Source organism: Xiphias gladius, chromosome 22 (genome assembly GCF_016859285.1).
Source record: "Xiphias gladius isolate SHS-SW01 ecotype Sanya breed wild chromosome 22, ASM1685928v1, whole genome shotgun sequence".
In the NCBI taxonomy this organism is placed as follows: Eukaryota; Metazoa; Chordata; class Actinopteri; order Istiophoriformes; family Xiphiidae; genus Xiphias; species Xiphias gladius.
The window spans coordinates 18,436,113-18,580,291 of record NC_053421.1 but is presented as its reverse complement, the minus strand read 5'-3'; the positions used below and the strand labels follow the sequence as shown (position 1 = coordinate 18,580,291).

Sequence of the window (144,179 nt, the reverse complement as noted above, 5' to 3'; positions counted from 1 at the left end):
TTACACATGCCACAGGCTGATAACCAGATTAAAGCTAGTCACTCTCTTAAACGTGACACAATCTTTTATATGGAACAGTTAAATTTGAGGGGCTAACAGATATGGAATATGGAAAACAAATTGTGGTGTATAAATTTAAGACTAATGGAAGAGACACAGGGCCCCACAAATATCAGAAAAATCATATTTTTTGTCCAACAAGAACATTAAAATTACTGTTACGCTTTTCTTTCTATTATTTTTTTTAAAGAAAATAAATACTGTAGTTGGTGTGAAATGAAATGGTGTGGAGGCAAAGCAATCTTAATTCATATAAACTGTATTTTTATAGGATTGAAATCTCCACTGGCTCTGCATGTCAAACACTTGTTTCCAGCAGGCAGTCTCCCTTTGTCCTCTCCATATTTTGTAACCCTTTACAAGAACAAAATGAAACAGTCACCTTGACATCTCACTTTGATGTTTCTTCACAGCAAAATTGCATTTTATTCTGACATTTCAAGTCCCTTTACTTTCCATGTATTCGTACAAAACTCGCCTTGCTCTGAGGTTCATATCTTGCCTTTAATTCAAATATTTTTTTATGTGTTCGGATTAAACACTTCTGCCAAGAGACAGTGTCAATTAATTGGACTTCACTTCCGTACATTCAGGGGATAAATTTCATTACTTGAATGGGAGGACACTCCTTGTCTCTCTTCCCTCTGTGGATTGATGGGAATGAGATGAAGCTGACCCTGGACCCTGCCACAGTGTAGCACTAACAATTCTCTGACCTCATTTTTTAACAAAAAGGAAAATGTCTTAGTCCTACCTAATGTGGCACACCAGCCACAAAAAGCAGTGACTGGAAATCACATCCATTATGGATGATTATTACTGAATTATTTGACATTATCACATCTCATCTCTCTAACTCATAAAATTCAGCACAGGGTATATAATTACCTAAGTGGTGAATGTATTTAATTTTGCTTTAATATAACCTCACACGTGTAGTAATTGCCATAATGTTCTAAAATGAACTCATGTAACCTGAGAGGAAAATCAGCTGATAAAAATAAATGCCTGTCAGTGGTTTCACTTCACTCTGCTTTGTAATACAGTCTGGGCATCTTGATTATTCACCTTGTTTGTGTGTGTGTGTGTGTATGTCTGCGTGTATGAGTGTGTGTGTGTGTGTGTGTGTGTGTGTGTGTTTTCTTTCAACCTCCTGTCATTCATTTAATCCTCAGGACATTGCAAACTCACTGACACACACACACACACACACACACACACACACACACACACACACACACACACACACACACACTATCTATATTTTGAGTTACACAGGATGCATAAACAACATCCGTTTGTGTACAGATTTTAAAAAAAACTGTCTCTATCTTATTTTCTCCTTCGTTTACACACACACATACGCACATCCATTCAGAAAACATCAGCTACAAATGCTTTACTACCCTCCCATGTGTTCAGACATAAATATCAGTAAGGTCATATGCTTTCATGTGGAAAGGCCAGTGTCTGGGGAGCTTGCATCAGGAATTCACATAACAGAGTGCAGGGTATTATTTTAATAAGCCTAACTGGACTGTATCAACTCCACTTGAATGGTTTTTTTAAGGAGACTACATAGTTTGTATGCCCACTGCCAATACTTACTATAAGTGCTTTCTTTAAGGCTGGCCAAGGAGCAAGAATATTTCATTTCCCCACGTCAAAACCTGACATCTAATACAGCAGGGAGCAGAGGACTGCAGCGCTGCTCCCTGGCCAGTCCCCTCCACTCCTAGGGCGACTATAATACCACATAATTCACTGGATTTAATGTACTGTACATATAAATTATTTTCTGTAGTTGCTGTTTTTTCCCAAAGCCTCTGTCAAGATGTCCTTACAACATACGACCTGGGGGATTATCTTATTATGTTTGGTTTAAAAGGAATAATTTCTCAATCCTCAACCTTTTACAGGCATCTAGAAACTCTGAGGGCTTTTGTGTTTGGGGAAAATAGCTTCAATATCAGAACGCTGTCAATGCAGTGCAATCATCTAAGAATAAACATGTATTCACACTGTGCATTTACATACTGTACTGTACATTCATGAATGAAATGCTTGGTTGATTGTTGTTGTTTTTTTAATAAACACTGAGATTAAAATCAGGAACAAATTGGATGAAAGATTTTCAGCAGATGTGATGAGACATTAGAAATACATCTTGGAATATTCAGACTTTAGTGGAATCATTTTAGGGCCTAGGACAAATACATTTTTTTAACAATAACAATAAATGGATTATTTTCCCATTCCATCCCAAGCCAGTAGTCGCAAAACCACAGCGTTGCTCTACTCTGCTTGCACCAGCGCTTCCATTAATTCCCTCATTGATTGGCCAGACACTGGGATCACCTAGCCAGATCTAAATCAGTCACTAATTAAAAGAGCAAGATGAAAAGCAGCCGACACTGCAGCCCTTCAGGACCTATAAGGTGAAACATTCTGTAACATCTACAAACTAGGAAGCTGCTCAAGACTCTCAGCAAGAAAAAAACACCTAGCTCTGCATAGTAATGATTCACAATCTTATTCTGAGGATAAACAGATTAAACCGGTGTGGGAAACCTTCACTGATATCTATTGCGCCATTGTACAAGGTCACACTCAGACAGGTGCGCACACACGATCACACAAACAGACATGTACAAGGTTTACACGTATGGATGAATGCGTACAGATAGTCACACATTTACACACGTTTATACATACACACACAAACATTTAACAAATTTTGAAATAAGAGAGAAATGGTAAGCTAGTCTCTTCCAGTAGCAGGGGCCAGATGTTGCTGAAGCCAAGTCAGATTTTGTCTGCTTAAAATCAAAGGCTGCATAACAATGTTTGGAACAGGTTTGAGCTGCGTTCACAGCACATCTGGCTTTGCCGCTGCTCATAACCAAAGGTGTTAGAAACACTTCTGTCAGCCTATCCTATAAACAGCGGTAGATCGCTTTGGCTCAGGAAATGCACTCCCATGCAGACAGAAGCCTAACGGGGGAGAGGAATTTGAGGATTGAGACCAGTGAAGGGTTTTTTTTTTTTTTTCTTTTTTGGAGCCTCAGATGATTCTCAAGAGTAAAAGGTGGTAAAAGGTTAGTGAAAGGAATGTCAGAATCCAACTGTGTTGTCTTCACACAGCCAAATCTAGAAGCCCACCAATCCTGTTATGTTTGTTTCAGTGAAACAAATATGAAATATCTGTCATCTTTGTTTCGAAGGTGTTTGGTAGTCGGGAATGGCCACAGCTCTTTATGATGGTTTCATGTCATATCGTACAGTACAGAACGTAATTATGAGCAGCCGGGAGGGAAAAATGTTCATGTCATGAGGTATCAGAAATTTCTGACAGCTACAATTTTCTACTTGGATAAAAGAACTGCACAAGAGTAAAAAAAACAAGTTGCACAGTTGCTGCAAAGCAACTATCGATAGCAGTTACGTCTAAATAAAATCAGATTTTAACACTCATACAATCAATCAATCGTATTAAAATAAAGCTATACACTCTTTGTTTGTCTGTGGTTTCATTGTTAATGAACCGATAAATATAGATAGCACAATAAATATAGCTAATTAAGGCCTCATTTTATTTATCTGTTGTGACTAACCATGTTGAAATAAGTCCAAATAACGAGAGTTTTACCTTTCTTCCCACTCTGCCAATAAGGCACGAACACAGCATTAATAGTGCACTAACACATCAATGATGACTCAACATTATCAAGTCCAAAATCACGTGAAAGGGCAAACAACTTACATGAGCAGGATACATGCATGCGCATACATACGTACGTACTTACAAAAAATAGTTAATCTTCACAAAGTGACACTACCTATGGACAGTCGTGCGATGGGAGCTGTGATCAGCAGACTTAATATTTGGGTATGGATGACAGAGAGCATCCAGTGCCAGCAATTGATCTGCTCGCTATTTCATTGCTCAGTGCAAAACGTGTGAATGGCTGTCTCTATTCCCCAAAGCTGCAGCCTTTGATAGAGAATATGACACAGTTAACACTGAACAGATCACGTAAAAATCCACTTGATGAGCCCGATCAGCACCAGACCAAGGTTGGGGTCATTTATTGGCTCATTCAAAAAATCAAAAAAATTGCCATCACATGATTGAAAAGGCAGCATTCACTCCTAATCACCTTTCAGGAGATAGACTGAAGAAGACTTTGATGTGAAAAAATGTCCAATTTGAATACTGAAACCTCAAAACCTGAATTATGAACAAATTAATCCTGACCTTGAGTCAGACTACATGCATTCCAAGCATATTGTACATTTTGTTCTTTCAAAAACCAGGAGAGGATCTGCAAGACTGACTCGAATCAAAAGGCCAGTTTTAGAATCGGGAGCTATTTACATGCAGAGATGAAGCACATTAAAACAAGCTCAGCAACATCAAACTATCTTCATCAGAGGCTTCTTCTATCTCTGCGCTGACATTCCATCTTACTTCCTTGTCTTCCCTTCCTTGTTGTACTGTAGATAACACGATGTGCAAATTCCATTCAAGTGCAAACACGCATATTTGCATTTGTAACAGCTGTATAGTTGGCACCTGTTTATGATGGGATTTCACTTTCAAACTTGAAAGAAAATAGAGGAAAGCTATTTTTATATGAGGTGATAAGGCAATAAAACAGGTTCAACTTTGCACCTGGTACCTGCACCTAATAAATCCGGCACAGTCACTCCAGTACAAAGTCTGCTATAAATGCCAGCTCCTGGGGTCTTTGAGAAGAGAATGACAAAGGGTTTTAACAAAGCTGGCCCTACATGTAGCGCAAGGGAGTCTCAGAGATCAGGAGGCATGATACAGCAGCCCAGGGTGACATGTGACATGGGCCGGAGACACAGGCTAACACAGTTTTTATAAATGCCCCCATTTCCTCTTTTTAATAACCACTTATGCTGTCATTTCCTGCCCCATCCATCATCATAAAGTAGTGCACCACACTGCTGCAAAACGTTGCGTGCCGCAAAACATTCCTGCACATCTCTTCATACTCTTTCATTATTTCTCTTCATCCTCCTTTCCTCTTTGTGTGTGTGTGTGTGTGTGTGTGTGTATGTGTCTATATGGTGTGCACTAAAATGTACATATACAGTACAGTGTATGTAACTGTGTGGATCCCATGGGTGAGGTCCCAAGGTCCCTTCTCAACAAAAACTGTGGCTGGTGTGTGTGATTGTGTGCAAATATGCTATTCATTGTGTGTGTGTGTGTGTGTGTGTGTGTGTGTGTGTGTGTGCGTGCGTGCGTGCGTGCGTGCGTGCGTGCGTGTGTGAGTGTGTGTGTGTGTTTGTGCGTGTGTGTGTGTGCTTGCGTGTGCGTGCGTGCATGTGTGTGTGTGTCTGACTGCATACCCATGGGTCTCTGCCTGAATGTACTCTCTGAGAGTGTGTGCGACTGTGTATTGCACGCAGCCATGTGAAGCTGCGTGCCTGCTAGCTGCCTCCACACTTGTATTCCCAAAACAAGCCACAGGGCTTTGGCTCAGGTTTGTGTGTTTGCGTGTGTATGTGTGTGTGCACCTGTTTGATAGCGACTGTGTGCAAAGGAGTGCACACAGTCACTTTGTATCTGTCTGTGTGATTTTGTTTATGAATGTGTCTGTCTTTCTGTCTGCCAGTCTGTCAATCTGTCTGTCTATTCCCATCTCCAGCAGTTTGTTAAATGACTTCCTGTCATTCTATCTACAGTATGTGTTTGACTGTCTTTGCAAATCGTGGTCCAGAGTTGGGCTGTAACTGCACCTCAGGGTTGTCAAACCACAGCAGCTGCCACCTTACTGAAAAAAAACCCCTCAAATATGGTGCCCAGTTGATATTAAAGTGATTTCTAAGTTTCTACAGCAAATTAATTTTGTTTTGATACTGATTATTGCCACACTGTACCATACCTGATTCTGGAAAAACTGCATTTTAATCACATCCAAAGCAGACCGTGTAGCTCTCCCATCCATTAGTTACTACTGTGTTCAGTATCTGAATACAGCTCTTCTCTCCCTCTCTCCCTCTGAGAACTTGTGGTGAACCATGCTACACAAATGATGCCCAGATTCCCATTATTTAAGTATATCATTTTAGATTCTTTCAACTTCTCATAATCAAATACATCATGTCACTACTCCGTCTAATGAGTGGTATGCACTTTGATTTGACACTGATAGCTTGGCAGCTGTGACAGAACCCATCAGCAGAGATTTGCTGTACCTTCACTAATGCTACCGAGAAAGCTGATTTGCTAATGTTGACTGGCAGATACTGTTCAAATCTAGCCACCACAATTTGGATGTAACTTTAGGTGCTAACGTTATTTCCACAAAGTGTAACGTTGGCTAGCATACTTGTTTTTTCCAAATTCCACATGTGTAACGTTACTGACGTTAGGGCTCTTTACTAACGTTACAATTTTGCTGATGATTACAACATAAGTTGAGCTCCTCAGCCAAAGTGCCAACATAACATTAACATTAACCCCTGATGGTTCCATTTTCCTTATGCTAAGATAATATTAGCAAGGTTAATATTGTAATAAACCCGACGTAATTAAAAAGTTTGCTTTTGGATTTGTTTTGGAACCCACGAGACAGCTGTGTAGACATTTAGCTAAAATGGACCTACGGTACTTATAATGTAGTTAAACCGACAGCCTGTTACGGTAGCCAAATTATTTTGCTTGAGAAGGTGGCAAATGCCAAGCTCACTGAAGACGCCAGAAGCTGAATTTGAATTACCTTGTGACAGTTTTTCTTTTAGTTGTAGTGGTTGTGAATTCAATATTGTCTTTTAATTAACCAAATTGCAGTTGCACTAGCTGTAAAGAGCAAAAACCACAATCACTTTTACGGGGTACGTATCTTTGTTGCCTTTTTTCACCACTGATAATTTAACTGAACTGCTGGTTTTGCTTTTGTTACGATGATTAAATGTCTAAAACCCCACTTCACTTAAAAACGGTCAGGTCATGCATCAAATAACCTTATGACTATATTGATGTATTTAATTTATACTTTAGTACAATCAATGCTGCAGAGAAGAATCAATCTGATAAACTGTGTCCCCTGCTGATCTCAATAGAGGGCATTCTTTCTTGGATTTATATTGATTTATTTAATAAGCACGTTATCAGAGAATATATAGATTTGTGGTTAATGATTTTGATCTATTTGTTGCTGTGAGTAAGCCTTCCGAGAATTTTATATAAAAACAGAATACCACATTCAAATAGACTTCACATGACACCCCACTCCCACCAAATGCATTAAATTCTGGGTATGCCACTGCTTCAGGCCAAAGTGAATATGCAACACGTTTATCAATACAACCCGTAGTAGAGTCCAGAGAAGAGCACTGGGAAAGGGGAGTACTGTAATCACTCCAAAACACCAGGCTCTGATCTCATTAGAGACTAATTGATGTTCTATGTTAACGAGCTTTACCTTAATTAGTGGTATTAAAAAGAACACTGGGTGCAACTTGTGAAGAGGGTGGGAGAGAGGTTTGGGTGGGCTGCAGGATTGAGGAAACTATCCACTAATGTTGCATCAAACAAATGATGAAAGGGGAGGCGGGAGAAAGACAGGGAACAGGGAAAAGGAAACTGTGCAGAGGAAGTCACAGGTTGCAGGGGTGAGAGAAGCGACGGAAAGGATTGAGGCAAGAAGAAACAGGGGGATTGGCAGAAGAAAAGAGAAACAAGCGAGGGGGGGATTGAGCTAAGTTTGAAGGTTTTCTGCTCAAAAGTCAATGAATCAATGAGGTGAAATTGATGAAGAACAGGGGGTTGGAAAAAACAAGCACACAAATGTTGACTCTATTCCTCTCATCTCTTCTCCTGTGCTTCCCAACCATGTCCCCCTCCGTTATTGAATTCCAGCTCCCCTTCTCTCCCTCATGGCTTCTCTCCGCCTCCTCCTCCTCACACCTTCTCTCATCTTTCTCACCCTCCACACCTTCTGTCTCTCTCATCACCTCTCCTCCTTCCTCCCCTCCTCTCCTGTCTACCCCTACTCACAGCTGGTACAGTTCAGATCTCTCTGGGCAAACTGTACTACAGATCAGCAGAGAGAGGGGCTCTACTGACACTGAAGGCAACACTGCTGCAGTACGCCTGTGTGTAAAATTCACTGGGCTTGCAAGGGGGAATGATAACCTGAGCAGAACATGTCACCTGTGGGTGAAAGAGCTGATTGAAATGGATATCAGCTATAATTCAGCTGAGTGAGGAGAGAGACGCCAAACACCCCACAGAAATGGAAAAACAAACAACACATTAATTCCAATTTCCATCTGGATAAATGCATTCAGTGGCCTCGCAGTGCAGGCCAATATATTTGATCTTGCACTCCAAATCACTGCAGCAAATTTGAAGAGAAGCAACACCCTGCCTCTCCATTTTACAGGTCAACAGTATGATCTTCTCCCTTGGTGGTCTCTATGGTCCAAGGCCCTTTTTTTTCGGAGAAAGGAGGTGGTGGTGATGGCTGTGGCTTGTGTTTGTGCCTGTCATTAACTCCACCTCTATCAAAGTACTGCAAGTCAAAAACAAAAGTTATTTGGATACCCAAAGGGGGTGTGGATCTACCTACAAAGTGTAATCTCTCACACACTCCTTCACCCAGCTGGGGGGGGGGCGCCTGTTCCAGCTGTCTCGGAGTGTTTGAGGCAAGTCAGCCCATTGGGGAAGATTCCTCGGTGGCAGCAGAGGGATAACTGTGTGCTGCCATACGCCCAAATATTCAGCGTATCGGGATAAAAATAGATCAAGAGGAAAAACTGATCGGCAATCTTGCGGCTTTGGCTTCGGCCATATAAGACGACCGAGCAGACGCACTCGCGTACATACACACACTCACTAACGTTGACCACGCAGCCTGAGAAAATGAGCATCAACAGATATGATCACCTCAATTAATACATCCGCAGCAGAGTGAGGAGGAAACTGCAGCCAGCGCCGGTGTTTAAAGACTTAAACGGAACCCAAACTCTGTCTTTATTAATAATGCATAGGAAATTCCTGGCAGACAAAATCATAGCCCAAAGGTTTAGCCTATATGATTAATTGAACTGCCGGTAATCTGTGTGTATGTGTGTGTATCACTGGAATATCTATCCCGGCTGCTGTGAGGAACCTATGCGTTACGGGGCTAAGAGGATTGTGAGTTTTCAGGCGCAGCAATGACAGAGGGGTCAAAGCCCCGGTGCGCCGGCCGTTTCCACCTCTCCATCCCCGGCCATCAGTCTCTCCATCACGAGCAGCCGCACAGACGCCGACACCCGAACCCCTATTCCTGTCTCAATGACGCTTAGCAGCCCCTCACTGCCCGAGCCGCAATTAATCTAAGCAGTACAGAGTCTGTGTGCTTGTGTGTGTGCGTGTGTGTGTGTGTGTGTGTGTGTGTGTGTGTGTGTGCGGGGTGAAACGGCGAAAAAATGCCTCTGCACTGCAAATATTAAAACAAATTTTACTTACTGTTTTTCACCAGCCTTTCCCCCCTCTTTTCCTGCGTCCCTCCATCCTTTTTCACATCCTTCCTTTTTGAGGTATCCGTTTTGCGGGTGTCCCCCACCGCCGCCGCCGCCGCCACCACCACCACCACCACCACACACACACACACACACACACACACACACACACACACACACACACACACACGCTGGGAAAATATAAATCTAAATATATATGTTCTACATGTATTCAATTTCTCCGATCTCTCTCTTTACCTCTCTCCCTCCCTCTCTCCTCTCCTCTCTCTCTCTCACACGCACTCTCTCTCCCTCTCCCTCTTTCCCTGTTCTTTTGTTAAAATTCAGTATATGCGCCCCGTCACCTAGCAACCGTCAACCTCTCTCTCCCTCCCTCTCTCTCTCTCTCGCTTCCTCCCCCCTCCCTCCCTCTCTCCATCACTGGCGACACGTGTTGAATGCTAAACTTAGCGGTCCGGAATAAAATTAATAAAGGGATGGACGCTCTATATCTCCCCCTTTCTCTGCCTTTCCCCCTCTCTCTCTTTCACTCTCGCGCGTATCATAATGCAATATAAATATTTACTAGAGCCACTCAGCCCTCTCATAGCTCCCCTCCCCTCCTCCCTCGCGTCCCTCCGCATTTCCCCTCCCTCCATCCCCTCCATCCATCCATCCATCCATCTCTGGCTCCCTCCCTGCATCCCTCCCTCGCCGTCCTGCCTTTTTTCTCCTGCCTCCTATCGCCTCTTTCTGCTTCTCCAAGCAAAACGGAGGCGCAACACCAGCATCTGTGGATCCACATGTGAGTGTCACCCTGCCCGGTGCGTCTTTTCACGGAGAGCTGCGGCGTGCTTGTGGGAGTGTGTACGTGCCAGCATCTGAATGAGAAATCTATACCACAGTAGCATGTCAGTGGCCATGTGTGAGCAGCTTGCAGAGAGCGGAGGATCATGCAGTATCACTGCAGTTCAGTTAGTGAACTCTTTTTGTTTTGGGCTTCAGAGCTGAAATTAAATATTTATCTTTAAGTAACTTTTCATGACCATTTGTTGAAGAGAAATGCAGCAGTAGGCTATGCTAAATTACTGTATATATTTGTCTACAGTTCTCTTTTATCCAAAAGTGAATTTCTGTGGGATATGTTGTTATCCTCTTCTCAGTCATCCTGTCCTCTTTCTCTTCCTCTGTGTGTAATCTGGGATCAGCAGTAATCAATGGAGCAATAGTTACCCTCAGATCATGAGCAAGTTGTGCACCAGGCTACTCAGTAAATGATTTTATGATTAGGGTTTAACCTTTTCAGCAAATCTCAGATTGTCTTCCATGATCACACAAAAAATACACATATAAACACAGAGAGAGACAGAGAGAGAGAAACAAGGGCAAAGGTCTCACTGTATTGATAGAAATGTGTTGCTCCCCTGGAGGTTTGGTAAATGATGGATGCACACCTCAGTCCCTTCTAATTGAACAATCATCAATATGAGACTGTTGTTAAGGTGCACACACATGCAGCATAAGCCATACAGGGGTTGCAGTATTGCGTAGATGCGTGTGTGTGTGTGTGTGTGTGTGTGTGTGTGTGTGTGTGTGTGTGTGTGTGTGTGTGTGTGTGTGTGTGTGTGTGTGTGTGTGTGTCTGCTTTTGTGTGTGTGTGTGTGTGTGTGTGTGTGTGTGTGTGTGTGTGTGTGTGTGTGTGTAGTGTGTGCTCAGATCAATGCCTAGAGGCAATGTCCCCTTTATCAGACTTTGAAAGATCTGTCCCAAGGAACCTGCATCACTCTCCCAAACCCAGTCAACATTACACTCGCTTCTAGATATACTAGGTCACCACGTAGTCTCTGTGTGTGTGTGTGTGTGTGTGTGTGTGTGTGTGCGTGCATTCGAGTGCATGTGTGCATGCATATTACATTGAATAAATTTTGTTTAGTAAATTTGTGTCCGGTGGTGTCTGCTCATGCAGGTAGTTTTAATTGATGCCTCCACCTGAATACAATAGAGCAAAATGGAATTTCATTTGTGGTGCTCACAGCATTGAAAAACTAGACTAAAGCAAAATCTCTTTCCAGAATCAGTGTCCTCATTACTCTGGATAATCCGCAGAACTATCTACTACCTCTGAACAGTTTTCATTGAGTTTTTGTATTTCTACTGTAGAAAAAAGTTCCAATAAAATCTCTTGACCGCAAAGAAGAAATCTCAGAGACAAAACCCAGGAAAATATAACTAAAACTATTGGCATGGCTATATATCATAAGAGTTAAACTAGAAAATATGTTTTTTAGGGGGGGATTTCTGTGAACTAACCCTTTAATCTACAATCAAGTGAGATAGTACAGGTCAAATTGAGAAAAGGAACACACAGGTGCACGCCCAGTAACAAATGTTGGTGTGAAAAAACATTTAGTTTACACATTGTCTGGATACGATTATTGTTAATCTGTTTTCTTAATTAACCTATACAATGTTTAAACTATAAAATGTCAGAAAATACTGAAAATTGTGCATCACAGTTTCCTAAATCCCAAGGTGATAGTTTTGTCCAACCAACAGATCAAAACACAAAAATATTTAGCTTGCAATGAGAAAAGCAGCAAATCCTTGGATTTTGAAAATCTAGAAGACCAGAATGTTTGAAATCTTTGTGTGACAAATGATTGAAACAATTAATCGACTATCTCAATAGTTGCACAAACAGGCACAAAAATCCACATGCACTCTTTTTACCACACTCACTACCAGTTTCCACCTGGTTGTTTCCACCCAGGATGTTTTGTCGTGGAGTGATGTTGCACTGGAGACAAACAATTAAAAGCATAAACTGCTGTTAGTTACTGGACATGTACACTGATCTATGGACAGTTTTAGGACTCAGTCCATATGGTAATAAAGGTTAGGGTGTACGGCGATTAAGGGGATCTGTGCGTCCCGGCCCAGTGTTTGGTTCCAGATGGTATAGGAAGACTGGTAGCCACTGTTCCTGGGCCATACGATTTGTGATAAGGGATCCATATCTGGTTCAGTGGTGCGTTCACTGTCGCTGCTGTGGTATTAATAGGCCAGATACACATCAGCTATTCATATTTTCTGCGACAGGGAAAAGGTGAACCAGCCACTGTACTCTTCATATTCCCCTTGTTATCTGTATTTGCCACATGCATTCATCTTCATTTGCATTCATCAATCAATTCATCATCACAGCTTGCCCATGTGCTCCTCTCTTTCTTCCTTCTTCTCTCTATAGCGGTCTCTCTGTTTTGCCTGGGGCCTATGGAGATATTGGAGTGGTACCATTAGGGTTTATGAGGCATGTGATGGCATGCGTCATCACTGTATTTACTCCACCTTGTGTGTTGGTATGCTTCTGGAGCACACAAAGACCTGTACTGTCTGAATACATTTACATGATAGTTACAGTGCAGGAGCGTGTTTTTCTGTTGTGGTTAATAAAGGCTGGACGTATGATTGTGGCACATTGCTTTGCTTATGTCTGTTTGTTTTTCCCAACTATAGTTATTGTCTGTGAGAGCACGTGTGTGTTTGTGTGTGGGAGAGTGAGTGTGAGAGACAATTTGATTTTTGTTGTTTGGTCTAATCTGATGTGACTGGGCTGCTCCCTTATCTCTATTTACGCATCTGTTTAGCTCTCAGCTAACAATCAAACAATAAGGTTTTCTCTCTCTCTCTCTCTCTCTCTCTCCCACTCTCCCTCTCTCAAATACTCACACACACACTGGCATCTAAATATAATGTATATATATGTATATGACAACATTCCTACCGTACCTATTATCTTTTTTGTGTGTTTTGTTGATGAATCATTTTAAAATAAATAGTTATTGTTTTTATTAATGTATAATTATGCAACATTTGGAACATGTAATTAAAGTAATTAAAGTAAAAGTACTGAATGTAGAAAAATCTAGAAGGAAAAAACCCAAAAAACTCAAAATTATTAAACATATATTAAAACAAATAAAAGAAAAGGCAGCAAATCCTCACATTTAAGGAAGCATTAACCATGAATTGTTTCAGTCATTTTTCAAAAAAAGATTAGTTTGAAATGATCACAATAGTTGCAAATTAATTTTCTGTCAATCGATTCATCGTTAAAATTCAACTCTACTCATAGATACTGTTATTTCTAAGGTAAGTAAAAAAGGCTGTGAAATAAATGTACTGGAGTAAAAAGTACAATATTTCCCTCTGAAATGTAGTAGCGTAGATGTAAAGTGCCATGAAAAGAGCATACTCAATTTAAGTACACGTGCCTCAAATTTGTACTTAAGCACAGTACTTGATTAAATGTACTTAGTCGCATTCATGCATGGCATATAACTAAGTTCCAGATGCAGAAATAATACACAAGCAACATGACAACATTGGTTGACAAATTTTGCAACTGATTTCTGTTTCTGGGTAAATGTTTCTCTTACGGTGTTCAAAACAAATTCACCTACTGCTGCAGCTAAGTTATTTTCATTATCGATCAATCTGTCAATCATTTTCTCAATTAATCAATTGATCACTCTGTCTAAATCTCCAAAAATAGCGAATAATGTCAGAGCCCAAGGTAACATAACCAAAGAGAGTCAGTTCACAATGACATAAAACAAAAAAAGTCCCAAATCCTCACATTCGAGAAGCTGGAACCAAAGAATGTTTGGGGTTTTTTGTTTTAAAAAAGAATCCAAACACATTAATTGATTATCAAAATATCAAAATATTTGCCATTGATCAGTCAACTTATTGTTGCAGCTCTAATGTTTCCTCGCTCTGTGACTGAACTCAGTAGGTTCACCACCTGTTGATTAAATTTTCTGAGAGTGTGATGTTAGACCCCCCTCTGCCAAAGACATTTAAACACTGACAGACCCTGCATCAACGGTGGAATGTAACTGAGGACATTTACTCAAATACTGTACTTAAGTACAATTTTGCACAGTATATAAAGTAGTCAATATTAGCTCCACTTTGACCATCGTCAACAGTAAAATGTTGCTTATATATTAATGCAGCTGTACTAGTAGTATGACACTCTTAGGGGCCATTTCTCTGCATTGAGTTTTACTTTTGATATTTCGGGTACAATTTTGAAATAATACTTATGTACTCCTACATTAATAATATAATGCAGGTATTTTATATGTAAATGAGTATTTCTACACTAGGCTACTGCTAATTTCACTGAAGATGAGGATCTGAATATTTCTACCCCTGACCTGCAATCATTGGTGACTGGGAAGGCCCACCATCTGTGGCTTGTAAGTTCGCGGCTTAATAACTTTGCTGTTGTCTGCTATTTTATTGAAAAATTCAGACCAGAAGGCAAATGGTAAACAAAGATGGAAGGCCTGCAGCTTCAAAAATGCTACTCAAGACTCAGACTACCCACAAACATAACGGAACAAGTCACACGCTCACAGAAGAATTGTTTTTACTTCTGACTGACAAGAAATTAGATTTTTCTGACTTGGTAAGATGCTGAAATGTTGTTGTATTTTGGAAAGTTTCATTTCCAGGAAGGGAATTTGCTTTTCTGAAGAAACAACTACAAGTGAAAGCAGGGAGAAGCAGGATATTAAAGAACAGGGGCGACAGGGCACTGCCATGTTTTCTAAAGGAGCTAGACTTGCCTTTTCAACTGTCTGTCAATTCCTCCACCTTGTGTACTACACTATATGTGTGCATTTACTTTGCATTCAGTCTCTGCATTCTATCTCTCTTCCCTTTCGCTCCACCTCTCACACACTGGGCAGAAAGTGAGGGAAAGAGGGAATTGAAATTTCCTTTCAGTGGTGGTGTGTGGAATAGGAAAAAGTACAGGGCCACAGTGCTAGCCTCTATCTCACGCACACACTAAACGCAGCCTTAATCCATTCCTCTGCCCTACCCCTTCCACGCATACTTGTCTCCAAATCCCCTCCACTCCATTCCTGGAATAAATTATTTCAATTCTTTTTGGTCCGTGGCATTTTTATTCGTTTCTGTGGTGTGCCTCGACTTCTGTCCCTGTGGAGAGCCCCAATGAATGTGTTGGGCTCACACCCTCTGATCATCCCTGCTCTGAACGCCTTTAGATACACACTGGCTTCTGGCTGCCTCAAATGCACATAAGGACTCTCTCTCCTTCCCTCTGCCTCTCCCTCTCTCTCTCATACTGGCATATACACAAAGGAGTATTGCGAGCTATAGAATAGATCTGGATCCTTTATCTTTTTTTTCACACACACAAACTCTGCAGAGACAAAAACACATTTTCACTCTCCTCTGTGGATATGAGCTGGCACTGTTTCTCCTTGTTCAGATTAATGATGACATTTAACAACACTGAACAATTTCAAATAACATCTATAATTCACCCGTGAACACACGTTCAACAATGTATGGAATTCAGTCTATACTGCTGAGCTCATGAATATGGAGAAAAGCTGCAAATGAATTATTCTTTTTTATAATTGGAGTCTCAGGACTTGATTACCAGAGCAAGAAGCCTGTGTGTTCGCAATGGCTTGTGTTCAGATGGGTGTACATGTGGGGGGCAGTCAGTGTGTATGTGCATGTGTGTATGTGTGTGTATTTGGAGGAATTAATGAAGGCAGTTGCACTTTCTCTCGCGCTAAGTTATCATGTTGGGTTGCTGCCCTGATTGGCGTGGTTGGAGCGCTGTCTGGAGCCCCTAACAATGTCGGATAAGACCTCATCTTCCTCACTGGCATGTGCGTGTGTTTCCCAATGGGACACAGCTTGACAACATGAGATTGGGATTAGATAAGGATAAGTGAGCGCTCTGTTTCATCCAGGTCACCGGGGGTTCACTTCAAACTTCTAAAACACCAAAAAACACACATACACACACAGAAATCGCTTTCCCCCTGGCGGGCAGTCCTCCAGTGGTATCAATTAAGAAGTTGGTCCAATCAATGTCTTAGCACGAGGCTGATACTCAACTACAAGGAGATTAAGACTAAGCTTACATCTTAACACAGAGGAGCCAGCCACACAAACATATATAGAAAGACCCCCCCCACTCAAAGTACATAAAACACACATTGCACATCACAGCACACAGACATGACAGCATAGAAGCCAGTCTGCTTTTTGTCTGCTGTGCGTCTGGCGCCGTTCGTGCTTTGAGACACTCTATGAACAGAGGACAATAATGGAATGTGTACTTTCTCTTTCTCTCACTTTTATTTTCCTCTCCTCTTGTCCTCTTGTCTCTTCTCCTTTGCTAGGCTAAAGCCTGGCCCAAATACTTAAGGTTTTTGATGATTGGACCCAAACATAAATCAGAAGCGTCCAGCGGGCTTGTCGTGATAGTTGAGGGAAGGGAGGGAGGCTGGGGATCCGGGCAACACTCACAGAGAGATGCTGGTACTACCACAATTCATAACTGTACAACGCGTAGCTCATAAACCAGTCAAACCTTCCCTTCACAGACTGCTGAATTCATCATCTTAAATCTTGCGCAAAGCCTTACCTTTCACCCTGCCGTGAGATGAAAAAGCTGCAGCCTATCAGCTCTGTGCCCTCCACCATGCCACTGCTAATCCAGGCCCAGGAGGGAGGGGTCCATCATTCACACACTCGGAGAGGACACCAGAGAACCTTTGACCTTGGCTCGTGACCACACCTTGAGATTGAAGAGCCGGTAATGCAGGAATGGCAGCCGGCCCACCGGTTAATGATCTGCTCCTTCCTTTTTCCAGCTTAATACAGATCCGTACCACTCACCGCCATCGTCGCACTGACACATAGCCACAACCACACGCACGCACGCATACTCACATTGTCTTTCTACTAAATACACACACGCACATGAACAGAATCACAGCAGGAAACATAGAGGTCAAAGCATGCCTCACCAGTTTTTTATGTGCACCCATTCATTTTTCATTTAATGATGCGAGGGGATGTGATAGGTGCTAGCACTGGGATGAAGTCCCGTCCAATTCCATCATCGCCGGCTCCTCCATCCTGTAGGACAGGAAATAAGGACAGGCAGCTCTGACCAGAAGTAGAGTTTCAAAATGTTTCAGTCAGATAAAAGTGCTGCACTGCTTCCTCAGCTGAATTTTACTTATGAGTATTGAAAGATTAATTTTGTAGTTCATCACAAAAGTAATAAATTTAACTGTTAGACTATAGTTGTGAGATTTTATTGTACACATCAATCATGGTTTTATAACTTAAAAGTTCCCGAATTTCATATGAATCTTTTTTAAAATATTAATTTCAAAGAATAAATCAATAACTTAAGTGTTGTGCATAGAAAAAATAAAATCATTAAGAAGAAAGTATGAATTCCACTACATCAGCTGCAAGTGTTTTAAAAATGCAACATTTCAGACCAAACGAATCCTGGACGAATATCTGTGTCTGACACATTTTCGGGTGCTCTGGTCGCCTGGGAGTTCAAGTCTGGCTGAGAACTTTTTTGCACATTTACATGAGGCATTAACATTATTTTGGATATCTTACCTGGATCGGGAAAAAGACGTTAATGAAAGGTGTAAACGCACGCAGAACGCGTTTTGGGCTGAATGCGATCGGATCAGCCAGACCACATCTGGAGGTTGTTTGTCTTAGATTGTGATCGGATCCCAGCCAGGTGTAAATGCAGTCCATACAATGTGACCATGCTAATGGTCACCCACCAGGTTTAAAGGTCACTTAACTCTGCCTCTTCCTGCTAACTCAACGTGCCTGACAAAAGCCACAGAATCGGGCAAGTCTGTCTTGCAAAAAATTATTTTAAAATGAATGATGGCAGTCCATGACATTGCCTTCCTTGAACTGGGATCTTTTTTAACAAGTCAAGACCAGTAATTTTGTGTATTGAAATCCGATCACCATACCAGCAGACTCAAGATAACGAGAATACTTATTAATACCAGTTCCTGTGGATCAAATGTTAATGCTAATTTGGATAATGTAACCTAATACAGATCACATGTTAATATCTTGTGTAAATGAGGCCTCCGTTGCATGTCTTTCCCCATCTCTCCCCTCATTTCCAGTCATCTCTCTACTGTCATATCTCTGATTAAGGTGTGAAAATGCCCAAAGATACTTTTACTACATTTCAAAATAGTGTTTCTCTTAATTATCCTGTAACTATAGATAGTTCCAACTCTGTATCTGATCTTTTAAAGAGGGCAGAGGATAAATCTTAGACTACAATAAACATCTATTTCATCCTATTATCAATCAGGAAACCAATCTTTTGATAAGCTCCATAATTTGCAAAATCAGTCACCTGAGAGTGCTGCCATTCTTCCCCATGGTTACCATTAACCCAGTTCCCAAACAATCCTCAAACCAGAATTAAACAATCAATCAACCTAATCAATGACTCAATCGACTGCTGAATACACATCTAAGTCACCGCCAGTCATCCTTTAAACTGCAGTGATGCATGTGCTTTGAGTCCGGAGAGAATCGAGGCAGAGAAAAGCAAAGCACACCTCCGCTCTCTGAAGTGGCTTCCCTCCTCCAAACACTGATCTGATAAGATAGGAGCAAACCCCACCAGGAATTTGTTTTCACCACTCTTTCACTCCGGAGCGGATGATAGCAAAGACATGTGGAGAACAGAGCCACTTTGGCCCTGTCTCAAGGCACACTAAGAAAAGCAAGTGAATTCCACCAGATAGGAAGAATCCAGGGCCAGTTATTGGGTTTGGCCACCGTCAGACTGACCTAGAGAAGCCAAACATCTGCTTCTCTTATTCGACGGGGAGGCAACAATATGTGCTTGGCAGTCACAGTCAGCTCTCACTCACACAAAAGGAGAGTGGCCCGCGACTCAAGGACATAGGCAAGAAATTATGACTGCTTCGATTCCACTACTCACTGACTAAACACGGATTCAATTAAACTCAGCTGAAGGTCATGAGGTAATACAATGTAAGCGAGTCTGGCACTGTGCTAATGGAAGTCCTCAGTGCTCTGGTAATATTTAATCCAAGGGCCCACTCTGACTACCCCTGTGTGTCAGCCATTCATACACCCTGAGTGCTGTCATAACCTGAGTGTTTGGAAGGAGGTAAGGGGGCCCATGTAAGGAATGTGCTTCAAATTCAAACCCTGATGTTAACAAACTGTGATACTTAATGTTGCCAGATATAGAGGGTGTTACTGCTTAAAATAGTGCTGGAGACAGAGAAGAAAGAACAGATAAAAACCGAGGGGAGGGGGCACAGGTGAGGAGGTAGTAAAGTACAGTAGGCGGAGAGTGGATAATAAGGGAGGGACAGGAGGTGGGAGAGGAAAAAAAGAGATAAGAAGGGAACAGGCAAAGGAATTTGTGAGAAACTGAAAGCAGCAGCGGGCGGCTGAGGGGAAAGGGGAGGAGCGCCGAGCAGACAGCAAGGTTACACATGAGAAGTCTGACGAGGAATCAAACAAAGCAAAGAGAGGGAGAGAAGGGAAAGAACAGGTAGCGTTGGTTAGGAGTACGTTTCAATCTTACCTCACAGCTAATTACCACACTTCTCAGTGTGGTGAAAGCAAGCAAACAGAGAGCAAGTGAGAAAAACAGCATACAAAAAGGGCACCTGAAGGCATGAGACTAGAAAGCAGAAGTAACAAGAAAAGGAGGGAGAGACAGCAGCTAAAAAGTCGTGTCCAGCAGATTAATTGAGGAAGAGAAACAAAAAAGGAGAGACTAGGCTGTAGGGATTGAGCAAGGGGGTGAAGTAAGAAAACAGCAGATACTCATTGACAGAGAGGACCGGACTTAAATCAATGGACTACTGACATCAGCAAAACAAAGGAAGGAGAGCGTCAGAAAAGAGGTCACTGCGGTCCAGCTACAGTGTAGCTTGCTTGAGCGTGTTTACTATGCAACTAAGACAGCTGAGATAAACAGGATCAAGCACAGACACAGTTCACAAAGACAGTCCTCACTGTAACAGCACCATGTTGATGAAAGAGTACCGCATATGTATGCCACTGACTGTGGATGAGGTAAGTGTGTTTGTCTTTCCCACACTCTGTTTCTCTCTCTCTCTCACACACACACACACACACACACACACACACACACACACACACACACACACACACACACACACACACACACACACACACACACACACACACACACACACACACACACACACACACACACACACACACACACACACACACCACTACCCTCCTACAACCTCAAATTGAAAGACAAAAGAGAGGATTTTTATTACCTCCGCCAAGATCACCCGTGTCTGTTTGTTTGTTGGCTTGTTTGTTGGTTTGTTTGTTTATTTGTCAGCAGGATTACGCAAAAACTACTGAACCGATTTACACTGAACTTGGTGGAGGGATGGGGCATCGGCCAGGAACAAACCCATTCAATTTTGGGGGCAGATCTGGATCATTTACGATGAATTTGAATTTTTTCCTCTGTAGTCTGGTGTGTGTTGTTTGACATTGGCTTTGGCAGAGCACACTTTGTAGTTTCAAATATCAAACCATTGTTTCAACTTGTAATCTTGAAAGTGTTAATGTGTTGATAAGAAAACTGCTAACAGAGCACACAGTCTTCCTGTGGCTGCTCCGTGGGAGCTTTGGCATATTGAGTGGCGACATGCATTAAGCACCAATGGGCTCAGCCAATCTGATGGAGCCAACGCACGACACCTGGCCAGCAGCATCATAGCACTGCTGTTGTGTCTAAATTATCTCCCCATCTGTCTGTTTCTCTACCTCCCTCAATTTCTTTAGCACTCCTAGCAGCACACACAAACTAGTCGGACTGGTTACAGCTTTGCAAGATCTAAACTCAAACAAAGGTATTTGGCCTGCAGGTTTATAAACAAAGAAAAGGCGGGTGGACAAGGGAGTTATGCGCCAAAGTGTCCTTCAAAAGGACTGTCCTAATCATACCCCCCCCCCATACTACCTGTTACCACTGTGATTTGGACAAATAGCAGTCCAAAATAGGATTTACAGTATCCATACAGCGCAGAGCTTGCAACAAATCCTCTTTCACCGGAATGTAATGCAAGTTTAAGTGCAGCTTATTTGAGGTGGTATCAAATTGTAACAGTTACCTCACTCCCAGCCATTTACAATGTCCAAACCCTTGCTCCATTTTCAAAGAAAGTAGTGTCGATTTTCCGGTGTGAAATATCAAGTAGCCCTTCCGTAACACAATATAGCTCGACTGTATTAAGGGATGTACAGCATTGTATCCTGCTGTGGGAAAAGCTAACAGGTGGCAGAGTGGGTCAGGGTGGTTGGTGGTTAGATCTACAGCTCCAGCTATGCACATGCTCCAGTTGTCTTATGCAGGAAACTTAGCTCCAGATCCCTGTCTGTGTGGGGGAAAATCTAAGTCACTTTGCACAGAAGCAACTGCCAAATGAACGTGTTTATTCCATCATCCAACCTGTAACATCACAATAATCTACAGTGCCTATTAAAAATATTCACCCCCCTTGGAAGGTTTCATGTTTTATTGCGTTACAACAGTGAATCAAAGGGGATTTAATGTGGCTTTTTTGACCTCGATGACCGGAAAAAAAAAAGTTTAATATCAAAGTGAAAACAGATCTTTACAAAGCAATCTATATTACATAATACATCTTTGCATAAGTATTTATTCCCTTCAACAGAACACACCAAAATCATCAGTGGTGTATCACTGGTCACATATTAATTTAAATGGAGTTTATCCATGTGTAGTTGAGGAGTTTTGGCTGATTGTAAAATAAATACACATGTATGTGGAAGGTCCAACTTTTGTTGAGTCAGTATTGTGGCACCTGCACGTGATGATTAAAAAGCAAAAGCCAGCGGATAGATACAAGGAATCTGCTGAGAAATGTAAGTAAAACTGAAACAAAGTGATCATGCATAGTCTAAATGTTGATCAGTGTCAAAAAAAGTCACATGAAATCTACTTTGATTCAGTATTGTAAAGCAACAATACAAGAAAACATTCAATGCGGGTGAATACCTTTTATGGGTACTGTAAATCATCACTTTAAAGAGAATAAGATCATTTTTATTTTGGGATAAGTGAAAATATGTTTATGAGCCGAGTACACAATCAATCGCAGGTATCTGGACAAGGTTTATGTATGTTTTGCAAAAACAGCCCCCCCCCCTGCAATGTTGAGCTACATTTACTTCTCAGGAGTTTATGACAAACTCATTTCTTGTAAACGTACCCTCGCCTTTTTTTAAAAGACAGTAGGAGGAAAACCCATGCCAACACATCACTCATCACAGAGCAGAGAACATAATAGTGATTTAAGGACAGATAAGTCTACTTTTAACTCCCTGCTAAGTTTTGTTTTCTTGAAAATGAAAAAGATTCACAGCCTATGTGGGAGGAACTCATTGCTCTGTAGTCTGTTAGTCTTTAGACAGTGTAAAAGCACCCATCACTATGATTAATTAAGTCCCATGAATACCCAATAAGTAAATATTGAATGTTGACATTCCACGGTAATTGGAACAAGAAGTAGGAGTGTCACATGATGTCAAGAGTGAAGGATGGCAAACTGATATCTGCCCACCTCGTTCTCTCTTCCTCCCCATCTTTCTCTGTTTCTACTTTTAATTAAAATAATGCTTTAGTGGCACACCAATATAGGGCAACAAAATGAATTACATTATGGTGGTCGCAGCAGAACAGTTCAATTGTTTACAGTATAATTTTATTGCTTTTTCATTTTAATGACTTTAAAAACAAAGTTTGCCAACTGATTTGCAATTAAGGCAAACAAAATACTGTACATAGAAACAAGGTTAGGGAGGAGAAGCAGCATCTGTTGAAAAAATGTTATCGTGTAAAGCATCGTATATAATGTAAATAATTGTATTTACATAGCCCAAAATCGCAAATTAACTCAAAGGGCTTTACAATCTGTATTGCATACCTGACCCTGTATCCTTAGATCCTCTATTCTGATTAGGAAAAACACCTCTGATGGGGAAGAAAAGGGATAAACACCAGGACGAGCAACAAAGGATGGATCCCTGTTACAGGACAGACAGTAACAATAATTAATTAAATAGGAAATAAAGCAATGTTTGCTCAGCATTAATTAATTAATTAGGAAATAAAGTAACATTGGCTCAGCATGTCGATCAAAGGTCTGTAGGTGTAAAGCAGAAAGCCTTCCACGATAAGGATGTGAGTCTCCTCCTCCTCCTTATGGTCAGAGTTTGGGACAATCCTAGTATCCAGCGTGTTATTAACGCCATGCAACTTCTCAAACTTCACCGGGTTCTCCATGCATGCGTAGATCGTGCTCATCATGTCGTCCATGTCCAGAGCAGTAATGACATTGTACTGCAACAAAGGATGGATCCCTGTTACAGGACAGAGAGTAACAATAGATGTATGTACAGAGTAGACAGAAATAACGATAAAATAAGGTTGTGTACAAGCTTTCTTTGAACAGTGGCTACTGTGGCCGCAACGACAGTTAGCCTAAATGACAATGATATATGCTAAACTGTAGTGCCACAGTAGCACAAGTGGAGAAGAGTCCTTAAGTCAGTCGGAAATTTGCTAACATTAGCGGCCATAAGCTATTGTCCATACAAAACAAAGAAAGGCTGTAGCTGCTAGACCTCTGAGAGAGATGAATTGAGCAACAGTGCCTTTTATTGCAAATGAATTCAACTTCTGTTTTTTCTTTCAAAAGTTACATACCGTTTTTTCTATATTAGAGATATCATGAGGGCCTGCCTGCTAACTTTGATTTTCCTCGATGCATGACACAATCACCAAACACTTGGTGAATGAAACTAACGATTCACTCAACATTTTTCACTTCAGATGGCATCATTAAGAGAATGTTTTTGCTTTCTGCTTGATATTTGCTCACAAGTTATTTTTTTCTCTCTTCACTCCATCCCCATCCCCACCGCCATAAAACTCATCCTAAACCTCTCCTCGGGCTCCAGTACAGGATTGGGCAGCTGTACATGATCAGTAAGCACAGCTGTGAGCAGAGTGGTGGGGGAGAAGGGGTGGAGGTGGTGAGAAATGAGTCAAGTATTCACCCCCAGCACGGCCAAGGACAGCTGACCGAGAAGCGAATCTACCTCAACAGGTAGAGTGCACTCTAATGACTGTGTTTCTGTACTAATGATACAAGACTAACACTAATAAGACTGGCTATTTGCAACCTGAGCCTTATCCTCAGGTTGTCAGCTCTGCCATTATGATAACTGATTGTGTTCGATCTTTGATCTCTTGCTTCACTGTAAAGCTTTACGTCCTGTAGATGCAAGTTGCACATATCAACACTGAAAAGCAATATAACATAACTTCAGCACAGAAACACCCACACTGTAGTGTAACCTGCCTACATCTAAAGTCCAAGTGCCCTCCATCTGAAACATGTTGAGGCCTATACTGTGGGATTAAAGTAGTAAAGTTTCTGTACTATGAGCTCATCATCCCACAAACCGTGCAAGTGCTAACAGACACACGTCCACGTCATCCTGATGGTGGTAATTACAGGATATTTTTGAAATTTTAGCCACTGATTTTTGCCATCGTACTGTTGAAAATATATCAGTGTTGAGAGTCATAGGCTATTCACACCGTAACCATGTGTACAAAAATTGTTAATACTAACTTCAAATCTATGTTAAAATGATGGTAACACTTTGTTTTAACCCTTGTGTTATGCATTTATACGCAGCACATAAACACTTAGTGAATGTTTTATAACACATTATAATGTCGTTGCAAGCAGGTATAAGGAAATTTTTAAGGTTTAATTAAAGGAATAGTTTGACACTTTGAAAAACATGCTCATTCACTTTCTGGCGGCGAGATAGATGAGAGGATCGATAGTACTCTCATGTCTGTACTTTAAATATATATTTACAGTCGATTAGCTTAGCTTAGCATAAAGACTGGAAATGGGGAAACAGCTTGCCTGGTTCCGTCCAAAGGTAACAAAATCCACCTACCAGCACCTCTAAAACTAAATAATTAATACGTTATATCCGGTTTGTTTACTCCAACCAAAAACCAAAGTGTATTAATGACCTTTTGTGGCGTTACCGTTGACACATAAACCCCCACAATAGGCAAATCTTGTTTAATTTGGACAAAGCTAGGCTAGCATTCTCCTTCATTTCCAGTCGATGTTTTTTTAAGCTACAGTAAGCTAATTGGCTGCTGGCTGTAGCTTCATATTTAACATACAGACATGATAGTGGTATCATTTCTCTCATGTAATGCTTGGCAAAAAGAATAAAATAAGAATCTCTCCCAACATGTAAAACTATTGCTTTTATATATTTGTTCACAATTATAACCTTAAGTATTTATTTATTCAAAAATCTACATCACTTTCCATAACAAAACTCAATTAGCTGATGCAGGCCACGACTGTGGCTGAAGGCTCTGCAAGACATCTTGTAAGTTGGGGTCAAGAATATAACTCGAAGCTCAACAGTTTTGAGTTTCAGTCTGTGAATGAATTGTTCATGTGAATAAACAGATAATAAATGTTTTATGTGATGTATGATTACTGCTGTGTTATCAATCTTTCATTATCTGTGTATACACCGGTTATGAATGCTTCAGAGGAGAAGGTATACTAGTTGACAAAACATTATTAAACACTTAAAAATTTGATTATATCTGATATGATAGCGTGTTATAAACCATTAAGTGTTTATATAGTGCTGATAATCCCTGAATAGAGGCTGTCAAAATGAAGTTTTACCCAAATGATTTCTGAATTTGCCTCAAGGTGGAGCAAAGAGATTATGTTCTTCCGATTTGATTTAACCACAGCAGTAAATCCAAAGTAATCAAAGTAAACAAGGAAGTTTTTGAACAATGTTCATCCACAGGAATTTGAAGTTTAGTGTGATTGCAGAGTTCATCTTTTTGTGCTGAAAGAATGTGTTTTATTTGCTTTGTGCTCAGGGTGACAGTCCATTAATCAATTACTTCTGATTATGGTGGAAGCCCAGCCTAAAAAAACAACCAGAATTCTCTTTTAACTCTAAATATATTTTCTAACCCTAAGCTAACCTCACTCATTACCCTAGTGTAACCTCAACTTGTATTCTAATCACCACTATAAACCCAAGGCCTAATCCTAAAATAAACTCTTAAAGAAGCAAAGAAATGTTCTCACTGTGGAGGATTTTCCTAATCTTTCTGTGCTTGTGAGACATTTGGTCCTCATTAGTAAAGACATACTAGAACACACACACACATACTACACAAAATACAGTTGCTGCAGAATATATTCGTCCGCAATCATGTTCTGCCATGTGACCTAGAAGCAACGGTAACAATTCATCACCACAGGTGTAATTGGGAATGAGTCATACAACTGAACATTGTGGTGAGAGTAGCCTACAGGTAATCTGGCTATAAATGGCATAAAACCACTTAGGATCTCTCTGTGTCCCTCCATAATCTCTCTCCCACTCTCCGACTCTTCCACTCTGTGACGGTGATTCTTCTTTCTTCCTGTTTTGCCTTCAGTAAACTGCCGTCCTGGGCGAAAGCATTTGTCCCGAGATTCTTCTATGTGACAGAAAAGGCCTGGAACTTCTACCCATACACTATCACAGGTGCTTTTGTGTGCCTTTGTTTGTGTTAAACATCAGATTACTTTCACCTCAATGCATTATACAAAGCTTATTTACTTTTAACAGCTGCTTTTCCAAGTGCTATCAAATATTTATCACTATGTATGCATGTATTCCCCTGTGGAAACATGTATGTGTGTGTGTGTGTGTGTCTGCACTGAAGTGTGTGAGAGCGATTGCGTGCTCATGCATGTATGAGTAACTAATGCTGTTTTTCCCTTTCCATATTCAACGTCCCTGGTGCTGCAGAGTACTCAGTAAGTATTCTCACACATCATTTACTGTACATGAATGCAACAGAGCTCATCTCTTTCCAGTATCAGTGGATCTAATCTGCAGCCTGCTTCCCCTCTCTCTATCTCTGCCCCTCAACCCTTTTTTTCCTATTTTTACCTCTTTTCACCCCGTAGGTATCATTCCTCCCTAAGTTCAGCATCCGTATTGAGACGAGATTTGAGAACAACAACGGCGATAACGACAATGTGAGTATGACTGAGAGCAAGCGAGAGGTGAGAAAGATGGAGTGATTAGAGAAGATGGGGAGGAGAAGACAAGGGGAGGAGAGAAATTGCAATTTTCTCTGCAGCACGAAGAAAATGTTCATCAAACTGATATGCCCATTACTAGGAAAACAAGCAAAACACAAAATGCACTATTGGCAGCTCTGTTAACCAGACATGCAGTGTGGTGAGCATGGCTGCCATGCTGCATTTTGTCCAAGGCCAACACACATAAACACACACACAGAGAAATTAGCAGCTCTGTCTAGGTGTTTTGTCTGCACTGTATAATCTAGAAAAAGAGTCAAGAAGCAAGACCAGACGTGTCAAAATATGGAGCCACAGACTTCCGCTTGTGGAGAGAAATGTGGCGAATCTTGTTTCTTGTCACGTTGCTACAGGTTACATAAGGTTTGTTTTTTTTTTAAAAAGCATTTGTAGAAAGTCATGCATGATCTACCCACTTCATCAGATAAGCTTCAAGGCTCAGTGGTGGAAAGTAACAAAGTTCATTTACTCAAGTACTGTACCTGTTTACAGAAATCTGAGGTACTTTTACTTAACTTGAGTATTTTCTTTTCATGTTAATTTATTCCTACTCCCCACTTCATTGTACTTTTTACTCTATTACATTTAATTGACAGATGTAGTTATGAGATACTTTACAGATTAGGTTTTCACATGTAAAACATATGAAGAGTTTATAAAATAGAAGGCTTTGAAATAGATTCTACTACCCAACAGTATATTCCATTAGAGATGAAACAAATAATCGATCAATTGATGAATTGACTGTCAGGAAATTAATTGGACACTATTTTCATAACCAATTAGGTCATTTTTCATGCAAAAATGCAAAACATTTTCCAGTTCCAGCTTCTCAGTTGTGAGAATTTGCTGCTTTTCCTTGCATTTATTTTGGTTATTTTATTATTCTTTTTTTAGTTTCTTTTGTCCCACCAATAGTTGCAACAGTAATGTGAATATTTCTCACTATTAACTAAAGTTTTACAAGCCAGAAATTGAGAGAGTAATCAACAGATTCATTAATAAGAAAAATAATCATTATATGTAGCCCTACATGAAATATCTGAACAGCTCAACTTCAAAAAAAGTAATATGCTGCTTACATATTAATGCATGAGTAATAATAATCCAGTGGTCAAATATTATAATAGTAAAACAGTTACAGGGACTAATTTTCTACATTTTGAGTACTTACATGCTTTTGCTTAAGTAACATTTTCAACACATGAATTATAAGCGTCATGCCCTGAGCACATTGTATAAAGCAACACGATATGTCCAGCTCATGCAACACATCCCATAAGAGGGAGCAAGATCTCGAGTAGACACAGACCAACAAGAGCACCACAGGAGCGTATATTATCTAACAGCAGGTTTTTCTTATTTGTTAGTTGTCAACTGTGAAACGAACAGCTTCAGCGGGGCATTAGAACAAATTTTAAACAAGGTCAGATAAAAGTACAGTCTCCCCTCTCTCCCTAGTTTCCCTCCATTCTCTCTGAAGGAAAAGTGTATTCTGCTCTCATAACTCTTTTTTCGCTCTCTTTTAATGTCCCTCATACATCCTTGTTTTCTTTTTCTTTGTTTCCTCCTCTGCTCTCTCTATCCGCTCTCGCCTCTCTTTGCTCCAGTGTGAGTTGCTCCAAGGGCCTCAGGGTGGGATATAGCAAGGAGTGTTATGGTTTGTGACCTTAGTTTTAGACACAGTAACTCATCTACTCTCATCCTGCTCTCCACTGAGTGAATGACTGTATGTGCACGAGAGTAGTGGGGAGCAGGGAGTGTGTGTATGTGTGTTGCTCTCATTATACTGTATGACCTCCCCCATCTGTTTGGATGTAGGTGTTTGGGGACACGCCGACCCCAGCAGAGAGTGTGAGTTTCCTGGATATCCTGAGTGACCCCATCCCTGAAAAGCAGTACAAGGAGTCAGAGGTACGCAATGTACCATTACAAACACACAAACACACACCAACATGCACATGTGCTGTTAGCAAAGGCAAAAACAAATGACTGTGAAGAAAAACTTTGTTGACTGCACTCAGTCGGCAGTCTATTAGTCCTGCAATAAACCTGACCTGCATGAAGGTTATAATGTTCAGTTTTTATTGAAACTGTTTCAGGGAGATTTTGTGTCAACTTTATGACCATTTTGGACGATGTAGTTTGATGTGTTGTTGAACTGTATTTCATTATACAGGAGGGTGTTCCTGTCATTTAGCCTACTCTAATTGATATAGAAGGGGTGGACAAAATAATAGAAACTACATATAACACAATACTGTTCAACTTTTTTTTTTTAAATTTTCAACAAATACTGTGATTATAACCTTTAATATAAGACTTCTGTATTAGACTGCATTAGTTTTAGTTAAGTGTACCTAACAAAGCGCCAAATGAAAAACAGATAGCTTATTTACTTTCTTTCTAAGAGTTAGATGAGCAGCTTGATACTAATCTCATGTCATTATGCCACTTATGAAACTCAAGCTATATAGACAGCAGTCAGTTAGCTTAGCTTAGCATAATGTTTTGAAACAGAAGAAAACGGCTACCCTGGCTCTGTCCAAAGTTCAAAACTAAGGTTACCAGCAACTGAACTTTTGTTAATACCAAGAGATTAAAAGGCAGCCGACAAAGACACCAGGAGGTCACTGCACGGGGACACTGGTCCCCAAGAAATAGTTTCCGCACATAAATCCCCATAAAAACCACAACTTGTTGTTGTTACATTTTTGCTTGTGAATGTATTAAAAAAACAAAATACAATGCGTTAATCTGTGAGCTTCAGAGGTGTCTGTAGGCAATGTTTTTTTTTAACTTCGGACAGAAGCAGGCTAGCTGTTTACCCATGCTTCAAGTCTTAAAGCTAAGCTAAGCTAATCGCCTCCTGGCTCTAGCATGCTTCTCATAGCAGGCTGAGCAAACTCATGTGTGCCCGAGAAATTCCACAATTACCCACGTGGAGCTCTCGGAATCTGAAACATTGTGCCCTGCAGGCAGACAGGCTGTGCATAGCTCCTTGTTGATGATTTGGCTCACTGGTCCGTGGTTCCCCTGATCCAATCACTGTCTTTTCTGGCCCCAACATTTTTATAAAGACCAGAAGAACAAAAAAGAATTAGAAAACATCATACATGCTGTAAAGTAATCTACAACATACAGCCACAGTAAAAATTTCAATCTATAACTGGCACATTTGACTTTGCTTGTTTTCTTGTTCTACAGCAGCCTTTCCATGTGCTTGTTTTAAATGATTCCATAGGCCTGACTACCGTGTGCAATGACAAGTCCCACACGGATGGGAGCGCAGTTCACACGAGTATGTAATTGTTGCGGTCTCATTTAACTGTCAGAAAGAAAGCAAAAATGTATATCTTCCAAAACGTCAAACTATCCTTTTAAGTAAAAATTACTCATTATAAGTACTGTATATGTTGACAACAGCTCACAAATGATAATGCACAAATGCAAAAACACATTTTGTTCCATGTTTACTTTGCTGTATACACTTTGTTTTTGCATCTCCAAGAGCATAAATCCTCTTAATTCCCTCCTCTTCACGTCATTACACTTAATTTCTGCCTCCAGGTCCTTAGAAGCAATGGTCAGTTCAAAGGCCTGGGTACACAGACGTATATGAAAATACACAGATGCACGATGTGTGTTATCACACTATCCACTTTTGGGATGTGTTGAGCAACAATCTGCTTGCACATCCACGCACATATCCTCACACTCTCTCACTCTCTCTTTGACACACAGTGCACACACACACATCCATAGCTCCCCCTGAAGACTCCTCACAGGACCAAAATTTCTGCAGACTCAGCAAGTAACATATAGACACACTGTTTGCTCTATGCAGGACCTGAATCGCTGGCAGTCAAGTAAATCAGGCCGAGGGCCTCTAGAAGAAGGCTGGAGAGACATCCACAAGCCCATTATGTGCTCCTATAAGAGAGTGCAGTGCAGCTTTGAGGTCTATGGCTTCCAGACCAGGACTGAGGAGTTCATACACAAAGTGAGAGAGAGCTTTTTTTTCCCATCATGCCTTTTCTCTGTGCTGATGTAAAGAGGGTTAGATCAAGATAAGATCTGCAATTATGGCTACAAGCCCTTATAGGTGTAATACAAGTTGGGAAAATTAGAATTTACAGCTAATTGGATTTTATAAAGTGCTCTGCTCCCTTCACACATTGATTTCTGCATGTTGGATTTTTTCAGTTTGTACATCTACAGTAAAATGTTGATCCCCAACCATCATGATTGGTTATTTGTTATTTGAATGTGCCATGTGTTGCATTTTGACACAAAAAAATCGTTACCAATAATTACAAATTCCAAGAATTTCCAAGAAGAGTGTTAGCCTCATGTGACCTCTGCACTGCACTATAATCCACCATTAGGTCAGATTTATTAGGAAATTTTCTGTAGTGCTTTACACCACAAATCAGTAAGAGGGCATCTGTTCTTTCAGCTGAAACAAAGCAAAAGTTTTCAGAGTTTCTCACAACGGAGGTCACTGGAATGAGTTAATCAGCTGATGGAGAAATCATTTCAAATACATTTATCCTCCACGATGAAGCACAGCAATGAAGCATGAACAAAAACTGAAAGTAGTAGAAAAAAAAAAACTAGCTGCACCCTTTTCCCAACACTGTTACTGCAAAACCAGAGTGTTTATGGGAACAGGGTTTTAGTTTTGACAAAGGCTAGTGCAAATAATACCATTTATCCCATTTAAGTTTCCATTTATCTCAACCATGGTCTCCTCTGTTTAAAGTAATTACACAAAAGCATTGCCATTATTTTGACTTGTAAAATCTTACTAAATGTGGCATTTCACACACATGGTTTGTTTTTATTTGCTTAATTATTTCAGAACATTCGGGACATTCTTCTGGTTGGCCACAGGCAGGCCGTAGCATGGATAGATGAATGGCACGGTGGGTCAGAAATACAGTCACAATGTAAAGTTTTACATGTTTTAGATACAAGATAAAGCATTCAGAGCAGTGCAGTTTTCCCTTTTTGTATTGTGTACCTTCAATATACATCCTCTAAAACGTAATCCATATTTCATACTCCAATCTAATGCTGTGTGTGTGTGTGTGTGTGTGTGTGTGTGTGTGTGTGTGTGTGTGTGTGTGTGTGTGTGTGTGTGTGTGTGTGTGTGTGTGTGTGTATTTGTACTTTGCTTTCCCCACAGGGCTGAGTTTGGAGGAGGTGAGAGAGTACGAGCTAGCAATGCAGGAGAAGACCAACAGCAAAGTCAAATCCAGCCAGAACAACACAGGTGAGATTGCAGCCTCTGACCTGCACTGTACTGAAATGTCACAGAAGGTGGGAGGGGAGACAGAGGGGGCAGAGGAGAGGCAATACAGCAGAGAGAGAAAACAGGGAACGAGATGAGTCGTGAATGAAAAGAGCAGTAAGTATGAAATGTATATTATAATTCTTTTATTAAGTTCAGCATAATATGCAGGGAATACAGCAGGACATGTACAGGGGAAGTACAGAAAGGCAAAAACAGACCGATTCCTATCTAAACTACACATTGTTCGATCATTAGGAATTTACAATATATCTGAACAGGTAATTTGTATTTATTTAGCCTGCCATGTTATCCTTTGCTGTCAAAGACTGCAAAATACTATGAATGAATAACTCTGTAATTCTAACAGGCTTGAGCATAGGCTGGTTGCACCACTAGTGCCGTAGCAATGTCCTACAAGTACCCAGATGGCTGGTGTACATCTGTGGGGGAAAAATGGAGAGGGAAGAGCAGTCAGGAGGCATTTCACAACACAAGTAGCACTGAGGAGGGAGAGACAGAGGGTGCATGCCCAGAAAAAGACGACAGAAAGACAGATGTAGGGGGAGAGAAGAGTGTAGGCTGGCTCATGAAGGGATAATGCCTCTGCGTCAGTCTGATAAACAGTGTAATGCAGCCACCTGCTGAACTCTCTCCATCACCAGCCCTCTCAACATAAATAACCAGCCATTGCAGCACTTAGCTGCAAATGTCAGCCCTGGTGTGGGTCTGTGTTTGGGCATGTGTGTGTGTTTGTTTGTATGTGTGCACATGTGTGTGTGTGTGTGTGTGTGTGTGTGTGTGTGTGTGTGTGTGTGTGTGTGTGTGTGTGGGTGGGTGTGTGGTCACCCTGCCCCCTTCTGGTTAGTCTGGTGAACCTCAGCATGATGTGAGCGATATCAAATGTAGAATTCCCAATATGGCCTGTAGCATCTTGCTGCCTGTGCTCGCTCTCTCTTTCCCTCTCCCTCTGCGTGTGTGTGTGTGTGTGTGTGTGTGTGTGTGTGTGTGTGTGTGTGTGTGTGTGTGTGTGTGTTTGATGATGATGAGAGACATCAAGCTGCAACAAATCTGCAGTCATTGCTCAACCTGCTGAAGCTCGCTGCACTTCCATGATCCCCTACAGGCCAAATGCTGCTACTGCGTTTATCCCCACACAGTCTTGAGTATTCGTTTTCATTTCATCCATTTCATTCATGTAATAAAAGTAAATGGATATCATTTGCTCTAGAGAGTCTAATAAAAAGTTGAGTGTGTGAGTTCAATACCAATAAGGGATTAAACTAATGTGAATCTAAGTTTACGACACAGATCTTAAGTATACTTAAATAAATTGAAAACGTAAACAAGTTCTTCCTCTGTTTCTCTGCTTTTCAGTGTCTCTTTTGTTTCTCCATTCTTTTTCTCTGTGTTGTTTTTTCTTTCATGTCATGTGTATCTCTCTTTATTCATCTCTCCGTTTCTCAATTTCCTTTATTGGCATGACGTGAAATACATTTATTTTGTCAAAGCAAATAGAAAAGGGGAATCAGGGATAAGGAAAAAGGGAACAATTAAAAAATCTATCTATTTATCTATCTACATATTTATCTATTGTAGGCCCACCTGCTGCCTCTCGTCCTCCGTTCTCTCGCTCCATCTCAGTGACAGACGAGCGTTCCCTGAAGAAGATGGGAGTGACGACTGTGGCCATGTCTGACCCATCAGGCTCTTCTGTGCCACCTAGTACCATTCGCCTCAACTCCACCCCTGAATGATGACACACACACAGATTCACACATACAGTATAATGTACAATGCAATCACACAGAAAACCAAAGTCAGCATTCACCAGAATCATATTATTTCTCAAAAAGAAACAGTGACATGTGTGTGGACAGTAGGTGATGTACTGCCTAATTTCTTATTATGTTACTGTAAACAGGAAATATTTTATACTTCTGTTGTTATACTAGAATTGTGGATTAAAAAATTAAATATAACATGTTAATAAGTGATCTTTCGGTGCGCTTGTAGGCAGATTTTGGAACCATTTGACAGAGCCAGGCTAGCTGTTTCCCACTTTCTCAAGTCTTTATGCTAAACTCAGCTAACTGGCTGCTTGCGCCATATTTACTGTATAGATATGAGAGTTGTATCAAATTTCTCATCTAACTCTCTGCCAGAGAATGAATAAGTGTATTTCCCAAAATGTCCTTTAACGCCATTGCAGAATCACGCATCTGTTTGTACGCACACATTGTTGCTCTCATCGCCACATGTTAATACCACACAAGTGCCACCCGAAACCCCCGAGGACAGACAAACACTTAGTACCTACTCAAAGAAAATTTCCACTGTTGCCTTTAAAGAACCTTCCAGTGTCTTTAGCAGACTGTAAACGTGGTGCATTTCAGCTTTTCCCCAGCTGCAGTCGAGCTCACCGGCTACCAGCTCCAATTGTTTCTCAGCGCCCAGCCAACGGCCTACAGACAGATGCATAAGGAGTTTAATAGAGTGGATCTAATGAGAGAGCAGAGGAGAAGGGGGATTCTGTCAATGCTATGGATCTGCTCCCCTCTCCATCTCAGCCAATAGGTCAGACCAGGTGCATTGACAGAGGGCTGTGAGGCATTGTATTGGTTCCTTGATCGCTTAGCCAAATGGGTCAAGCTAGGGCTAAGCTTGAATTATGAGTCAATAATGAAAGCATTTATAAGAAGATTAGCTTGATTTTTTTTTTAATGTACATTTAGAAGAGATCGGGAATCAACAATGGCAGTGCTGAAAACTAAATTGATGTGTATAATGAAGAAATAATAGTTTTCTGTTGCCTTATTTGTAAAAACATTCAGTTTGAGTGAAAAATATAAATGAATCAAGTGGAAAATGTATGTGGAGATTACACTGTATTGTCTTCTATAATGGATTTTTAATAATAAATACAATTTTTTTCCTACGAGACGATTCACTAGTGTCCTGATATCTGTGCAGATATGCGAAAAAATTGACTCACTGCACACATTATCAGCCATGTTTAATCAGTATCGACCTGTAACGATGGACCAGCTGCTGGCACATCACAACCCTCACATGTAATCTACTCCCCAATTTCACACTTGTGTGCCATGTGGAACGGGCTCCAGCAGCAGCAGACTTGAAAAGAGCCAACCAATTGGTCCAGCCTGGTTTGTGTCTGTAGCTTGATGGACAACGGCTAGACCACGGAGGAGAATAATGAATGTTTAACAGATGCGTGGTTGTGAGTTGGCCGTGTGTGCACGTCTGTCATTGCTGTATCACTTGTTCAAGACTTCAGGACAAAAGCCGTAGGTCGTCATAGAGAGACTTGGAAGTTCTTCTGATTGACAGACATGGCAGGTGGCTTTGAATGGCGCACTAAATAGCTCGCATTATTGGGCTCATTATGGCTTCGTTTATACATACAAATCAAGAGCAAGCAAGGCAATTTGTTATTAGCTTCCTGACAAAGGGTTTGCAGACATGCATTCACATACACACGCAAACACATAAATGCATGCACACAAAACTCTTTCTCTCAATGTCTATTTTTACAGTGGCAGCAAAACGCGTATATGAAAGAGCAAGTGCTCAACACAGCCAGGAGTGTTTACAAGTGTTGCAGAGGGAGCACAAACCGTGGCTGCACTGCATTAACATTATCTCTTTCTCTTTTACTTCGTATCTCCCATTACATTTTTTCTCTCATTACTGCCGTCTCCTCTATTCTCCTCCACTCCTGCTCTTTTCGCTCTGTCCTCTCCTGTCCCATTCTTGAAATTTCCCTTGATCTCCCTTTCTTTCGTTCCTCTTTATCTGTGTGTCCTCATCTTCGTTCCTCAAGAGGGCCTCTAAAGAAGATGTACTGTGTTCATTACATGGAAATGTTCCCCATGGTACATTATCATAGATCCTGACACTGTAGCGCTGAATCATCTTGCTATTCCCAGTTTGCCCGTCAGACCCCACAAATAGCATGGTAGAAGAAAGACGGGACGCTCTCCAGAGCCGCATCCAGCCAGCTGGACTGCCATCGCCTGCACTGTACTCTACTGTACAGTCACTTTCATGTGGAACCTGGACACCTATCCGCACACAAGAGAGGGAGAGAGGACTGTAGAAAGACAAAGGGGAAAAAGGAATATAAAATCAAGGAAAGAAAGATAAACGAGCAATGAAGAATAAAATTTATGTAGCAAGACAGTCTCAACAAGCAGCAAGTAGAGCTGGACTCTGTTTGTCCTGGTAAAGAAAAGAATAAAAAGCATGTGTGTATATGTCTACATAACTTCTCTTCCACCTTAATGGCATTTTGCCCAACCACATTGATATACGAGCTTCTCCTCCAGATCAATACACACTCTCCATTCTCTAGACGGGCTGTAATGCAACTGTCTCATTTGTTTGACGATGTGTGCGTGTGCGTGCGCGTGCGCGTGTGTGTATGTGTGTGCGTGTGTGTGTGTGTGTCCTTGTGTTTCAAACTGGTCTCCATTTCCTCGCTGTGCAGTACCTTTAACTCAGCCGTTAAATCAGAGTGACCATTAAGCCACGTAGTTTAACATGTCACTAACTTAATCGCTTAGTCCACATGCCAACATTGATCTAATAAGTGTGTCTGTGTGTGTATGCATGAATGTTTGAGTGTGTGTGTGTTTGTTTGTTTGCATGAGCACCTGTGTGTGTGTGTGTGTGTGTGTGTGTGTGTGTGTGTGTGTGTGTGTGTGTGTGTGTGTGTGTGTGTGTGTGTGTGTGTGTGTGTGTGTCTGTGTGAATTACCATGACTGTAATTCTAGCATAAGATTAAACAGTGAGGCCAAGATGCTTGTGTTTCCTCATTACAGTGTCAGCAATACAGTTTTTAGCCCACTCAACCACATAAATGACTTCAAATCCTCTGTGTATTAAGCCTCACCACTGGGAACCCAATTTGTAACCTCTGCCCAGTTATACGTTAACTGGACTTTATCTGGGGACAGGCAGAGTGTAAAATTCATACAGTATCTGAGAGAACTAATTGAACCAATTAAGAAAGTGAATATGGATTACTGTAGGACTGTGAACACACACATTCCCCCTGGAATAGAGTTGGAGACCACTGCTTTCACGCGATAATGATTGTCATTTCAAATGGATGGCAGAGCAGGGTCTCAGTGTTCTGCGCAACAACACTCCCAGAGTCAGCTGGCTGTGCATTTACACTGATGTTTTCATTTCCTTAGCAGCTGATCCCAGGGCTGCTGTTCAGAGCATTAATTAATTGCATGCGGGTAAAGGAAAAGTCAAGGATAAGTGTTAAAACTGTTCCTCGCCTTGTACACACTCTCACATCACACACAAACACAAAGGCAGCGCTGATTTCTCGCACAAACACACATTTGCTAGAGGAAAAAAAAAAGGAAACGAGTATAAACAAGATGATACGCAGAAACTTGCACAAAAATAAGAGCCTTGGGTACTTCATGCTTTAAATATCTTAATCAGCAAACCCATAAAGCTTCCCGATTTTAATTGCCCCACCATGGCTATTAATTACATAACAGCCATTGCAGTCAGCATGCCCATATGTTTGCTAATAGGAGAGGATGGATTAGAATAGTGAGTGGAATACATTAGAATACAATGGTTTGTATTGATCTACAAAGGTAGAATTACATTTCCCCTCCAGGATGTACATACAAACAACATTTTTTTTTTTTGTCAGCTCCAAAGCACAACATAAAATAAATGGCAGAAGACACTTCATATGCTGGAAGAACAATGTACCATATTATTGTAAAGAAGCTTATTAAGACAAGATTACTGTAAAACAAGAGATACTTCATAGGCTGTAAGAAAAAAAAAACATATTACGCTACGAAACAAAAGATGACTCCTAGGCTGCAGAAGCAATGCACTGCATTGTTCTAAAGCTGACACACTGTCTCTGAAAGGACAAAATATATAGTGGGGATAATACAAGGTTAGAAAATTGACCTTGTTCGATTGGAAGTCAGTTTGAACTCACTCAAGGGTTCGGAAACTCTTCAGAGAATACTTGCATCTCCAGTATAACTGACAACATGTTAGAAAATAACTGAAGACAAACTGATTCACATTAGTCATTTCTGGAGAAAGACACTGTGAATGAGGCAGGGAAAGGCAGCTTGGGTAAACTAGCTTACCAAGATACCCAGATTAGATTTTTACTGACGCACAATGTGAACCCAAAACTCTCCGGGGATGGATCAGTTGTTTTTCATTGCGGAAAGTGTAAAATGATAAATGTTGGTCAATTCATAGATGGACAGATAGATTCATTTCATACTTCATTTGTATGAGGCCACACTTTTGTGCATATAGTTTTCTCTTTCCAGCAACACGAAATAGTAAATAATTACCAATACTCACATGTTGTCTTTTCTAAGATTGTTTTGTTTTTTCAACAAAACGTCTAATTTTAACTCAGGAGGCCACTGTTCATTTCTTGTTTACAACCAACATTTAACTTTGGTTTCTTCTAACTTTGACTGCAGTAATTCCTTAACCTTAAGCATGCGGTTTTTATAGTAACTTTCCCCTAACTTTAACAAAGTTGTCATTTTAACCCAAACCTTGATGTTTGCCTAACCCTTATCAAGTCATTTTTTCTACATAAACCTAAGAAAACTTTAAATCATGTAATTGATATTTTTATAGAAACACTGAATTAAATGACAATGTGAAAACAATATGTGACAATATGTGAAAGGGTCAATCTTTGTGATGAAACTACAGAGAATTTTTACCCGAACTTGCAACTCCCCTCTGCTTTAAATAGCTTTAAACTGAATTATTTTATAGAGAGTAGCTGATGCATATTGGAACATTTAGTGGCTGAAAGTTTCAGATATTTACCTCAGGGATTCGAGACCAAAATTGCGTTAAAAGAGAGTGAATGTTGTATTTTTATTCGCCAGGTGGCCAGAGACACACCTCCAAATGAATGATAATGTCGCTCCATATGTAAATTAGCCACTGTTTGCTAACATGGTCACCATATCATCTTAAAAGGTGAAGAAATTTTAGTGTTGGGTTCATAACTTTTTACCTCTTCCCCCAAGTGGCCAAAAAATCAGTTATTGCAGGTTTAACCATGAAAAAAACACATTTATCCTTCAGTTGTTATATAACGGCTTTGAAAGGCGCAGATAAATGCTACCGTCCTGCTGACAGTGGTGTCAGATCAGAAAACACTAATGTGTCATTTTAAAGGGCAGTTACAAACATATTTATCACATACAAACATATTATATCACAACATATTTTTTCTTTTAATTTGGGGTATCTGTTGTTCAAAAACGTCTGCAGCAAATTGCACATCATTGACAGTTTAAATTGTAGGCAGCCCACAGTTTGTTACACGTTGACCATACAAAGGGAAATTAACACTAAGAGCAACCACCACAAAACAACAGCAATTTAAATTCCAATGAAATCCACCCTTCTATACCTGCTCACTTTAAAGAAGTGTTCAACATTTTGGGAATGCTATGCTTATTCACTTTCTTGCCAAGAGTTAGATGAGGAAGTTGATACCCTTGTTGTGTCTGTATGGTAAATATGACGCTACAGCCAGCAGCCGATTATGTTGCTTGTCTGGCTCTGGCAAGAAACCAAGTAATTTTATTTTCCAAAATATTTTATTTTCCAAAAATTCTTCTGTACTCTTTTCTCTCTGAGCATCTGTGTAGAGTTGGTTGTGTGTCTACCTCACAAGCCATATTGACAGATTGCTTTTGACTGACTCTACAGTGGAACACGGGCAGACAAATGTCACCAGGTTACTGGCTCATCAGTGGCAGTTCAGGGTGACAGTGAGGGGCCAGTCTACCTGCACTTTGGAGCGGTAGTATCCTTTCAATTCTGCCAGCTCACCTGTCACTATTGTCTCTGTTAGTACTAGGAGTACCTGTGTAGGCTCCTTCTTGTCATTTATCATTGGTCATTTAACACTCAGGCTCGTAAACAGAAATTAGTTATTTCTTATTAGTTATGTATTTTGGCTAGACTTTTTTAATTAATTATCCTATAATCTAAATCTACTGTATATTTATGTGTATTATTTGGGGATGTAATTTTAATTTAAAAAACCAATGCAATCCTCTGAAAAGCTGAAAAGTCTTAGACAATATGGTAATGACTACCCAAGTCATAATTCCATATTAACGCACACTTGCTTTTTATTCTCCTGCCGCTCACATAACATCTATTACAACTTTCCATAGCTCTAGGCCAAGCTTTCCTCTTGTCTCTCTTTCTTCTCGGCCTCTGTCTTTCTCTCCCTCTCATCTGCGCTCATTTCCAACCTTACTTGTGCAATCTGTTTTAGTCCCAAATCAAAGTAATGAAATGGATCTTCGCTGAGATGATTCTGCAGCAAGCAAAAAGGGGACTGTCTTTACTGCATCTCGCAGCTAGGATGATGAGTGAAATGAAAAACAGGAGGAGGAGGTGAGCAGAGAGACAAATCAAAAGGAACTGGTTGTTTGGCTTACTTTTATTTCCAGTTCCAGCTAGATCTATAGCTACTGCCTTAAGGAGAAATCCACCCTTGAATACTCTTACATTGCTATAAGTCATCATCTGTGGTGTTCAGTGGATTACAGGAGTTTGTTTGTCATGGAGTGTTGACATTTTTACTCTTCAATAGATTTCTCCCTGTGTGATTGTTGAACAGTGGTGCAAAATTGTACATCTAGAAAGAAACTCCCGTTCTTTGATTCTGAAGTGCTGTTGCCAAACGTAACAATTGCACTGCAGGAAAAAAAGATTTTTCTCTGCTTTTGAACTAGCTAGAAATATTTTGACATGACGTCACATCATCTGTGTTTGGACAGTCAAACACGGATTTCTAACAAGATACAAGATGCTACTGGCTGGCACAGCAGTGCTTTGAGGTAAATGCTATTGTCAGCACGCTAACATGCTCACGATGACAAGGCTAAGCTGCTGATGATAAGCAGGTGTAATATTTACCATTTTCACATTGCCTGACAGCGAATATCATATGGCCCAGATCTGGCCCAGAGTCTACATAAAGTCTGGCCCAGATTTGTAAAAAGGATTAAACCATTTATATGCGTTTTTATTATGATATATAGTGTTTTTGCATCTGGCTCATTCCCAGTCCAGATGCGAAGTGGATGCAGATTGTTTAGTAGTCAATCCCACGAGCCTGGCCCACATCTATTTTGATTCCACTGACTGACTGTGAGTTTTAAACGGCACCACACACTCCTTAGTGTACATATCCTGGGCAGTAAAATGGATTTGACTGTAACTCAGATCTACCAGTTTGGAGGCGGAACATTTGCTAATTAGCAAACACAAAGTACAGCTGAGGCTAGGAGTGTCATTAGTTTTACAAGTATTTTGTCATAAACTAAAGTACTGGACAAATCAAACTTTTGACCTGATCATGGTGCCAGATGAAGTCAGGGAATCATCAGAGTTATCACAATTCATCCTGAGGGAAACATTAATATCTGTACCAAACTTGATTTAAATCCATCCAGTATTTGCTGAGAAATTTCACTCAAATCAACAAATGTGAAACCTCACGGTGGAAGTGGTGGAAAAGCTGGTGGACCCCAAAAGTCATTAGGAGTCGTCCTCTGGGGAAATAGAATGCAACAAAATTTCATGGCAATCCATCCACTAGTTGTTGAGATATTTCACTCCTGGACCAATTTGGTTGACCTACCAACCAACAACCAACCAACACTGCCATTCCTGGCTCCATGCCGCTAGCATGGCTAAAACAATGCTCCAAGAAACAAAAAAGATGACTTGGAAATGCAGGCTGGAGCAAAGACAGCTGCACTAAAGAGTTTGTTTTTTACTGTGGATCTTTTTTACTTCAAACTGCATTAGTTAAAAACAAGTCATTGGAAATAACAAATGGTGCTTTTTCCTTCATTAACTGAAATTTCTGTGAATTCCCCAAAGTTATCGGGGTGGAATGGAGCTTAAATGCACCTGTGAGCCTCCGTTACTGTGGGCCGCCGCATTGTGCTGTCGTGTCTTCCTGCTTCACAGACCTATTATAGAGACATCAGGGGAGTAACAGAGGCCGACAGAGACAAACAGGTCACCCTTACCTGGGCTGCAGGATAAACGATTTCCCCTCCACTACTGCTATACGTCCCTTATTTTCTTTCTTTCTACCTTCTTCCATCCATTCACTTCCCCCCATCAACCTTCCACTCCTCTTATATACCTGTCTGCCATCTGACTGCTTCTGTTCATCCTCTGTCCCCTTTCCTACCTGCCTTCCATCACCCTTCTCCCCACCCCTTTTTCTGAACACCCCCCCCACTCCTCTACACAACAGAATTAATATTAAAAAGGTGGCTGTGCCTTTGTGTGTGTGTGTGTGTGTGTGTGTGTGTGTGTGTGTGTGTGTGTGTGGTGTGTGGTTAGAGGGAGCGGGTGATGTGGGGAGGAGGACAGCGTGTACCATGACCTTACTCGCAAATCGTTGCCTCATGTACAGCAAGCATGTCCTTGTCGTAACACCATAACAGCTCTGAGCCCCAGACCACAAAGCATCATAAACAAACACACACCCTCACACACACATAAACATGTCTACTGACTGTTTCCTCTCATCCTCTCTTTCTGCAGCAGCATTGTGTATGCTCATTAGCTACCCTTAAAAATTCACTCAGTTTGCTTGGTTGGCATTTAACAGAAAGTACAATTGATGCTCCAGTCTTGTAGCGAGGGTGTTGCAGTGAAGTATAACATAGTTTTTTTAGGTCTGACATCTCAGTCAGGTGGAATAAGGAGGAAGAATGTGCCCGCAGGCTGTTCCTCTTTAACTGTCATGGAAAGGGACAAATGATGTCAGACTCTGTTGTCACTGCTTCAAACATGCACATGTCCTCTTAAAAAGCCCTGGAGCTCTGGCATTTAACATTAACACAAGACAGGTTCCGTCATGCATTCAGCTCTGTGTCACCAGCGAGACCTTGCATATTTATACATGTAATCTCATCCACTGATGTATAATCACATGTGTAGTGTATGCGTGAGTGCATAGGTGTGTGTGCATATGTGTGTGTGTGTGTGTGTGTGTGTGTGTGTGTGTGTGTGTGTGTGTGTGTGTGTGTGTGTGTGTGTGTGTGTGTGTGTGTGTGTGGTTGTGTGTGGTTGTGTGTGTGGGTCTGTGCTACGGTGGCATAAATCATTGGCTCTGAGCAGGGGGCTGGTTCTGCTCTCTCCATCTGTCTCTGTCTGCAGGGGTGAGGTATTTTACACTGATGATAGGGCGAACGGAGGGAGGCGAGAAAAAGTGAGCCATGCTTGAGTCGTGTGGGATGGACAGAAAAATAAAGGCTGTGGTATCGAAGGGCGGCGGGCAGCATGTGCATTATATGAGTATGTGGAGAGTCTTGGCGGAAGGGATACGTCAAAGCCTTCACTTCACATAATCTGCATCTCTGCAGGGCCTGTTACTCACAACCTAAGACTTGCTTGTGTGAAACAGAATCTGTTATCCAGTGCTGAGAAATAATGCTGCCTGTAAAATGTTTCTGCATGCAGTCCTCCCTCTCCTGCAGACTGCAGACTGCAGACTAGATGCATACTGTATGAATGAATGCACCTGGAAGATAGAAGCTCAATATCTGTTTTTTCTTGCATCTAGTTTACATCTGTAATATGGACACATTAGGCCCAATTCTTGGACTAAATTTCTTGTTCCATCTACACACATCGTGAAGTCCAGGAAATGCCTCAATCTGTTGGGGAGCACCTGCATGTCCACTGGTTACCTCCCTTCCATCAGTCCTGCTCACCCCCTCTTAACAAGATAAACCAAAGATAAACTCCTGAACAAATGTATCCAGGACTTCCTAAGCAGGTTGTCATAGTCACGAGGGAAAATGCCCTTCAACCGTAAGGCACAGAGATTCAAGCTATTACATGTGCTTGTTCCGCTAAAGTGTGTCCATGGGCGATAGAATAAATCCCTAAAACATCCAGAGATTGTTCCTGAACTGAACCTGCTGTCTGTTCTACGTGTTTAGAGTGGGCAATCGAACTGAAAGTGTACATGTAACAAACTCGCTTGCAGCTGGTTTGCACACCATACAGCTTTGACAGCAGCACCACTGGACACTTTGCCTCGTTGAGCAGTCACAGCTCCAGCTATACCCACAAGAAACTGTGAGAGCTTGGTGGAAAAACAATTCAAGAGCTGAAATAGGTTTTGATCCCCATTTATGACTCGTATTGCGTCTCTCAACCCTCCTATCAATTTGAATTACAGAGTTTCGAAAAGACTAAATGACAAAGACAGACATGAGGAGAGACTGTTGGTGTATATGGGTCTTCCATTGAAGGAGAGAGGGTCATGCTTGGTTGGCTTGGTTGTTAAGGTAGAGGGAGCAGAATCTCTCCTGACAGACAACCAGTAGCTTAAAGGGCTTAAAGTGGCAGCCATAGAGCAGCAATACAACTGTAGAAGAGACAGAACCATGCCAGAATTTTTTTTACACAAACTCAGAGTTGGTAATTGAACAGCCTATGGTAACACAGTGGCATGATGGTTGCCATGCCATGTAGTCTGGTGTTTAAAGGACCCATTCAACATTCTGGAAATATTTGCTTATTTGCTTTCTTGCACAGAGTTAGATGGAAAGACGAATATCACTGTCATATTTGTACAGTTAACACAGAGCTACCACCAGCAGCTCTTAGTTTAGCATAACAAGTGGAATCAGGGGGAATCGGCTCTGTCTGTGGCTAAAAAATCCACTTACCAGCATCTCTTAAGTTCAATAATTAATAAATTATATCTCGTTTGTTTAATCTGTACAAAACAAGACTAGGTAAAAACCTAATATATGGCTGGACTGCTCGTTATCTGTTTGCTTCCCTCCTACTGTCTGTGCTCACTTATACAGTAATTTAATACAGCCGAATTCCCAATAAAGCTGTTCTTATTTACATGTTTTTCTGTTTCTGTTGTCAGACAATGGAAAAGGTATGAAATAGTGACCGAAATGCGGCCCATTAAGACTACATGTTAACCAGCAGTTCCCAAGCCATCTCCAAGCTGCTCCCTTCTAAAATCCTGACAAAACATTGTTTAAAAAAAATCACCATACACATAAGTTAAAGACAACAACTGGGCTGTGATTTTTAGATATATTTACTTGTAAAATGATCACTCAGAGAGAAAGTTAGAAGTTTTTTTTCGTGTCTATGAAGCTGCTGTGCAGAATTGGCAACATGGCCTGTAAATGCCCCCCTGATGACGCAGAATAGAAACTGTTTGTTCCAATTCATTTTGACAATGGCCAATGGTGAAACACCAAAACTTGGCCGGGTGACCAATGGTGTGACGTCAGCACTCAGTCACACGGCATTCAGCAGACCAGTGGTGTAACTTTTTTTAATATGGGCTGGATTGTTTTTGGCAGAAAGCAGAAATTTACTGGAGTCACTGCTGGTTACATGGCAACTGCACCCAGCCCAGAAACAGTCCAACGCTTAACGTCCTGTAAAACCACAACATGTTGTTTATACATTTGAGTTTTTGTCGACAGATTATGTTATCTCCTGACAGAGCCAGGCTAGCTGTTTCTTCTGTTTCCTATCTTTGTGCTAAACTAAGCTAATTGGCTGCTGGCTGTGGTCCTTGTAGTTAAAGACATACAGGTGGTATCGATCTTCTCATCTAACTCTCTTTAATGGTATTCTGTTTGGAAAGGGAAATGTGGCATCACAGCTACTATTGACAGTGTGCATGGACATGCTATTACCATCTAGCCGAGAGCGATATCTGAACTATATGATGTGATGTCCATTTGGGTTACAGTTTATTCCCTGTTACATAAAATTAAGATGTTAAACAGCATTGCTGATCATATGGGTGAGAGGGACTGGCGCACACTGGTTGTGTTCAGAGCATATGGAATAAGGATGCAGGGCGGTAGTTAATCCCTACAGTACGCCTACAGTGTGTATGACCTTGGAGGGATGGGAGTCCTTATATCCTCATTAACATGGATGCAGCATGGCCACAGGGTGAATACACCTACCAGCTCACCCTGGTTCCCTGCAAACTAATGGAGGAGGTAACGCTCATACACAAACACACATGCATACATGCACACACTCACAAACAAGCAACTCAGTCATGCACAAACCCCAAGCATCTCTTTTTCATTATTACAATGCTCTCAGCTGGAGGCAAGGTTGGGCTGTGTTACGCTGCAGGTGTACAGAGGCTGAGTGTATGAGGTGAGCTGTCATTGACACTCAGCCTCAAACACAAGTCGCTGCTAAAAAGTACAGGAAAGACCATGCGGGGAGCAGAAAGGCAGCAGTGAGCAGTGTAGCCTTCTACACATCCTACACTGGAGCTCAGTGGTGTCCTTTGCAGTCACATGTAGATACATACTTACTCAAAGACATACAAGACTTCTCATGGCAAAGGCTTTGTTTTATCTGATATGGCTGTAATCTTGCTTCTACAAGACAATAACTCTCAAGAGGACTAATGTACAGTTCGGGTGCAGGCAGTTTAACAAAGTGCACCGCAGGGATCAGATTATTCTGTGTCATGTCCTGTTCAGTGTCCTGCCCTGTTGAATTTCATGCCAAGTCATGTATGAAGATGCCCATGTATTATTAGTTGACTGCTGTTATGTGTTCAGTAATATGTCCTTTATGTCCTGTCATGTAGATAATCTGTCAAATACTATTTAAAAGTATGAGAAATGTACTGTAACAGTTTGTGGTGTTACTGTGACATTATAGTGACACACACAGTATCTACACAGATGTCCAATGAGGGAGTTGTCTGCAGTTTGCATCATGCGTTGTGACATATATCGGATGCCTTCAAAGTCTAAAGTATTAAGTTTAATAAATTGCTTAGAAAAATTTGTTTATGCTAAATTCACTCATAGACCTGACATGTCAAGACTGTCAAAACAAAACCTACAGCAGCTATTCATGCTAGACATTTATTAACAAACGGGACAACATAGTAAATTAGACAGGACAGGACACAAAACGATCTTATCTTCTGACAAAATGCAAGAGAAAATCAGTTCTCTGAAACCTCAAACAAAAAAAAACATCACCAGTCATTCGCCGCTTAAATTTTCATCAAAAATTGGAGCTAGTACCGATTATTTATACAGTAGCATTATTTTTTAAGTGTCACACCTTTTTAGATTTACTGTGGGGCACTAACATCTAGCTCCTCACACAAACACATACACCACCAAGGGAAAATCGGTTCTGAATGTTCCCTAATGTGATTTTTTATGTGACTTTAGAAAGATTTGATGATTTTTGCTGGATCTTTGAACCTTATTATGAAGATCAAAAAACTACATTATTAAATTTGGATTTCAATTTGGACCAAGCTTACACTTGTGGCCAGGTTTCTAAAATTAACATCATTGTTATGCAGAGTAACTTGACAAGAAGAACGCCAGCACTGAAATGAAGGTAGTTTGAGGATATAAAGTACTAATGTGGTCGTTTGTGTTGGAATGAATCATAATTCTGTAATATTTCTTCCTGTCAGCATTGCTGAAACAAAATAAAAATGTCCCTAACTGCTTTTTTTTTCTGAAACAAAAATCAGATCCTGTTGTCTCTGGTTTTGTGGTATTGGTTTGTATCTGGTGTTGAAGATAACGGTCATAAACCTCAACACATTTAAGCTATGAATTGTGAGCCTTGTTTCTCCCCAAGGCTTACATAAACTGTTCAGTTTAAAAATCGCATTACTCATCCTTTTAGCATTCTGCTGAATGACCTTCTTTCTCATGGGTTTAAAGAGATGCGGGTCTTTTCACGATTTTGAAAGGCAATTAAAAAGTCTTAACACAAAACATTCATGTGATAGGGATTTGGAGTGCTTACGAGACAGTATATGTGCTGCCTTCGAATGGAACTTGTGAGTGTGGGGTTACAACATGGGAAGCTATGTACATGGTGTGCTTGGCGTTCAAGTGGTTAAGTCATGAGAGCACAGCTGCTAGGCAACAGCAACATTTCCGCCAAAAGACTGGTCAGCGTCTAGAAGCCACAGAAACAGTTTAGCAAGCTAGCAGCCTGGTAACATAGTGGACGAAACACAAAGGCATAATGACAGAGGGAAAAGATGAGGCCGCTGGGAATATCAACATTTTCCTCTGACATATTATAAAATTGTTGAAGAAAAACTCTATATGACTAAAATTACAATAAATGAACTTACCATCAAACAAAAAAAATTAACTTTCGTGGCCTCTAATATTTCTGAAAACGTTATCAAACACATCACAACTCATGAACTCTGAGCTTTCAGAAAATTCTGAGGTGCAAGGTTGTGAATACCACAAGAGCAGGTTGTTCATATGGACTCTTCTCATGAAAATGGAAAAACACGACCCCATTTGAAGACCATAATGGTGTCACATAATAGAGATATGGGATTAAACAGATATAAATAAATTATTTGCTCTGAGCAGCATCCAAACACAAAATGGTGTGTATGGGGCACTGAAATGAGCAATACTTTCCATCTTAAGAGTCTGGAGGGTGGTGTTATTTGTATTACCTCTCCAAAACCAAAAATGCAAGAGCAAAAGTATAAGGAATTAATTCAACTGTGTGTTTGTCTGTTGTAACATAAGCTGCAAACCCTAGCATGCCCAGCTAACTAGCTACAGCAGTAACTTAGTGTTACTGCCAAAGGAAAGGAGCATATCATTAGCTAACCATATTATTATGTGGGGTTATAGGTTATGTATTCGGGACTGGAACATCCACTGTGTGGCAGCCAAGGTTTAGTACATCAGCGTTTAGAGTACTGATAGTAGCTTTACCTTTGTCCTATTATGTGATAGCTAAATTTATACATATACATATGAAGAGTATTTCATGGTAGTAGAAAACAAGTGAAAACGGAAAACCAAGCAGCATGGACAGTTTCCACAGATTTCCAGAATAAATCCCTTCCATTTCTGATATAAATCCAAATACAGATACTTTTGTATTGCATTGAGACTCTGTCATACTATGTTACACTATTGGTTTGTTGCTTTATATTGTGCATTTCAAGGTCTTGTAAATGAGGCAGTGTCCTAAAGAAGACAATCCTTTGCAGCAACATATCTAAGCTTCATATTAAAATATTCACAAGATCTGTGAAAGCTTCTTAGTCTTTTATATTATAATAAACCACTATAATGGAAAATACTGTCTATATTTATCCCACACTAAGCCTACAGCATGCTAGTAGGATTATCAAGATAGGGATGCTTACCTAAAAGCCTCTGGGATACTTTTTTGTAGGAACAAGACAAAGTGTGAGCTGCAAGGAGGAGTCATTTCGGGCTGATAATACAAAGCACTGCAGCAGCAAATGATAAAAATTTGCCCCAAAATCATCAGATGATCTTCATGGCCCTTAACAGATCCTGAGCAGAGTTCAGCACAAAACTGACTGACTGATTTTATGTATCACACAAAGAAGTAAGCCTTACATGCTTTATTTACCTGAACTCCACTTTATGGGTCTAAATTGGGGTGGCACGCTGTGGTCTTTATGAAGTTTTAATAAAGTCTTCATGAAGTCTCATGAAGTTGGAAACAAAAACAATTAAGGTAACACTAAGCCCAGAAAAAATACAGTTCAGACAAGAAAAGGTAAAGCTTTCATCCCACAGGGTAGTGCAGCTCAACTACTGACCGTCAAGAAGCTCGGTTGGAGTTCTTGAGGTCCCCGCCATTGTGGCAAAGGTCAGTTTAAGCACCAGCACATCAAAAGCATGTCTGCCCACCCATTTCGTGATTGCTCAGAGCCTAATAATGCCACACTGGGTTAGCCTTGAAAATGATGTTCTTTTCTTTCTGCATCTTTTTTCAGCTAAAAAGAGGAAAAACATCTGTGGTACAGAAAGACTGTTCAGTCAAGCCTTGTTTTGGTGCTAATTAGTCCAATTAGCCTTCCCCATCTCTCACAGTTTTAAACAAAGACGAGCAGCAGCTCTGCTCAGCTTAACCAGCTCTGCAGTTTGATGTGTGGTAGCGCTGGAAAGCTGCAGAAGCCTCTAGTTACAGACAAAGACGCAAGCTACTTTAAACAGTTTCAGGGCATCCTTCCTTCAAAGGATAAAACTGCACCCTGTCATGTCTTTTGAAATATTCTGTGTATGTCCCTTTAGCAAGATTTTAGCACAGAAATGTGGTTTTGTGCAGTAGGAGTCGGGCTGCAGTGTGGAGGTAAAATTCCCACAGCCGTAATGTCATGATTAGCAATGCTGAAGGCAAGTTCCATATTGGTTGCCTGTACTGTGTGATAACAGATTTCATGAGGAGGTGTAAATGAACCAGTTAGATACAGCTGAACAGAGAACTACAAGGAAATTAGATATTCTGAACATAAGAAGAATAATGAATCATTCCTCAACAACAGCCTCTTTACAGAAGCAGTTTATCATCATGAACCAAGCAATATCTTCTCTCAATTCTTACTCTTTTTATGAATAATACAAATTATACAAATTACTATTTACAAATGTTATAATTATGTTAAGTAAGATGCTGATATCTAACTCTTGTGACACTAGTATTTCTACCTCGTAATGGCAGACAGAATAACAACAGAGAACAGCATTTGAATTTTTCAAATATTTCCTCCTTGGGGCAGAGCAGCAGTAATAATTCACCAGTTTTTGCAACAGAAAACAAGATTTCTGTGGTGGTTTCACTGAATCCTCATGTTTTGTATCCCATGAGGAAATGATACATTCAGATGCTTTTCTTTTCTTTCTACAGACTTGGAGAAGCAGTTTGACGGTCAATATCAAAAATACAACACTGTACATGCCATCATTGCAAATGCCATCTCTACACAAGCTGCTGAGATAAAGGTGTACATCAAAATCTTAAACCAAAAATCTGCTCAGCTCTGGTGCCGTGTCCTTCGTACTTTCTTTTCATTTTTTAATTATTTTTAAAATTTATGTTTTTTAAAGACACTGTGTTGAAATTTCATATAATTATAGCATGATTTAAATTATTTTTGAATATTTTTTGTTTGTAGAAATATGAGACAATCCCAATGAAGAATGGTAATCCATATATTGCTTAAGTGTCTTTTTCGATACTATGACTGGGGGCACCAAAGTATAAATAGAATTTTAACAGCTATTTAAGCACACATTAGTATTTGGTCAATTGCCCTAGAGAGATAGAATACAGGTGCATATATGTTTTTCATTATTTATGACAGGTGAGAGTAGTGAAAGGCTGTCTAGTGCAGATGTGTAAAATAGTTTAGGAACAACATGGCGCTGGCATCATGTAGAGAAGTCTACAAATTTGGGTTGAATCTTTTTTACCAATAAAGCATAAATCTCATTACCTGCCTTACCTCTGTGTTGCATGTCCACGTTCAGTAATCATACAGAACTATATTTGATACGAGAGCTAGCTAGCTCTATCCAGCAGTACAAAAACAATGCTGCTCCTTTATTTCTATGTCATCTGCATGTATTGTTATCCATATTGAGGATCCTCACTAATGTCTATGGCCGCAGTTTTTCAGCACGATATTATATATGTAGCCATCAAGTTCATATTTAAAGCATTTTAAATGTTTCTTATTTTAAAAGGAGTCGGCCAGGCATGGAGATTTCAAACAACAAAAATTAAAAATAAATAAATACAATAAAATATGCTAATGATAGTCATCATTTCAACCAGCTAGAAATGAAAAGCTGCTTTCGTCTAACCTTTTGTGAAATCAAGGAACCATTGCTTCCAAATTGACTATATATTTCAATGGCAAATCTGCCACCATTATAATTGTAAATTTCATATGTCAAGTGTGAGAATGAAAACATTAAATAGGCTTCCCATTACTGTTGGGTGGGAGAAAGTGGGATTTAATTAAATGGAATTCAAATTTGTTACACCTGTGAACATTTATAATTTTATATTAACAATATATCACATGACTATGTCTAATGTGAAAAGGTTTCTCATAATGACAAGTCCACAAACAATTATCATCTGACACTGCAGTTTCCCTCAGCTCTACAAAGCTTTACCACGTCTTTCAGCTCATTATTTTTCCGTCCTGCAGCTTTACTGTTTTGGTTTACTCTCACCGCTCATCAGCATCATTGCCAGGTAGGACAGACTGCTGTTTTCAGGTAAAATGCTCTAAAAACCAACTGTACACTACCTGCCCAGCACAGAACAATAGACAGCCAAAGTTAGCTACAAGCTAGTGAACATTGTGCAGCGTTTAGCACCTTAAGAGTATGTGAATATTGGACTTGTTGATTTGTTGGTTGGCAAAAAAACACAAAGCAAATGCTTATATATCCGCTGGATACTTACTAATATGTTATCCAACTTAAAAGGTAGTTATTAAATCAGTTATTGCAGGTTTACATGAGTCTACAGTGTATGAGGCTGTGGATGGGGAAGGAGCAGAAGTTCAGGGCCTCGTGCCCCTGCAGTCCTTTATTGAGTCTCTTATAACCACACAGCTTAAATAGTTTATCTATCAGATTATCTGATGGATTTTACACCCCATTTATTGGTTAGTGTGGTACCAAACGCCTTTCTCCTGCCTTATACTGTAAACGTGATTACTTTTCGCTGCTGGCTGGCTGACACATGAGCTACAGTAGCCGCTGAGAAATTAACATCCCTCGGCCTTCTCTCACATGGTTTATAATTGCAGAGCAAACCTCTCAGAGGAGCGCCATAGAAATCGAACCATAGCGACCTTCTGCCAGTGATCAAAGCCTACCTCAACCCCACCCCCCTACCCCTACCCCCCCAACACATCACCCCAACCCCAACCCAAGAGACAAAACGAGAGCGAGAATGGGAGAGATGGAAGGATTGAAGGAATCCACACACACACCAGCTCACGTTTCAGCAAGAGTTACCTGCTTTACATATGAAACACACCTTTCTCCCTTTAATTCCCATGAAATCGTGCAGGAAGCGGTTATTGCAAGAGGAGGGAGGAGGAGGAAGTCATGTGGAACGGCTAGAGGGTCCATTACAGAGAATCCCTCATTACACCCTGGTCACAGCTTAGGAGTATTACCCCTGTGAAAACACACTCTCACCCCCAGGTGGATAAGTCAAACAGAGTAAATTGTCTCATCTTATTTCTTTCCGTTGTGCCTGGTCTCTAGGTAGGTATGGTAGAGTTACATTTCTCTACATATACAGCTTTAGCTCGCAGTACAGCCAACACACAGGCTGTTTAAGATCTCTCTGATTGGTAAATGTGGCTACAGAATTGTCTGCTGTATCTTTACATTCCTGTCTTTTATTGGAATTGAAATGGATCCTCACACCACATCCTGGTCTGTGATCACTCAGTCAATTAATCAACTCACTGGCTTTTATAGACGTAGCTCATTTGCAGTAAGATTGTCTTATTTGCTAAAGACAACTATATAGTCCTCATGTCTAATGTGAAAAAAGGAAAAGACTCTCCAAAGGCGTCTCCTTGCATTGCAGAGCAAATATGAGTTGTTTGGCAAGACATCAGAGAGGGAAAACATCCTGACTCATCCATCAGATTCATGTGGATCCATTAAGCCGAGCTTCTCCATTCATTAGGAGATGCAGCTGACAGTAGAAGCAGTTTGCAGGAATATTGACAAATGAAAAAAAGTCATAGATAGTAAAATACAGAATACATTAGCACTGCAGCAAGTAAGAAAAACAGCTACCATATTCAGTAATGACATAATAACTAATTTTCAGCTAGCAATGTGGCTCTAAGTAAGCCCACTACTTTGTTCCAGCCTGAAATATCTCAACAACTATCAGATGGATAGCCTTGAAATTTTGTACTGACACTACTGACTGTAGTGATCCCCTGACTTTTTCTCGAGCATCACCGGAGAGTTGACATTTTTGGTTTTTGGCTAAATGTCTTGTCATTGGATGGATTGTCATGAAATATTGTAATTTTTTGCAGAAAAAATTGTCCCCACTGGATGAATCCTGCTGACTGTGGTGATCCTCTTACCTTTCCTCTATTGAATGGATTTCCATGACACTGACCTCTTTCCCCTCTTTCATTACACAATAAGAACAAGGTTGTTAACATAATTTTTCCCACATTACAATTTTGTCACCCAGTACTGTACCCCATAGGGCCTTAAATGTGGCCTTATAACACGTCTATCAAAGAAGAGTATGTCTGAGTTGCTGTGGGTGTTCTCATTTAGTGAAGGCTCAACACACCTAAACCACAATTTCATCATCGCAATGCAGTCATTATGACCTAAAACTTGTATATCTGGAACCACTATGATATTAAATAAAATGAATATCATAGTGAAATTAAAAGCACGGTCGCCTCACAGGAAAAAGGTTCTGGGTTTGAATCTGCTGGCCGCCTGGGGCCTTTTTGTGTGGAGCTGGGTTCTCCCAGTGCCTGCGCTTCCTCCTACAATCCAAGAAAATGCGGGTTAGGTTACTTGGCTACTCTAAATTGCCTGTGGGTGTGAATTTTAGTGTAAATGCGTGTTTGTCACTTTGTGTCAGCCCCTGTGATTGACTGACGACTGACGCCGCCTTTGCCCGCTGGGACTGGCTCCAGCCCCCCTGCAACCCTCAAGGATAAATGGGTATAGCTAATCGATGGATGGATGAAAGATATTAAATACTATTGATGTGATCTTTTTTTGTTCCTTTTGGTGGTCCTTTTCCTTATAATGATCACTTAGTGGAGGTCACAGTCTCTGCTGCTTTTTATTTACAGCTACATCGTTGTTCTTCCACATTATAATACTGTGTCATTATGAAGATTAACCATCAAGCCATTTGCATGTTACTGCTGTTTCATGGATATCTAAGCAGCACATTGGTACAAATGAATACTTAATTTACCTCATGATCATCAATATTTGATAAGACATAATTTGGGACAGCTTCTTATGAAATATATAAGCAATCAGTTGTTCTTTCTTCATAAAGTAATCTACTTTTTAATCCTTTCAGCTTGCCATTTCACAGCAATGAGCTATTTGCTGATTTAACATGGAAAAAAGAAACAAAGAGGAACCACATAGAAAATCTATTAAGACTTTAATTTTCTAAATGCTTTAAAATACATTTTGGACAGATGTTTATATCTTTTGCATGAATAAGTTACATAATAAATAAAAGCATATTTTGTCTCACATTTCACAATAAGGCATGTATAGCAGCAGAAGTGGCCAACAGAGTCTCAGGTAGCTGAAACACCCCAGTGTTTCCAGTTGACATCTGTCCATACCAGCTTCAAATCTAGATCAGGTCAGTTTCAAACCCAGTTTAGAACAGAAGGTATAGTCAAACCTGTGAAACTGTCTCAGGGATGTTCCCGGAGACTCTGCACCAGTGTTTGGAAATTAAAATGAGAAACGAGGAAAACACTGGTGTAGGCCCTAAAGCACAGGAAGTCACAGAAGGTAGCATCTTACTCTCCTGCCTATCAATTTTCTTCTTTCTTTTTTTTTCATGCAGTAGGCAATGTCTTTTGATCCCTATGATTATCATAGCTATCCATTTACTTTTAACTGCATTTTTCATAGTCTCTGTAGTAAAAGCTGTACAAGAATTGCTTCAACATAAAGCCGTAATATTGTGATGTAGATTTGCCGATGCACAGATATCTTCTTTCGATAATTCACCGTGGCTGTCTTGCTTAGTAAGACTCTGGTTTATCATCAAAACAAGAAACCGGCGGCACAGGCAGCAAACATGACATGAACATACTGTAGTATGACCTCAGATCTGCCAGTTTCTGTGGCCTTTACACAAGTCATATTGCACTCAGCTCTTTACTTTTATTTTAATACAATATTTTGGAGACACGGCAGGGGACAAAACACTTTTTTCTCTAAATAACTGTGGTCATACAGAAGGACTTCCAGTTAGTTATCAAATGATACAACTGTTCCAGATATGAAGGAGCCAATCAGAGCTCTCGAAAATGATTGATGGGACATGCAGCCAATCAAAGGCAGAATATAATTGTATGTAGAGGGGTTCTCGCATCTAAATTACATTTATCTGGTATGGCAGAGGTTAATGGCAGCTAACCTCTGTCATATTTTTTTTCATTAATGTCATTATGTAAAGTGGATTTGAGAATGGACATAACTCACTGAATGTGTATTATGCAAACAAATAATGTACCCATTCCTGCATGACCAGTAAATCATGTAGAATATAAAAGCAAGATCACTGTCACCATTAAGAAAATGTGCAGCTTTTACTGTATCAGCCTCAGCTGAAAAGCTCACCTCTGGTCATGTGACATGTTACATATCCTCCAAACATATTATTTTATGCTAATTCTACAGTGCATTTTCTCTTAATAGAAATGGTCTTTTTTTTATATTGAAATGTACAGCAAAGATTTAACAATGTCAACTAATACATTTGTGGAATTAATTTACACTAAGTGAAAAGTTGTGGCCTTGGTGTTGGGTTATAAATTGTGCTAAGTCTGGCTTTGCAAATAGCAGGGTGAGCACTGAGCAGCGGACCATACATTGTCGGGAGTTAATCAGGAAACAAAATGACCGCCTGTTTTTACAAAGTGATGAGGAAACTCTCTCTTGTCTGATTGGTGCATTTGTATGGGGACTATTTGCGGGGTGGTTACCTGATTGCTCTCCTGGAGAACGGTGACTTGACCAAGGTAATGTGGTTGTTCTGATGATTACACTGGATACCTACGCAGGAGTTACTGCCCGCTGGCAATGGGACTACAATTAAATTTCAGGTCTGAAATGTGGACAAAGAAATCCTCCGCCTCTTTTCTGTGTCTTTCACACATATCCTCTCACAGATCAATCATACCACACAATCAAACAGGCATAGTTAATTGTAAGGAAACATATAGCTACAAGTGCATTTGGCAGTAATGCTGATAAATATATATGGAAGCATTTGTGCACTGACACATACAAACAGAAGCAGTCATGTGTGCACAGTCATACATTATCAGACATAAGGAACACACGCATTCTCAACAAACATACACGCTCAAGCTTGCACATTTTATCAAACACACACACACACACACACACACACTGCTTGTTTGTGGCTTCTGCCAGCTTTCTCTCTCTGCATGCCGACTGTGTGTCTGGCACCGGGGTTAAGGTCTGGAGCCACACACAAGCTGTGTGCTCTGTCTGGCTTTTACACACTCTAAATGGGCTTTATGAATGGCTAGGACTCAATGACTGAGTCGACACCAGGGGCCGCGCTCAACCCAATCTGACAACGGGTTTTGGAGATAAGTCAGAAACAACATTCTCCCAGTGCAGCCAGGAAGCATGTTTAAACTAATATGCCACCAGGTTTTCTTTTGCTTTGCACAGCAAACATTGTGCTGTGGAGTGTGTCAATCCACAGATGTGTTGCTTGTTTGTCATTTCTGTCTGAGTCCAAGTGCTTTTAAACAGCGCTCTGCAGTGTCTATGTGTGCGTAGGGTGCATGTGTATGCATGTGTTTGTGCTATCATTGCCCTGTCAAAGCTATGTTTGATCTGATCACTGTATTGAATCCAGCTCTCAACATAGCGTGGAGCTTGTGACTCTGACAGCCTATCAATGATGGAAGGATGGATGGATGGATGGATGGATGGATGGATGGATGGATGGATGGATGGATGGATGGAGGCCTCTATTCACAATCTTGTGCCCTCAGTGGGATGCGTACAGTTTGCCCCATTCATGACCATCAAAAAATACAATGCTCACCTACTGTACATAGAAAGGATTTACAAATAGATATGTGCACACAAGTCCTCACCACTGCTCTATCATCAGATCCAACACTCGATTGACATTCAGATCGGAATCCAGACTGAAGTCCGATTCAACAAAGGGAGCTGTCGGTGGAGTAAGAGGGCGGAGGCCAGACGTCAGTGTTTCAAGCCAGTCAGCAGCGTCAAATGGTGTCGGAGCACGTCGTTTACGTGACTTCACAGTGGGCGGCAGAGGGGAGGTACAGATGGGAGGTGGGGGAGGAGCTGGGACAACCTGACTGGAGTTCACTACAGCAGGAGATGGTGGAAGCTCCAGCAGGAGAGAGGAGCAAAGGGGCGAGGGCAGGAAGTTGTCATCCCTGGTGTGCTGCTGGCAGGCCTGGGACTGATCGGCTTGAGGAGGAGGAGGAGAAGGGCCGAGAGCTGAGTGGTCAGGGGATTTATGATCAGAGACATTGACAGAGCCTAGAAAAGAGATAGTAACAAGGATTAGACCTTATGAGATATATGAGTGCCGTTTAAGTTGTATTCTTTATTAATTATGGGATACTCACCAACACATGTAATACGCTCATCCAGAATGTCATCTATGGACTGCCGAGGGTCCATCTGTGGCCAGAAGGGAGGAAAAAAAGTTTAATTTCCGATGTGCAAAAGAAACTCTTAGGGATCTCTTCCTTTTCATCTACGGACACTAACCTGTGCTTTCTGGATAGCCTCCTGTAGTTCTTCTTCCAAACTGCGAACACCAGGCAAGGTCTGCATAGGACTTGCTGTAATCTGCACTGGCAGCTCAAAGTCCTGGCCAATCACATCACACGGTTGGAAGCAAAACACCTGATTAGAAAGCGTGGGTAAATTAGTTGACTGGTGGTGATGAGAGTATGCTCACATTTGAGCAGTTTTCTATAATGAAGGCTCTGTAGTGTAACCTTGTGACTATCCAAGAAATGTGTGTATTGATTTGTATGTTTACCTGTGTAAACAACACCTCTGTCTGTGCATCTGTTTCTGGCTTCCCCCTAGAGCGTCCTGGATCCTGTTGCAGGAAAGGATGAAGGGATCCTTCACAAGACTAGAGGAATTGTAAAATGGTATTAATGAGTATAAATCTCATCCCATTAAAAGGAACACTACTTCATCAAATCCCGGGCTGTCTGTTCTCACCTCATTGCCAACGTTAGTGGAGCGGTCCCTGGGCCTGCTCCTTATCCTCTCCCTCATCTCCAGCTCCACACTCAGCTCCTGCTGCTGTTGCTGCTGCTCATTCTCAGTTCTCCAGGGAGTCCCACACTGCTGGGGTGAAGAGGATGACATGGGTAGACTGGGACTGGGAGTTCCTGAGGCGGTGCTGGCGGGAGCCAGAAAGACAGCGTTGGTAAGACTGCACTGTTCACCTGCCAAACTGACTGACGTAGAATTTGTGAAACCGTTTGGGACGGCATTCAGAATTCCATTTTGACCGTCACTGAGAATGCCATTAGGAATTCCCCTGTCCTGGATGCAGAGCTGTTGGTTGGGGCTGCTACTGGGAGACTCTGGTCCAGAGCTGGAGCTTGAGCCGGGGCTCTGGTTGGGAGGCAGCGGGGGGCAGGGGGTTAAGGGCTCCAGACTGGCACCCAGCTGGCAAAGGGGAGCAGGAGTGAGGCAAGCGTGGGGAAGCTGGAAGGGGCGGAGACGCTGCAACAGGGCAGGCTTGGTACCGGAGACTGGGAGGCCACGCTTACGCAGCTGCTGTCGCAACTCTGACACCTGAGGAATGGGAGAGGGTTGGGGTGTAGGGACGAAGGACAGTGTTTCTCTTAATCATGAAGCAGTTCTCAGACATTTTTAGGCCTTTCAGAGCCATTCTTGTGTGATAGACATGTATTTCTTACTGTTAGATCAACGAGATTTGCAGGGAGAAGCTCAGGTTTGGAAATGGGGTTTGTGTCCATAGGGGTGTGGTTTGTTGTGGCAGGAACAGGTTGGGGGTTCAGGGGCATGGCTCCAGAGGACTTCACAAGATCACTGTGATCTCCGCTGGAGGAATGACAGAAGCATTAACTCACCCTGACCATCTGAGGACTAACGTCTTGTTGCATAGTTGGCTCAGTTTGAATTGCCCAGCACCATCAACAGGGAACTATATGCATACCTGGGTACAACAGTGAGCTGGTGTTGTGGTTGTAGCTGTTGCTGTTTTTGTTGCTGCTGGTTCTGCAGGATTTGAAGCTGAAGGAAGACCTGCTGCTGCTTCAGGAGGTGGGAATAGGCTGGGTCTAAAGGCTGGGTAGGGCTCTTCTGTTTGGCTCCTCCCCCTGGAAATATAATTTAGGCTTGATTTTAAACAACTAGCAATAAGAGCAAGCCTTGAATAAACTAATGAAAAGAATTTTCGAAATTTTAGAATAAATGAAGAGGAATATAGCATCCAACTGGTACCTCCAGTCCCAGACCCTCCTCTCTGGTCTGGAGGAATGTACTGGTGATACTTGAGTTTCCTCATCTTGGGTTTGGTGTCCCTCGGTTTCCGTGGACGGGGGAGGTGGTTGAAGTTTAGGGAGGAGGGCAAGGAGGAGGAGCAGGTAGGGCTGGGAGGCTGAGCTGTCTGTAAAGACACATATTGCCCACGTTTCCTTAAACTGTAACGACACTGTGTCTCTATTGAGTAATTTGAAGAATAGCGTTAAAAATATCACAGAGAAAATGTGAAAAGTCATTTCACATTATTTGATGGTATTTGCCCCGTGTTAAGGTTAAACTCTTACATGAAATGTACATGCTTCACACAACTCCAGATGACAGCATATGCTGGTTCAAACATACAGTCATGCTGCTTGTGTGTGAATGTGTTAACCTACAGGGCAAATACTGAGCTACCCCAGAAGTGCAAAGTGACAGTAATTAATGCAGAGCAGCTTACAGCAGAGCATTGTGTTTGACAAAACAGAGAAGTGACTGTCCTGTTAGGTTAAAGACCTCTACAGTGCTCTTTCATCTTTTATGTTGTATACCTCCTGTGAATATTTGTTACCATAGCAAGCATCTACGCAATCTGAATGTTGATTTTTCTGGACAAAAATTTCATATTACCACATGTATTTACTTGCATTCTTTGCATTATTATTTTATTTTGAGGAGTAATAAAAATATTAAATACAAAAAAGACAAGATTATAAAATTTAAATGAGCCAAAATTTGAAAGCCAAACATAAAGCAAATAGTTTTTGTTTATGTGACAGCATTAGCATTCGCTAACCCCACGTTACCTTTGGCAGCAGGGGTGTGGTCTGACAGGTCAGATACATCCCATTTGGTCTCCCAGTTGTTGCCATGGAGTTTGATTCACCCAATGTTACACTCATAGGTTGTCTGATGCCCTCGGTTGCCGGGAGCAACGCCAAACCAGACTGAAGGGATAATATCAGATTGTCGGAGTTGACGAACACGGCTATTTATAAACTCATCAGTCTGTTAATATTTACTTTAATGTGTTATCAGAGGTTATTATTGGTGGGAATTCATTTATCAGACTTTCTTGTTGCATCCAACACAGTGCAACAAGGAATACAGGAATCTTGATCAAACTAAATCTTAACACTGTTTCCTCACCTGAGCATGACTGGGGCTGCGGTTAAGGGACGGGCCCACAGATGAGAAGTCACTCAGTAATTGGCCGCCTGAGAGCCCTGGCAAAGAAGAAAAGGCTGGTGATTGGTGAACGCCATTTTGCTCATTGGCTGAGGAGGAGGAGCAGGAGGAGATGTCATCTTCGAAGACATCAGCGGACAGAGGGAAAGAGGCAGGACCTGCGGAAATGAAGAGTGAAAGGAAGTAAGGTCAAAAGATGAAAAATGTGTGTGACTCTGTCTGTGTGTGCCGGTGCATGTGGTTGCGTGTTGACTCACGGTTCTCCAGGGGCAGTGTGTGTTCGGGCGGCTGCTCCACAGATCCAGGCAGATGTTGGATCCTCTCAGTGAGGTCCTGCGCCTGGCGAGGCTTCTTCTGCCTCTGGGCGCCACACACAGTCTTCTCTACAGGTGGGAGAAACAGGGAGGAATGATGCAGATAAGTGGAGAGAACGGGACAGATGGGAGATCAGCAGAGAGAGAGGAGAAAAGATTGGAGAGAGAGAAGCAACAGGATTTCAGAACATATGTGATGTGAGGATGCATAACAGTATTGCCACAGGCGATCAGACCCAAATCAAACCAGCAGAGGCATCAAATAGTAATAGTAAACAACCGTGCCCTTAGGGAGATATGCTGTATTCCCCTGAACACACACACACACACACACACACACACACACACACACACACACACACACATTCACATTTTTATAAGGGCAGAAAGGGAAAGGGAAATCACACATTTTGAAGAGCCAGATATTGAAATAAATCTATACAAATTAAAAAATAAGATTAGAGGGTGTGGAGAGGAGGTGGAGAGATAAAGAGAGATGAGAGAGACAGATGTCAGTAATGGCAGAAAAAAGAGGACTGATCTCTGGATGGGCGGCTTTATCGTGTGCTGTCAATCACTGATATGTTTGCAGGCTGCTTAAAATGCAGAGTCACTGTGTGCAACAAGGTCACAGTTCTTTTTAACTGAGAACTGATGAAACACCGAGCCCACTGCCAGATTTACACACTTCATTTCCTCACACAACTACCGTACAACGGGGAGTGCAAATTAGCACAGACACGATAAAATACACACAGGAAGAAGACAGAGAGATGGGGGAAATTTGTTACTATGCAGTTTTTTGGAGCACACGGGGTAAAGCAGGGAGGAGACAGTAGACAGGGCATCACCTTGTGCGGTTTCAGTATTTCGACCACTAGGGGGCACCATCTGAGCGGCACCATCATCAGTTAGACGCTGCATCGTGAAACAACAGGTCAAACCAGCAGCCAGGGCCCAGAGATAACAAAGCAGTTCATTCAGGGGAAAGGTAAATAAAACTCTACTTAATTGCCAGTGTAGCCTAATGAAATACTGATTTACAACAGTGTTTCCCCCAGAATATTTGCAAGGTCTTTAAAATAGCACTTCGATCCTGTGCTACAGAGATTCTCCATTAAAACTAGTACAAAGTAGTTCTTTTTAGTTGAGGAGGAGAACACTTAACCCCATTCAATGGCGGGAGCAGCACTGATCTATACTAATCATTTCTAAATATTCATTTTAATTCATTTCTTGTGAACTTGTAGTATAAGTATTACAGGTAAAAATTTGGTCTCAGTGTGTTCTACCAAATATAATGAACAATACAAATGAATATAAATTTTAAAAAAAGACATATCTGGAGGAGAAAATGTCTTTACATGGCAGCTTGGCTCTGACTGCATTAAAATCAGGTTTTGATCTTTGATGTGAAATGTAATGCTGTTGAGAAATAGGATGCTACTCACCAGAGCTTCACTCTGGTCTTTCTCTGCTTCTTGAGGGGGACTGGTAGATTTCAATCCTATGGAGACAGACAACATGTGGTTATACAATGAAATGACAATGCTGCAGAACGTTTTATTTAAATCCAAACTCTCATATTGGTATTTCTTTAGAGGGTATTAGCCTAGTAGAGGAGCAACTCTGGTGAACTGGTGCATCAGCAAAGCTCTTTTAGCCTTCAACTCATCCCTCCAAGTTACAGCATTGAGGATCTCAGACTCTCTTCTGTGATGGCAGGTATCAGAATGTGCAGTGCTTCTCGTGCAACCTGCTTCAGCCTCAGACAGCTACGAGGGAACTGCAGCAAGGTGCTCTGCCTCTCAACAAAGTACCTAGGATTGGTCTTTGTATTTCTACACTCTACAGTGTATAACAATTTCTGCACAGATCTAGAGGAATGTATTGGCATTTTGTGCTTGTGGCACAATTTATCTTCACACGTATCTTCAAATGGTCTAGGAATGGTATTAAGTGCGTATTGTTATTCCTACACATATGTTACCTCAACGTATTTATGCTTGTATCCAAACAGGCACAATCCCTGTGTACTAAATAGATTTCCAACTTTATTTCAATTAAAAGATGCAGAAGTTTTTTTAATAGTGCACCTTTACAATCCTGATAGCTACTGTGTGTGTCCCAGTGCAGACTTATTAATGTGGGATAGTGCACACTTTGCATATAATGTATATTTGAGGTTATTGTTTCCACTGATTCATGATGAAAATTGGTCAATGCTTAAAATTATTCAACTGAATATACAGTATAATATGACAACATTATCCTATATAATCCAATAAAGCAGATTCTTGTACAGTCTGAGGTTTTAAAGCCTATAATTAAACACAAAAATTACACTCCAAAAGTGAAATCAAAGGAAAGTCAAAGCTAGTCAATATGGTAAAGCCTGCATAGACGTTGAGTAATCAATAGGCAATCATCTTTCAATGAAAGGGGTGACTTGAAGATCATTAATATGAAATCCAATCTGCAGTCATCGTGTAGATGGATCAATCACAATGTTAATGATACACATAGACTAACCAGGGTCGGCATTGATTTCACTCTGCCTTCGGTTCTGAATCCTCAACTGCAGGACTGAAAGACAAGAACAGAGATTGAGCTGGCTGTGTTAAAAAAAAAAAAAAAGATGAACTATTACAAGTCACACAGACTTGATAGAACAGTAAGTTAGTTTGATTTCTTTTCTCCGAGAAAAGAAATCATGCTGACATCGAAAGGTAAGAGTTGAGCAATGCAAGACAAGCACGGTCACTGTTAAATGATACCACCTCAGAACTTATATTACCCCATGACTTTGCAGTGCTTGTATGTGATGTATCGTCTTGCATGTCTGCACAAATCTACACACCACATGTATGGACACACACATTAATATTCAGTACACACGCAAACAGGTGAAGCAGGGAAGGGCTGGGCTCATTGCACCGAGTGCTTCCCCCCATGATACATTTCACTGAGTTTTGAGACCTGAGAGACCTGACGAGAGGAAGGGAGGACTGCATGGGGGGGGGGTTAAGGGCAGTAACTATTTATCTCTCAGTATGTCTATTTCTGTTGGTCCCATCCCCCCTTCAGCTGTCCCACTCTCTCCACAAGCCTCTCACACATCCCGTACTCCTCACGTCATCCTCGTTTATGCTGCTAACCTTGTTCTTCCTGCTTTCCTGACAACTCAAAGCAAAAGTTTGACGTCTTATAAAACCTGGATTTAAAGCAGATGTCCACACTATGCTCCACCCCCAAAAAAATTAGAGAAGCAGAACTTGTCTGGGTCGACTTTCACTTTGATTTCAGTGCGTGTGTCTACCAGTAAACTGTTTTGTATCTGAACAAGTCTTGAAGTCCACTTTCAATCATATTACTTAACATACATTACATAACATTGTGGTTTCCAGTCTGGGGATCAGTCCCAAGTTAAATCTGAGAGGGGGACATGATAAGAAAAAAAACAGAAAATATTTCTGTTACCAAAGATTTTGTTTATTTTTTTCTGACTTTCTCAGTTTTTTCATTTTTTGCAATTTTCTTGTCAAACAATGGCTGCGTCTCGCAGCTCATAGACAGATAAAAGCTGTGACGAAGGGTCACAAGCAGACATTTTGTTTTGGGGCGTCACAAGCTGAAAAGGTTGGGAATCATTACTTTAACATAAGGATTATAAGGTTTTCTTAACAGTGACATAAAGGCTACATCAAGCATGCACCAATATATGTAACATGACAATTTTGTATTGGAAACGATTCATTTCAAAGGTCAACACAAACAGGTAGTGTGGCTTACAATATCCAGAATATCAACGTCAGTTTGATTTACTGGTAAACGGATATATTCCTCATGCTCGGCTATGTACATTTCAAACAGAGCAGCTGCCCTAAAGAATCACGTTTTGCAGCAGGTGTTTGTACACCTAGGGGACTGTCTCTATGTCATTTCTTCGCCGTTCTATTTTACCAGCCGTGTGCGACAGCTGCCGGGGAACACAACAGTAGCTGCTACATGTTGAATGGAAACTTGCATTGTGCTGCTATTGGAAGTGGGTGTTAATGCTGTTTGTCACAGACTAGTGGTTGTATCCTAAAGTTGTATTCAATAAAGTAATATTTTGGATTAGTACAGCTGTTTTTTTTATCAGCTTCCTCCATAAGATTTTAACAGACTCTGCAGCCTACTTAAAGACTATGGGTCTGTTTTCATCAGTCAAATCACCTACAATGATATTTACATTTTTCTGTGGGAAATTTTAGACTCTAATCTTGAATTACATCTGCAACATATTCATCTGCAATTTTATTACGTACAAATTTCAAACTTGATCCAATGTAATCCATAAATGTTTTGTGGATCCACAAATGTTTTGTGGATTACATCGAATAATCTCTAATAACAAAACTTGAACTCTGGGGAAAGAGCTTTATTCCTCTGATTTGTTTAAAGGCCCATCATCTTCTATGAGTGATGGAGTCCTACATGAACAGGCTACTTTCTGCCAAAGTGGACAGATTTAGCAACATTATAATCAAAACCTGAGGACAGCTGTGGGGTATTGCTTTTGTTGTCAGGCCATTGTCAGTCAAATCTGATCAGACCGCACCTACCATTCACAAAGAAGCAGATTATCTGAGTTTTTCACTGTTAAATTCCTAATAAAAAACAACTGAGGATCTTTTTCCAAACTTTACCTCTGATTGCTGCTTACTTTAACATGAATATTTTATATTATGAGGGGCTTTAAATAAAAAGAATTCCCTGATAAAGGGCCACTGTCTGTTTTACCATGTGGATCAACAAACCAGCCTATGTTCAGGTCAAAGAGTCACACAGTAGCAGAGTACAGAGATCTCAGCTGTCTTAACATCTATTCAAGACATCTCTGTCTGTGGGTAGCGATCACTAAATCCATCCACCACGATCAATACGTTCACTCTATTGATCAGATGATAGACAACGTGACTGACTAGCCAATAACCTTCACAAACATTCCACCTCTACATATAGATGCTAATGTTGCCAATTATGCCTGAGATGTAAAGCCATAAATCCTTCTCCCCTTTAATTGGCTTCAGTTGAGTCTCCAGGATCCTCACCTGAGCGGAACTTGTTCCGGATGAGAAGCGACCTCTCCGAGGCCAGCAGTGTCATGGTGGAGCGGAGGGTGCAGGGGAGCGAGGGAGTGGAGCAGGAGGAAATTCCTGGTGTCACTCTACCAGGAGGAATAGACCCCTCTCCTTCAGTCTCTCGCTGTTGGGAATGCAGGGGAACAGAGGAAGCAGGAGAGTGAGAGAGACAGATGCTTGTTAATCCACTGATAGACACAAACTGATATTGATAGAGGTACACAAAACACAGCAGAGATAGATTGAGGGGGAAATAGAGACGCAAAGCCTCACAGACCTACAGGGAGACTGAACACTGCGGTGAGCTGCTCGGGCAACAGCAGGCCTCCCTATAGCCAGCCTGTCATAATCACACAGAGAGTCACAGAGGCCCACCCACTGAGACAGAACTAACGACACAGAGAATTAAACAGACAAGGATGCTTTTAGAGAAACCAGAGGAAGAAGAGAGAGTCGAGCTTGCGTGAGTGCCATAGACGGAAGCCCCAGCAGATAATCGGACGTCAGAGCTGGAGGACGCCGATTGTGACGGACAAACACGAACTCACAACACCTACGGCATCGCACCGCACATTTGCACTGTGACAGCAGGACCACAAATGTGTCGTGCACTAAAAAGAAGAGGAGCTGCCTCTCAAATAGAGAGAGCTGGGAACCTACATAAGCTGCATTAGAGCACACACACAACTTATTAACAATATTGATTTGAACTGGCCAGCCACAGAACACCCAGAGGAAGCCTGTTTGAAGGGAATGGACAAATACACACATTCAAAACCGCACACGTGCTTTGAGGTGATGCATACCAAATCACCATTGTGCGCTTCCTGTTCCCAATCTCATAAATGCACACACCTCACTTATTTACACTACGAAGAGTCTAAAAGGAGGCCACTCACTCATTAATGCAATCAAATAACAAGCAATTGATTGAGATTTCTTATCTTGCACAGGCATTATTTCACAGTAGGGCACCGAGGCACAAGAAGGCACTGAAAACACAGAGAATAAAAGCAAGAGAATGAAAGAGAATACTTACAGGAAAAGAGAGAATTGCGTCCCTCGGGGGAAATTGGAGTGGATTTAAGATTAAATTGAGAGAGGTGCGAGATGGAGGAAGAGAGGGAAAAAGAGAACTTCGTAGTGCATTTAATGACGATTTCTTTCTTTCATGTTCTTTTCATATCCTTTTTTTTTCTTTTGCCCCTTTTCCACACTTCTCAATTTTTTTTCTTTGTTCCTAAAGTTGAAATGCAAGGAGAAAAAGGATCTGTGGTTCCTCCGTCCCCTTACGATAGAAACTCACCCTCTCTACCTCTGCCTCACACTCTCTGCCCCTCTCCCCATCCACCCCAAAGCATCCTGGATCCTCGGTGCCAACTGTGAGCGACCGTCAAACTTTACCCCTCCCCCTCAATGCCCCCCTCCCCAGAGTGCAGCCATTCAATCACCCCCTGACATCTACTGACTTGTCTGAAGGGGCAGATTCAAACAATAAGCACTTTTGTTTTTGTTTGTACAACACTTTGTCAAAAGTACTCTCACTGTTAAGGTTAGTGCAGTTCCTTAATGTTAGCAGCTGAATTGCCACATAACGTGACTGATAGAAAAGCAAAGGCAGGATAAAGAGATGGTTTATTACAATGCAGCGAGAAAAGCCTGGGAGTGTTTTGGACTCACATCAAATCATATACTGCAGCAGGACTGCAGGCTCATATGCTCCTGTCAGGATACCTTTGGGTCACCCTCTTAAATTGATTTAGTAGCTAGGGTTGTGTGCACATATGCGCGTGAGTGTGTATGACACCACAGAGTCACAGGTAAGAAAGTCAGTGTCCGTCAGCATAAAGTTTACAGTATGTTTCAGCACCGGTGCCAGGTAAAATCAAGTTTCACCTCGCTGTTCAAGCTTCCAAAACAACTGGGGTGAACATGGAGGAGAGTATTTGCCTCTCGTACATGTGCCAGTGTATGTGTGCGTGTCTGTGTGTGCATGTTTGTGTGTGTGCGTGCCTTTGGGCTGCAGAGGGGGAAAAAAAGTGGGGGAAGTGATGTTGTAGCCGGGGCACCTGTTCCGTAGATTTGACAGACAGGCCGGTGTGTGCTGGTTCAGCAGGTCATAGAGAGGGGGAGACAGAGAGGGGAGGTAGAGAGGGTGAGGGTGAGGCAGAGGAGACAGCACAAAGTTAGAGAGGGAGGGAGGGAGCAACATAGGGGGAAGTCTTTACGACCAGGACAGGAAGAGAGCTGGAGCCGATAGGGAAACAGAGAAAAAGGGAGGTTGCTGCCGTTTTATCTGATTTTATCTGGAAAGAAAGACTGATGTTGAGATCCACTAATCAGAGAACACGGAGCAGATATAGGACCGCATGGGCCAATTACGGTTGCCATGGAACAAAATGGAACAACTAATGGAACACGAAATGAATGGGAACCTTAATTTAATACGTGGTTGTTGACAGAACACTCTTTCAGGTGCCATTTGCACAGTTCATCTGTTTTTTATCATTAGAAAATCTCACCTTTGACAGCTTTTCCTCTCGTGCCACGTAAATGCATTTCACACACACATCACACACACGCATATATATATATATATATAAACACTGACTGCACTGACAGCATGGCACATGATTGTAGGAAAGGTGATGTAATTGCTTTTTCCTCTGGTTCCCCACCACAGCTACACTCTCTCCTCTACAGCCGGGACCTTTACTGATTAACACCTGTTACCCTCCTTCTTTCTCTCCCATCCTCCCACTCTCTCTCTCTCTCTCTCACACACACACACACACACACACGCACACATACTCCACAGTGTTAATCCTGCACTGTGTCTGGTGAGCGAGGAGGCTTGCACACTGTTAACCTTTCCCTTGTGAAATATCATATTTCTCTGTGTAATTCTGGGCTCATTAATCTTTTCATAGGGGTCCTTGCCTTCACATGAAGCACACGGGCTAAAAAATAATAATAATATAGCTTGGAATAAAAATATACTACATGTGTCTGCATAGGTTTATATTTATGTCTCTTTCAATGCTGTATCTGCAGAGTTTGAATGTAGATCCAGCTCTCCCTGGGCTCTCTGTGTACTGCATTTCACTCTGGTGTAAGTATCCCTCCACCATTTGAGAGAGCTGAGAGACAGCATAGAGAATGAGCCAGTACATGCAGCACATCAAAGGGGTGAGTGTGCCCTCACATGGCTGAAGTGCGCAATGGCAGCCACGCATGATCAACCAAAAGGGTTAGAAAAAGCATTCATGGTTAGTTTAGCTTCCCATCATTTCGGCTCTCAGTGGTAATAATGGGGCATCTGTGATGCAACAAAGTGGATACACAACAAACATATCAAAGTACCGAGTGTATCAAAGAGAATGAAAAGCTAAAACATACCAGTCTAACACACTTCATTACATCTGCTGCCTTTCCCTGGTCGTTCATCACTGAAGCGTCCCTCTCTCCTTCTATACCTTTATCACTTCAATCACTTGGCGATGTGCCTCGTGCCACTCAGAAGGCCTGCTGCCCGTTCCACTTCACACAACACACACACACACACACACACACACACACACACACACACACACACACACACACACACACACACACACACGCACACATACTCCACAGTGTTAATCCTGCACTGTGTCTGGTGAGCGAGGAGGCTTGCACACTGTTAACCTTTCCCTTGTGAAATATCATATTTCTCTGTGTAATTCTGGGCTCATTAATCTTTTCATAGGGGTCCTTGCCTTCACATGAAGCACACGGGCTAAAAAATAATAATAATATAGCTTGGAATAAAAATATACTACATGTGTCTGCATAGGTTTATATTTATGTCTCTTTCAATGCTGTATCTGCAGAGTTTGAATGTAGATCCAGCTCTCCCTGGGCTCTCTGTGTACTGCATTTCACTCTGGTGTAAGTATCCCTCCACCATTTGAGAGAGCTGAGAGACAGCATAGAGAATGAGCCAGTACATGCAGCACATCAAAGGGGTGAGTGTGCCCTCACATGGCTGAAGTGCGCAATGGCAGCCACGCATGATCAACCAAAAGGGTTAGAAAAAGCATTCATGGTTAGTTTAGCTTCCCATCATTTCGGCTCTCAGTGGTAATAATGGGGCATCTGTGATGCAACAAAGTGGATACACAACAAACATATCAAAGTACCGAGTGTATCAAAGAGAATGAAAAGCTAAAACATACCAGTCTAACACACTTCATTACATCTGCTGCCTTTCCCTGGTCGTTCATCACTGAATCGTCCCTCTCTCCTTCTCTACCTTTATCACTTCAATCACTTGGCGATGTGCCTCGTGCCACTCAGAAGGCCTGCTGCCCGTTCCACTTCACACAACACACACACACACACACACACACACACACACACACACACACACACACACACACACACACACACACACACACACTCACACACTACAGATTTCTGTCTTCACTCTGTCCGTCATCCATCTGTCTGTCAGTCGCTGCACTTTGAAGCTCTGTGAAGTGTGGATAGCTACCAGCCCTGCACACACACACACACATATACTGTACTATACACACACATCTCCAGCTGGACTGCTGATCTCACACACTTGGCCGGCTAAATATTCATCATCATCACGCACTGAGGACTTTGTAGGCTCAGCGATGCAACAGCCCAGTGATATCAATTAGAGGACCAGAATCTATTTTGTGTCAATGTATTCCTTTTTTTCCCCCTGACAAAACAGCATTGATTTAATGGCTGAACCCTCAGAGTGACCTTAACGATATGTACGTAGCACTTCAATGGGCTTCCACAGCTGGAAGGTTAAGAGCAGTTGTTAGTTAGGGGACCGTCTTTTACTGGGTAGTCTAGTCAGTGGTCAATGGTTACATTACCTTGCAGGGTTTGTAATGACTGTAATGAGTGATAAAATATTCTATTGGGGTGTACGTAATTTTATAACACGATATCAAGATACAACATATAGTGATACAGTCAGACAAAGTAACCAGATGGAAATGATTTTCTTTGGGACCCTGCGGGGTCTGTATATTCCTCAGTGAATACACTGAGCATGTTTGATTAATAGTAACATAACTTTATTTATATATCATGTAGAGACAAGCTGAGAAAACCAGCTGAAAGTGCTGATGTGGGGCTTTCACACAATATTTCATCTATATTGGAAGGCTAATTAATTTAAAAAAAAATTCAAGACATTTTAAAAACTAAACTATTAATAATTTCAATGGAATACATGGACTTTTAAAGAAAAAGGCACAAAAACAAGATGGGTTAAACTCAATTTACATATAAATAGATTGTATTATAGTTTTGTCTCTTACAATTTTCTGCTCTATTTGTGTGTATGAATAGTAAAACAATATTTTGCATTCTATTTTGAGAGTTTATCGGTAAAAAAATTTTTTTGCAATGACAGTTAAAAGTCGCTAGACAAAGACAAAAATGAATGCATAGAAAGTCGACAAAAAATAACCAGAATTAACCTGGACACGACCTGGAAAATCAAAGTATTTCATCAAATTGATGCAACAATCCTGTAAATCCAGTATCACCATAAAGCAGACTCGCTCATGTATTTGCATCTTTTGCCCACAATGGCACACTACAAAGGAAGGGATCTTGTCATAGCAAGTATCGACAAGAGGAACAATTACAGCAACCAATAACTCCTAAATTAACATATGGGCATGTGAGTATTGTTTTAAGATAGATGTGAACAAGTGTAAACTGATCCATTAAATGTGTAGCTACCTTGCAATAAATGCAGCTGACAGTTGAAAATGTCACATTGTTTTACTGTATATATTGCCACATTGCCCACAAACAATGTTTATTCTATTCAACTTTGTTATTTATAATTTGTCTGTAGGTCGTTTGCAGCCCAAAAGTCTCTTCCGTAACTAACAACACTCCTTCCATGAGCTACAAGTTAGGTACTCAGTTATAGGTAAAACAGTTCAAGTAAAATGTATTAAACATCTGTTCTTATGGTTTTACCAGAGCAAATACTCCACTATCTCCAACACCAGACTGACCCCCAGCAGCATTCTCTCCATTCTCAGAGAGACTGCTTGGTTAACCTTTGCTCCCAACACCCTCTACACCACTCTCCTTCCACTAACCCTCTGTAAAAGTGAGTTTGTCAAACTAGAAGACAATGGAGCTCAGTTCAGGCCTTCCAGCATGCCAAAGCATCTATGTCCGCACAATGGCCAGAGTAGAAATAAGGAATGGGACAGCCATGAGGACCCATTTAGCTCTTTTGAGCGATACAGTATTTAATAAGTTATCTTGAGCTTAGCTCTGTTAGGCTTCGTGGCTTAAATGGAGCAGAAAATTGAGAGTGTAAAAAACAGAGGACTTGCTTACAAACTTAATTACTCCCTGGAGGCAGTCCAAGTGGTCAGTTTGCATGCCCCAGCAGACACATATCCGATATATTCTTGTTTTTTTTCCACAAAGATCCATGTAAAGTCTTGTCTTTGGAGATTAATGCAGAGAAGAGAGTCAACTTGGAGAAGCAGCTTAAATTAGCCGAGAGATATGGACCTTGGCCCTAGTGGTCATTACAAACAAGACAAGTTATATATGAGTAAAACCTTTTTATGAAAAAGCCACATGAAATATGCTTAGATTCTTTAAACATCTGTATGGTGAAGACGACAAAGTGGAAGAACACTGAAATAAAAAAATATGACAAAGGTTACAGTTACAGTTTACAGTCAAAGTTTAATTCAAATAAGTTAACATAATTCACATAAAACAAACAGTCTGAATATAGTGTTTATGTTAGAATAACTCATACATTTGGTCAAACTCTTACATGATATGGATTAAACACATAAAATCAACAGCTGCAACAAAAAAGTAAGCATCTTCATTCACAATGTAAAAAAAGTGAATACTGAGTTCAAATAAAACAAGTGCAAATGACTCACAGTGTCTCTGACGGTAAGAAAGATAGATTACATCTTTCACATAAGATAGTGCAGCTCTTACAAATAGTACTCTTTATATACAAGTAGAGCAGAGAATAGTTTAGAGTAAATAAGTTATTCTTTTCTGAGCACTTCAGGGTTTTATCATGGATTGTATGGGAATGCAACTTCATGGGTGCATGTTAGCGGTCTTATATTTAATAATATTTTGAACTCACATAAAAACCATGATTTGAAGCATGAACTTTCCCTTTTATATATGCAACTTCTTGCAGAGGGAAAGCTAATTCAAAATCATGTATGACTTTGAAGGCTGTAGTTTTGGCCCATTAAATGGAATGGGAATAACATACATTCATATAAATAAATTACCATTAAAAACATTGAACTAAATATTGCAAGTGCTCCCTTCTTTGAATGTAACTTGATGAGGAAAGTTTAGTGTGTCATCAGAGTTAGATATGATCACCATGCCAAAACGTCTCCATACGTAACTCCCTTCAATTTGGAGTCAAACTCTTTAAGTTTCCATTTCAGACTCTGAGTTATCTAAGTTAGACACAGTGGAGCTGTACCATTCTGCACTCTCCTCTTCCTCCCGCACTCCAGGTACGCCACCGCCTCCTCTGTCTCTTCTCTCATTCAGCATTTCCATGGCTACTTGGTGGTAGGGATGTTTGCGTTTGGTGTGTCGGCGTAGTGTGTTGCGCTCGGCGAAGCGCGTGTGGCAAAGTTGGCACTGGTAGGGTTTCTCTCCGGTGTGTACCCTTTGGTGGCGCTGGAGCTCGCCGGCCTCCCTGAAGCGTTTGGCACAGATGGGGCACACGAAGTTCCTCTGGCCTGTGTGGATGTGCTTGTGTCTCTGTAGAGGAAAACAGTAAATACTGTATTTTAACATTTTAACATTTATTAACACTTATAATCCTTGTTATTGAGTACTTATTTATGAAAAGGGTCGCTGTAATGATGTTGTAGTGATGAACCTACAAAAAATTATCCCCCGTCTTTGCCGTCCCCCTCAGCTCTATGGAGTTTAGCGGCATCTTTCAATGCATTGCTGTGATTTCCCAGCAACTTGACTGTTTTGGTTCACTCTCACCTGCTGGCAGCTGTTTGCATCAGAAAATCAGAAAAGCTCTACAACCCATTGTTAACTACCTGCCCATCACCAAACTTAGTAGGCGGAAATAAACATGACTCCAGTTGACTGCCAATGTAGCTCTGTGTCTGCTGAATGCGTAAGTAGGTAACTTTTGCTAACAAGTTAGCCATAACAACTTGAAAGATAATATGTCAGAATTTGTCAATGAATCGATTAGTTGATCGACAAAAAAAAGGAATCAGCTATTATGATAATCACTTATCATTTTAGTAATTTTTCAAACAAAAATGTCCAATACTTACAGGTTGTAGCTTCTTAAATGTGAATGTTTCCTGTTTTCTGTTTTATATCATTGTATACTGAGTATCGTTGGTTTTTGGACTGTTGGTTGGGACAAAACCAGTTGATGGAATATGTCAGCTTTGGCTCTTTGTAATTGTGATGGGCTTTTTCTGAATCAATTAACAGATTAATCTAGAAAAATACTGGCAGATTAATCAATAAAGGAAATTAATCATCAGTTGCAGCCCTAGTTCGGAGGTTGTTTCCGTTGCTCCCAAGTTGCTCCCAAGTTACTCTCACTGCACTAAGAATTTTTGACATCTGTTCATGTGACTTCTGTTATTACTAACACTGCTAATGGACTGACCTGCAGATGGCTGGAGCGTTTGAAGGCTTTGCCACACTGCTGGCAAACGTGAGGCTTCTTCTGTGAGTGAGTGATGGCATGGCGCTCAAGGTCGGAGAGGTAAAAGAAGACCCGCGGGCACAGCTGGCAGTATAGTACCCTGCGGGAGCCCATGGTATTGGGTGATGCCGCTGGAGAGAGGGGATCCAGGGGGTCGAGGGGGTCGAGTTTACCAGATTGGAGTATGGGTCCAATGGGAGGGGATGGTGGGGCAGCTGTGTTTGAGAAGTAAAGATGGTCATCCAGAGGCAAATGTTCTGTGTGCAGGTCTGAGGGGTCAAAATTGTGCTCTGAGGCTGGTGATTGGGCTTCTGCCTCTGAGCTGGGCTGAGCTGAAAGGTCATAGGTCAGACTGGCAGACTGTGGGTATGGAGTGGATGCTGTAAAAGCTGATGGCTTGTTGTCTTCATTTGAGACTTCTTCGGTAGATATGGCTTCACTTCCAGGGTTTGAATCGGAAGAGGTGATCTGTGTGTGGATGACGGGAGTCATGCTGTGGTGGTCATTCTGGAGAACAGGGCTGGACGAAGAGACAGCGAGAGAGGTGAGAACAGACCCGGAGTTTACGTTATTCACTCCTGACAGGATAACAGGGGGGTCATTGGCGCTCAGTCTAATGACGGGGTGAGACAGCGTGGGCAGAGGTGATCCCAGCGTGTTGACCTGACCAGAGGACAAAGGGAGGGAGACCGGGGCTGATGCTGCAGTGATCTGGGCCAACTGACCTGTCGAGGGATCAAGGACAGCGATAGGGGTGGAGGTAGAGGCAGAGTCACCAGAGGAAGAGGGTACAGAGGAGAGGAGAAGAAACATGGGTGTGGAAGCACCAGGTGAGGTCTGAGTGACAGAGAGGGGAAGCGAGAGACCCACGGGAGCAGAGGACAGCTGAGAAGAGGAAGAGGAGGACGACAAGAGGAGAATAGGAGCATTGTTTGAAGGGTTTGTGAGGATCTGAATGGGCTGGCTGGGGACTGACATCTCAGAGGAAGGGGACAGAACAGCACTAGCCTCCTGAACAGCTTTAATGCTTGGCTCTGCGGCCTTTGAGGGATCTGAGTTCTTAGTCAAACTTGTGAAGACCTCTGGAGCTTTTGTCTGATCAGCACCTAGTGATAGTGAATCAGTAGCAGGCGCTGGTGAGGGGTAAAGATCATCAGAAGGTGCATTTAGTGCATTATCTAAACTTTGGCTGAGACTAGGATCTACTAACTGTGACGACCCCTTTCCTTCTACCTCTGCGGAATTAGGCTGATCTGACTGGGGATCCTCTGACGTGGATGCATCGACTTGCGGCACTTTGAGTCCATCTGGACTGAGAGTATACGGGATTCCCTGGTCGTCTATGAGAAGAATGTTTTCCGTGTCAGAGTCTATTGAGGAGAGGGAGGTGAAAACAGAGGTAGAAAAGAAAGAGGGAGACAGAAGAGAGTCTTCAAGTGTATTCGTGCCATCCATACACAGCACAGAGTCCTCTTTATCATCATCGTCCTCTTCTACTATGTCTCTGTCTCCTTCTCCCTCATATTCATCTACTTCCATAATCAGTGAGGTCTCACAGCCAGAATCGTCCAGAAAGCGCCCACCCCTCCTCTCTGGACTCTCTCTTTTCTTGGGCAAAGTCAGGTCCAGTGGTTCCGTCTGTTCCTCCATTACCACCGCATCAAACGTTTTACATGACTTCAAGTCCATTCCTTGCAAAATTAGAGGAATATTTACCTCAGTTTCTCTCTCTGTAGTTTCCTCTTTAATCACCTTCTGGCTCAGTATTTTAACAGTATTATAAGGAGTTTCTGACCTATGAGTGTGTATGGTTTTAGCATCCAAAACATCTCTCTCTTTGCACATTTTATCCGCTCCCTCGGTCTCTGTCCCATGGAATGATTGTGGTTTAGGTTCTTCAGTCTTATTATGAGTAACTTCCTTGAGCTTCCTTGAGACCAAAACAGGTCTTCTGAAATGTGAGCGAGCAAAGTCTTTGGTCAGGCTGATGGCGGAGTTGTTGATTGGCCTCTTGCACCGTGGGGGAACAACAATTTTGATTCTGATTGGTTGGCTCCGCAGAACAGGCACTCCAGTCTTTACTGTAATTGGCTGCCTGAATCCACCAATCCTACTTGTTTCCTGAGAGGCTGGCTTAGATTTCCCGCCCACCTCTGGCTTTTTCCCATTGACTGAAGGAGCATCTTGTCTGATGATGGTCACTGCTGCTTTGACAGGGCATGGCTGGAGGTTACCTGGTACAGTACTGAGTGAAGTTTTGTCCTTTGTCACTGGCCCTGAACCCTCTGCACACCGGCTGCCATTTTGGACATCCAGGCTGCCACCGGACAGGACTGAAACCAACTGAGAATCCATTTTGGGGCATACCTACTTATATTTCTATAAAATAGAGATAAAATAATAAATTAGAAACTCAGAGTAGCAACATTAATATAAAAAATAAATACATTTCGTGGTAGCAAAGTCGGGGAATTAGATACATATCCTGTGGTTGGCTGGAAAAACTGAATGTCTGGTGATTACTGGGGTCAAGTTCAGTAGAAAAAAAGCCAATAATCATCACTGATTTTGTGGTACTACTAGAAGCCTACAGATGAAGCGGATTGAGCCCCCTTATCCCTCAGTCCGAAACTGATGAGCGACTCACATGACCCGCACCCCCGCCACCTCAACATAGGACCGTCCTGTTAATTGTGCTGGTTGCCTCGCATGATCCTAAATCACAGCTCGGCGAATTTTCATACCGAGGGGTCGACCGGAGGCGCCGATTGTTCAGAGAAACGAACCGGAGTACAGAAGGGTCCCAATGGTGTGAGCGAAACAACGTTTCCTCTCTCATACTCCTACCATCCACACGCAACACTAATAATAAAAACGGTTCATTTAACATTCGTGATTCAAATTCCGTTTGGTTTGCACCACTAGCCTGTTCTGAAATGTTTCTGGAGATGAACCGAGGAGCACTGTCCGTGGAGGACGCCATTACGCACAGTCCTAGGTCCGAAACGCCAATATCATTACGGTGCGTGTGCGCCTTGACAGCTCTCGGACCTGGGGCAACGCCAACACCAACGCGTCGCTCGGAGTAGAGAAACATGTACATTTACAGACAATCGCGGTGTGGAGCGGATCCTTCCCGTAGCACCGGAGCTTCCTCGGACCTACAGCCAGCCATTTTAGAGCCGAGGGTCCGAGACGCCGAAAGCGCAGCCCGGCAGCTTTAGGAAAAACTTTCCCGGCGCGCCGTCATTTGTTCAAGCCCTGCCGTCAGAGCCGGCGTAGGACGCGCCGGACACGCTTTCGATACATTTAAAACTGTATTTTAAACTATACTCCACCCATACGCCCGCTGCATAGGGACTGGCTTACCCGAGCTGTGGATATTTCCGGAGGACCAAATATGACTGTGCAGTGTAAAGGGTGATGCTGCGAATGCTGAGGGAGGGAGGGGTCAAGGGGAGTTGCTATGGTGTCGCAGCCTACCGGGTCCGACCAGTAGCCATGTTCAGCCTATGAGTACTGTTGAACCTGCAGCCTGCGAAGGAAGGCGCTGTGTGCGCCTGAGAGTCAGAGTGATGGGCGGGAAAGCAAGAGACGGCGCTGGAGGATGGAGAAAAATGGACATGAACTCACACGGCAGGATTTATGTGCAATAAAAAAAAAAAAGAAAGGAAGCCAGAGAGCGAACCATTTTGACATGATTTTATTTCAAATCACTCACATCGTTAATACTTACAAGCCTCAAGACTTGATGCGTCAGGCTCAACAGAGGAAAGAGAGAGATCACACAGTGAGAAATCACAGAGTCAAGTCATAACGAGTTAGGCTACATGAAGGTATCATCAGAGGCATAACTGGTATAGCAGTTCTTAATGCATTATATTTATATATATATATATATATATATATATATATATATATATATATATATACACGTCATCATGGAGGCCTATGGATTGCAGTACGCACTGGCTCGAGCTGGGGGAAGATCAAACTAATACCTGCGGTTATAATTACGCCTGCAGTTTGATAGTGTGCAGGAGAGAGAGAGAGAGAGACAAAGGCCACGATGCCACAAGCGCGGTATAGACAACTTAGCCCGCTGATCCAAAGGAGAAAAAAAAACATTTCAGTGTATAACAGACCATGGTGGTTAAAGTTATGCAAAGCTGCAGAGTGGGGAAGGGCCTCCCTGGGGGACGGGTGCCGGGCGTGTAGCGGGAAGTTTTCATATTGTGACACGGTGTCGGGGGCGTTGGGTGGGCCGAGGTCAGACGCGCAGGCCGTCACTCCACATCGCCGGGCTCACACGCCTCAATCTCTGAGACCAGCCGATGGGGGAAGAGCTTATACTGCAACCACGTGGGCTCTGAAAGACGGAGAGAAGGCGCAACGGATATTGGGAGAGTCTCCAACTGTCAAGAACGTGAGGCGGTTCCTCTCACGCTCTTCTGACTGACACGCTGCAACAGACACAGATCATAGAGGGTTGTGTGTGTGTGTGTGTGTGTGTGTGTGTGTGTGTGTGTGTGTGTGTGTGTGTGTGTGTGTGTGTGACCCAGGCTTACCCAGGTAGCAGGCTGGCGGCTCCAGATTTCCATCGAAGCAGGTCTGGGTCGCCGTGAAGCTGCACTGCTTGCGAGGATGTTTGCAGTAGAACGCCACGTGTTCCCCGTGAGGAACCATGGCATCCGTAAGGTCAAACGGCCAGCGCTTCACGCCGCCAATCATCACGCGGCTTCTTTCAGCAGTGATGAGGCAGCGGGCTGCGAAAATGATCAGCGAGGTATCGAAAGTATAAACAAATGTCGCGTTGATCCTCATAAAAATTTTATTTACCTATGCATACTTGCACGTTTCTAGGCCTATGAGTATGTGTGTTTATGCAATTAGCATTTTCACACACATTGAGTGAACCATAAGAATTGAAATGCCTAGTTTTTATGTGCTTAAACCCCCCCACACACCCTTTAAATACATTTAAACTTAGTTTGTTTCTGGTGTCTCCACATGAGGCTCTCCCTCACCTCTGCAGTATGGGGGTGATGCGCTCCAGCTGCCATTCGACAGGCAGGTGACCCTCTGGGGTCCATCCAGGAGGAAGTTTTTTTTACAGAGGTAGTGGATTTCAAAGCCAACCTCATATTCAGTCTTCCGGACAGCCACCACGTAGCCCTGCTCCACCTCCGGAGGAGGCTGGCAGTACACTTCTAAGAGAGAGGAAAGAGCAGATTACCAGTCATCTTTTCCACTAAGTCTCTAGTTCCACTAATCTTTAAAAAAATATATAAACACTAGAGTTACCTCAAAAAAGGACAGAGACATTGGTGCTCAGTTATTGCTCAGCTCTTCTCCCTGCTCCTGATGTTGGTTTTAAAGTTAAACTGAAAACATGGAAACAATGCCTCTTTGGTTTTTTTCTTCCCTTTGACTTTAAGCCAGGGTCAGTTACATTCGTTTTAGCGTGATTCAAGAAGCATCCTGCACGAGTTTCCCGTTTCCCGCTATAGAGCAGGCCATGCAATGCCAGCTTTAGCCACAAGATGGCAGAAAAACACTGCGCAGCAGAGCAGTAGATCTGGAAAACTGAAGGTTTCAAGGGGTTTGTGTGTTTCTCTCTCCTTCTTTGATTCACTCTTTCTTATATCTGAACACACACACACACACAAACAAATGCACACTGCAAATGATGGGAAAACAAAAACGTTTCCGTCCTACAAACTACACACATTTGCAGGCTCCCAGTTCATTGACTCACGCTTCATCTGCTCCCGCTAACCTTGAAAGAGCCATGAAGTCATACTGAGTGTAAGGAGGATGTAACACATGCGCATGCTCACACACACACACACAGTATAGTCAGTTCAAGATACCACTGCACACTTACTTTTACAGATGGGGTGAGGATACTGCCAGGTCTGATTATCCTGACAAAAATTTTCACTGCTCCCCACTATATCGGCTCTGCGGGAGGAAAAAGAGAGAGTGATGGAGACAGATGGCGGCGTGGCATGCACAGTACTGACAGCTAAGGAGCTTCATTTAAATAAAAGTGATGAAAAAAGGTGTAAATGATTCCTTCTTCCACTCTGTCTCTCTTTCAGAGTGTCTCAATGTTGTGTGCACAGTTCTGGCTGACACATCCACTCAGGCTCATCTTACCCTGTGAGATGAGTCAGTGCGTACCGGGGAGTCAATACAAGATTAGACTGTAATGACCCAGTTAGCTCAATGGACAGATCGTCAGCTGGGAGATCAAAATGAATTCCGTGCCATTCATCGCTCAGCACCCGTCCCTCCCCAGCACTCCTCGTATTCAAGCCTTTGCTCCACTCCCTGCTTCTTCTTCACACTCCATCCCCGTCCTCTCCCTTTCCTCCCTTTCTACCGCTGTACCTTCTTGGGTTTTCAGAGCCTTTGCCCACGCACTCACAACATTAACCTCCCATCGCCCCACCCCCCTCCTCACCCAGACAAGCAGCTGTAGAGGATGAAAGATCCTACAGTAGCGTCGCCCTGGACGCTGAAGGTGTTGATGACTTCGTCGGGCAGAGGGCAGGTTTGGGCAGCAGCAGGTTCAGGTGACTGAGTCTCTGGAGGTCAGAGGAGAAAGGGAGGTTTAAGACAAACGAGCATCACATTATTGCATCTCTATGAAATAAGAAAAAGGTAAAAATTCAATTTTCCATTTTGTGCTGGTACCTTTTAAAAGATGAATAAAAGTTACATCTTCATATACCAGAGGTGGGATGTAACTACATTAAGTACATTTACTCAAGTACTGTACTTAAGTACAAATTATAGGTACTTGTACTTTACTTATTTTCATTTCACGTCACTTTTACTTCTACAAGCAAGCTATCGTTACAAGTTACTTAATGTTACCTTAGTATAATGGGCTTATACAATAAAGTACATTGTAATAGATGAACCTACCCAACAGAATATAAAATACTTAAAACTACTAATTAGTACTAGTAAAGTAGAGTATTATGCATCAGTATTAAAAATCCAATAATAATCCAGTAATATGGTATAAGGTTTGCGGACCATTTTCCTGCATTGAGTACTATACAGTTTAGGCCTACTTATGCTTTAAGTAGATTGAAGATACTTCTACTAATGTACTTTTACTCAGGTAACATTTTTGAAGCAGGCCTGGAGTATTTTTTTTATTGGTATTATAGATGTTGCAACTTCAACACAAGTAAACTATCTGAATACTTCTGCCACTGCTGAGTTTTCCCTGTCTTCTTCTACTTACAGTTGGGATGCTAATACTGCACATGTAACACTGATACACTTATGATTTATAAATAAAAGAAATTTAAAAAAGGACGCAGGGAAGAAGAAGTGAGGAGGATGCAGGGATAAAGTAAGAAATGTCCATCCTGCTGCCTCATTTGACCTGTATTAACCAAGGTTTCTATTTAGTTTTGTGACCCACAGAGGCGTTTCACCCAATATCTTGTTATATTTAAGTAGAAATAACTCTTCTTAGGTAATAAATCAAAGTTCGATGAGCCAGTGAAATGCGGCATCTCTCCACACAGCTCACAGCTATATCTGTGATTGTATAACACCTGGCACTGTTCATTCCTGGAAGTTTGAGTACCTCATGCTTGTGGAAATATAAATATCAAGAGTGGTGCTTGGAGAGAGGCTGAGCGACCCGAGCTCCATCAAGCGTGGGGTTTCGAGCTGAACGCGGCTTTGAAAGGCAGAGACAGCTTGCCTGAGGGCTGTCTTAGGTATCTTAGCGAAACAGAGAAACGTTAATATAAGAATGCACCTAGGGACCTATGGAGGAGGGAGAGTTACGAGTCTGTTTGGATGAGAGCCCGAAGCCCAGTTCTGTTTTCACATACCGCCTTCTCCTGCCTCTAACTGCTGCCACCCACACAGGCTGCAGCAACACACTGCTATGAAGCAGGTATATCAAATTCATCTTTTAAAAAATGATAAAATAGTGATTTTGCATGAACCACAGCGTTAAATACATAGCATTCTGATTGAGACTAAAGAATTAAAGGTCCAGTCAGGTACCATATAAGCCCTTTTCTGTGTTTTTACTCTGTTTTTCTCACACAAATACACACGCAGACATATCCACACACCACAAACTAATAGCCTGGAGCTGCATGCTTGTCCTTGGCTCTCATTGTAGAGAGAGACCTTATCAGAGGCCTCAGATGGAAGAGGATGAGAGGAGAAAGAGATGAGAGGAAAAGAGGATGAGAGAAGAGAGCAGAGGAGAGGAGAACAGGGAACAGAAAGGCCTGGAGCAGCATGAGCAAGAGAGCTCTCTGACTCTCCTGACTGTGATCTGTCGCCCACACACTCAAACACACACTCAAACACACACACGCACACACACACACACAGAAACTCTGTGACACATGTGCAATCACTCACTCACACAGCGTGCATGCAGCTCTGTGCCACTTTGACAGCACTCCGCCCACCCCTCCTCACCCAGACAAGCAGCTGTAGAGGATGAAAGATCCTACAGTAGCGTCGCCCTGGACGCTGAAGGTGTTGATGACTTCGTCGGGCAGAGGGCAGGTTTGGGCAGCAGCAGGTTCAGGTGACTGAGTCTCTGGAGGTCAGAGGAGAAAGGGAGGTTTAAGACAAACGAGCATCACATTACTGCATCTCCATGAAATAAGAAAAAAGTAAAAATTCAATTTTCCATTTTGTGCTGGTACCTTTTAAAAGATGAAGAAAAGTTACATCTTCATATACCAGAGGTGGGATGTAACTACATTAAGTACATTTACTCAAGTACTGTACTTAAGTACAAATTATAGGTACTTGTACTTTACTTATTTTCATTTCACCTAACTTTTACTTCTACTAGCAAGCTATTGTTACAAGTTACTTAATGTTACCTTAGTATAATGGGCTTATACAATAAAGTACATTGTAATAGATGAACCTACCCAACAGAATATAAAATACTTAAAACTACTAATTAGTACTAGCAAAGTAGAGTAGTATGCATCAGTATTAAAAATCCAATAATAATCCAGTAATATGGTATAAGGTTTGCGGACCATTTTCCTGCATTGAGTACTATACAATTTAGGCCTACTTATGCTTTAAGTAGATTGAAGATACTTCTACTAATGTACTTTTACTCAGGTAACATTTTTGAAGCAGGCCTGGAGTATTTTTTTTATTGGTATTATAGATGTTGCAACTTCAACACAAGTAAACTATCTGAATACTTCTGCCACTGCTGAGTTTTCCCTGTCTTCTTCTACTTACAGTTGGGATGCTAATACTGTACATGTAACACTGATACACTTATGATTTATAAATAAAAGAAATTTAAAAAAGGACGCAGGGAAGAAGAAGTGAGGGAGGATGCAGGGATAAAGTAAGAAATGTCCATCCTGCTGCCTCATTTGACCTGTATTAACCAAGGTTTCTATTTAGTTTTGTGACCCACAGAGGCGTTTCACCCAATATCTTGTTATATTTAAGTAGAAATAACTCTTCTTAGGTAATAAATCAAAGTTCGATGAGCCAGTGAAATGCGGGCTCCACACCTCTCCAAGCTCACAGCTATATCTGTGATTGTATAACACCTGGCACTGTTCATTCCTGGAAGTTTGAGTACCTCATGCTTGTGGAAATATAAATATCAAGAGTGGTGCTTGGAGAGAGGCTGGAGCGACCCGAGCTCCATCAAGCGTGGGGTTTCGGAGCTGAACGCGGCTTTGAAAGGCAGAGACAGCTCTTGCCTGAGGGCTGTCTTAGGTATCCGAAACAGAGAAACGTTAATATAAGAATGTAAAGGGACCTATGGGAGAGGGAGAGTTACGAGTCTGTTTGGCTGCGGATGAGAGCCCGAAGCCCAGTTCTGTTTTCACATACCGCCCTTCTCCTGCCTCTAACTGCTGCCACCCACACAGGCTGCAGCAACACACTGCTATGAAGCAGGTATATCAAATTCATCTTTTAAAAAATGATAAAATAGTGATTTTGCATGAACCACAGCGTTAAATACATAGCATTCTGATTGAGACTAAAGAATTAAAGGTCCAGTCAGGTACCATATAAGCCCTTTTCTGTGTTTTTACTCTGTTTTTCCCACACAAATACACACGCAGACATATCCACACACCACAAACTAATAGCCTGGAGCTGCATGCTTGTCCTTGGCTCTCATTGTAGAGAGAGACCTTATCAGAGGCCTCAGATGGAAGAGGATGAGAGGAGAAAGAGATGAGAGGAAAAGAGGATGAGAGAAGAGAGCAGAGGAGAGGAGAACAGGGAACAGAAAGGCCTGGAGCAGCATGAGCAAGAGAGCTCTCTGACTCTCCTGACTGTGATCTGTCGCCCACACACTCAAACACACACTCAAACACACACACGCACACACACACACACACACAGAAACTCTGTGACACATGTGCAATCCGCCCCCCACAAATACACATCTAATGTACACAAAAAAAAATCTACCTCTCTACCTCTCTCCAATAAACACACACACACACACACACACACACACACACACACACACACACACACACACACACACGAACAGTAGACACACATTTACACTCACTCACTCACACAGCGTGCATGCAGCTCTGTGCCACTTTGACAGTGATCTTCCGCCCACCGCCTCTCAACAGGCATGAAGGAGCTCTTCTCAAACTCTAACACACATGCAAAGGACACACAATACAAATGTTCTCATACATTCAAAACCCACCTACCTTCTGCCTGTCTCTCAGCAGGAGGATACTCTACAACAGCGCTGAGAATCGTATCCTTATTTCACATCTTTCAATAGATATAAAATCTCAAGGGCAAGACCGGGACCCAGCTGGGTTCAGGATTCTTAAGAAAGCAGGTTTAGTGTAGCTCCAGGTGTATGATCAATGCAGCAGGAGCTGACGGGTCGACACATGCAATAAGCAGTACACACTGTACTTTCAGATGCTGTACGTTGCTTAGATGTGTCTACATACTAAGAAGTATTGGTGGCTTTACTTCATGTACTGCTGTGCAGCCTTATGGTACAGTGGTAGAAGTAATAAGGCTGCAAAGCAGGAGGACAAGTTGTTTCTTTTGTTAGCCAGCTATTCAAGTTTAACATTTTTGATGTGTATTAAGAGAGAGAGAGAGTTCAAATGTTTCTCCACGATTATCAAAGGGCACAGTGGTCGGTTGTAACTCTTCTGTATTTTCTGAAAGAATTTATTTCAGCTGCTCATGAGTTTGTCTGAATCTGTTTACAGCTCCGTTCTGACCCTGGTGGCCTAAATAGGTTTATATTTACCTTTAGGTCACGTTTTAGGTCAAGTAAGAGATTGCAGAAGACCTATAGCACATAAAACATTAAACACAACATGAGTGAAGCTTATAATCAATTTATAAACTTAGATTTCTGCTGAAATTGTGTTCAAGAGGTTGCATTTCATCTTGTTATATTGTTAAGGCGTTAATTTGGGTTTTTGTTCTATTGTTTTGCTTTGTATCATATTGTATAGTATTGTTTTTCTGTCCACCCTTAAATAACAACACAGAATAACAAAACAGAAACACCTTACAGTCTAATTTTGTCTATGAGTAGACAACATATTACAAGCCATTACAATAACAACACAAACTATGGCCCAAAAGATTAACAAATATTTTAAACACATGTATGCAGTAGCAGAATATATAGATTTGTGAGCTGTACTGAACATAGAACCAGGACATATACATGCATACACATGCATGCATATGATCTACGTGCAAACGTGTATACAGCTTTTAACTCCTCTTTAAACTTATCATGGGTTCAAGAGTAAAAAATCTTCAGACTGCCAATATGACCAACTAAAGCTCTGGTTGCTATGGTGATGAGGATAATAGGTCCCAGTTGTGCAATGTCTCAGTTGACACAGTCACAGAGGGGTTTCATTCCTGAATATCCGTCTGTCTCTCTCTGTCTCTCTGGCTTGTGCAAACACAAACACAAGGAGATATGTTTATTCCTTGACCATCATTGACCCACACATGTACTGTACACATGCAGTCAACCTGTTGCCTTTGTTAAATAAAAGATATAATATTGAAACAAATACCACAGCATTCCTCCAGATGTTCATTACCTGTGTTATAAATTCCTGGTTATGAAGGGACCAGAAGTGGAGTGAGAAAGAACATTTTTCTTTTGAACTCATACCCACCTGTGCAGATGGGCTCGTCCCCGCTCCACTGTCGGTCACCTTGACAACGACGAATAGCGGCATCCAAGCCGCTGGGCAACTTGAATCCAGGCTTGCAGCGCACTTCGAGCAGGGCAGAAAAGGAGTGAGTGGGAGAGAGCAGGCGAGCTACTGAGTTTTCACTAGCGGGCAGAGGCCAGGCACAGGTACGACCTTAGGAGAAAAGAGATGATCCAGAGCAAGGAGAGAGGAGAGCAAAGGGGAGAGAGGGAACAAAACATTTTATCAGAAAGTGCTAGATTGTTCCTTGTACAAGAGAAATTTAATGGTTAGCACTAAACCACTTTAAAAGAGCACTAATGAGGTTGTATAACTAGACTGGATCCTTGCACAGTGCCCCCTTTTACAGTGCGCAAGCATAATAAAAAGCCTGTGTTCAGCACTGGCATAGAGCGCATTTTGAGGCCAGATTTTGTGCATGACCAAGGCTTTTATTTTCCAGGGAAAACACACACACACACACAGATGTATGTTGGCACAGCTGCGTATACAAACACACAAACACTTTTAATGACTGAGCCCACAGTGGTGTTCACAGTGACGACTGAGGGCACACATGCATACAAATAGTTACCTGGAGCCACACAGCTGAGACCACACTGGCCGTCACACAGACACTGGCGCTTGCTGCCGCAGTCTCTGTCAGCTTTGCAGGGCCGAGGACACATCCTCCTCCTCTCCTCTCCCAGAAGTCTCTCCGGACACGATTCTGTTGTGATACAAAACACACTATCACACTGCTGCAGTAATTGGCCCTTTGTTTATTTCTACTCCATTCACGGCCCCTCGTAAAATCCGCAAACAGTAAGGGCCGTAAATGAGATTTTGTTTGCCAATTCTGCTTTGTTGTCTGTTTGAAGGAAAGTAATTTCAGTGTGGGTGACCGGGCAAACATTTGCCACCCAGGTTGAGTGAGTATTTAGATGGCAGCCATTCACCTATCAGTCTTGGTTTTTATAGAAAAGTGAGTGTTAAAGATTGATTTTGTGCATTGTGATTGTTGTGTATTTTCTCAGTAGAGAGAATGTTTACAATGCAGTGCATAATTGAACTGGATCAGTCTATAGGGCTACTCTAGTACCTACAGCCCGTCCTTATTTCCCTCACTTCTCCATATGTACTCCATCACACAGTATAAAAACCAAATCCTCCAGTTATTTTACAATGCACGCTAATATCGACACACCCTCAATGTCCAGAACATTTGATGGGGAGCAGCAGGAAGGAAAAGGGGGAAACAGACGAGGTTCCCCATTATTCATTTCTGAGAATGAAAACATGTGCGCTACTCTATTCACTCTGCCCACAGCACGTGTGACTACAAACACACATGTGCTGCGCTTATGCTCGCACAATCGTTCAAAAATAGCATGGAGACGTAATGCACAGTACATACATGTAGCACCTATAAGATTGGAAATTTAAATGATTACTGCATATCACGAAATATGGGCCAGTATTATGGACGACCTAGAATCACCTGTGGAGGTGTGTGAAAGGTCAGTGATGATCCAACACAGATAATGTATCCACCAAAATGTATAAACCATTTGCCATAACTTTGTGCAACCAAAATTTGCATTGTGAGGGAAAACTGGCATCTCAAGATTAAAAAAGAAAACAAAAACAGGAGTAAACATTTATATACATATATAAACATTTATAAATAACTTAACTTTACTTGACATGACTTACTCATCAGTACTGTATATTACTGCCAATCCAGATTAGTGATTTTTTTCTATTTCAAAATGAACATTATTGATTCAACTGAGTGCTTTTCAATCTGTTGACTGGGAGCAAAATTGCACAGTTTGATTCTTAGTTAGCGCTAATGATAATGTGCATCTGTTTGATAATTTGCACAGACCCAAAACCTGGCTACATGATCATCTTTACATCAAAATAAAATCTAAACTGCAACAAATCTCAAGGTGGAGAGTCAAGCTGGTCAATAATTGCACTGCCCAAGGACATTCAATTAATATATGGTCATTCCCCGTGTATTCCCAGTATATAGTGACAGTCTTGAATTGTGTTCATTGTGTATGCAGGGGTCACTGTGAGGATAAGTGACGTGAGTGATGTAAAGAGTCAGAGGGCTCACCTGAAGTCTGCAAGGACACCATTCCAGTCAAAACCCACAGGGAGAGGAGCAGCAGTGCACAGTCCATCCTTGAAGCCAGGCCTCAGACGATATGAGGGAGGGACGCACAGACACAGCATTTTTAAGGAAGGGGGGATAAAGGGTGTGAGAGGGGGGAGAGAAAGAGCCAGGGAGAGAGAGTGATAGAAAGAGAGAGAGAGAGAGAGAGAGAGAGAGAGAGTACAGCCCAGGAGCACACATCTGGTTTGCGTTGAGGAGGAAAGAAGTGGGGAAAATTCCAGTCTGAAGGACCTTTCACCCATTTCTGTTGAGACAGCAGATAAAGTGGATGACATATAAATGGCTGCTGCCCCCAACACACAATAAACAAACCGGAGTAAACAAACAGGAAATCCTATCAGTGGAGGAAATTGATACTTTACCTGATGTCATGAGTGCACCATTTTCTCTCAATACATCCAACCATGCAGCCTGGTGTGACTTATGTCTTTAATTATTTAATGATTTTTAGGCCAGTTTAGTCAAGTGTATTGTTTAATCATACCCCCTTCACAATGAAATAGACTGTAATATTCGACCCCAGCTGCGTTGAAGAATAGCTCTATTTCTGAGCACTATATCCCCATAAACAGTTTTTAATTTAGAAAAGTGTAAAATACTCATTAAATGTCCAAGGGAAGTTCGTATTGCCTCTGTTGGGCAAGAATACATATTTGGACCGCTCTGCCTATTAAAGGAATGTACACAATGTAAAAAACACAGGGCGGATATAAAAACAAGTAGTCTTGAGACATTTCACCACATATTATAGTCTGGTTATCAGGCTTAAGTGATAAATAAAGTAGCATTCTTCATAAAAATTTGACTGCTGTTGCCCATTTTGCTGAAGTACACTGGGCTTTAATTCAAGTTCAAGTACACAAAGCTAAACAGAGGAACCCAGACCAACTACCCAATAAACTTGTGATGAAACACGTGAGAAAATCAGAGCAGTAGTGAATGAGAACAATCTTTTATTGGTGTTTTTGGGAAATCTCAACTACATCCAAATATCCAGCACTGAGTATGCTGGGCACCATGGACACCACTGATGCAGCAGGCCAGTTGTAGTTCAATTAGAGTCACTAAAAGATTTATCAACCATATCTGTGAGGATATTAGAGACTAAATCCTGTTGGGAGAGCAAACAATCACTGATTGAGGTGAAAAAGGCTGAAATAAACCAACAAGGAGCATATCGACAGTGTGCATAGTCCATACACCGCTGGGGAACAGAAGAAGTCAACTTGAAAGGTAAAGTAAGTCTGCATGAGCATCATGTTCAAGTTACTGAGCCACGTTTGTGGAAATCCATGGTCAAAGAAACCAAGGTGGCAGTAGTGTCTGTAGCAGAAGTGAGTAATGTTGAATGTCTGGATGTCCGGGACAGGATGCAAATGGCAGAGATTGAGGGGTTTTTTTTCATTTAAATAGTCTTTCTGAGGAACAATGAAGATCAAAAATGTTTCAAGGTGCAACAGATCATGTCCATCCAAAGAAAGAAAATTATTCAGTAATATAGAACAGCAACAATAAGAGGGATAATCATCATAATCATAACAATTATAATAGCAGTAATGGTAACTATTCATCATGGTCATTAACGGGATTAAAATCACACTCTATTACTAGTCATCCCTCCCCCAGGAAAATAACATAGTGTACCATGCCCCTGTGTAGATGATGTGGGTACACAGAGAAGTTTATAGATACAGTAAAAAGTAAAGAGTAATAACAGGAGTAAACAGTAAGGAAGGAGCAGTATTGAAAAAAGCACTAAATAGCAACAAGCTTTGTGGATCAACATAGGAAATTTTGGCTTTTATTCCTCCCAGAAATCTGAGAAATTAACACCATTCCACTCAATGGGGGTACTCGACCCATCTCCTGGAATACATCAAATACACAAAATAGTATAGGCCTATCCAATATACACAACATTTCTCCCCCCCATTCTAATGCTAATTAAAGTGTGTTCATAAAGTACAGCAAAGTAACAATGTGCGTTTTACTGGGAAGGTTGATTACTATTTCAGAGTACGTTACAACACCGAGCTTTAACTATCTCTATGTACTGTCGAGGTACAAGAGAGACACGGGGACAAAATGTTATGGGAAGAGTTTGCACATAACTGTGAGGGGATTGCAGACAGAAATAGAGAAGCTGGAAATATAAACAGAGGAAGAGAAATGTCCTATCAATTCAAAGAGAGGATCAAGAGGAGCAGAGTAACCCAGGGCACCACAGCAGGCTCTCACCTGCTTAGGTGAGATACGAAACACCAGAGTAGATTAAAAGCACTACACTGGGATAGAGAAAAAAAAAGATAGAGTCAAAGATACACGTATGGGCTAGAGAAGGATGTACCAATCTCATTTCTGAGACCAAGGTACAAGGAGCTAATGTTGTTGGGGAAATGGAGTCAATGGAAATAGCGTGAAGTATTAAAAAAGAACAAACAAGACTGGACAGGACAAGTGTTGAGGATAGTGCTGGACTGTTTACATGGTGTCTCCTCATGTCTCTCATTCTGCCTCTCTCTAGCATGCCCATCCCCAGTGACCAAAACATAACAGGAAAAAAATTAAGTGCTTGAGTAAAATCCACAAAAATGTTGAACTATACGATTTTACGATAATTTTGCTCTCTATATTACAATTGTTACATGCGTCCTCGCCCCTGCTGCTGCGTCCTGACTACAACAATCAAGTTGAAAAATACCCATCGATGGCTGACCACCTGTTAAACGTCTCTTGGTTCGTCCATAATAAAAAGATATTTACCATAGCTTTCCCCCATCTCTATGTCCCAGTCATGTAGAAAATATACAAAATTATTCTCCAAATTTGCTCTCCCTCTAATTTTTCAGAAGTATTATAAAAATATACAATTCTCCAATAACAAAACTCTTAAAAGTCACATCTTTCATCTGTTAAATTATTATCTCCATCCATTGCTTTTAAGAGCTGACACCTCAACAAAAGAAGACACCTGAGCTTCAATACACAAACCTTCTCCTTGTCTTATACATTCATCATCATAATCATCTTCTTCCTCATCATCATCATCATCATCATCATCATCATTATCCTGACCCCATTCTGTCCATCATGCCACCCCAAAAATTCAGAGTCTTAAATTTAATCCAGCTTATATTCCTCCTCTTCCTGATTTCGCTCCATGCCATCATCACTGGTCAGCGAGACGGTTCTCGTATTTACTAAGGATGTTGCGACAGCGGCCCAGTTCCTTCCGCATCTCGGCCACTTCTTGTCGGAGCGCGGCGTTCTCTCTCTCCAGGTAGGCAGCACGTACGGATATCTGGTTCTCCTTGAGACGGCGAGCATCTCTGGAACGCTTTGCTGCTTCGTTATTTTTATACCTCCTGGTCCAGTACTTCTCATCCTAAAAGAGGACAAACAAAAATAGTATATATTGATTATTTCGGCATCTACCAATGTGATCCATTTACCATTGTTGATCAGGGAATTAAATCATTATTAGCTAGAAGTATTTCAATGAAATGATTAATGAACAGTCAGACTTGTTTCTCAAGGAGTGCATAGTGCTTTTGTACTGCTAAACTCCTGTTATTGGTAATGTGGGTGTTTGGCCATGAATGAGCGTGGGACATGTTCCTTTCACATACCTCATCCGCAGCACTAAGTTAATGTCTGAGAGTAAATAAAATATGCAAACAACCTACATGTCCCGTATCCCACTACTGAGAAAATGACATACAGCTTCAACACACTCAGTGTGATTTACTGTCAAATATTTTATGCTCTTCCATAAACCTCTTACTATTACTATTACTGTGAATAATCCAATTTTTAAAAACTTGTCAAAACTAACATATATCTCTTTTTTGTCTTTGTTGCTGTTATTTCTCCTTCTTAAATTCTATTTTGTTGCTCTAGTGTTTGTTATTATTCTGTTTCTTTGATACTTAATGCTTTTATTGTAAAGCGCTGAAAAATGTTACATAAATAGATCTTTACTTATTTACTTCCAGTGTTGAGTCTAAATCTGCCATTTTACTTACAAAATGTTAGTCCAGACCCCTGTACGTACCTATGGAGTTTTCTTAAGTTAGTCATCTATGCTCTCATATTACCAAGTTCTGTTTTCAATGTGTGTGCTTTCCCTTAATTTAAAAATATGTACCTTAGAATCAATTAAGTTGGTTATTGAGCAAAAATGCCAAACATTTTCCAGTTTCAGCTTCTAGCAGCAGTATTTGCTGCTTTTCCCTTAGTTATATCACTGTAAATTAAATATGTCTGGGTTTTAGACTGTTGGTCAAACAAAAGAAGCTATTTGAGGACATCGCCTTCAGCTCTGACAAACTGTGTTGGGCATTTTGCCCTACTTTCTGACATTTTGTTGAGAAAACAATGAATCAAGTAGGCTAAAGTAGGAATGAAACCTAGAATTACATTTTCCCTTTAAATTCATGTTATGTGCCTTCAAATTAGCTGATCGTGGCCTTACCTGCGCAGGTGCTAATTGACCACCACTGCTCAGAATTTGACTGCTACTGCAGTGAACACTTCAGAGTTCACTCACCTTCATGTTATCAGGCACCAGGATCTTGCGGGCCTTCTTGATCATTGGCTGTGGCTTGAGCTCCTCTTCGCTGAAAGAGTGCCTCCTTGGGTCGAAGTTCTGCTGGCTAGAGACGCTGGACATAGCAATGTCCGAAGGATCCATGTCAAACATTCCAATTGCATCCGGCCCGTTGCCCGTGGGCGTCAGCAGAGGTGGACAGGAGGACGAGGATGAGGACGAGGGTGACTCACAGGACTCATTCATACTCGTTTGACTCCCTGGAATTACAAGGATGAGAAATATGTATCACATGCTTTTTATCAAACTACATTTAAAGTGAAACTGATTCTCCTGTCAAACAAACAGTACATAGAGGAGCTGATGACAGCAGCCCAATGTGATTGTAATACAGACACACGCAGCATTTCATCACGATGACCACCAGATGGAAGCAGAGAGCTTTGTTCTTGATGTTATAAACAACATTCCTTTGCCCTTAACAGATTCCAAAGAACTGAGGAGGTTTTTCAATCAGATTTCATGAACAACAAGATTTCAAGGGTAGTGTAATGTTTAAAGAATATTCTGGGAATGTGCCCTGCACATACATATGATACAATTATATAGTATACTGTATATAAACGTACATTTTTAGCATACAGATAAACAGATATTATGGAGTTACAGGTTGCTGTAGCAAGTAATACTCATCAGTGCAAAGCTCTAGCTTTTCCAAAATATACTTCTGTAAAATAGATCACATCTGGCTAAACTATTCAATGTCGAGTACTTCATACTACATCGGCACAAAGAACCCTTGATCTATAGGATTTATTACAAACCTAAAAACTGTCAATAACGGAAAATCCAAATCATAGTGGTCTCAATGTATCTCTCATTTCATACAGTACTAGTTTAAGGAAAGCATAACCATAGTCCTTATATGCCGTTGACATTGTGAGTATTCTCCTTAAGCAACCTACTGTGCAAACCAATGTTTTGACAAACTGACAAATAACCATAGCTAAAAGAAATCAACTGGTTCAATCAGTGCATGATATTGGCTTCTTTTATCAATCAAACCATTGAATAATTCTGATAGACCAAAGCCAACATCCAGAACTAAAAATCAATATGGAAATCTAAAAGTGGAAATGTTATGTAACTTTCTACCCCTCCCCTTAAAACCAGTTTCTTTAAGTGGGGCCAGTATAGGGCTATACCTCACCCCACCCCCCTTTAAGGTCCAATGCACCTTACTCGACTGACTTTCCTTCCCAAATAGGAGCACAAAACTCCCCTCAACTCTGCCTATATCTCCATACACAAATAGCTCAATCAACATCCTTGTAATAAATACTGTCAAATTCAATAATAAATAACGAGATGTCCGAATTAAGGCTTTAAGCTATATCAAAATCATAGAGTAATGTCAGTTTGGAGTGTGTTAACTTAAAAGCGATTGCAACTTTTGGAATTCTTCAATTTGGCAAAGGGGGCATTGTCAAAAAGTACCACAATAAACGCTGAACACAGAGAACATGAGTTAAAGCTCAGGGATAGATGGACACCTAACAGGCTAGCTACTTAACACCACAACACAACAGTCTTACAAATGACCCCAGAACTGCATCAACAAAACCTGTACACCTTAAGTTACACAAAGCTGGTAATTTATGCGGACTTCCAATGTGGAAACATAAAAGTACATAATTTGGTGTAATGGGCAAAAATCTTTAACATTGAGTGGTGGGAGGAACAGGCAGGCTGTTGATTGGAGAAAAACAAACCCATCCCCTCTGTCTATATGTGTTGCTACCTGTTAGACATGTTATCTGTGGATCGGTAATATACGAGCAGGGGAACACATGAGTAATGGCTGTACAATGGCCAGGTAATATGAGGGCAAGTTTTTCACTCCAGGTGCCCACTAAAGTGCAAACTGTTCCTAAATGATGTTCCCATGTTCCACAATGACAGCGCCTCCATAACACTGAAAAACAAATTAAAGAGTGTTTTCACAGACACCAAGATGAAGTCAAGCATGTCCCATAGTACATAATCGGCAGGTCTAAACGTCACTGAATCTTGGTTTGGATAACAACCAAGTGCCATGGTGGCCAGATAAGAAGCTTTATTTTTCCTACTTATGACTAGTCCACCAGGTTACAATGATTTATGCTGCTTAAACCCGACAGCAGGGACTACTCAGTGCCACCACCTGGTGTAGTGATTTGTTGGAATGAAAATGTACAAAGTCTCAGATCTCCTGTGGTATATGGTTGTCCTCTCTGCTTTTTGGGAAGCTCTGGAGCGCAGACCTGCAAAGTAGATTTGGTGCATTGTTGTCCACGTGTCTCAGCCCGCAGAAAACAGGAGAAAGGGTCGAATGTGTGACTACATGAATTTCAGGGCTCGCACAAGAGCATTTCAATAAGGGCTGAAGCTGCTGTGAAGGCGAACAGTAGCCCTACTCCTTCTTAGGTACCTAATATAATCATATGTTGTTAGATGTTGCTCCATTTAATATTTATGAAGCAGGTGTTGCTCAGGCCCCTTTACAATACCACAGATTAGAATACAGCTTCTCTAGTTTCAAGTTGTAGGAGAGATGATGAGAATTACAACTTTAGCAAAGTCACCTCAGCCAAATAATACTAACTTTGAGACTCAACAGTATTTTGTTTTTAAGCAGTAAGACTTTCATTTGTTTTGTAAATAGTATCCTCATTCTTATCATGTAATTATAATATTTAATATAAAGGGGTTGTAATCAAAATGTATGGGCCTTTATCATGCAGTATAAATGCATTATCAGTTCATGAACATGCACTTTGTCACTGAGGGACTGAATTAAAGGTTCTGCGTCAGTATCCCAAACGATATAAAATTCTCTTCTAGATATGAGTGTACTTGGTGTCATTCATTGGTGAACAAATGTTCAGTTTGAAGTCCAGCAGTCTCAGGGAAACTCTTCCTGTTGCTCAGTCTGTCCCTCCCCCTGTGGGCTCCTCCTACATGTCTACTGGCCCTGCCTCTAGTTCTCTCACTCCAGTACTCTCAGCCTCTGCACGTGTACTGACGCGTGCACATGGCTGTGGCCTGTGAAGTGGGGAGAGATTTAAAGACACGCAACCGCAAACACTCCACACACATCTCTCCCTCTGTACTGCTGTTGTGGCCCAAGCAGCACATTAATAACTGGCTGTGAGTGAATGCTGATTGTGTTGTACACTGCAGTACATAGATCACATGCCAAACTAAACCAAACCTCCTGGTCATTGCTATGAGATTGATTCATCAAATAGCTCAGGACTTCTATCTTTACTGCACCTATTTTTTCCAAATCCTCCACCTCTCTTAGTGTTATTTCTCCACGTCTCCCTGATACCTCCTCCACTATTAATCCAACACCATGCTACAATATGGAAAAAGCAAATTTCAGTCAATGTTAAGCAGCCATTTCTAAACTCTGTGTTTTCTGTCAAATTGACTTTGCATTTAGAGCCATGTGACTGCATCTCCTGCCTTCAGTTTGACCCCAAAGGACAGAAAAATGCTTTGTCAACATGGCATTTCTTATAAACTAAAAGAAAAATCAAAGTGCTGAATCACTAGCCCATGGGAATGTTTTCACACCACATAACCTTGATTGCATCTCAACCATTACTGAATTGTAGGGTCTAGTAGTCTGATATCAGTGGCAAGGGACAATTTGTCTCTTTCAGCTTGTCAAGTTTGCAGTACCCGCTTCCATGCTGTTGCTGTTGGGAGCTGATATGGACAAACCTTGAAGAATGAACTGTCCTTGTTATTTATTTTTTACTTTTTTACTCTCTGGTTCAACTGTCTATCTATTCCCTCAAGAACAAAGTGCTCCATGTCATTAAACTCACCATGCAGACAGTCGGTTCCCCCTGCAAGGCTCTGCGGCTGGGCCACCTCCAAACCAATGAGGGATGGGGAAGAAGAGGACGAGGGTGAAGAGGATGAAGAGCCAGGTGGGGATGAGGGCGGTAGGCATTGGGAGCTCTGGCTGGGCACAGCTGATGGGGAGCTCTGTGAGGGGATCTGGGCTGAACTGGAGCTGTTGTTGTTATGCATGCTTCCCATTCCATTTTCGGTAAGAAACTCCTCCAAGTCCATGTACTGAAGCTGGAAGAGGCCCCCATCCGCAGGCAGGGTGCGATCCCACAGGAGAGGCCCCAAAAACTGGTTGAAACTTCCTCCTCCATTTCCACCACCCCCACCTCCTCCACAGCCATTACTGTTATTACTGTTGCCTATTCCACTGCCACTCCTCATGGGGCACACTCCCAAGGAGTCCTCATCAAGGTCCAGTCTGTCTTTGTCTGCCACAGAGTGGAAGGTTGAGTCATTATTAGTTCAGGATGAAGACGGTGAAGATTATCTTTGGTGTGACTTTAGGTGTTTTTCAGTACATAAGAAAGTTCTATCACCAAAAGGGTTTTTATTAGCTATTTTAGTCTGGCCTCTGATAATTAGATGCAAACATTAACTCTCCATATTTGTGCAGAACTAAATGGGCTGGCACGTGTATCCATAAGATGCACTTCTTCAAAATCGCCCTCTCTCTCTATCTCCCATACACACAAACACAAATACACGCTCACAGATGGACCAGATGGTAGCTGAATTGCAGCATTAAGCAAGAGCTGAAACCAATTTGTTGTCATAACATATACGTAAGCTCCTCAACAAATCTCACAATAACTGAAGATACATTCTGGCACAGCAAGCAGCCCGAACGCATGCCTGCACAGTACTACAGCTGAACCAAAACATGTTCTCACTCATTGTAATCTGGATCTTAATTTGAAGCCGCAGCAGGAATAATAATCCAGGTGAATACTCAGAAGGATCATGGAAGAGTCGTCATAAACATGTGTGATGGTGAATCAGATTTTCGTGTGAAAATCTTTGCCATTAAATACAAATATCATTTGTTATATAAAATGCTACATATTTGTGTTACAATAACAACAGCAGTGGGTGTGTGTGTGTGTGTGGGGGGGGATTTATTCATGCTCTGTCATTGCATATATTGTATCAGGTGCTAGTGCTGCACATACAACATTAACAACAATGACATTATATTAATTCATCAAACGAGAGACTTTCTCACCTTTTGCATCACAGGGGTTTTTTAAACGCTGGTCTCCCTTCATGGGGTGCTGCAAGAGGGATTTCAGACCTGCCATAGAGTTGAGATGCCCCCCTGTGAGGGAGCCCGCAGGCTGAGTACAACTTCCAAACTGTGGGCTTGCGCCGGCTGGGAGGTCGGGGGTCGGAAGCTGTGAGAGCTGCCTGGACATCCTGGACCAGATGGGGTCGCAGAGAGACACCTGGGGCACTTCAAGGGGCGAGGCTATCTGACTAGAGTACCTACCAATAGGACAAGTATGCTGGATGACTCTGCATGTGTGTGCAGGAGGGGTGGGGGTGGAGGGTAGAAAGGGAGAGATAGTTTTGAGAAGTGTCCATGTGCAATAGAGCAACCTTTGTATTGTAATAACAAGTATGACCATTGTGTTAATGACAGCTTTATAACACTTTGAAACTTCCGTTAAATAACACATGCAACTTTTACCTTTCCTTTGTAGTTATGAAGAGTTCCTTATTTTGTTGCATTAATATTTTCATCTAAGTATTCCATTGTAGCAGTATGTTGTTAAAACTGTGCAGTAGATCACGCTGTTATTCTCGGAGGACCAGTGTGGGAGGGACAGTCAGACCATCTGAGCAGGAATACTGTCCATATAAAAAAAAAATGCAAAGGCGTAAAAAAAAATTGAGAATGAGACCCACGGTATGCACGGACGGGAAAACGATGCAATTAAAAACTTGTAATCTCCCGAGTCAATCGTCCGGTGTTCAAAAACAAGAACCCAAAATAGTTGTATGGCAAACCTCCGTCAAAACAAAACGACCGAAGAGACCCAGTGTGTACAGAAAAGCACACACACAGCGACGAAAGCAGTGGCTGAGTTGGTCAGATGACAAGTTGTATTGGTGTTTCTGTCCTCTCTGCTGTCGCGCTCTGCTGTCCGTCGGAGGGGGGGAGGAGGAGGAGGAGGAGGAGGAGGGGGTCGTTTCCTCTTTCTCTGTCTGTACTTTTGTGCATCCGGTGGATCCAGTCACGGGCGCACGAGCTCGGGTCTGTGTCTGGGCCGCGCGACGTACACGTCCGACCGTCCTCTCTCGCTCTCTCTCTCAGCTGGAACGGACACGGGCAGTTCATGTGACGTCACACCTCGCGGAACAAGCTAGCGGGGCGCGAGAGGGGCGGGGGCCGCGTTTAGCAGATCTCTCAGTCCTCGCTCATTATTTATGAGACACACCTACCCTCGTGCCACATCTCGAGGAGAGGCGGCTGTTTGTTTTGTCTGACAGGTACAAACACGGTGACTTCTCCCAGTTTGTTTTAAACTGCAGCAGTGAGGACGGCAATTAGTTTTAGCTTCAGTATGATGACAGAGTCAACTGTCTCTACACGCCTGGCCCCTGCCATCCAAAGTAACCCACGTAGTCATGTTCAGGATTACTGGCTCAAAACATTGCCCATCTCTATTCGAGCATACTTCGGCCATTCTGTAATAATCGGGGGAGTGCTGCATAGCTTTTCCAGTTTCCTTGTAATCCACAGAAAACGTGAGTGCGCCGTTTTTTTCAGGCGAGAGGAACGCTTCAGCACGTTGCCTCCCGGCGTACAATAGCTGTTCCAGCTCACGTGTGTCAGGCACGCGGAGACGAGGCCTGGACGCTCGCGGCTCCGGCTCCAATTGGCGTCGGTAACTCGTTGCTCCGCCCACGGCGAGCTCCTATTGGCCAGAAATAGGTCGATTAAACCCGCCCGCTCGGATTCCCCTCATGCATGCCCCTGCCGCGTGAGACCAGTTCGAAACACAAAAAGCGCGAGGGGTTGTCTAGTCTACTGTACAGCACATGCAAAACATAGCGCGCCGCAGGAATTCACCTCTTTGTGTTTTTTCCAGAGTTGGCATGCAAAAGCTGACAAGTAAATAGTTGGCAGACTTAAGTCATCACACAGCTCAACGCTTTAGTGAATAATACAGAGTCCATATGAATATTATGCACTAGGCAGGAATAATATTGAATGTCACTGTGCTGTCAAGTAGGGATCCTGAGACCCCTTTTTATTTTAAAGAAAACTATCCACCGCCTATTAGTTTTGTGCAGCTGCAGGCCCCCAAAAATCTTAACCACCTGTCAGCCCACCTACGGCAGGAGTGGGTATGAATCATCATATTTTAATGTTTGCAGGCAAGACAGATGGATTTTATTATGAATCTGAACGCAAACACACACACACACACACTTGTGCCTGCAAAAAACTCTTTAACATATCCTACAAACCAACTCCATCACTTGCGAGTCTCACTAAATCAAAACATTGTGGTTTGGTGTCGCTCATGAAAGTATCAAAGACTGAACTGTAGCTGCTTTTCCTAACATGAAATCGCTGAACTGGAATCACCGAAAGGGCTTCACTAACAAATAATCAAATTTTCCATTGCCGGTGACACAAATGAAAAATTACACGAACTGAATTCATTCTTAAATCACACCCATTTCTGTACATACAGTGTTACTTTATTTAAATGTGGTGAAATTTAGCTGGTCACGATTACCAAGAGATGCTCAAGCAGTTCGTTTACTTTGTGGTATTAAAGCTGTAGTAAACAGCAGACAGTCCCATAATCCACAGTCATACAACACTCTCCTGTCCACCCCCTATCAGTGCAAAACCCATGTGACTGCCACACTCATCCACACCAGGCCAAGAGTACAGTATAAATGAGTTTCTTACTGCCATCTTGTGGAGTTAGGAGTGAGGAGTTTTACACAGCCATTTATTTCATGTATAGTGTTAATATACTGTAAATTTGATTGACTGAAAACTGTTCATTACCTTGGAGAAGTGTGGCCAATAACATAGGTAAGCCTAAGAGCTTTAATGAAATTTATTGGTATATCAACTACATCCTGAAATCCATTTAATCCACAGAGTGATATGAAATTCACATAGGATAAAGGTAAATATAATCGTAAAACTTCAATACTGACTTTGGTAACAGTTACATCTTACTTATGTTCAGTGACTAGCAGTTTGTACCATCTTCTGGATAGTGAAGTGGGTAACTCTGAATCAGAAATGAAAGGAAAACAAATGATTACACTTAAGGTTTATTCATTGCTGAAATATAATCAACTACTGACTTCTCAGTAAATAATGTGATAGAAATCTACTAAAACTATCATTTTTCTTTAAAAGAAAAAACAAGGCTTGACAGGGGTATGAACATTTCATATGTGAATAAAGTGACAAGATGTACTTAAAACTTGTTTTTCTTTAGAAGAAAAAAAAAAACAATGCTCGACAGTAAGAATATGATTGCAACTCAGCAAAAAGTAAGAGGGGTTAAGTATAAGATTGGCATGAAAACTGATTGGGTTACACACATAAATACATGGAATATTACTTTTGTTTCTATTATCATAGGTCCTTGTCTTTAACACACCGTGAAGTACTGTAGAAATAATCACTGCTAAAAAGAGCATACAAATAACATGAGATAAACATGTGTTACAGTCCACTTGTTTAACCTGTTTTCAATCTCTTGGTATAAAAGCTAGGAATATCTCAAATAAATGAAGTTAAGTGAACATAATAAGCAAGGCTTTTTGTAAGTTTCTTCATTTTGGCAGGAGAGGGAACCTTGTAATGCTAAGTACCAGCAACTTTGACATTTTATCTATATGTGATTAAATCACTAGGGATTATAGAGTAACTTTCAAATCAAGTTTTACACTACAAACTTCTGGGGATATACTGAATAAACCATCACACACTGTAGGAGTGATTTCACAACCTCAGCAAAAAACTTGACCAGAGAACAAACATGCACTGACAAACTATCAACAAAGGTCTTTGTCCCCATGTCCCTACTCCTAATAAATGCACTTTACATTTTAAAAAAATCCTCAGAGCCTCTAAGTGAACAACAACAAGACAAAGTACACAGCAGAGACGTTTATCATACAGCAAAAGGTGTAGCAGGGATTCTAGTAATGGGTAAGAGAGATACATTAGCAGGTAATTTCACCTAAACTTGTCTAGTAACTGCACAGTGTCAGCCAAGCATAGTGTCAATGCACTTAAGGGGTTAATGATCCTATCCAAACAGTCACATCTTTGAAGACACCTTCCAATATAAACTGGAAGAATTTCTGGTGATATTTTATAGGATGCTCTACAGTAGTTGTTAACAAACTCATTCTAATAGTCAGCAGAGTAGATGTCAACAGAGACATGAGGCAAATTCTCCTAAAGGCAGAAGATGCCTTTTCATGTCCCTTTTTTTTTTCCTCACCTTCCCATTTTAGAACTGAAATATCCCTCTTGTATGCCACTCTTTTCAGATACCAGGATGCTCAGTATCTGTATGGTCCCTGTAGGAATGGCATCTCCTCCTGACCTTCGCAGGTCTGTCTCTCTCCTGGTCTCTTTGAAAGCTTCAGCCTCTTAGCATCTCCTCGCTGCAGTCCTTTGGCCCTGCGGCGGCAGGACACCTTGTGCCTGTGGAGAAGTGTAGCATTCCAGAAGCGAGCGGAGCAGCGACGGCAGGAGAAAGTCCCTCTGGCACGATGGGAGGCCCGATGGACGAAGGCTGCCAAAGGCCCGTGAGACTGCTTCCCACATACACTGCAGCTCAGTCGCTCCTGAACGGTCAAGGCTTTTTGTGGGTGTTTAACTGCCATGTGGACTAGCAGTCCCGCTTTACGGGAAAACACAGAATTGGGACATATAGGACAGCCAAAACGTTTCACAGGGACTTTGAGAGACGACAGGATCTGCACCTTCATTCCCCCAGTGTTGACAAGCTTATACCCACCGCCACCTGATCCTCCTCCACGCCTAATTGTCAAACGAAGAGAGCCTTGTTTTTTATTTAACTGCCCTCTTATTGTACAACTTATCTTTCTCTTCTTTTTGCTTCCATCAAATCTGACTAAATCTTGGGATTCCCATTTATTTTCCCTCCAATCTCTCCTGTCGGACTTTTTTTTTTTCTTCTTGTGTCGTCTCATTTCATCGTGTGACAACTGGATGCTGCAGTCAAGGTGTTGGTGGGACTGGGTACCTGACTGATGATGAGGATGATGGTGGGAGTGATGATGATGGTGATGCAGATGATGATGTTCAGTGGAGGGCAGTTCCGTGAGGGGCTGGAACGGGGCTGTGGTGTGAAGCGTGCGGCTACGGGATCCAGCTGGGTATATGTGCTCTCCTTTCACCCCGGCTGGGGAGTGTGGGTGCTGGGGGGGCATGATTGTAGAGTTTGGAGGCAGAGGCTGTGAGTAAGATGGCGCATTAGAGGCTGAAGATTGGGCTGCCGCAGCATCATAAAAGAGAGGAGAGTAACCAGCTGGAGGTTGTGGGGGGGCCTGTTGATGGCTATGAGTGACGACGCTAAGACTCTGCCCTCCATGACCTTCTGTGGAAGGAGCCATCTGTAGCAGGACATTGGTTGCAGCCTCGCTCTCTGATGTTGACTGATTAACATCACTCCCACCTCTGTTGTCTCCAGACCCACTGCTGCCTTCTTGCGGGTTAGACGGTTCAGTGCGGGTCATCCCATGCTGTGACTGCCTATGTCGAGTGAGGCTATTGGAGTAGGCAAATGCTTTCCCACATACTTCACAGCAGAAGAGCTTTTCACCCCCGCCTTCATGAACCGTCTGGTGATGAGCAGTCAGATGGAAATGATGGCGGAAAGACTTCCAACATATAGCACAGGTGTATAGCCGAGGGGGAGGTGGGGGCTGTGGTTGGGGTGGAGGCTGTGACTGGGGGTTGGTGTCTTGAGGCTTGACATCTTGAGAGTAGGGGTAATAGGAGGAGGTGCTTGGTGCTTGGTTCTGGCTCCTGTCTTGGGCCACGCTACATTGAGGGTTTGGGTTAAAGCTGTTAAGGTTCTCCGTAGCTGGCGTTGTGGGCACCTCTTCCAGCTCCCCTTTCTGGTGGAGTTTGCTGTGCCTCCTGAGGCTCTGGGAGTAACCAAATTCTTTCCCACAGATGCTGCATTTGTAATTCTTTGCCCCAGAGTGGACTGTTTGATGCTTGCTAAGGTGAAAAGCTTCTCTGAAATACTTTCCACAAACAGTGCAGTGATGGGGCTTTTCTCCAGTATGGATGCGGTCGTGCCTGCGTAGGGTCTCGCGACGTGCAAATCCCTTACCACAGACACTGCAGAGGTGAGTGCGTGGGAGCCCACTGGGCCCCATTCTGGGGGTGTATTGCCTACGTTTGGGGGGCTGTCCACCAGCTGCAGGATCTTTCTTAGCTCTCGGTTTGCGGGGACGTTTTGGTTTGGAAGTAGGATTCTGTGGGTTGCTGCTCATAGCCTCCTGGCTCCCACCACCTCTGAAATTCTTATCCATACCAGATGTGGATGAAGGAGAGCCCAGAGGACCTAAACCAAGACCACCTAGTAGACCTCCTATGATGTCTCCCCTATCATCCCCTCTATTTCCACTGTTACTAGCTGCTGTTATAGCAGAGATTGCATTATTGACAGAGCTAGTGACATCATCCTCTGAGTCATCCAGTAGAGAAGAAAGGGGCAGGTGGGGCTGTTGCTGCTGATGGTGGTGCTGGCTGTGGCTCTGTGAGTGTGGATGCAGTGTTGGGGCCAACGGTGCCTTTCTCAGAGCTGGGCCCGCCATCCCACTTCCACAGGGGGAGGCACCAGAGTAGCATGGAGATGGATTACCTTGAGAACGGTGGTCATCATGGTAGCCTGTGTAACGATTCCGAGAGTAGTCAGTGGGGTATTTACCATCTGTTCTGTCCCTGTCATTTGAATTCCCTCCCCTTCCAGACTGAAACAGACCATCACATCCTAAACCTGATTTTGGTTCTCCTTCCCCAACAATGATTACACCATCTTCTTCCTCAGTTTTCCCATAAATAACCCCTCTATTGCTCTGATAAGTTCCCCCTCCTCCATTACCTCCTCCACCCCCTCCCCCGACTCTGTCCTCACCATCAGTTCCTGTCTTGCTGCCCCGTTGTTTGGGTCCCCTACCTGGCTTGCCGCAGGTGCCTGAGGCAGCATGGTTGAGTAGAGAGGTGCTCTCACGGAAGGCACGACCACAGGCGGGACATCGGAATGGCTTTTCCTCATGTATCTTCTCATGGCGTGTCAGTGACTCTCTACGATTAAACGCCCGAGAGCAGGTGGAGCAGCCATATGGGCGGGCTGAAGAGTGTATAACACCATGTTGCAGGAGGTGCCCTTTTTTCTTAAAGCCTTTGCCACAATCAGAGCAATGAAATATTTTGTCTGGGCTAGGACAAGAATTGGATGAGGGTTGGGTAGTTTCTTGGGTCGAATGGGGAAGGCTTGGGTCAGACTGTGTTTTAATGTGAACAGGGTTTGGGCCAGTAGTGGCAGTATTGCTAGTACCTGCTGTGGTTGGCTCATGCATGCGCAAATGCCTGCGAAGGCTTGAAAGGTGAGGAAAGCTTTTGCCACACTCCCCACAGCTATAAACGGGCTCTGTATCTGACTCTGTGGGGTTGGGCTGCATTGAGCTCTGGTTATCAGATTTAGAAAGGTGAGAATCATTAGTAACCAGTACTGAGGCAGCAGTGGAAGAGGGAGCAGAAGAGGAGGAGGAAGAAACTACTGATGAGGATGAAGATGATGAGGCAAGGAGGGATGATGGGTCTCCACCCATATTTGACATACCAACCCCACTCCCAATTAAAGCTGGGGGCTGACCATGACTAAGCCCTCCATTACTAGCACTGGGATTACCACTGTGGCTGCTGTGGCCATGGCTGCTGCTGCCATTACTACTGCTATCAGATTTTCTCTGTGGCAAATAGCCAGCCATAGCTTTCTTCCTCCTACTGCTGCTGCTACCACTACTACTACCACCTCCACTGCTTTCCCCTTTACCATCATCCTTAGATAAGGATAAATGAAGTGGTAAGGGGAGGGGCAAACCTGCTTCCTGCTGCATCAGAGAAGCTATCTGATTTGATGATAGTACAGGGATGCCCTGGAAGTCAAAGCCACCAAGCGATGAGGGTTGGGAGCCTGGGTGGAGCGGGTGGTGAGGATGAGAATGAGAGTGAGGATGAGAAAGGGTGTGAGGTGGAAGCTGTTGCTGTTGGGGAGGCTGCTGTGGAGTCTGCTGTGGCTGGGAAGCGGAGTGGCCATGGGAGTGAGAAGAATGCAAAGCAGGAGGCGGAGCAAGGCTAGTACTAGGCTCCCCACCTGTCTGACTTAAACCAATCCCTAAGTGGTTATGGGTTCCCTGTTGAACAAGAAATTGCTCTAAACTAGCATTAGCAGGCACCCCAGAAAGGAAATACTGATTAGCAGCTAACATGCAACTAAACTGTTGGTGAAGGCTCCGTGCATCAGACTGGGCCCCAACCAACTGGTGTCCCAAAGAGCTGACTGCACTGCTGCTGGAGGGGTTATTAGAGGTGGCCACAGAGGTTGAAGGGGAAGGAGAGGAAGAGGAGGGACCAGGTGATGCTTGGGGGACAGAGAGGCCAGGATGCAGAGGAGGAGGGGGTGGAGGTGCTGTTACTAATCCTCCTAATCCCCCAGCACTCCCACTACTGCTACTTCCCCCAGCAAAGTGCTCAAAGCGGCCTACACCTGGGTGTAACTGCTCCTGTGCTAGTGCTGCCTCAGACGGGTGGAAAGAGCGCAGGAACTGTGGGTAGCCTGAAGAATGGCTTGAGCTGCTGCTGCTCATCTTGCTTGACTTTGAACGAGAGCTCTGAGATGAGGAAGGCTGTTGTTGTAAAGGTGGGGGAGGAGGGGCACTCATCTTGGCAAAAATGGAGGCAGAATCAGAAAAGGCGTTACCTCTAGACCCCTGCAGGGGGCCCAAGCCAAGTCCAGACAGAAGAGCTCCAGAAGACTCAGCCTGCTGCTGCTGCTGCTGCTGGAGTTGATGCTGGTGAAGTTGCACTTGCTGTTGATGCTGTAGTTGTCGATCTAAACCAAGGCCTTTGAACTGGTGGGCCTGGTGCCCACTTAACATCTCTATAATGTCCAGATTGTATTTTCCAAATTGGAACATCTCCCACTCACTGGCACATGGGGGTGCAGGGGCCAAACCTCCAGCACTAGGAGCGGCAACAATGATCCCACCACTGACTGGTGAAAGACAAACTTTACCCTAAGGGCGAGGTTATGCTACTTTTTTTTTCAGAACTACTTGAATGTCAGCTTAAATCTAAAGTTCGTTTCTCCAGATTGTTTACTTCTGGTGCTGCTACTCCCTCTTGATCATCCACTGCCCACACTCTACTTCCAAAACGAGTGGGGTAGCCAGGAAGATGAGTTTATGATCAAAGGGTAAAAGTGTCTTTTTGACAAGTAGATGCGTTCCACCTAATTTCAAAATTTCTTAAAATAGCTTTATTGAGAAGCAGTTCAAATGGCTTCTTCTTGTTTCCTTTCAGTGTTACAGCGTTGACATTTTCCTTCATCTAAGCAAGATTCCTCATCCGTGTTCAGCCAAGAAGTTCCTATAGCTGCAAAAAACAAAATTCAAACAGGAATGAAAGTCATAAAAGGGGACATGGCTATAATTTATAGCAACAAACAACTTACTGTTCCTTTAATATTAGGTTATAACCAGATGCCCCATCTGTTGAGGTGAATCTGTATAGATACAATCCTAGGTCTGTACTGTAAAATGACAAAATATAGAAATCTATCTCCGTGGCTCACATTAAGTGGAATGATCATTTGAATTCATTCAATATTTTTATTACAAAGTCACAGTACACAGTACTACACAGTACTTGACAGGAGACAGTATGATGCAAGCCACCAATGAGATGATGTTAAGCCTAGCAAAATACTTTGACATTGGGTTTAAGGTTTCCTTTTTCTTCTACATATATATTATATTTCATACCACAAATTAATACTTGATACATTAGGTTTTTGCTATTACTAGACTCTTATTTATTCTGCAATTAGCCTGCCAAAGATTTCTTATTATTGTGAGCCAATTAGCCCCTCAATTTAAGTGAGAAATGTGATCAAGATACAGTTCAATTTCTAGTTACATTCGAAAAACTGTACATTTTCTCTATGTCAGGGGAAGAAATGGAAATCTCAGCAATTCAAGGTCTCTCTTACAGATATTCCTACTTCTACAGCCACTGCAACAGGTTAATATACCTACTCCACATTTTATATTTTATAATAACTTACCATGATGTGGTTCTGCTGGATTGCAGCACAACCAGACCTGTTGCATGAATGCCAATTCTTTTTCATCATAAGGTTAATTTTTACTATGGAGCCAAAAGTTGTTTTCAACATTCTTACTGTTTACGCATATAGCAGGTGTCTGCCACAGGCGGTTTCAGCCACAGCAAGTGAAAGGAGGTTACTTATTTAATGAAGCTACTTTGGATACAGTGACCCAAATTATCACAATACTAAACACTGGCCTGCCTACCTCTTTAACTGTCATGTGGTGCAGCAGTTCTTTGATGTACAGTATTTCACAATGTATTCTGTCCACTCAGGTGAGATGTACTGTATAAATACAGTATGTGTGGCTATCTCTGCCAGTACCAAATATTTATTGAGGAAGAGGCACAGAGAAAACACAGTGAGGCGTGGCAGTGGTGTATGGAAAACCACATTATACAGCAGATGTCTCGCTTTTGGTTAAATGCAGGTGTGTGTGTAAATATGTGTGTATGTAACTGATTAGTTGGATTATACCCACACTACTTACACTAGTGGCATCCTTGCTACATTTTACCACTTGTGCAGTCACAATTCTGCATGACTTGTAACTATTACCAGAAGGAAGTTGACCGTTGTCCCATTATACATTTTGTGTTATCAGAAAATCCAATATCACATAAGCAAAGATTAAACAATGCATTTGCTAACTTACAGTCATTAAAGTAACACTTCTCATACTACAATCTGTGTTTCAAGTAGTATACAATCAAAAAAACTGATCTGAAACAGTTGAAAACATCCTGACTGAAACATCATACAGGATCTTTATTGCATTGTGACTTTTTACTTTTCAATCTTTGACAACATGCGTTTTTGTGGCTTTTAGGGTTATACTATTGCACAGTGTTTGCCCACAGGGTATGTACAACATTTTGACAAAATCCACCATCATGATCTCAAAAACTAAGAAGACCTGGGTTGACAGTCATCGTGCACGAGAATATGGCTCATTTTAAGATGTTATTCAGTCCCTTTAGGTCATATTTCTGCATACCTTAAATTGCTAGAAACCACTGGGACAATGTCAGTCTCTTATCCAGGTTTTCCTTTTTCCAGCATGAGAATATTCATTAGTCATTAGTGTGGAACTGCACACCAGAGAGCAGTAATAATAATATTCAAATGCAGGTCCACCTGTCCTGCAAAAAAATGTTGATGATTTTCATTCGATTCTTGTTTAGAACTTAGGTCAGCACCTTTTTTTTGCCAAAAAGTGCACCATACTTGCACCGTTGACTTTTTACCATTGACATTTTTCTTTTCATTCTTACTTAATTACCAAATAGACCCAACTGGATACAAGGATTGGGTACATTAAACATCTGTAGGTTTCTGAGTCTAAAGATTAGTCCACATAGTGTCAAAATATGTGGGATTTCTATTGCTTCACAAATGTTTTCAAAGGAATATTTGCAGTAGGCATGATTACACAGTGTCAGGTGCTGTGTATTACCTTACCATAGGTCAAGAGGATGACTGAAAGCAGATATCAAGTTAAATCCATTCGTACGGCACATAATCCATACTGGTTACTGTTCATCCTGTACATTGATTCATTTTTATTAGTATCTATATCACTTTGCTACTCTGTGGACCATCTGGTCAGATACTAAACTGCTTTTCTTTGTGCTTGTACTCACTATGTGTAATGACAATAAAACTGAAGCATATCTAATGTAACCCCAAGGATTGGTTAAATCTATGCAATTCAACTATAAATCAACTTAAATGCACTTCTCATTGCCAAAAAAGGGGAGAGGAGAAAATCTAACTGTTGCATTAATTCTTTCACTGCATAAAGGCAAGTTGTTGTTTACATTAAAATTTCCAAAAAGCCTAAAAGTACACTGGCTACAGTAGAATCCCTCACTTTGAATCTCGTTTTGCTCACCTCGTAAAATCTTACCGTTTCCTCTAATCGATGCGATGAACCTAGAGGGGAGCGAGCTCCCCTGGCAGATGAGGAAGATAATCTATCGCATATTTGACTGCCTCTCATTTTAATGTAAATCAGCAATCCTGTGAAGAAGGACACAAATGCTAAAATTAACATCAGTATCACACTCGCTGCACAATGTAAACATTAGCAGTGCGTTTCAGGTGCAATAATAACGGATGCACTTGAGGTGGCATCCCGTAATGGTATTGGCTAACATTTGGAGAAAAAAAAAGAAAAAAAAGAAAAAAAAGAGGAAAACATTGGACGCGCTTGGATGCAAAACTTCACGGTTCTCCTTAGCATCATATTTTACACTGGCTCAGCGTGTTTAGCAATTTGGTGCCACACGCAATCTAGAATACCACATATCCGCGGTTGCTATCGTTAGCCATCAATCCAAACCACAATATTAAAAGCATGCCGACTACAGTTAACATTACGATGCTAGCGTTAGCATTTACATCTGCGTAACCTATATTCGGCAAATGTTTACCTACGCATCCAGTTGCGGAGCACGGTTGCAGATGGATGAGGCCTGTCACGCCTTCTTCTGACTGTCTAGCTAGCTGTCGCCGCTTCCATTTCTGCGTGCTGTTTTCCAGTCGTTAGCCAGAGCCATTTTCACTGATGCTGAGCTGGGTGAACGCGTACACCGTGCCACCCAGAAATCAACGCCGACGGATACCGCAGCCGCCTCCTCGCCATTTGATCACGCCAGTTTGCGCTGGCAGGGAGCTTTTGCTGAAGATTTCGACGGCCGAGAAGGATTTGTACTGTCGGTGATAATATTTTTGGGTAAAAATGAGTGACGTGTGCTCCCTTAGCACTGGTCCTTTCCGGCCCTTGTAATATTTCCGGGTAGCACCAGTGGGGCTCACGACGGATTCACCGTTAGGTTACACACCGGGTCATAACGGGGATCCTCGTCCACGAATGTTGCTTATTCAGACAAAACGTGCCGATCCCACCACAACTCCTCTGTGTCCAATTAAATGGAAAGTTATCCAGTCTCGGTGGGAGATTAAAGTCTTTTCCTCAGGCTGCATAATGGCTGATGCCAATGGGCCTATTATACTCCAGGAAAATTATATCTTCAGGCTGTGACATTTCATAAAAAATGCCCACAACATTAAGCGAAAAAGTAAAAGTGGGACAGTATGTTTCAATCTTTTAATTTGTCTCTTAGAAAGATATTTTCCCGAAAACACTGAAGTGTAACCAAATACAGTACAGTTCTGTGCAAAAGTATTAGACACTAAAAGTAAAGTGAGGATGCTTTCAAAACTAATGTCGTGAATAGTTTCTATTTATAGTTAACTCCATAAGTGCAGTAAACAGAAAAAAACCTAAATGTTTGGTGTGACCACTCTTAGCCTTTAAAATAGCACCAGCTCTCCTGGATATTCAAGGCACTTTTCAGGCTGGTTGTCCCAAGCATCTTGGAGAACTTGGCACAGTTCTTCTGTCTCAGTGTCCTCTGCCTCCTCACGCAATCCCAGACTGAATCACTGATGTTGGGATCAGGGCTCTGTGGGGGCCAGACCGTCGGTTTCAGTACTCCTTGCTCTCCGCGCTCTCCTTCTTTATGACTGGCTGTGTGTTTGGGCTTTTTGTCATGCCGATGGTATTGCATGGTGGATAAGAATCTAAACATCTGAAGTGCCTTAAACCTTTGCACAGTAACGCAGGCACATGTCCAAATGGATCATCAGCATAGTAAACTCTGCATCTTCTATATATAATTTCTAATATGCATTCTTGGAGAGATAAAATCTGGTGATGTGATGGTAGCTTCTGGGAGGCAGACATTCAGGGCATGACCCCTTAATGTTAATATTTTCAATAAGTAGTCAATCTGAATTAATAAATGCCTAACACATATGTATACAATCTATATATGGTGTATAAATGAATGGGAAAGTACATCTGACATAATTGTAATAAATACTACTATTTAAGTACATTTGAGGAGATTATACTATAGGAAAATCTACACCGCAAATATACATCACATTTCTGTTTTCTGTCAATTGTTTTGTCTGTCTAGTTTGTCTGGATATTTTGTGAACTATATAAGGCATATTAATAATAACATAGACTAATATTTGCAAGAAGTGGTTTGTGAAACCAAGGCAACTTGTAATTTCATTTATCACAGGCCTTTCGGTCAAGAACACATCCATAACTCTGAGCTTTTACCAAAAAAAAAAAACGGCAGTAGAAATTGTGTGTTAAATGTTGCTTCAATGCGTTAGTGAACACCAATTAAATACCCTACATTTCTAGATATACTCAAGAGAAAAATTATTAGTTTTGTTGCAAATCTATTCCCAGTTTCTGTTGTTCTTCATTCCTAAAAATATTGCTATACATTTGCGCCAGTATAAAAGTGATTAGCCGTTAATCAGCAAATACCATTGTTGGATCAACACGATGATTAAGGGCAATACGAGTAACTGCTGTTGAATAAGTTGTGTTCTGAAGCTGTGAGAAAAAGGGTGGAAAACCCAGGAGCTCAACCTCAGGCTAAATCATCACTTTATCATCACATAAATCGAAGATTTGATTCAATCATTTCAAAGACAGAGATGTGAATAATTTCAGCTCTCTGATTTTAAAGGATGGTAATCATGCCTGGGTTAGGATGCTAATCATGTGCATGAACCATGTAGGGCCCATAATATATGGTTCAGGACAATCAAAGGCCTTGGAAGCCTTTATTCACACATACATTTGCAATTTGAATATTAAAATTTCTTTTCTTTGAAATGAAATGCCATCTTTCTCAGCTATATGGTGCTCACAAACTGAGCATTCTAAGTGTGGCAAATGGGTTTTTACTTTACGTGGCAGATGTATAATACATTAATGTGAATGCTGACAGCTGTTGGACTGTTTGGGCAGGTTATCGGCCATAATACTACCTGAAAATAGTTAGTGCCATCTGAGTGTAAGTTTGTCCTGCCTTTTCCACTATACTCCACACATGCAAACTTCCTGGTGGTAAAAGGTACGAATCACAATGATTCTAATGCATCAGAGGCAGCCAGTGCCTAGATCATTCTTTTTGCTCCCTTTGTGTACGTTCCAGTAAAGATTATTTCTGTATCAGTACAATGTCACCGTCTGTTCTTTCATTTAAGCCTTCATACATCTTGGTGCAATAAACGTATTCACATGAGGGTTTGAATATGAGCTCCGTAACCCTTACCTCACTATAAGTAATCAGCAGGTACAGTATGATATAACTCTGATGCGTTAGAGCAGTGAATTATATGAAGACACCTTTTCATTTCATTTAAAAGCACAGTTGTCAACTCCCACTGGTACTGTATAGTCGCACCGTGGCTTATACAATATCTCACAGCCCGGTGATGAGGGATTCAATCATAGACCCGCTCTGTGTGCTCACTAACCTACTGAAGACTAAAAGGCTTTTTGTTAATACAGAGCTGGTGCTTCTGGTTCGACCTCATATAAAACACTAATTTATCTTGTGATTATTTTTAGAATCCCAGTTTCGTAACATATCGCCGCTGACCAAGCCACTGGTCTTAAAACTATGGCTGGGTGCGCAAACATATGTTAGTCTGGTTTGTCATATGTTAGACATATGTCACACACTTCTTGGTTGGAAACTTGGCCTAAAGTGAGTTTGACATTTTTGCAAAAATAGAGACACTACCTGCAGGCCATCCCTCAATTAAGGGATGTTCTTCTGTAATAACAATCAATGACAAATGGCACAAAATGTTGTGGTTCACCGTTACTTAACCTGAGTATTTCCCTTTTCTGCTACTTTGTACTTCATCTCCACTACTAGAGGTCAGAGGGAAGTTGCTGTATGAATACTTTAATTAAGTGACTATTTCATTGTAGAACTTTTACTCTTAATGGAGCGTTTATATTTTACAGTATTGCTACTTTTACTTAAGTAAAGGAGCTGAATACTTCTTTCACCACTCAGAATGTCTGAATGTCAGCTAAATTCTCTCCACATTTTCTGCTGAAACAGATGAGTAGTTCATTGGCTTGCCAAGTGTTTAAGTTCAAAAAGAGCCTCAGTTTAATTTGATTATATAGCAAATTAGTCCTTCTCAAGATAGTCCAGGATTAGCATTGTGCAACCAATGAACATAGATGTCTATCTGAAGTGTCCCTTATTGTTAACCCTAAGATAGACAGACTTGAGAGCATATTTAGATATTGTCCAGTTCTCCAAAATGCATAGGAACAATGTTTCCCTCAGGGAGTAATAAAATATCATTTGGCCCAGTTTACACAGTATTAATATTGTTGCAAGGTAACCAGGATGTTGTTTCACTGTTTGCCTCTTTAAGAAAACAGTGTGAAAGGCCTAATGGTTGAGGAATGTCTTTAAAAAGTTTCATACTAAGATAAAGGGGAGTACAATATATACCGATATCATAAATGACAAAAAAAAAAAAAAAAAAAAAAATAATGCCTTAGTTTGGAAATATTGGTAAGTGTGACATATGTGCCAGAGGAACAAATGAAACTGCTGAGGTTGTGGGCAACTCAACCATCCATTAAATACCGTATGTCTGAAAAAGAAACTCAAAGTGCTTAGAGAATAAGCAGATTTTACCTTCAACTATGACTGAAGTTAAAAAAAAAAAAAAAAAAAAAAAAAAGATCATTCATGAGCATTAATGCAAGAAATTTCATGCTTTGTAATGAATGACAAAACACTTTTTTTCCCACCAACTTTATTGTACAAATTCTTTGTAAGTCACTGTCGTACCCAAGGGGCTCAATGCATTGAACAATTACAAAAGGGTTGATTTGAAATTTATAAGCATGAAAATAAATCCATGAATTTCATTACTGGACACTGTCCCTGTCCATACAATTTACTGTGAGTAATGCTTTACATTTCAGGTGGCCATTAACCATCATCACTCTAAATGAATTCATAATGGTAAAAACACACACCATATTCATTCATTTCTTTCTGAAAAAACTAGCCTGTTTAGCTCACTTGCCTGTGTATTAGTTCTCAGTTGTGAAAAAGAAATAACCCCTGTAGCCGTGTAGGAGGCTACAACAATAGAAAGACAACAAAATGTTATGAGTTTGGCACTGTACAATTCATTAAATACTAACACATAATTTGTTGAATCCTCAAATTAATGTCGAAGAGATCACTCAAAATATTCTGATTGTACTAGCTATACAAAATACAATACTTGCACAAATTAGATTAACCATTTATAAAATTGTGATAATGAGTTTTCGATGGATATGGCTTGTGAGATATTACAGACTTTGCTACAAACGTTTTGTGGCTCTATTAAAAAATCTAAAACTACTGTATGTCATCTGCCCTAATTCCCTGAAAAAGACACTGCACTCAAAGCATTCATGTTTCCGTCAGACCTCTGTTTTCCTCCAGCCTGTATAATAAACATTCATCCGAACACACACACATTATGGCATCATGGGTATTGTGTGTACAACCCATAATAAGTTATTGGGTCAGGCTGCAGTGGAGACAACAGACCATCTCTTGTCTGGTGGCATCACTAACTTCTGGCCTGTCCCAAACTTATATCTCTCTTATATATCTCTCACTGGCTATTAAAACACCATCATCTACAAATACGTTTAGAAGGCTGCAGATTTTTTTCAATAGATGTTTTTGTACCAGAGTGGAAACCTAAGTAATCACTTGAGATCAAGAAGTCATAAGGCCGATGTCTAGGCACAGTACATACAGCTGGAAAATTGGCCATATAAGCATCGATGACCTTAAAATCCAGGCATACTGTAAATGCCTCTCAATGAAATGGAGCTGGCATGCATCAAGATTTGGAACGTTATTAAAACTTGAATTTATGACCAGATGTATGAAAAACCAACTAGTCATGAGAATGCTAGTTATCTAAAAACAATAAACACTTAAATCCCACCAAGTAAAAGAACGTCACATCATAAGATAATTGTTAATAATAACCATAACAGTTATAATAATTATTAATAATAACACTCCATCATATTCATAACAACTACATTTAGCACTGTGTATAGGAAGATTGTCCGAATGAAATCTGTGTTTCTGTTTATCAGCATTTCATCTCCGTATCCTTTCACATGACTGAACAAAAACCAAGCAGGTAAACGTTCCTTCTTTGATCTGGGTAACTACCTCTGATTTCTGTTGATTAAAGAAAAAAAAAAATCCTTTCTCAATACAATACCTTGATACATTGATCAGTCACACTTTCAGCCCTGCTTGTACAGAATGTAAACCTTGAGGACACGATACAAAGCATGTTTGTATCTGGTGCAAATATCAGGGGATAGATTTGTGCAAAATTTTGTCTCTGTGTTTCTCTTTGAACTGTGCTTAAATTGCTCCTTTTTTGTACACATTAATACTTAATACATCATGACAATATCAACACAAAATCAAGAGAAAGAGATAGCATTTTATATGGACCACAGATATCACATACTACAGTATATAGGATAGGATAGCCCTTAGTATTGATAAGCGTTGTTATTGATGAAGATTTTTTTTTCTCTTTTCTGTTTTTTTTTGTTTTTTTTTTGAAACTCATACTGGCTGAAGTGCGTTATGATACAGCAAGGTCTTCGTCTTGAGGATGGGAAGGGCTTCCTAACCATCCGAGTCTCTTACGGCATACGTAGCGATGCAGGAGAAGACCTCAGAGGTTTTTGGCCTGCTCTGAAGCCAATCCTTTGACTGTACAAAATATCACTGACTTTTTTTTCTATTTGTCACCTGGTGAGAAGAATAAAATGGTGATTGTCAGACCAGCTTCCTCTGTGGTATTTTCTTTGTATCTCCACAAATGGCTTTGAAGGACAGTTGTCTAAGTGCAACCTCTGTCATGGTCTATTCATTTGTGCTCTGTAGAAAAACCTTTGCTCCCCATACACAACCTACATTAAAGCAAGTTGCCTTTTTATTGGTACCCTGAACACATACGCCTGTTCTGTACTCTCTTGACTCGTATGTGTTCATGTCAAGATTTTCTGTAACATTGAGACTGATGGCTCTATATTTTTTGGCAACCCACTGATTTTACAGTTAGGTCCTGATCCATAGATGGGAACACTAGGGAAACCTTGCCCATAACGTAATCTAACATCAGTTGACACTCCTGTAGTCTAACAGTGATCAGAGTGTGAGTTCCTCTGGGGATTTGATCTAAGGTCACATGGAAAACTAGGCAACCCAGGCATCGGATCGGTAATGTGGGCACGTCCCCACTTTAAATCGGGCGCAGAGTCCTATCAATAGTGTCAGGCTGCTGTCTCCCAGTGAGAAACAGCCCCCACCTTGTCCGCTCATTTACATAGGAAGCAACAAAAAGCAGTTCTGTTTCCCTGTGTCAGGATGAGGTTGGTTCAGCAGAGTGTCAGATCTCCAAAATCCCTCACCAGGCACACGGTTCAGACTCATCCGGTCCGCCGGGCTCTTTACCCATGAGATTCAGTTTAATAAATCGTTGATGGCGAGGGCTGAGCATGTTGACAGTCCAGCAGGTAGTTGGCTCAATTCTCTGTGAAATCTGTTTTAATATATTATTCCACATTGTCCTCCTCTTCAACGACCTCTTTTTTTTTTTTTTTTTTTTTGATATCGTCTGGTTCCCTATCTAATATGGCTCCTGAGTACTTTTTGCAAAAACACATATATAAAAACAAAATTATGAACAACACTTCTGTTGTTTTCTTTTCACCCTTCTAGTCTGTCTTTCTACAAGTAATGGCACCGCTGTATATGGCAATATGGCAAATTCTGTTACAAAATATGGCTGATGTAGGCTATCACATAATTGGAACAGATATTCCCCACCTAGATGTTTTATTAAGTAATCATATTTAAGCTATTTAATTACAAGATAACACTAATTTGAATAGCCTAAACACGTTATACTTTTACTATACTTTATACTTCTAGTTTTATTTCTTGTAGTTGTATATCTAATAGTTAAATGCAGAAGGGTGATCTCTTCCCATACCATACACGAGGGGTAAACTCTACATTAGGCACAAACCTCACACTGTCACCTCATTTTTACTCCCCGTCCTGATCCCCTGACTGCCTCCTCCACTTCCTCCTGACCCCCCACCGCCCCCTCCTGGTATGAAATGTAGCTGCTCAATGGTGTTCTGCCTTTTTGCTGCAAAAGCCATCCTCCTCGCACTGTGGCCCCCTAGTGTTCCCGTTCCCATGACTACTCCCGCCCCGGGCATCTCCCCTGCCCAGCCCATGCCCCCACTCATGTGCCCTGTCATGGCCGTGTTCCTCTCCTGCTCTCGTCCAGACGTGGGGTGAGAGTTCATCTTGATCATGTGGTGCCGATCGAGGGAGGGCGTGGCGCAGACATTCTGCTGGGACTGGGCCTTCTGCTGACGAGGCAGCGTGGGGACAATCCCTCCTGTGTGGGCGTAGGGATCCACAATGCCCATCCCGCCAACCCCCATCCTCTCTTCCAAATGGTCCGGTGACATGAGCAGCCGTTCCTGTCTCTCCTGCCTGTCCTGGGTCTTGCGGGTGAGGGTCTGTGTGTTGGAGTTCTTATTGGAGGCAGCCATGGCTTTGTAGTACTGGTGTTGCTGGTTCTTGGATAGCCTGGACAGAGTCCCTGTGTTGCCAGGGACATCACCCATGTTGAGCAGCTGGTCAGTGGACTTGACTTTCCTCGGGGGCTTGGAGAGTGTGTCGTAGTTGGGGTTGTACTGGGGCTCCGGGGGATCCAGAGGGTAAGGATTGGGGGTGGGTGAAGCAGGCATGCCAGAAGGCGGTGGTGGGATCCAGGGACGAGCTGCATGCCTGGGGAGGGTTCCTCTCCCACTGAGGGTGTAGTCTCCACCCCAGTGGAGGTGATGCTGAGAGGACTGGAGGGCCGGTTGGGCTGTGTGAGGCCGGCGCTTGGTGGTGCAGTAACCAGACGAGTACTCATCAAGACCTTTCTCTGGAAGCCAAACAAAATTTCTCTGAATTGTTTATCACCACAGTAAATAGGATCAGCACATAATGACGAATCCTGCACTTCATACCATGGTGTCAAGAGGGTCACCGTGCTTCAGTACTCAAGTGCACAAACCGCACTGTTAGGGGAGTGAGGGGCAGACAGGTACCTTTGTCCTCATTTCTCGAAAATGAAGGTACTCACCGAGGCGTTTGAGTGAGGAGTATCTGTTGAGCTCAGGCTTGGTGGCACTCTCATAGGAGGGAGGCAGCTGAGCCAGGTTGTGCAGGGAGTGGTGGAAGGCAGGCTGGGATTTGGTGTTGTTGTGTTTACTGGAGAGCAGGGTGCCTCCAGCTGCCAGCTGAGCATTGTTCATTCGAGGTGTGCGTTCTACAGAGACCACAGGGAGGAAAAACGACTGTGTGTTAAATGAGATTTGCTCCTCTGGATAGAGCGCACTGCACGTAGCAGTGTGTGAATCTGCTAACATTCACCAGAACAGACAGATTTTAACTTGCTTTCAACACTAACACAAGCAACCAAAACTATGATAATCATTATTATTGTTGGGATGAATGAGTCTACTTTTGAGCTTCAAATGAAACTAATGAAGTAAATGAAGCGTCGTGGGGATTACATGTAATTTACATAGGAGCCCATCTTTCACCAGCTGCCTTACCGATAGTTGCAGTGTGTTTGGGGCTGGTGCCTGATGAGTGGATGAAATTGTGTTGCAAATTGCCCACTGTAAATCAAAAGAACATAAGGTAATCAGATGACAAAATGGATGTCGGGCAGTTTCAAGTTCGATGGTATTTCAGCATAAAAAGATCAAGGCGACTATGCACATATAACTGTCTGCATCAGTTCACCTTGACATTATCGTATAAAGCATTCATATTTTATAAGCATTTATGTCCAGATTCCAGTGTATTGAACTACTTGAATTTTGGAGTGGAGAATTAATATTACCATACAAGGCAGTCAGAGGAATCTTTTCTTAATGACCACAGCCAGACCAAAGAGAAATACTGAGGCTACAGATTTAAAAAAAATTTTACACACCACCATAGAGGATTCTTATTTTTCCTGTCTCTTTAATAGTTTTAAAGATATCTTGGTGGTGGGACACACAAAAAAACATCTTTTATTCATATGCAGAAATTACATGCACACTGTGCCTCTGGATACAGAGAATGCATTTCCAAAAGCTCTGATTGTGCATCTGATTGTGCTGTTCACTAATGCTGTAAAAGCCCTTAACCCTCACATCTGTTGTCTTTGCTGGGCAGTCCTGGGGCATAAAGATTTTTTGGAGCTCTCCCCAGTGTCCCTTGTCCGTCCCCCACAGCCAGAGTCACGCTGTTGTTTCTCTCATCCTGTTGAACTGGGCTCGACTGGTGCCGCAACATATCAACCAGGGCTCTAATGATATAATAAACACAAACAAAAAGGAAATATGAGATTAAACTTGACAATAATTGGCTAATGGCTGACTATAATATCACATCGATTTCTACCAACATTTCAAACACTGTGAAGTTATACTTAGTAGCCTATGTTTTAGGACTAGCACTCGTTTTATGATGAGGATTTTTTCATATTTGTCATTAGAAATATTGTTCACAAGGGATCTTATTTTGGACAGCAGATTGGTTCATATTTGATAGCAACAGATCAAACATATTCATGCTAGGATGAAGGCTTAAGCAAACACATTAACTTAAAAAAGCAATCTGAGAGATTGATCGGATCTCAGATCAGATCTTTGATTTAAGAGCAAAGATCTGAGAGTAATTTATTAAACAGACATCTTATATTTTCCAAAAATATACTGTATTTGAATTGCATAGGAACCAGCCACAGTCTTTTTCACAATCAACCTGCTTATAGTCTCGATAGAAATTTGTCTACGATGATGAAACTTCTACTTCAATAAGCAGAATTAGAAAAAAAAAATATGCTGTTAATTATCTGCATTCTTTAAGGGACCAACCGCCACTTAATACTGGTCTACTACCATAATCCTCCACTAATGTAGCCAAAGATAGAAAAATGTAAACTGTACAAAAATCAAAATTCACATATTTATTGCCAAGATCATGGGCCATATATGAGATTAAAAAAAGCCCAGAGGAAATCAAGACAACCATGAGTTCTGCAGCAGCCACATGATGAAGATCAAATATGTTTCAGCTGATGACTAACAACATTATTCTGAGCCCAGAATGCTGAATCTAGGCCATTTACGGAGTCCTGAAAACCTAATTTCATTACAGTATCCATACATGGAATGAAGAAACATATTCAGCAGTGACAGCGGATGACGGAAATAAATGTCTAAGCCTCACCTAGGCATATTGAGGTCCCTTTGGTTGGCTTCCTGTTGCACCTTGTTGAAGACCACCTTGATGCCCACGGCAACAGCCACCATGAACACAACCACACCACCGATGACAAAGCCAGTGTTGTGGCTCTGCTGTTTCAGTGGATCAAAGTCCGGGTCAGGACCTAATTCATCTGGTATAATCATGGCGTCTGTCTGTGGCTTGGCCCAGTCTGGAGAGTCATAGTTTTTACAGCTGTCCTGCTCCAGTTGCCGGCTACGCTCTGGACAGCAGAAGCGGTAGTGGCAGGTTCCACAGCAATAGATGAAGGTGTCCTTGGAGCAGTTGAAAGCACTGTCAAAATGTCCCATTACGTCATAATACCCCCGACATACATCCATCCATACATCTATCAGCCGTGGTCGAATGGGCGCTACCTGGGCTGCGCCTAAGGGAGGAGCCAGGGCCTCCGCTGACGTAACATTCTTGGGGAACATGACCTGGGGCAGGGGTCTCGGAGGTGTCTCCAGAACTCCCTCTGAGGTCTCTGGAAGTTTCTCAGGGGTTTTGGTCCTGCCTTGGAGAGCAGCTGGCCTAATATTAGCCTGGAGGGCAAGGAGCAGGAGCGAGGGACTGGGGCCAGTCTTGGGCTCCTCTGTGAACGGCCTCCCTGACGGGTCTATGTGCTGAGGAGGGGGGGACAGAGAGGTCTCCACAACAGTGGTAAGTGGGGCAGTAAGAAGGGAGAGCAGGGAGACAGCGAGGACTCGGAGATTGGTGGTGGGCGTCATTTTTACATGACTAAGAGATCTATTTTCTGTTGTTGAGTCAATGCAGTTACAATGCTTTATCCGCTTTTGCAGTTTAACCCACTAAAATGGCATGTGAAATATTCAAGAAGCATGTACAACCTACTGGATATTGATGATGTATCAGTAGTTTCATTCAGAAACGTTGGATGATGAAACTCCAAACCAGGTTTTTTGTTTTGTCAGAAGCTGAGTATTTATATGATGTAATGATAGAAAAGGCTAGGGACAGTAAAAATTAAAACAAAAAATATATATCAAAATCAGCTTGCAGGTTTCAATAACTGTGAATAATGGAATTAAAATTGTCTTAATTTAATGCTGGACAGGAAGTCTGAATGTGTAATGACTCCATCTTTTGCCCTCCAAACCTACCTCTCAAGTCTAAAACCGTAAAATGGATGCAACTTTGTAAAAAGGACAAATTGAAAACAGCAATCTTCATGCTTTTAGTCCTTAATGTCTTATTCTACATGTCCCACTGAACAAAAGAACATGTATCTGACGCTCTGCTCGATTGAATTGTTTTTTGTGAGTATAAAGCCCGTTAGAAATTAGTAGCAAGTATTTTCAATAAAATATGGCAGTCCTATACATTCCTGTGCTGATCGTGGCACTTGAACAATAGTCTATGGCCAGTGCTTTGTCAAATGTAAACGGTTTTATCTGTTTTGTTCATTCCTGGATGATTGTTTCAGTCCGGCACTACATACATTCAGAATTGGCACTTATTTAAGCTGTAAGCAATTATTTTCTGCAAAAAAAACGTATGAAATCTGTAACTCTTTTCATATATTTGGTGCTTTTTGGCATTGTAAACAATCAAATGGGAATAACAGACTGCCCCACAGATGAAAACTGTCCATTAATGGTGCCTAGTTTCCCTGGAGCAGGGAATCCATGTTAACTTGTTCTAGGCACTTGTTAACATCTATAGAGACACCATGTACTTTATCTCAATCTTTTCTATGGTCGGATTAATGTGCATTAGTATTCGCCTGGCACTGACTATTACTGTGATTGGAATGGGGGTGATAATGAGGCAGGCTCATCTTAAGTGCTAGAAGACTGTAACAACTGAAAATTAGGAGTAAGCCTAAACCAAGGAAACGACTCACAGCCTGTGATACACATAGCAAAATGAGGCTAAAGTTATGGATTTTAAATGCGCTGCATTCAGCTTTTAGGCACAAAATAACTCATCAGACATGGACTGAATGGCACATCGCCTGTCCATGTGACATTTCTCTCTAAGTAAAATTATTACCGATTTGTCTCCGAGGTTCAGAGAATATCACTTTTGTTGAGAAATATGTAAATGTGTGAAGTTATTATGTTGGAGGTGTTGGCAATAATAGACAGAGGCAGATCTGTCTCCCACAGAAATTATAATTATATGTAATTATCAAAACGTCCCTATCTGTAGCAGAGAATGTGGGCACAGATGGGGGAGACAGAATGCTAAAATCCCCGAGGGCTCCACTCGTTTCAGTTACATGCTCCTCTAACCTTCTGAGGAGAGTTCAGCGGAGGAAAAATGAGAGACACAAAGCAGCGGCTCCCCCACTGACTAATGTTCCAAAAGGGAGATTCTCAGGGAGATTTTTTTCTTCCTGTCGACTCTACACGTTCTGTTTGATTTGCAGAATTGTCTTCAGGTTTACATGTCCACAAGCAAACCTGGAACGTCTTGGCCGAGTGACCACTGTAACACAAATGAGAGACACGATTAGAAAAAAGGTTTGCAACCTCTTCTCCTCACTTCCTGGCACCTGTGTGTGCGCACATTTTCTAATACACATGCACACAACACTTTTTTATTAATTGCAGCCGAGTGTTGGTTAGTGTGCCCTTTTGGCTGCAGGAGGAACACGCTCCTAAAAAAGCCAATGATACAGAAAGGAAGAGAAAGAGAGCAGAGGAATAAATCCAGGGTAGGCATTTAAATGAGCAAAGAGATTGTGGCGAGCGGGAAGAGCCAGAGGTATAGATGCAGAGACGACCATGAGTGGGAGGGCGGTGTGTGGGTGGCACCGAATCAAGTACATTTCTCCCAGCACTTACAAATACAACATAACACATCACACAAACAGCACCACCAAACAGATCTGCAAATACTGTCCATGCCACACACAAGACGAGTGCTAATCAAGACTGTATATCAGCTGCTGTTAGAACAGTTAAAGGGGACAAATCTGAAACTGTACAAAGGCTTTGTGTGTGTGTGTGTGTGTGTGTGTGTGTGTGTGTGTGTGTGTGTGTGTGTGTGTACTTGTGTGTGCATGTGAGAGACGATAGTAGGCATTCTGTAAACCTCCTTGTAGCCAGTCTCTGCCTCTCCTTTATGCCTCTTCCTCCCTCCTTCTCCTCTTTTTCCCCTCATTCTGCCTTTCTCTATTTCTCAGATTCTGTGCGTGGGTTGAGGCAGCTAACTCTCAGAATAGCACTGCAGCTCTGTCTGTGTGTGAGTGAAAGCGGCAGTGAAGGAGAAGGCAAGCAGAATCCAATCTACACCCATTAGCCAAACCAGATTTCAAATTCACATCTGTCCGTCTCTTGCTCGACAAGATGACACTGATGCCTTGCACTGTCATCTGCCCTCGCTGCTCAACTCCCATTACCATTTTTTTTTCCTGCTCTGACTCCCCATTCACTGCATGAGGATTTTCTGGCCAAATAGCCAAACCATTTGTGGGTAAATGTGCAATTACAGCTGTATAACAATGCACAAAGTTTATCATTCAAACTGCAGAAAATAGTAATTTAAATTATTGAGGGCCGGTCCTTCTGCACCCAAAATCCCGAAGTCTAATATTACATCTTTCCAGCAAAGTGACTCAACAAACAAAAGCAGCAAATGTTCCTGTAGCTATCTCTCTCTATACTGTGCTGCTGAAGCAATGCAGCTGAGAGGGGGAGAGCGAGGATGGGAAGCAAAGGGTGAAGGCCACATAGTGAGAACTGTGAAGATGCATTCCTGAGTTACATGGCCACTGGAGGGAGGAAAAACTATCTCAACAGATTCCTGGCACTGAAAGCAAGCAATCATGAAAGCAAACGATCCAAGCGGCCCTCTTACTTTGGTTGCAGGATGCTGACAAGCTGTGCAGACGGTCTGGGGCATGCAACAATTTCAACAGGTGTTTGTTGGAAATTAAACAAAATGGCCTCTCTTTCTTTAGACACGCTGTGGCAAGGCGCACTGTGACATGAATCGGTGACGGGGAAAAAAAACAAAAACAAACAAAAACCTGAATACAAATGCTGACGCAAAAGCCATTGAATCACAGGGAAAGCCGTGGAGCAGCGGTGGCCTTAGTCTTATCGGGAAAATATATGCTGCGCAATGACTTTGCAGGAGCCGAGTGATTTGGACATCGACTCCTCAGCCTACAGTCCATCCTTCATCAGGTTAATAAGTTGCTGCTTGCAATGAACAAGCATGCGGGTTATCTACATGACTGGCACGTATCAGTAGGCTAAGAGTGCGTGGGTGTATCCGTGCCGGTGTGTCTTTGTGTGCGCGTGTCTGTGTGTGTGTGTGTGTGTGTGTGTATCAGTGGTCTATCAATATGGTCATAATGTCGCAATGTGCTGGCACTTGGCGATTAAAGTGTTGAAGTGATGCAAAACGTGTCTGCCCAACATCGAGCCTAAGTGCAGATGTTTCTGTGGCGCAGCTTTCATCCAAATGTTTTGTTTGACAGCCTCCAGCACGAGCTGATTCGTCCTAAACGGACGCCAAACTCATTTTTCAGAAACACGCAGTGAACGTATAAAACAGTTCGGGCAGTAATTCGGTAATTGATGTTGCATCAATAAAAGGTGCATAATGTCGTGTCTTACCTGTGCGTTGCTCTGGGGTTGGATGCTGGAGGACCGCGCGGGGAGAGCCTGCGCACTGTGTCTCAGCGTTTCTCAGATGGCAGCCTGTTATTGTAGCGGGTGACGATCCGGACAGCTTGAACTGTTGCTGGATCTGCCACCTGTTTCAAATGCCCGTGGTTTTTTTTTTTTTTTACAAGTGCTGCAGATCTCAGTCGCTCTTGATGTGTCTCCGTCCGGCTACTGATAATCCATTATCACGGCAGAAAGGAAAGGAAAAAAAACAAAAAAAAAAACAACAACGGGAACAGGGAAGAGAGAGAGAGAGAGAGAGAGAGTCCGTGGCCAACAAGATGTTCTGAGATTTTTCTGATACATGTGACGAGGCAAGTCGACTTCACACTACATCGGAAAATCCCGTTCGCTGCACAGCACAAGTTTACAGTGTCACTATCCTGGAGAACACGCAGTTGTCCAGGCGTCAGATGCTCAAAACGTCAAACGTGTCGCCCGAAAAAAAACAAAAACAAAAAAGAAAATCCCCCCAATTTAACTTTTCTCCTTCTACAACTGAGCGAGGATGGCTCCCATAGGTTACACCCCCCCAAACGGCGAACTGGCCTCACGGACGGGAGCGCTGTGATTGGTCGGTCAGACTGGCGCTGACGAGACTCTCAACTCCGCGCTGCTCGGCGCTGATGGCCGTTAGGCCCGTTCAACCGGTGGCGTTCGTCTTTCTTCACCTCCATTTCATTCCCCCCTCCGGTAACGGAGTGACCTCGAAGGCCTGCGTTTTACAGGCTCCGACGGTAACCGCTCAGGGGTTTTGGCTACTGTCCTTACAGGAAAAAAAAAAAAGAAAGTAAAAGGAAGGGCTGAGACAAGGCTGTAAAATTGAGAAAAACCTCCAAGATTAAAGCAGCCGGAAAATTCAACGGAAGACCAATGAGTATGTGTGTGTGTGTGTGAGAGAGAGAGACAGAGAGAGGGAGAGGGAGACGGTTGCCACAGCAACTGTGTCATTATGTTGGTGGCAATTATGAAAGCGATGAAAACGGGGATGGGGAGAGGATTGGCGCAAAGGCTTTAACGCTGGAGCGTGAACGAAACTGTCAACTAGAGCCAGACCTGCACGGGCAATTCAGGGATCTCTTTAAGTTCAGGACGAACAGGGGACAGCTGCCAAGCCGCAAAACCCGACGACAAGAGTGGAGGGGACCTGTAATGTGAGGCTTGTAAGCGGTGCAGTTGGTTTTTGTTTGGCCTCAGTCCACCGTCACGTACAATAACTGCCTCCTCACGACCCCTCAGCACATGAATGAAAACCGGGTTTAGGTTTCTCAGTAAATTTTAACCGAGCATTGAGTTGCATGAAATGAAATCAGGGATTAGACGTTAGGTCTGCAGGATGAATCCCAATTAACATCCTTACACTGTGTGTGACAGGAACAAAAAAAAACATCTACTACATATCAGACCAAAGATTCATATAATTTCACAAAACAAACATTTCAAGCCTTTCTTTTGACATAAAAGCAAGGAAAATGGCTTTTGCATTAACAGGGAGGCTGTGCCATGGAGGTGGATACCAGGTGGGGAAAGAGGTAAGCTCTTCCAAATGGAGTTTGGGGAAGGTGTAGCGGTTTAAGTGGAACCCCAGGTGTCTGCTATTTCTACACAGGTGGGCGGGCTGCTGCATATCTGCAGCAGAGGCCAGTGGAGCCCTTTATTAGACAGTCCAGTGACACTCTACCGGATGCACTTTCACTCACTGGTTTCAGGATCGATGCAATCACTGGTTTCCTCATAATGGTTATTTCATCACTGCAGAACAGGGAACCACTATAAACAAAATGAAGTGCTATTATACGTCACTTAGCAGTAGACGCTTCACCCTAGATTCCATTCTCAGTGGTTATGCCGATACTTGCACCTACCATTGTGGAGGTTACATTTTTAACAAACAATTGTGCATGCAAAGCAGCACCAAATAAAAGAGCAAATATGACTCATTTTCTCATTTCACTTCTCATATTTCAACGTTTTATTTATTTAAATAATTTAAAATGGACACAAAATATCCAGCCAACGGTCTGCACATTAACAGGAGTATCAGAGGCACCTTTTCCATCTACATTAAGACAGCGCTTCAGTGTGTTTCCTTGGGAAATGTAGGCCCCGCGTGTATTTAGAACTGAGAGAAAACCTGCCAAAGAAACCCTGCCAGTGCAACGGGTGGGGAGACAATTTCTATCAAACGTGGAAGTTTTCCTACTGATGTCTTCTCTGGTACCCACATGGCTGGTTGGAGAGCTGGGTATTTAAGAGCACATACTGCTTTGTAGGGAGGCAGGGGCAGTTTAAGCAAGTCACATCACTGTATGCTTAATACAGAGAATGGATGATTCTTTTTTTTTTTTTTTTTTAATGGTTGTCTGGCAACCTACCCTGTTCCCATACAGCCACTGATCAATGTCTTCACACACAACCACAAGACAGCTGAATATTAACATGTCAATTATAAACAACTTCTGAAAATACTGGACAGTGAAACAGTTTTAGAGAAATTTAAAAAAAAAAAAAAAAAAAAAAAAAAAACTTAAAGGGGGTTGAGACTCCATGAAGAACACAACAGACTTCCTACACTCTGCTGCAAACTCTTTCCATACCTTTACTTCATTCAGTTCACAGTTATGAAAAGTACAATTTAAAAAGATGTTACTATTTTGTGTGACATTAACAATATTTCTCTCCTAATTGTGACTTCTTGCATAATTGTTTAGCAACATCTACCACTATTTCCTTTGAGCTCAATTTGAAAACCTGACTTTAATTAAAGTAACATCTTGGTTTGGACTCAAGAGCGAGCCTGGCTGAGCAGTACACAGTACCATCACAGCAGCATTTACCAAGAAACACTTAAAAAAGAGCTGCTATCAAGTCTGAGACAACAGTAGTTATGTTTCGTTAATGGACAGACATTAGAGGCCACGTTTTGCACAGTGAAGACCGTTCCCTGTGTCATTCATTCAGAAGATGGCCAAGGGAAAAAATACAAAATATGGCATCATTTTCGCAGTGAAAGTGTATTCTTTCTTTTCAAAGAAGGAAATAATGTTTTTCATCATGTCTTCCGGTGTGGAAATAATTAACAAAGCTGTAATGCCAACAGGACAAACTGTTGGCAAAACAAAGGGTAAGATATGAGTACAAAGTGGATAGTCTGGATTGGTGGTAGAAAGTGTCAGAAAAAAAGGGAACAAAAACATCGTCAGCACACTTCAATATTTATATTTACACACTCTCTCGCGCGCGCGCACGCACTCACTCACACAAACACACACACAATTTTGCTGAGGTATTAAAGTCGCCTCAATGCACGCTTTTTATCTGCTTTCTTTTTCCCTGCTACATTATTAGTGCTACTACTACTGTTGCTATTGCTGGTTGTGGTACTGGCTCCATTAGCTCCGTTACCCAGAGCTGCTGGCACAGCTGCTGCACTGGGTCCCGCCCTCTTTGTGGGGTCTCCTGCGTGCTTCTTTGGCTGTGGGCCATCATTAGGGTCCTGAGGAGCCCCAGAGGTCGCACCGGGCCCGCCCATGGCATGGATCTCTGTAAGCAGACGAGCACGGGACTCATATTCTGCATAGTCCTCTAACAGCAAACGCCCGGCCTCTTCGTTCAGAGCCGACTCTGGGTTCGGATGGATGAGAAGACACTTGATTGTCTGTGGGGAAATAAAGGAGAGGACAGAAATGTAAAAAATAGTCGAGGAAACAAGTTGATACTCAAAAACTGATGGTTCATCTTACAAGTAAGACATGTCTGAGGCCGAGTTCTGCCTTCCAGTCCCTTTTCAACACGTTGACACAGATCTCTCCCTTGTGACCCACGTTGGGGTGAAAAATCTTGGTCAGGAAATACCCCTTAGGTGGAACCGCAGGGAAGTCCTTCCCAAGGACCAGACGCATTCGGAAAATGCCGCCAGCAAATGGAGTTCCCTCTGTCAAAACATAAAGAATTAATCATATGAACAGTATGTCCATACTATGCCAAACTTGCTCCATAAAAAGAAAGAGGGTCATAGAGCGGCAACTGAGCCAGCTAACAAAAACAGAAAAAAGTGACATCCTAATTAGTCACAGATGATTTAGTTCAAACCCCTTGCCTTTGATTATAATCCATCTGGTTTTGGATGAAAACATACATTGTAGCTTATAAGTACACTGTCCTTGGACTGAGGTAAGCAATGACAGTTTTGGCTGTAGTTTGTTTGCAAATATGTGATACCAGTACTAACAAAATGTGAACAAGCGTAAGGCTCTTCAAGGCTTTCTTAACAATAACATGGTCTCAAGCAATGAGCTTATAGTGACATAGTAGCATGGACGTTGTTAGGTGTGTGTGGTTCATGTGGGTTATGTGTCTCACATGTGATTAGCAAGACCCCACAAAGTCCATTAATCACATTCATGTAAATTTTCAAGGAGAAATTGAAAAGAATATTTTCTACTTTTTAAAATTGATGCATTAATGCACGTCTTTAGAAGATGTTAGCCTGATGAGTAACTGATACAAAGAGTAACAATTAGGCTTGGATAGTTAACCAACAACTACCTAAAAATAGTGGAGCAGAAGACTGTCACATCTTAGCCATCATACGAGAGAGGGGTTAACAGACAAGAGCTGTTATTACCTTAGGTTTATAATAGAAGGTTGGCCATTAAGTGAAATCTCCCCTACTGAAAAATAGTTATGAAGCACTTTTACTGAATGTTTAGTGGTGGGGCAGCTGACATAATGTAAGCTGCAATTATGACGCAGATGCAGCACAAATTAAAAGCTGCAGTTTTTAAATTAACCTTTAAAGTGCAGAGTCTACTCAAGAATCATGTGATTGTTACCTGATAGTTTTCATGTCGAACCAGTAAAATGACACAATACCCAGTGTGTATTGACCTTTCAGTTATTTCATTTGACCAGGTGTTTTTTTATGGACAATGAAACAGAATAATATGCTAATACAACTGCCTCATGGACAGACAGAAACAGGTCCAAAACCAATACTGAGATGTGAAAAACACGGCGGTGTGAGATTCTAAAAAAACTACAATGAACACAAGGCAACACATAGGGCCTATCTATTTGCAGTCCTTGCCTGGTCCTTCGATGGCTGTGTGCAGTTCAGTTATGTCTTCCTCGCTGGGATAAATCTTGATACCCTCAGGCGGGTCTGCTGCTAAAGCTGAAACCTCTTTGTAGACCAAGCGAAGAACATGAGGGGGCAAATTCTCCACATTGGAGTTCTGGAGAGAGACATAAAGAAGGCTTATCCAACTCAGGTTATGCATATGTACAAATGCAGGCCTACTATAAGGGAAAATCTAAAAGTCGGGGTACTTTGATAAGGTTGAGAGAAATGGTAAAGCTGCTTTACTGATGCCATTAACTTACTGACCGAAGGAGATGAAGTACACATTGGCAGACAGAAAATAGTTACATACACCTGAATGTCTATCAGCTTTATGCAGTATATTGATAATGGTCAACAACAACTACAAAAATCTTAATCAGACCTTTAATAAGCCACTGTTATGATATTTTTCCTAAAGCATATCATCTGCAAAAACGCACACCATGTCAGCAAGTAGTATGGTTTTAACTCCTTTAGATAGGCAACCTGTTTTGTACTAACTTATGGACTTTAGCAAAAATGCCACATCAAGTTTGTGAACACAATGAATACTGTCATCAGCTTTGATGAGCAATATGAAGCTATTATCAAATCAGCCAATTTTGTGACATTTCCTGATTATCTATTAATTGTGCCAACACTAAAACAAACCAGTTGTGGCCGTTTTGAATAATATCCACAAACACTGCTCAGTATACTGGTGTTGTTAATAACGAAATATAATTAAAGAGCATATCACTCAAGATCCATGTAGCATAAGACATCAATATGAGACCTTTTTCTTCTCTTCCTGTTTCTGTGTTTGGCTGCTCTTCATCAGCGGTCGCTCTTCACTGTATTTTCATTGTCATTTTAACGAATAACAAACCTTGAGCTTTTCCGCGTGAGCTACGACGTTTTACCTTTCAGTCAACGGTTCTTACAGCCCGCAAGTATCCTCACACGGGTCATCCAACTTTTAACTTAACTTGTTTAACATCATCTTACCTGGCATCAACACAATCAGAAAAGCCAGGTAACATTACTATAATTGTGAGGTAAATCTGAACGTCTGTCCCTAGGTAACTTTACGTTAGCGTTGGCAGTGCTAGCCTAGCCTCGATCAGATAACGTTAATGTGAAAGCTAATTGGTGTTTTTAAAATTTGTGATACAGTCTTCATTATGTTCAATTGATTTGTTAAATCGTGCAAATGTAGATGACGACTCTTTATTAACGCCAGAGACTCCAGCAAATAGACACAATCCAAATTAAAAGCTCGACGGCTGGCGACGACTAAACATCGGATCAAGCTAGCAGCTACTCCAGTTAGCCGTTAGCAGTGAGCTCGGCTATCCGACTATCCGACTTACCATCTTTAAATTAGTTCTGCTAAGGTAGTGGGTGCCTGGCTGGTGTCAAGTAAGAGGTGACTTTTCCGTTAAGTTTTGAAAAAAAAAAACTATCTCTGATGACAACTTAGCCCGGTCTCCGTGGCTGCTGTTCTTTTCTTCTTTTCGTTGACACAGGAACAAAAATACGATCCTCAGTTTAACCTATCACAACCGACCAATGGGCATATTAGTGACATGATACGTCATAAAATTTTAGCCAATCATGATGCAGTATTGTCATTGCGTCCCAGTCGAAAGCCCTATCAGCCACACGGAGACTGATGCTGGTCAGTTATTGGTTCGTTTGAAAAACTCACCCCCCACCCCACCCCCATCATGAACAGTACTGAAAAGATAATGAAACACAATAAAGATATAGAAGATCCACAAGCGTCCAAACAGAAAAACTCATCTGGAAGCAGGGGAAGAGAGAACATTAGTGAACATAAGAATATTCGATTAGTAGATTCAGTAGTGTAGGAAGTACTCAGATCCTTTACCAAATTACTTAATTATAAGTACTAATACCACAATGTAAAAATACTCCATTGCAATTAAAAGTCCTGCATTGAAAATGCGAGTTGAGTAAAAGTCTGTAAATATAATCAGGAAAATGTACTTAAAGTGTTAAAAGCAAAGTACTCAATGCAGCAAAATGCCTCCCATGTGTGTTCTCCTATCATATAATTAAATTATTATTAACAATGGATTCGTGTGTAAGAAGCATGTTACTGTTGTTCCTGGCTGACATAGAACCAATTTTTTTTTTAGCTATTTTTATATAAGGGTGCAACTAATGATTATTATGGATTAACTTCCTGATTATTTTTGCAATTAATTCATTAATTGGTTGGTTTGTAAAACATAAGAAAAGTGTGAGAAATGCATGTCACAATTAGCCAGAGCCCATAGTGACACCCTCACAATGCTCATTTTGTCCAACCAATAGACCAAACATTAAAATGATTACAAATGATAAAAAAAATTAAAAGAAATTTAAAAAGGAAAAGCCGCAAATCTTCACATTTGAGAAGAGATGAAATATTTGGTATTTTTACATGAATAATTACTTTTGACAGTTAAAATTAGTTGCCATTTACCTTTCTGTTAATTAATGTAAGGTTTCAGCTCTTAGTGTGTACACTGTTGGGTAGTTTATTCTGTAATACAGCACCATATTTTATAAGTTCATCAAGGTTTTGCATGTAAAAATTTAGATTTGTAAAGCCACTAGTGACCATATAGTCAAAACACGGTGGAGTAAAACATACAATATTTTCCTCTTACATGTAGTGAAGTAGAAGTATAAAAATGTCTGAAAAGAAAATACTCAAGTTTTCAAGTTTCATTCCAACACTAGTTAGGATGAGATTGATAAACAGAAACTGAATTCAAAGTTGCAGCCAATCTGAAAGCCTACAAATGGAAACTGTGACCATAGCCATCAAAAGCAGCAAAAGCAGACTCAGCTCACCTTAGTAAACATAAAGGAAGACATTTTTTGGAGTAGTTGAAACAAAAAAAAAAGGAAAACAACTAAAAAAAAATGTAATTCAGTCAAACACAGCAAGACACAACAAGATTTTCTTCTTGTTTAAAAGTGGCAGTGGCAAAAACCCACAGGATACGTTGTTCAACGCCATATACCATAAAACCCTGCTTATGCAGCACCGGTGTCACCACAGAAATGCACTAAAATGTACATAACTATAGTACGAGCTGGCCACTTTCACAACCTATAGACTACAATTATTTTTAGTTTAGTTGAATTTAGTTTACTTTATTTGACATTACAAGAAGGAGTGCATCAAACCACACATAACTACAAAAAAAAAATGTCAGGATGTCAGGATGTTACAATAATGTCCAAGACTTATTTCCGTAGTCACTGTGGAAGTTATAGGAAGCAAGATGCAGGAGTTCAGGTGACTGGGTGATACTAATAAAAGAACTAACAAAATTTAGTCAGTATATCATCAACAATAAAAACATTCCAAGACAAACTTCCAAAAAAGGCGTAGTGAGATTGTAGGAACGGTAATCTAACCTCCTCCACTAGCAACCAGCTGCACAATGTACTTACCAAGATTCCCCTAATACCTATAACCCATTGAACCCAGCTTTTATCTCACAACAACAGCAATACACTGCCATAATTTAGTGAGATGTTTTAAGGTATCCAGATTTATGTGTTCTAGCTACTCCTGTAGATATATCTGCCTCTGTCGTGACTCAAGACACTAACTTCTATAAAGCACAAACAAGAAACTGAACAGCCAGAGTAAGCTAAAATTCTGAAGAGTACTTCTCCAGATGAAAGTCCGTGTGTTACAGTCTCATAAAATGAAAATGCTCTGCGGAAGGGCCACCACCGGCTAATAAGCAGCATCAATATTTCCATCTCCAGACCTGCATTTTAAAATATTAAGATTATAAGATTCTATCATACCATACGTGTCTGACAGACTTTTAGCTATTCAATCGCTGTAACTCATGCGCTCTTGGAAGTGGGGGTCACATGACTGCTGGACTGAGGAGCACAGGAGCACATGCCTTGGAAGCAGGCACAGGTGCAGTGAGTGTCCTTTGTTCCTTGTCCTGAGTCGATTCACTGTTTGCGCTTCAGTTGAGCTGGTTTCCTCTGTCCTTTGTTCCTTGTTTCTGAGTGTGTTGAGTGAGTAGTTTATTCCATTTTATTTGATATTCCAAGTCACGTTTACTTTGTCATTATAAAGTTAATCTCTTTAGTTAATTCTGACATGATTATGATCTGTTAAAGTCGGGATGCTTCGATGTACTGATTGAAGTGATTGGAGTTGTTCATTGATTTCGGTTTTCAAGATAATGTAATTTGATCTGTATGTGTACTTTCTCTCAATTGTAGAAGTGAAACCACTCAACTATACCTTACTGACTGAAGGAAAGAGATAATAAACTCTTTGGAATGGAACCTGCTGATTGCTTCTCTGTCTGTGCTCTTATATGTTAAGTCAATTCCAGTGCATTCCAGTACAACATGCCGAATAATTGCAAAATCCCTGGCTTGATTCCAGCTGGGGACCCATGTTGCATGCCATACACATTCCCCTCTCTCCACCTGTTTTCTGTTTGTCTCTCATGCTGTCAATGTCCAACAAAGGCAAAATAAAATAAAAAATGGATAAATAAATAAGTGCGCTCTTTACATTATACACTCTTGATATGCATACTATATAGAGCCTTATATGTACATGTGGCTGTAACAGATGACAGTCATCTAATCTTCATCCTCCCAAATATCTCACAATTGGAGGCCAATTTTCAATAAGACGGGAATGGAGCTCACATTTTAGGGGCATGTGGTGGCTTAATGGTTAAGGTGCGTAACACATAACCACAACATCCATGGTTTGATTTCTGGCTTGGGGATCTTTCTGCATGTTACCCAGTGATAGAAGTTAACTAAGTACAAGTAATCAAGTACTGCACGTGTGCTGTACCCTCGTGGGCTCCCTGGGTAGTTTCCCCCTTGTGCCTGATTGGTAATGCAGCCCTGCATGATACTTGTATTTATGTCATTATCTACAGTGGATTTATGAAAAATCATGATTTTTGGTTTAAACTAAAGGGAAGAAATCGTTTTGTTGGAGGGCCACGGAGCGCTACTTGCCCACCATAGTTATCATCGTCAATAACCAGGCTGAACACTAGGTGGCGCTTTGACATAACGTCCACAGTTATCAGCAGGGATACAGACGGATGGGTTGCGAGCGCTTATGTTCGGTGTCCTTAAACAAAGCGACAAGTTTCCCGGAACGTTTATTATTATTTGAACGAGTTCAGCAGAGTCACGGTTAAAGTGGTGGTGTTTCTAGTGCTGCTGTGCACATACCGTAAATGGGCGTGACAGCCACACAACACAACAAAAACAACGGCTCTGCTTCCGGTTTCTGGATGTAGCTGTCAGACCCCAGCATCTTTTTAACGAGAAACCGCTTTATCAGCAGGTCAGTAGCTTCATTTGGCTATTGTTGTTTAATAATAGTAACTTTTTTGCAAACTGCAAGCCGCGAAATTCAGCAGGCTGTCACAGTTTAGCCTCTGTGACGGTAAGCAGTTTTGTAACGACTTTTAAGTTACCGTTAGCTTGAGCGGGCTGTGTTAGCTAACCCACTGTAACGTTACCCGGTGATTAATCCGTTAACGTTACTCCTTCTGTGTGTTTGTGGGCGATAAGCAAACATTAGCATGAGCGAAGGAGAGGTGTTTCACGAGAAGCAACGACTGGAGTTGTGCGCCATTCATGCGCTCAACAACGTGCTCCAGGAACGGGTGTTCACCAAGGAGACAGCCGATGACATCTGCAAACGGTAGGGTAACGTCTGAATGATGTGTCGGTGTGTGGAAATACATTCAGCTGCTTCGCATCAATAAACAAACCCTTCCGTTCAAAGCATGAATCATATAGCAGTAGTTTGCAACAGGGGTGTCGCAGAGAGCCCCCCCCAACAAACACAAACAAACACAAACAAACACAAACAAACACAAACACACACAAACACACACAAACACATCACCCCCACCCCCCAGTTTCAATAAAATCTCAACATTATAACCTTCATGAAGGTATGATTTATTATTGTTCCTAATAAACGGACGTAGTGTGTATATCCCACAAACTGTTGCAGACATCAACAAATGTGATTTTTCTTAGCAATTATTTTGGAAGCCAAAGATATCATTCTATATTATGAAAACAAGAACCAAAAAATACAACAGACTATTAATACCTATTAATACCATTGGATAATTTTCATATTCATAAATCCAAATTTTCGAAATCTCACCCATCTGTCGAGCTATTCATCGCAGATTTTACAAATGACATTGACTCTGTTAAAATTATTCATAATGAGAAATGTGTGCGCACACTGTCTCCTTCAGGGGTTGAATAAAGAGATTTAATGTAGAATGCCTTTTTATTTTAATTTGATTCATTCTTTCTTTTTTTGCTCAATTTTATTTATTTATTAATTAATTATCATTATTATTATTTTTTCTCTGTACTTAACCATAATTCTCTTAAGGGCATTCTGTGTTTTGATGTATTATAATAAATGATCTTTGTTTATTTAGACTTTTTGTACTTTCCGAATGTACATCTTACTTTGTATGAGTGGGCCTACTTAAAAAATCATGAAATAGATGCTCGATTTTAGTTGACATGTTACCATTGTTAAGAGTGACAATATTCTAAATAAAGTTCTTTAATTAAAAAAAAATACTAATAATTTGGTTCAATAGTGTTCCATATTAAAACACTTTTGTTTTACATGTTATGCAGCAGCTGGCTGTATCTTCACAGCTACTTTTTTGTGATCCCACAGATTTCTACTGTCTGAATTTTATCATTATAGGTAGAATACAAATCTGTGGGTTCACAAGATTACATTTGAACATGCAACCCAGCACTTGATAACAGTTGAAAAAAAATTAAAAATATATGAAATGTAACAGTAATTTTCAGGGTAACTTTCATGTTGTTATAAACAAGTTTTATATGAATGGAGGGTGGTTCTGGAAAAATGAAGCTTTATCCAATTAAAATTACAATTGATGATAGTTGACAGTTAGGCCCAGAGTGTGGAGATATTCTGACAGAGGAGAGAGCAGAGGAAACCTGAGAATGGTCCTGATTCCCAATCACCAATGGCCAAATTTAAAACTGAACTGTACCAAGTATGAGGTCGGTGTTTCCCTTTAAAATGCTGTATGGGTCTGTTGCTCCCTCTTTGCAGGTTGGCTCCACAGTGTGTGGTGAACCCTCATCGGTCACTGTTAGGCACGGGAAACTATGACGTCAACGTCATCATGGCAGCCCTGCAGAGCAGGGAACTGGCTGCAGTGTGGTGGGACAAACGCAGGTGAGTGAGACACCGAGTCCTGTGTGATTAGAAACTTTTCTTTTAAGCAACTTCTAGCCTTGCTGCCCTAACATTGGACAGTCCGGCTCAAGACACTCACTTTGCAATGTACCTTACATGTATGAGTTAGGTGATTAAAAAGCTATTAAGAGTATCTCTAAGAATCAGCTCTTTTTGTCAGGCCATCTTAATCAATAAACAAAGTCATCTTTTTAGACTCTCAGACAGATGCAGAGATACTCATTTCTGCACAAGTAGTAGACGATCATGCAGTGCAACCCCAGGTCTTATTGCATTGTAAATATGGGGAGTGACTCTCACTTTTTACTCACTCTCTTAACAGTCTCAACCATAAGAGTCTGTTGCTACAGTTCATCATTAAATATCTCCTGGAATACACTGAATATAACAGATGGTTAGCTAAGAATATCTCAAAGTGGAATTTTTGTTTAACACACTGTTTCTGTTATTTTTAAATACAGAACAGTACAGAGCCTTTGCATGTCAAAGGTCCAGGGCTTTATTCTTAATGTCCCATCACGAGTAACGCTTGGGATCGTGTCCCTCCCTCTCCGACGGCGGCACTGGCTCGCAGTTCGGCAAGTCAATGGACAGTACTACAACCTCGACTCTAAACTGAAGAGTCCCGTCTGTATTGGCGGAGAAGCAGAGCTACGGTAAGAATGTGCATGTACATCTGTAAAACATTTCCAGGCCTCTCTGTAATCTGTGTGTGTGTTGGTCTGCTCTGAATCAAAACTTGGCTTTTGTTTACTGCTTGAACTCTAAGTGAGTGAGTTATCCCATATGAGTGGTCACATGAGGCTTACCTCACTATTTGTGTGTGTTGGGATGCTGCACTCTAGTTATCATCTGCGTCATCTGTGTCATTTTCAGCTCATTTCTCAGTGAACAGCTTTCTCAGGATGTGGCAGAGATGCTCCTGGTTGTCCGGCGGGAGGTTGAGGAGGACGGTTCATGGCTGAACTCTGACAACCCCAAAAAGTGATGCCTTGGGACAGGACGTACTGTACCTTTTTATATTTTAGCATGGAAAAAAGAAACTCCTCTGGGAAAATGACAGACATTTTTTAAAAAACAAACAAACATACACCTCATTACAAAATCCTCTTCAGGGAATGCACTAAAATACATTTAATATCGCAAATTACATACAGAGGAAGTTCCAAAGAGAAGCAGAGATGAGCATTTACTCCTGAAATGAAGAACTGTTTTCATTGTAAAAGTTGTAAAAGCAATTGCTCTGATGTGAATCGTGTATTTGCAATGTCCTGCACTTGGTACGTTTGTTTGAGAAGGTGCATTTAAGCTAAAATGTTGCAAATTTGAGGCAAATGTTGGCTAGTTTGATGATGAATGAGTTGAGACATATGACTGAACTTTCACTGTTTTGTGGTAGAAAAATTGCATACAGTGTTTGCGCATTAAAGGCCATCTGCAGTATTGATAACTGGTCTACTTAGATTATGAAAACATACTGAAAAATCATTGGATTAAATTTTCCATGTAGGATAAAATTGGACATTTATGATACAGTCGCCAAAATTAGATCAGTATATCCGGTTTGTACAAGATGTTAAAGTCAAAATGTATCAGCTATCAAGCAGAACCTGAATGCACCATCTCTTCCCACGAACTTTGTTGTAAACTGTCTATGCACTAAAGAGTTACATTTGTTAGCACTGTTTGTGTTTTTGTGTGTTCATACAGGCACATGTACTGTGAAGGTAACACCTGGTGAGGCGTGGAAGAACTACACCAGTGTCTTTGCATGTTTTCATCGGTTTACTACAAATCACTTTTTAAACATTGTTCACAACATGAAACAGTTTTTTAGATTTTGAAATATGTTTTTCTTATCCTCCAGGCAGCCTTTGTTTTCCTTTCATTTAGATTTAATGCACTCAAAGCACTGAAGCTTATTTGCAGAGATTTGAAACATGGTGGAGGCAGGTAATCCATCACAATGAAAAAATCTTAACTCTTTCCATTTTTGTCCAAGTAATGTTATTTTAGTGTGATAACGCAGTTGAAGCCACACAGTAATGAAGCTTTGACAAAGATAAAAGTAGAAATGACATTTATTGTGATGGCCTACATATTGCAAACAGGTTTCAAGCATCCTCAGGTTGATATTAACACTGCTCTGAATTGAATGAGAGCCAGTGGTTGCATGGACGTTATTAAGATCATCTTTTTAAATCCAAAAGGAAACATTGCAGGAATGTAAAGTACACTATTCTTGATTAGTTGTAACTGAGTTAAACATGCAAAAACACTGGTTCTGTGACTGTATATAACCTTTATGTTTGTATATTGTCTCTCCTATTGATCTATGCATATCCAAAAGAATAGCAGCACTGTCTCCAGTACACACTAGTGACTAACTCACACGTAAACCTAAGCTCAGAGGTTTATAATATTGAAACTTATTTATATTAAACTTTGACCTCTTCTTTTAAGTACGAATCTGTTGTAATACATGCTGTGTGTTTCTTGTAGACATGATGAAGACCAGTGTCGGGTTATTGAAGTTATTTTTATTTATATTAGACTCTTGAGTGTAAAAGGATGCCATTCAAAAGGAGCATTGATAACAATACAAACTCAATTCAAGGGTTAACAAGGTCAGTTGGCAAGGAAGGGGGATTCAATGAAATCTCCAACATACCATACCATATATACACAAAACATCTCGGAGAGATCTCAGAAACCCAATGCTATACATAGTTATTATTGCTAGTTACGGTAGGGCTACTGCAGCACCAGTAGCAAGAATCATATTGCTATGTACCTGCTGTCATTGCATGGGATTTGTAGTTCTCCACTCTCTAAACTTGAGTGGCAGTTATCCATTCAGTAATTAAAACAGGGTCTTGGTAGCCCTCAAGTTGTTTTTTTTTTTTTTTTTTTA

The 144,179-nt window shown here is 41.6% G+C and overlaps 8 protein-coding genes across 16 annotated transcripts; 2 read left to right on the top strand and 6 right to left on the bottom strand.

Moving 5' to 3' along the window:
• The first annotated feature begins 19,887 nt into the window (after positions 1-19,887).
• On the top strand, positions 19,888-35,887 carry pitpnc1b (phosphatidylinositol transfer protein cytoplasmic 1b). Of its 2 annotated transcripts, XM_040116639.1 has the most exons (10): positions 19,888-20,526; positions 24,484-24,632; positions 27,044-27,132; positions 27,400-27,407; positions 27,561-27,632; positions 29,520-29,612; positions 31,546-31,701; positions 32,563-32,626; positions 32,890-32,976; positions 34,594-35,887. In XM_040116639.1, the coding sequence occupies exons 1-10, from the start codon at positions 20,479-20,481 to the stop codon at positions 34,749-34,751; spliced, it is 924 nt and encodes a 307-aa protein (XP_039972573.1). In that variant the 5' UTR covers positions 19,888-20,478; the 3' UTR covers positions 34,752-35,887. The 2 variants fall into 2 exon arrangements, with proteins under 2 accessions (XP_039972573.1, XP_039972575.1); XM_040116641.1 differs by lacking the exon at positions 31,546-31,701.
• A 38,639-nt stretch (positions 35,888-74,526) lies between these two features.
• On the bottom strand, positions 74,527-80,095 carry LOC120784723 (zinc finger protein 236). 5 transcript variants are annotated; one of them, XM_040118757.1, is made up of 3 exons: positions 79,985-80,095; positions 76,577-78,994; positions 74,527-75,687 (listed from the first exon to the last, which is right to left on the bottom strand). In XM_040118757.1, the coding sequence occupies exons 2-3, from the start codon at positions 78,968-78,970 to the stop codon at positions 75,346-75,348; spliced, it is 2,736 nt and encodes a 911-aa protein (XP_039974691.1). In that variant the 5' UTR covers positions 78,971-78,994; positions 79,985-80,095; the 3' UTR covers positions 74,527-75,345. The 5 variants fall into 5 exon arrangements, with proteins under 5 accessions (XP_039974691.1, XP_039974692.1, XP_039974694.1 ...); XM_040118758.1 differs by lacking the exon at positions 79,985-80,095 and adding an exon at positions 79,667-79,909; XM_040118760.1 differs by lacking the exon at positions 79,985-80,095 and adding an exon at positions 79,717-79,909.
• A 499-nt stretch (positions 80,096-80,594) lies between these two features.
• Positions 80,595-91,033, bottom strand: ntd5 (ntl-dependent gene 5). Its single transcript, XM_040117398.1, has 10 exons — positions 90,959-91,033; positions 89,426-89,560; positions 88,813-89,004; positions 85,091-85,214; positions 84,351-84,370; positions 83,085-83,208; positions 82,503-82,579; positions 81,643-81,825; positions 81,184-81,381; positions 80,595-80,984 (listed from the first exon to the last, which is right to left on the bottom strand). The coding sequence occupies exons 1-10, from the start codon at positions 91,023-91,025 to the stop codon at positions 80,902-80,904; spliced, it is 1,203 nt and encodes a 400-aa protein (XP_039973332.1). The 5' UTR covers positions 91,026-91,033; the 3' UTR covers positions 80,595-80,901.
• Positions 91,034-91,967: 934 nt separating this feature from the next.
• On the bottom strand, positions 91,968-102,289 carry dbpb (D site albumin promoter binding protein b). The gene is made up of 5 exons (XM_040117964.1): positions 101,161-102,289; positions 100,696-100,985; positions 99,446-99,901; positions 95,568-95,827; positions 91,968-94,403 (listed from the first exon to the last, which is right to left on the bottom strand). Exons 1-5 carry the CDS (start codon positions 101,211-101,213, stop codon positions 94,188-94,190), a joined length of 1,275 nt encoding a protein of 424 aa, XP_039973898.1. The 5' UTR covers positions 101,214-102,289; the 3' UTR covers positions 91,968-94,187.
• Positions 102,290-103,213: 924 nt separating this feature from the next.
• On the bottom strand, positions 103,214-113,743 carry si:dkeyp-69b9.6 (zinc finger protein 865). 4 transcript variants are annotated; one of them, XM_040117715.1, is made up of 4 exons: positions 113,335-113,743; positions 112,809-112,921; positions 107,684-110,163; positions 103,214-107,395 (listed from the first exon to the last, which is right to left on the bottom strand). In XM_040117715.1, exons 3-4 carry the CDS (start codon positions 109,704-109,706, stop codon positions 105,027-105,029), a joined length of 4,392 nt encoding a protein of 1,463 aa, XP_039973649.1. In that variant the 5' UTR covers positions 109,707-110,163; positions 112,809-112,921; positions 113,335-113,743; the 3' UTR covers positions 103,214-105,026. The 4 variants fall into 4 exon arrangements, with proteins under 4 accessions (XP_039973649.1, XP_039973647.1, XP_039973646.1 ...); XM_040117713.1 differs by having other exon boundaries at positions 103,214-110,163; positions 112,794-112,921; XM_040117712.1 differs by having other exon boundaries at positions 103,214-110,163.
• Positions 113,744-120,494: 6,751 nt separating this feature from the next.
• On the bottom strand, positions 120,495-128,974 carry LOC120784408 (protein shisa-7). Its single transcript, XM_040118201.1, has 6 exons — positions 128,793-128,974; positions 124,162-126,651; positions 123,081-123,235; positions 122,490-122,555; positions 122,015-122,200; positions 120,495-121,813 (listed from the first exon to the last, which is right to left on the bottom strand). Exons 2-6 carry the CDS (start codon positions 124,926-124,928, stop codon positions 120,894-120,896), a joined length of 2,094 nt encoding a protein of 697 aa, XP_039974135.1. The 5' UTR covers positions 124,929-126,651; positions 128,793-128,974; the 3' UTR covers positions 120,495-120,893.
• A 1,812-nt stretch (positions 128,975-130,786) lies between these two features.
• On the bottom strand, positions 130,787-135,532 carry ube2s (ubiquitin-conjugating enzyme E2S). Its single transcript, XM_040118964.1, has 4 exons — positions 135,321-135,532; positions 133,933-134,080; positions 132,587-132,777; positions 130,787-132,501 (listed from the first exon to the last, which is right to left on the bottom strand). Exons 1-4 carry the CDS (start codon positions 135,321-135,323, stop codon positions 132,133-132,135), a joined length of 711 nt encoding a protein of 236 aa, XP_039974898.1. The 5' UTR covers positions 135,324-135,532; the 3' UTR covers positions 130,787-132,132.
• Positions 135,533-138,812: 3,280 nt separating this feature from the next.
• josd2 (Josephin domain containing 2) lies at positions 138,813-143,767 on the top strand. The gene is made up of 5 exons (XM_040118921.1): positions 138,813-139,327; positions 139,558-139,690; positions 141,119-141,244; positions 141,727-141,921; positions 142,142-143,767. The coding sequence occupies exons 2-5, from the start codon at positions 139,569-139,571 to the stop codon at positions 142,251-142,253; spliced, it is 555 nt and encodes a 184-aa protein (XP_039974855.1). The 5' UTR covers positions 138,813-139,327; positions 139,558-139,568; the 3' UTR covers positions 142,254-143,767.
• Positions 143,768-144,179: the final 412 nt, after the last annotated feature.

Excerpts from the sequence above, each read along its gene's own strand:
- dbpb (XM_040117964.1), bottom strand. The coding sequence starts at position 101,213 with ATGAAAATATTAATGCAACAAAATAAGGAACTCTTCATAACTACAAAG. Across the intron at positions 100,986-101,160 it reads TTCATAACTACAAAGGAAAG|AGTCATCCAGCATACTTGTC; the intron begins GTAAAAGTTGCA and ends ACACACATGCAG. Across the intron at positions 95,828-99,445 it reads GGGAACCGACTGTCTGCATG|GGAGTCAAACGAGTATGAAT; the intron begins GTGAGTTTAATG and ends TTGTAATTCCAG.
- ntd5 (XM_040117398.1), bottom strand. The coding sequence starts at position 91,025 with ATGGACTGTGCACTGCTGCTCCTCTCCCTGTGGGTTTTGACTGGAATG. Across the intron at positions 89,005-89,425 it reads TCTCAGCTGTGTGGCTCCAG|GTCGTACCTGTGCCTGGCCT; the intron begins GTAACTATTTGT and ends TTTTCTCCTAAG. Across the intron at positions 83,209-84,350 it reads ATACCTAAGACAGCCCTCAG|AGACTCAGTCACCTGAACCT; the intron begins GCAAGCTGTCTC and ends TCTGACCTCCAG.
- LOC120784408 (XM_040118201.1), bottom strand. The coding sequence starts at position 124,928 with ATGACGCCCACCACCAATCTCCGAGTCCTCGCTGTCTCCCTGCTCTCC. Across the intron at positions 123,236-124,161 it reads AGGGACCTCAATATGCCTAG|AGCCCTGGTTGATATGTTGC; the intron begins GTGAGGCTTAGA and ends TTATATCATTAG. Across the intron at positions 122,201-122,489 it reads CAAACACACTGCAACTATCG|AACGCACACCTCGAATGAAC; the intron begins GTAAGGCAGCTG and ends TGGTCTCTGTAG.
- pitpnc1b (XM_040116639.1), top strand. The coding sequence starts at position 20,479 with ATGTTGATGAAAGAGTACCGCATATGTATGCCACTGACTGTGGATGAG. Across the intron at positions 24,633-27,043 it reads AAGCGAATCTACCTCAACAG|TAAACTGCCGTCCTGGGCGA; the intron begins GTAGAGTGCACT and ends TTTTGCCTTCAG. Across the intron at positions 32,627-32,889 it reads ATGGATAGATGAATGGCACG|GGCTGAGTTTGGAGGAGGTG; the intron begins GTGGGTCAGAAA and ends CTTTCCCCACAG.
- josd2 (XM_040118921.1), top strand. The coding sequence starts at position 139,569 with ATGAGCGAAGGAGAGGTGTTTCACGAGAAGCAACGACTGGAGTTGTGC. Across the intron at positions 139,691-141,118 it reads GCCGATGACATCTGCAAACG|GTTGGCTCCACAGTGTGTGG; the intron begins GTAGGGTAACGT and ends CCCTCTTTGCAG. Across the intron at positions 141,922-142,141 it reads GGCGGAGAAGCAGAGCTACG|CTCATTTCTCAGTGAACAGC; the intron begins GTAAGAATGTGC and ends TGTCATTTTCAG.
- ube2s (XM_040118964.1), bottom strand. Across the intron at positions 132,778-133,932 it reads CACAGCCATCGAAGGACCAG|AGGGAACTCCATTTGCTGGC; the intron begins GCAAGGACTGCA and ends ATGTTTTGACAG. Across the intron at positions 132,502-132,586 it reads GCCTCAGACATGTCTTACTT|ACAATCAAGTGTCTTCTCAT; the intron begins GTAAGATGAACC and ends ATTTCCCCACAG.
- si:dkeyp-69b9.6 (XM_040117713.1), bottom strand. The coding sequence starts at position 109,706 with ATGTTCCAATTTGGAAAATACAATCTGGACATTATAGAGATGTTAAGT.
- LOC120784723 (XM_040118757.1), bottom strand. The coding sequence starts at position 78,970 with ATGGATTCTCAGTTGGTTTCAGTCCTGTCCGGTGGCAGCCTGGATGTC. Across the intron at positions 75,688-76,576 it reads AACGCTCCAGCCATCTGCAG|AGACACAAGCACATCCACAC; the intron begins GTCAGTCCATTA and ends TTTCCTCTACAG.